At 39.0% G+C, this 107,752-nt stretch overlaps 2 protein-coding genes and 3 non-coding genes across 7 annotated transcripts; 3 read left to right on the top strand and 2 right to left on the bottom strand.

Moving 5' to 3' along the window:
- Positions 1–13,297: 13,297 nt before the first annotated feature.
- On the bottom strand, positions 13,298–28,507 carry LOC149085761 (noggin-like). Its single transcript, XM_089232167.1, has 3 exons — positions 28,432–28,507; positions 20,252–20,985; positions 13,298–13,385 (listed from the first exon to the last, which is right to left on the bottom strand). Exon 2 carries the CDS (start codon positions 20,972–20,974, stop codon positions 20,285–20,287), a length of 690 nt encoding a protein of 229 aa, XP_089088293.1. The 5' UTR covers positions 20,975–20,985; positions 28,432–28,507; the 3' UTR covers positions 13,298–13,385; positions 20,252–20,284.
- On the top strand, positions 14,717–93,684 carry LOC149085762 (U3 small nucleolar RNA-associated protein 6 homolog). 3 transcript variants are annotated; one of them, XM_089232166.1, is made up of 22 exons: positions 14,717–14,896; positions 42,521–42,624; positions 45,046–45,130; positions 47,290–47,331; positions 47,482–47,553; positions 49,055–49,123; positions 52,524–52,587; positions 55,012–55,130; positions 58,362–58,394; positions 61,039–61,080; positions 61,190–61,274; positions 64,563–64,644; positions 66,163–66,275; positions 68,032–68,103; positions 72,218–72,294; positions 81,024–81,101; positions 82,591–82,776; positions 83,814–83,891; positions 85,053–85,159; positions 88,658–88,724; positions 91,763–91,835; positions 93,387–93,684. In XM_089232166.1, the coding sequence occupies exons 2-22, from the start codon at positions 42,533–42,535 to the stop codon at positions 93,563–93,565; spliced, it is 1,815 nt and encodes a 604-aa protein (XP_089088292.1). In that variant the 5' UTR covers positions 14,717–14,896; positions 42,521–42,532; the 3' UTR covers positions 93,566–93,684. The 3 variants fall into 3 exon arrangements, with proteins under 3 accessions (XP_089088292.1, XP_089088291.1, XP_089088290.1); XM_089232165.1 differs by lacking the exon at positions 14,717–14,896 and adding an exon at positions 34,351–34,431; XM_089232164.1 differs by lacking the exon at positions 14,717–14,896 and adding an exon at positions 42,267–42,406.
- Positions 46,668–46,739, bottom strand: TRNAA-GGC (transfer RNA alanine (anticodon GGC)). Its single transcript has one exon. It is a non-coding gene; the product is annotated as a tRNA-Ala (tRNA).
- Positions 46,879–46,950, top strand: TRNAA-GGC (transfer RNA alanine (anticodon GGC)). The gene has a single exon. It is a non-coding gene; the product is annotated as a tRNA-Ala (tRNA).
- Positions 65,050–65,121, top strand: TRNAS-GGA (transfer RNA serine (anticodon GGA)). Its single transcript has one exon. It is a non-coding gene; the product is annotated as a tRNA-Ser (tRNA).
- Positions 93,685–107,752: the final 14,068 nt, after the last annotated feature.

Raw genomic sequence — 107,752 nt, forward strand, 5'->3', positions numbered from 1 at the left:
AGAAATGCACTGGAAGCATATTTCTAGAAATGCATTGAAAGCATATTTCTAGAAAGGCATTGGAAGTACATTTCGAGGAAGGCGTTGAAAGCTTCCCTATTTCTAGATACGCATTGGAAGCATATTTCTAGAAAGGCGTTAGAAGCATATTTCGAGGAAGGCGGTTGAAAGCATGCCTATTTCTAGAAAGGCGGTTGAAAGCATGCCTATTTCTAGAAAGGCGTTAGAAGCATATTTCGAGGAAGGCGGTTGAAAGCATGATTATTTCTAGAAATGTGTCGGAAGGCTGCCTATTTCTAAAAACGCGTCGGAAGCTTGTCTATTTCTTGAAAAGCATTCAAGGCATATTTCTAGAAAGACGTTGAAAGCATATTTCGAGGAAGAATATTTCGTTGAAAAATTGCCTATTTCTAGAAATGCATTGAAAGCTTGCCTATTTCTAGAAATGCATTGAAAGCTTGCCTATTTCTAGAAATGCATTGAAAGCTTGCCTATTTCTAGAAATGCATTGAAAGCTTGCCTATTTCTAGAAATGCATTGAAAGCTTGCCTATTTCTAGAAATGCATTGAAAGCTTGCCTATTTCTAGAAATGCATTGAAAGCTTGCCTATTTCTAGAAATGCATTGAAAGCTTGCCTATTTCTAGAAATGCATTGAAAGCTTGCCTATTTCTAGAAATGCATTGAAAGCTTGCCTATTTCTAGAAATGCATTGAAAGCTTGCCTATTTCTAGAAATGCATTGAAAGCTTGCCTATTTCTAGAAATGCATTGAAAGCTTGCCTATTTCTAGAAATGCATTGAAAGCTTGCCTATTTCTAGAAATGCATTGAAAGCTTGCCTATTTCTTGAAAGGTATTGAAAGCTTGCCTATTTCTTGAAAGGTATTGAAAGCTTGCCTATTTCTTGAAAGGTATTGAAAGCTTGCCTATTTCTTGAAAGGTATTGAAAGCTTGCCTATTTCTTGAAAGGTATTGAAAGCATATTTTGAGAACTCATTGAAAGCATATGTTGAGAACTCATTGAAAGCATATGTTGAGAACTCATTGAAAGCATATTTTGAGAACTCATTGAAAGCATATTTTGAGAACTCATTGAAAGCATATTTTGAGAACTCATTGAAAGCATATTTTGAGAACTCATTGAAAGCATATTTTGAGAACTCATTGAAAGCATATTTTGAGAACTCATTGAAAGCATATTTTGAGAACTCATTGAAAGCATATTTTGAGAACTCATTGAAAGCATATTTTGAGAACTCATTGAAAGCATATTTTGAGAACTCATTGAAAGCATATTTTGAGAACTCATTGAAAGCATATTTTGAGAACTCATTGAAAGCATATTTTGAGAACTCATTGAAAGCATATTTCAAGAAAGTCATTGAAAGCATATTTCAAGAAAGTCATTGAAAGCATATTTCAAGAAAGTCATTGAAAGCATATTTCAAGAAAGTCATTGAAAGCATATTTCAAGAAAGTCATTGAAAGCATATTTCAAGAAAGTCATTGAAAGCATATTTCAAGAAAGTCATTGAAAGCATATTTCAAGAAAGTCATTGAAAGCATATTTCAAGAAAGTCATTGAAAGCATATTTCAAGAAAGTCATTGAAAGCATATTTCAAGAAAGTCATTGAAAGCATATTTCAAGAAAGTCATTGAAAGCATATTTCAAGAAAGTCATTGAAAGCATATTTCAAGAAAGTCATTGAAAGCATATTTCAAGAAAGTCATTGAAAGCATATTTCAAGAAAGTCATTGAAAGCATATTTCAAGAAAGTCATTGAAAGCATATTTCAAGAAAGTCATTGAAAGCATATTTCAAGAAAGTCATTGAAAGCATATTTCAAGAAAGTCATTGAAAGCATATTTCAAGAAAGTCATTGAAAGCATATTTCAAGAAAGTCATTGAAAGCATATTTCGAAAAAGTTATTGAAAGCATATTATGAGAAAAGGTTGAAAGCTTGCCAATTTTTAGAAATGCGTTGGAAGCTTGGCTATTTCTAGAGATGTGTTGGATGCATATTTCCAGAAATGCGTCTAAATGTGCCTATGTCTAAAAATTCATGAATGTTTTCGCACCCAATTAAAATACGTAGGATATTTGAAATGCGCAGAATGTAATCGTAAACACCTAAAATGTGAAGAATGTGTACCCACTTAAGGGGATTGGTGCAAGTAAATTTTTCAAAGAACATATTTTCGATTTTTAAAATTTTCAAAGACTATGAAATTTTCCGCGTCAAATTATGTTCAAGTTTTTGTTCTACCCCCTTCCCCTGTGCTAGAAATACTTTTAAAATATTTTAATATAAACTGCTGGCAGGCATTATATATGCTAATGTTTTCCACTAAAGTGCTCTTTTCTCAAAACCAAGTTTTTGTTAGATAAGGAACATTTTTTTTCGAACACCACTCAAATGTCTTGAAACTTTGTGTATCTCTCAGTACTATAGCGTTACATACTTTAGCACGAGGATTTTTCATTAAAATTATTTTAAAAATTTTAAGAAAATTTTTTGAAAAAGTTGCAAGTTGAAGAGTTAAAATTCGCGAAAAAAAAATAAACAATGAAAATATACCAAATGTTCGTGTTAAATTGTATAAAAATATCCATAGTAATTGAGAAAAAAAATTGAGTGCCTAAAGGCAGGGCCGGAACTAGAAAGGGGGGGGGGTCGGGGGTGGCAACTGCCCCTGGTGGCAATTTTAGGTGGGAACAAAAAACACCGTTATAAAATTATCGAATTTTAAAGTCGTAGGGGAGACAAAATAATTTTTGCCCTGGGTGGCAAAAATCCTAGTTACGGCCCTGCCTAAAATGAATAGAAAATGTTAAATGTCCCTTAAAGGAAGGAGATTTTTCCCACAGGAAAACATGGAAAGCCGAGATAGTGCAGCAACTCCCCTTAAAATGCGTGATGTCAATGCGTAAGAATTATGCGTATTTTTAAAAATACGAGAGGTGTGTGTACACTTCTAGGGAAAAGCGTCGGGCATTCACATACACCTTTTATTATGGAAGAAGCTTGGGTATACCCCTGGCAACGTGTGGTAAATGTGCATACTCCTAGCTTGCGTACTCACTTGGAATACGTAGGATGATTGCTTGCCTTCTAGAACTGCGTGCTCCTCTAGCTTTGCGGGCTTTCAGAAATGCGTAGAAAGAACGTGTGTGTCCCCACCATAGACATAGAATAGTATTGCATTTACATAGTAGACACTCTTATTCTTACTCTACGGTTCCCCTCCTTGGGGATTCGTAGTCCCACGGCTAATATTTCGCAATTGCTTTTTTTTTTTTAATTAAAACGAACAAACAGCAAATTACAATACACAAATATATAATACAATATACAAATACAAACATATGTTGCACGACACAAAACACACACACATATAATACATACACTATGTAGCCCCAAGGGACTATGAAGTGCTTCCAGCAGGCCTGGATTTTATTAGTTTTATTACTTTACTCATTTCTAGCCGCCGCCGCTGGTTATTTTTCGCATACTAAATGACCCGACCTAAAACATACAACCTGAGTACGCAAACAACAGATTGGAAACCATTGTTTCATGTAATAAGTTGATTTAAATGTAAAATAAATAAACACAAGTGTTGACAGGGCATGAATTCCACTCGAGGGAACCCCCGGGAAAGTTAATTAAGGACCACCGTCAACGATGTTTAATTAGTTTGAAACTGTGTTGTTTGAATTCGGGGCCCACAGAGAAAAAAGACACTGGGCAGATACATCATTTGCCCATTCTTAGAAATTATCATTAAATTAATTCAATTAAAATATATTGAAAATATAATATGTTATAAAAATTACTATCAGAGACACCACTGATCACTGCGACTAACTTGATAAAAATGTACACAGTGAAGCAAAAAGAGAATAAGCCTATAAAACATAAAGAAATAGCCAAGCTTCAAACGCATTGCTAGAAACACACACACAAGTAAGTTTTCAACGCATTAGAAACAGATAAGCTTCAAACGTACTGCTGGAAACAGATAAGGGGTCATTAAAGTATTACGTCAGCATCGCGGGGGGTTTCCTGATTTGCTGATTTTGGATGATAAGGAGGGGGGGGGGTTGAAGATTGCTTACATCATCAACAACCTTTTTTGACGATATGAAATATTCTAAGCTGCTGACGAAATTTTGCGGATAAGGGGAGGGAGGGGATCAGTGTTTTGCTGACTTTGGGGAGAGGGGGGGGGGGTCAAAAAAGGCTAAACATTTGCTGACGTAATATTTGAATGGCCCTTAAGCTTGCAATGAATTTCTAGGACTAGACAAGCTTGCAACACATTTTAAAAAAATCTGCAAGCTTCCAAAACATTTCTAAAAGCAGATAAGTTTTCAACGCATTTCTAAAAATGTGCTTTTTTAACGCATTTCTAAAAATGTGCTTTTTTTAACGCATTTCTAAAAATGTGCTTTTTTAACGTATTGCTAGGAATATACAGACTTCCAAAGAATTTCTAGTAATAGACAAGCGTCCAAAGCATTTCTAAAAATAGGCAAGCTTCCAACGCATCGCTAGAAATAGGTAAGTTTCCAATGCATTTTTACACATCTTCCAACCATTTCTAGAAAAAGGCAAGCTCTAAACGCATGTCTTAAGTGGGTAGGCGTACTTGAAGCATTAAAAGTTGTGCTTCTTCATTTGTCTTTGCTAAGAAATTATCATCAAAATAATTTAATAAAAAAAAAGTTTTGAAATATATAATTTTTTTTAAATAAAAATCATCATCATCAGAGACGCCACTGATTGCAGCAACTAACATAAAAAAAAAAAGGTACACTGCGAAGCAAAAACGAAAATAAGGCGGCACACCTGCCCAGAAAGGAATGGATCCTTTAACATCGGCGCCTAACCCCCGCGGAGCTCGACACTGTACTTATTCAAAACGCGACATTCTCAGGTAACTTTAAAGTGAGGGAGTGGGGAGTCCGTCCCCCCAGCGCGTTTATACAAAAAATTCCCATTATGGGTTCCGGCCCAGACGGTCTGGCGCCCAGCATGGGGTGGTCTTCCGTTTGCAATACGGTACCTTTGGGACTCAATATTCAATAATCCCCAATGTCCTTTTCTTTGCCTCCTCCCCAGTACTTAATACTGCTGCGACAAAAAAAAAAAAAGTGAGAGTAGTACCAAAGGTATGGTACGTACCTGTAGTGGTTGCCATCAGATAACGGTACATTCGAGAAGTCAGGACATGTTTGTTCTTGAAGAGTATCCATTCGTCTTTTTTTGTGTGCATAGTTAAAGGTATTTGTCATTGATGACTTCTCATTCCTTGTGGCTCATTGTATCCGATGGGTATAAATTACCGGCTATTCTTAGAGGATATAAGGGCTGGAAAAAAAGGGGGTATAACAGAATAGTAAATTTCCGGGTTGTTACTGAACTGTTTAAACTGAAAAAAATATTTAGGGGTAGGCAAAATTGTTTTTAGAAGAGATTCCCATGTATGTAGGGTTCATGTAACAGCATGTTTATGTTGCGGTAAATGCGATAAATCGATTATTGTGCATACTTACCAATGGTCTTGGTAGGTTTGATAAATTTAGCACTTTTACCAGGGAATTTGCGTAGCAACCAAATGTAGCTGGTAACCTTAATAAATACTTTGCATTTTTTTCGCCTATTATCCGTGGTTATGCCTAGTGCAGGGTTCCTTGGGGTTAGTTCGCGGAGGCCTTGGGACTCCTTGTGTGCACTTCCCAGAGGCTCAACGGCCGCTCGAGGAGAATAAAATAAATCAGTGAATTTGATAAATACGGTCAAAATCGATTATAACGACGTCGAAGATTTAGCAAAATTTTGTCTTTATAACCAAGGTCGACGGTTTCGAGACCTTGTAAGTATGAGAAATATAATCAGATGCAATCAAGTATGTAGTATGTGTGTATGAGATTTTTCTATTTTATTCAGGGTGAGACCATATTTGATCAGGAAAGGGGTCATTCAAGTATTACGTCAGCATCGAGGGTGGGGAGGGGGTTTCGGATTTGCTGACTTTAGATGACAAGGGGGAGAGGGGTTTGAAGGTTGCTTACGTCATCAACCACCCCTTTTTGAAGATATGAAATATTCTAAGCTGCTGACGAAATTTTGCTGACGGGGGGGGGGGATCAGTGTTTTGCTGACTTTTGCTGACAAGGGGGTCGAAAATGGCTGAAAATCTGTTTACGTGATACTTGAATGGAACCTTTTTAATAAGAAAAAAATATTAAAAAGGGCCAAATTAGGAAATTTTCCGCATACGTGTCATGTTATCACCCTAATTATAATAAAACGGATTGACGACAAAAAATGCGTCGTTGTACCCAAGGTCGTTGCCTTTCACTTGAAGCTATAAGCGAGGTCCATTAAAACAGTATTTTAATGGACATGTAAATTAGTCAGTACCGCCAATTAATGACCGAGTTGTCGTTACAACCGAAGTCGTTATAATCGAGTTCAACTATATATAAAAAAGGAGCCTGTGGGGTCCTCCATACAAATTATGCGCTAAAAAGAGCTCCGTGAATAAAAAAAATTTAGAACCGCTGCTTTAGAGTGTATTATTAGTGAATTTGATAAATATTAAAAAATTCCAAACGAGTCTAGTGTATGTGCGATGAATATAGTCGGACCCCGATACAACGATAAAATATTTTACGATCGTACCTCGATATAATGATACAATATACGTATAAATTATCATGTACAGCATATCATACAGTACGATTTATTATGTTTACCAACGACAAGACACTTGGGTGCTATGCGTAATCGCCGGTAAAAGTGATAAATTTAGGGAAATTTATCAAACTTGCCACAATGCTCGGCGATTATGCATAATTAACCAGTTATTATGTACAATAACGGTTATATATTCTAATAACTACATTATACATTATAATAATTTGGTTATTATGTATAATAACCGGAGTTATCCCATTTACCGTAACATTCACATTAGGTTCTGAACCTTTTGCCCCCCCCCTCCCCCTCTAATGCAGTCAAACTCGATTATAACGGTGTCGGAGATTCCAAGAAATGTTTTCGTTATAACCAGAGTATCGTTGCGACCATGGTTGACGTTTTCAAGAAATTCCAAGCATGAAAAATGTGGTCGGTCCCGCGATACAACATTTACGCACCAACATTACGCTTACAACATTTTTCAAAAAATAGTCTTAAAAAACGTTGTTAGTGGGAAAACGCTTTTAACGGGAAATCATAATGAGCATTAGTAATAGTTGGGATCCCTAAAATCAGTCGTATCAAGTGGGAAAACGTAATAAGTGGGATCCATTGCCTAATCAGAAGCAATCAAATAGTGTGCATGAAGTTACTATTGTTTCCTTGCAATGGGCAGAGCTGCCTTTACCAAACGAGGGGCCCAGTGCGAAAATAATAAAGGCAGGGGGAAGGCAGGTGCATCTCGACAATTTCTAGGCACCAAAAATGTTTAGGGCCCATTTTCTCCGATTTCATATATTTTGTCGGGTGGAGGGGAATCTGCATCCATTACTTCAGAATATACAGGAATGCTGAGAAATATCCATATACAAAAATTTTAAACACACAATTAAATGTAAATCAACGCAAAAAATTGATTAAAATTTGGCACTGGGGGTGATTTCTAACTAAGGAGGGAAGCAATCCCGAAGTGCCCCTTTCCCCTATTCAATGCTTATCCGCGAGCTCCGTCAGCTCCCTAGAGCTGAGCGTGTAAATTTATTTCACTAGAAATAAATATACATATACTATGCACAATGCCTTTTTAAGTGTTTCAACTTCGCGCAGAGAGAGAGAGAGAGAGAGAGAGAGAGAGAGAACTCCCCTTTAAATAGTATCTCCAAAGGAAGCCGGTAGATAATAGAACATAAAAAATATTTCAATCGATTCACACACCTGCCATTTTCACTTCGATTCAGAAGATGAGCAGTGGCATTACACGCACGCCTCAGAGATACTTAAATAGATTACGGACACATGAGACAATTTCTGGCACACACTAATTCGTTTGAAGCAGTGGTTCCTAAACCTTTTTGGATTCAGGCCACCCTCCGTTTGTGCGCCTGCAATCTAGTAGTATGTGATAACCACTGCGATCGTGTGGGCATCATGATGGATTCATCCCGGTTTGAACCCCACTAGTGGCACAGTCGCGGTTGACTGAAGCGAGTCTTTTCTTTTCTTTTCAATTTCTACGTATAAATGCTAACCTATCTTTCGTTTGCAAAGCCTTCCAAACAAAATAAATTTGATTTTTTTTTGTAAATTGGGAAATTTAAAGTTCTAACCACTAATGCATAATTTTAAGTTTGCGCCTTTCCCAATTTCGCTCCCCCATGGACCAAAACCTGGCTACGCCACTGATGAGGTCCTTACTGAGGCCTCCTGGACGTCTCCGGGTCGGCCCATGCTTTAGACGGCTCTGTAAACGACAATATGTGAGATAAGTATTGATATATAGTCATAATTACCATAATATAATCTATAAGATACGCAAAATATCTCTATCCCTGATTTTGATAAGGGTTATGAATACGCATCGTTGAAAAGAATGGGTCCTTTTAAAATAAAAAAAAAGTCAATAGACAAATTACTCATGTTCATTCATATTATGACCCTAATTATGATAAATGATACGGAAGGATGACAAAATATGTGTCGTTGTATCCGAGGTCGTTGCGTTTTCATTAAAGTTATAAGCAAGGTTCTTTAAAATTTTTCTCAATGGAAAATAATCACAACCGCTAGTAATTGACGACCGAGGTTTCGTTCCAACCGAAGTCGTTGTAACCGAGTTCGACTGTATTATTATAACATGATTTTTTCTAGTTGTCCCAATTTTTCCGCCCAACATTTTAGAAGTCCATGTGCATATATGGATTGGTGGATATCCCTCGATTTAACAAATAAAAACGTCGTCCTACTGTATTTATGTCCTCAAAAAAATTATCTCGTGATATACAATACACAGTAAATGTCCTGTAATGCTGCAATCTTCAGCATTCACTGCAATCTTCAGCATTCACTGCAATCTTCAGCATTCACTGCACCACGTACAGAGCATAGGCGGATTAAGCACCCGTCCCTCCGCGTATAGTGAAAAAATGTAATTGGCATGGGTAGAGCGGAGGTGAACATTCACCCCACCATTGGTTCGCTATGCACACTGTCGTTGATTCTGGCCCAATGAAGAAATAATAATAGAGAGAGCCCCCCCCCCCACAAATACTTTATAATGCTCACCAATTTCTCATAGTATTGTCAAGGATTCTTAACAATATAAGAAATTGGTGAACATTATATTGCCAGGGATTCTTGACCAGCGATCCACAGATGCCTTGGGGTTTTTTAGGAAGATTTCAGCAGGTCCGTGGGCTTGGGTGAGAAAACAATCACCGTGTTTTCCCGAAAATAAGCCCAATGCATTTTTCGAAGCAAAAATTAATGTAAGACCGGGTCATATTTTCGGGGAACACGGTAGCCCATTATTTTTACATTGCTATTTACTAATATCACATTGTAAGGGATTCGTGGCTTCATTGGCACAGGAGGGTTCCTAGACTCATCTTATACCCATGCCCATACGTTGGTGGAGCACGAAAGGTTAAAAAAATACCCTGGTTGAAATTGTCATGAACGTCTCCATGACCATAATGCAGTCGTTTTTGCAATGGCAAATAAAAATTGTACTGCATCTTGTTTTCCATTCCAGCGAACTATTCCCCTCTTCCCGAGCGTGGTGTCCGGGTCGCCTTTGTAGTAACGTATCATACGCGCGTGGGCAAAGATATGCTCTGAGGCCTCGGGAAGGTAAGCCTCTTAATTTAGCACTAACAAGCCCGAATATTTTTGTAAAGTCGATTTCGCAATGAAACATTTCTCCCTATACCCCTTAGTGCGCAGCTGCTGAAAATCAGAGGAAAGCCTACTTAATTAAAAACGATAATATATAACGATAATCAGGGGTTTGGTTCAGTGATTTCTGCTGTGCCACTTAAAAGGGTTAATAACTTCGGGCCACTGTTTGATCCTGTGAGCCCCGTTGACTTATTCGTTAAAACGCCAGTGAGGTCGCACGATCTACGATTCTATTTTTGGGGCATGGCCTCCAGCAAGGACCTTTGGTGAGCCTCACGCCAGAATTTTCATGCCCCCCCCCCCTATAATGGATTTATAGTCTGAAAAACAAAAAAACTATACTACAATAGAACCTATCGATAACGGACACTCATGGGACCAAAAATTTCGTCCACCAACGGGGAGTGTCCTTTAATGAGAAGGTACGATATACAACGGAACCTCGTTTATACGGCTTTCATATTTATACGACGTTTGGCTCTGGTCGCAATTGGTTCCTATACATGTTAATATGTTACTGGAAAAGAGTGTTATACCTAATAAACAATAGTCTCTATAAAGAAAGATTGATTATTTTTCACTACATTTATCGCTTTTACCGGCGATTATGAATAATTCTCAAATAAAGTTTGAAAGTCTGATAAATATGGGACAAAATTATAACCTTTCTTCTTCTTCTCTTCATTAAACCAATTAATTATTTTTATCCGTACATTATACGTGCACTAGACATATTTTGCAATAAAAATTAAATGTAATTAAAATACAAATATACAAATACAAAGCAAAATACCCAATGAGGTGGCTGAGAAAAAGATGCCCATAATAAATATGGATGTCATACATTTCTAAAATACAGCAACCCAATTAAAAATGCAATTACAAGCAATCTATATACATGATGAAATATTATACAATGCCCATAAGAATATTTATGATAGTCTTATTCTAAGTATGGATAGCTTCTCGATTCACCCCAACATGGACATGTGTAACAAATAAATGTGAAGAAGATGAAAACATTCACACAGCAAACATTTATGAGTCTTGTAATGTTGGCTTTCTTCACATGCCAAGAAACAAAACCAACACATAACCATTCGAATTCACCATCCTGGATCATAGTTATGTTTAGTTAATTAATCAATCCATGATTTATGATATTTATCGATAAGAACTTGGTATGAAACATAATCTTTGTTGCATGTGATAAATTCTCGGTTTATGACAAAAAAATAATAATTGATAAATTCCATTTTAGGAAAAAATCTGGTTTGCCTGATTTTACTGTCCGCTATCGAGAGTGTCCGTAAAGGGGAGTGAAATTTGCATTAAAGCCCTATTCAACGAGATACGGAATCAGAAAAGTGTCCGTTAGAGGAGGTTCTACTGTAATCATCTCAGGACCCCCAAACATTACCTCCTAAAGATATATGTATCTAGGAGGTAATGGGCTGAAGCACTGACAGCCCCACTCTTGTAGGGGGAGCGGCCATGAGACACACTGGTTGATTGGACACGGGGAAACCTCTCAAACAGAATCTGACTTTTTAACCTTGAAAAAGTAAAATTATAAATGGAAAGAAAATTGTTAAAATGTGTTTTTAGTTTTCCAAAATATTTTTTAAACTTTTGATCACAGGACCCCCGTGTAAAAGCTTGTGTAAAACACAACTGTTCGTGAGAGGCTTACGATAATGGTATAGACAGACTAAAACTGCTTACGTTCTTTTTGTTTTGCACGAAATTTCGAAGAAAACTCTTTGCTGTCGGAAGCGAATCGAGCGAAAAAATGTATTATTTTTTTTTTATGTATGGAATGCATTTGCATGTATTTCACAGACAAAGCCCATTTCGGCGCCATTTCAATCTTCTCTTTCTTCTATTTTTTTTTCTCCCACCTATCAATTTAAATTTTTTGCATTTTCACCCGACTTGGCAGCATGTTTTGGATCTTTTCCCCCCTTCCTTTTTTTATATTCCGAGAAGAATAATTTGCATAGGAGCGAGTGAGAAATGGGAATTTAAGTCAGAGTGATCTCGAATGATATAGAGGTGTTTCAAAATTACCTATACGTTAATCTGAAAGTTTTTCAAGGCGCATAAACCAGTTAATGGTGAATTTTTTTTTTAGTTTCATCGTCATCTTCTAGAGCAGTGGTTCCCAACCTGTGGTGAGCGCATACAATGGGCTGTTCGGGGGTGATCGAAAAATGGTCACGGGGTGGGGGAATGAGTAGTTTTTCAAAAAAAAATGGTGAAAATTTAACAAATTTCCTACGCTCTGAGAACCTTCCAGGAAATTCGAATTTGGAATTTTTTTGGAAAAAAAAAAACTATCACTTCTAGTAATACGGAGGAACCCAATGCATTTCTACGGATACGTAAGGTTCATACGCATAATCAAGTGCGCATTCACAATTTCTACGCATTCTCCCCTTATAAGCATGTCCAAGGGTGAACAAACATCCTACGTATTTTGAGAGGTACAAATACAAATACAACGCCACAAACTGCCCAAACTGCCAGACAAAATGCCCAACGAGGTGGCTGATAAAAAGATGCCCATAAAAATATGGATGTCATATAATGTACGCACGCCTTCAGCACATTTTTAAAGGCACGCGATACTTACAAGGTGACGTACGTGAGAACTATGCATTTCAAGGAATACGCGCACCTTCTGCCTATTTCTAGGGATAGACAATCCTCCCAGGCATTTTAAGGGTTAGGCACAGAAGGCATGCGTAAACCTTGAAATGCGTAGAAGGCATGCGTTGCTTACTCTTCATCAAATGCGTAGCACAGAAGATGGCATCTGTGAAGGGTACGCAGCGCATTTAAGGGTTACGCATGCCGTCTACTGCTTTTTAAGAGTGGAGGGGACTATGGTGCTCTTAAGACGGTCCTGATTTCAGTTTTTGTCCAGTTTTGGATATTTCATTAAAAAATATTTTTAAAAATTTCCACATTATCGCAAAGCAGTTTTATTCAGTTCTACTTGGTAATGATGATACAGAAGACAATTATGCCAAGATAACCTTCCTAACAAAGAATAGTGACACTATATATTACAAATTCCTGATCTAATAAATGCACACCACAGATGACGATAGATTGTGCAAGCAGCACAACTTTTATGAAAATACACACTTCTGCAATGATGTTATGACAATTATGCACTAAAAATATATAGATACCTAAAAATACATTCAACATCAATACTATATTCTACAACATTCAAAACACCATTTCGCTAAGCTATAACAACACAATTGAACAAAATGGGAAAAGCAATTGATGAAATAATTTTGATCATTTTTTTGATTGCGTCAGGGCATGTTCAATGCGCTCGACATGGATTGACTTTACTTTCAGAGCATGCGCATAATCACGTTCAGCCTTGTTTTTGTTTTCTCAAGCCTGCTTTTGGTTTATTACCTGGCGCCGACCGCAGCCAAATCCGAGGAAAGTAACAATATGCTTGATGCTGTCTCTGTAAAAAAAAAAAGCATGAAGAGAGAGAAAAATATAAACTTGTTTATATTAATGTATGGTTTATAAAACTTGAGTAAGACGCGTTGTACAATTTGTTTCTTGTATTTTTAATAAATCACGTGTAAGGGTACGAACGTAGTGCACGCTGGTTTCTGATTCCGCAAGTCTGTGCTGTTACGGATTGGTTAAAAAACCTGAAATTCAAGTTTTGAAACCAATCTGTATCGGCGCGGATTTGCAGAATCAGAAACTATGTTCGTATCCTACGACGCGTCAGATGCGTTGCATGACTCGTTTAAATATGCTTATTGTGCTGTGTAAGTCGTTTACTTAGTATACAGTCGCTTTCGTGGCCCGGGGTATTTGGTGGGTGGGAGACACACACTCATACTTCCGGCACAACTCAATCGGTAGTAAATTGCCTATGGCGATAGACCGGAGTTGTGCTCGGTTTGAATGAATGTGTAAGCCGTTTAAAGATGCGACCTGAAAACTGGGACCTGATCTCATTATCATGAGGTCCCTTCTATACTTAAGGTCTCCTGGCTATGCCCGGGTGGGCCAATGCGCTAAGCTAAGACGGCACTGGTCACGACACAAATGTGATTTCCTAGGTGTTTTTCGAGAAGGGTCGTACAAATCTACCTACAGCTATGGACTCTTAAGCCATGGGTCAACTATCTAAACTTGATTTGCGCGGACGTCTGAGATGGGTCGTACAAGAACAATTACAGCTAGGGATTCTGAGCTATGGTCATGATTCAAACTTGATTCACAAGAGCTTCTTAGATGAGTCTTGCAAACCCACTTAGTCTTTTTATAAATGCACTTATTTCGTCAATGGTTTCACTAATTTCGAAAAGCAAACAGTCCCATGGGCTTACTTCTTGTTGAGTTTGGGTCGCGGCTGAAAAAGGTTAAGAACCCTTAGAGTATAGGGGAAAGTGTTCCATTGAGAAATCAATTTTAAAAAGTATCTGAGTTTGTCAACGCTAAAATACGAGTCCTTTTGGGAGGCGCGATATCTCGTCAATACCGTTTGAAGGGTTAAGAACTTGAAAGAATTTATACAGAATTTCGTAGAAGATTTATTTCCCTGAGGCATTTCCATCGTTATTTCTAGCTGGTGGATTGCAAAAGCATTTGTACGTGAAGATGGTATTGGTCAGTAAGACAGAGTTCTCCATTTTTCGGCCCAGCGCACCTCGTCACCCCCAATGCGCAATTTCTTATTGTCTTCTTCTCTATTTCTTGGATGGCGATGCTTTTCTTTGTGCGTGGGTGTCGACACACATAACTTAAGAGATTCCTCTCTCTCTCTTCGAAGCCATAATAGTTCCGGATGTCATCCTGTCAAGACCTATCTGCATCTCTCTCTCAATGGATCCCAAATCGCTTTAGGAGTGAGCTTCTCGGTCAACGTCACTATTAAATTTTCACGGGCTTATGATTCTAAGATTATTCTTACTGATAAGCAAGAGGATAATTCCTTTGAAGAAAAAGAAACAGGTACGATATTTTGTAATCGTAGCTTACAATAGTTATTGTTTTTCGTAGTAAATTACTTTCCATCTCAGTATAGTGGTAAATCTTGTGTCACTATCGTAAATTATTATGTTATGTCTTGGGTAATTGTTGGTTATTTTCTTTCAAAATACCAGGGTGTTTATGAATATCGACATTATTTTAAGGAAACTTAAAAATTCAGTATACGGAGCGAAATTGAATCTATAATAGCTCATTTCATTCTGTATGATCTGCACGTTCTGCCAAGGCTCTTTTTTTTTTCAATGACGGTAATCTTCACCATACTGCTTTTGAATTTATAATTTGTTATGGTTGCAAAAAAAAAAAAACGTTACAAACGCAACACTATGTTGTTCATCAGGTGACTATATGATCTGTATTTTACACTGTACATTGTCCCAGCACAGTATAGTTTCACTTACTTCTAGATTAAAATGTATCGTTTTTCCCGTTCTGAGAGAGAGAGAGAAGCTTATCCTATTATTTTTCTTTACTGAAATCAAGGTTGCGTTATTTTCATACGATGGTGGGAAAGAAGTTTAAGGACAACCGAAAAATCGCCATCTCTCGATAACTTGTGGACATGAATATATGAAAATGTTAGAGCGATAATAACAAGTGGAACAGGGGCTGCTTAAGCGAAGGTGCAAGTAGTGCGTTGCACCCGGGTGGCAGGTTGGAAGGGGCAACAGCCTCGGCTTTTGTTTAGACACTTGAATTCATAAAATTTTGAAACACATAAAAATTTACGTGATGCAACGTGCTCTCACTCTTTTGAGATATGCTTTGACAATGAAGACGAAGAGAAAAGTTGGGAAATAGACAGGGTCTGGAGCCGTAGTTACGGAAACAAGAATGGACTCTATTCCACACGACAAGTGTGCAGGTTTTGATGACCCCAACCAGTAATTTTTCTGGAGCTGCCAAAGAATTCGGGATCTCACTCACAGCGGGCCCCTGCACTCCCGTAGTTTCTGCTTTGGGAACTTTACAGTAGATGTTTTGGCGTTAAGGATCAACTCTATGTTTCAGATGAATTTATAAAACTCTAGCCCAAAAAGAAAAGGAAATATGATGATCATCAAGAATAGCTGCTGTAATGTGGAAAAAGTTATCTGGTATAATCACAGAGTAATAATACTATATCTTAAGTCTATGGGTATAATTGAGACAGCTCTTGACCACTAAAGCAGGACAGTTTCTTTGAAAGCGGCGCGTAGGGTCCAAAACATTTTGTTGGGCAAAAAATGATGTACGGCTTTGGACGGATAAAAAATCCGGTTAATCCCAAAGCCCCAAGGCTAAAACCCTTTCAGCCTTGCACAGGGTCATCTTTAGGGGTACCACATGATGATTTGCACCAGGGTGAGGTCGATCCGCCCCTGGGTGGAACTAAACATGTTTCCAGTGCAAATAACTTTGATGAGTTCTGCATTGCTCCAGAAAAAAATTGTTTAAAGTAAAGGTGAAAACCTGGAGAAAAAAATATATAACGACTCACACACACGCGTGTTCTTTCTGACTTCGGGGAGAGAAATTTGAATTTTTCTCATGTTGGCGTAACAGCCGAGAATGATATGAATCTTAGAAACACAGCGAGCGCATGATCGATCATGCGCTGTGAAATCAAAAAATTTTTTTTTCTGATCGTGTGAAGATACCAAAGACAACATATTTATTGGATAAATTGAACGAGCGAAAAGTTTGTGTCAAAGAAAACGTGATGTCTGTGTGTGGTCATGAAATGGTGAGAAGAATGAAAAGATTGAAGACTTAGGTACCTCTCATAACTTTTAGACTATTTATGTTCCAATAGGACAATGTTCCTGCATATGTTTGAAAATCTAAAAAGTGTTGGTTCGAAACCAATTAAGGTGGAACCTCTCGAAGGGTCATTGAGAAGTCCTTTCCTTAATTCTGCGAAGCACTTGCGTTGCATTTTGACTCATGAACAGTGTCGTCTTAACGCATGGGCCTCAAGGGAAGAGAGGCCTCAGAAAAACGAGAAATAGTTGAATTTTTCGAGAATTTTCCGTGTAGGACCTCAGAAAAATCTCTTGACCCGGGAATAAATGATACTTTTAAGACGGCCGTGCCCATGAAGGGTATAAAAATGGTACCCAGTACGAAAACAAACACGATGTTATTGCAGTCATTAAACAAGCTTGAAGTACCAAAGTATGTTATTGACGGTTATACACAATTAGTTATTTATACCTTATCTCTATCAATGACATCCCGAATCATAAAGAAAAAAGGTGTTTTCATTTTCTTGATTGCAACAAAATTTTTGAAAATAATTCTCAATTGAAAAAACCCTCTACTATAATTTAAACGTTTCTTTTTTCCTGGAGCAGTTCCTGGAAAATGTTTGGTTCCACTTGTGATTATGGCTCTAAAATTTTTATATACAGGGTGGGCAAAAAGTAGAAACTTTAAAAATTCATAAAAACCGGAAAAATAACCGAAATAAAAAACGGTTTGCAGGGTTAGCATCGCTAGGTCACGGGAATTTTTTTTAAGACAGGTGGTGCTGGTGCGAGCGACTTCGGTGGAAATATGCAAATAAGACGGTTATAACATCTTGCGCTCCTAATCCACCAGCTCACCATTGTAAATCGTGTATGTGGACCTGCTGCATTCTGTTGTTGCTGGATTTGTGACTCGCCTGCAATGTGTGAGTGATGTTCATGTGGAACACGTACTGCTGTAATAAACGATTTGGCGGCATTCTGTTCGTTATTTGCGTATCTTTTCTTTGACTTGTGTACGTCAGTGACACCTATCGGCTGTTTTTGAGGGGTTTCTTTTCCTGTCTTAAAAGAATTTCCGTGACCTACCGATGCTAACCCTGCAAACCGTTTTTTATTTCGGTTATTTTTCCGGTTTTTATGAATTTTTAAAAGTTTCTACGGATTTTTTTCGCCCACCCTGTATGTACATCCACTGGTTTTTGAGATATGACGATTTTTCGGCATAATTTAAATTTAACATTCTGAAATTTTTTATTCTCATTACAGTAATTCTAAAAAAAAATTCGTCCATAAATTCTGAAGGGTTTTTTTTCATTAAATCTAGAAAATTTCCTTTACTCATTACAAAATTGTTTTCTTTAATTTTTTTCTCTCATTTATTCCAGAATATTTTTCTTTAATTTATTGTAAAAAATTTTCCTTAATTCATAATAAAATTTTCCCTGATTTATATATTCTAATTTATTTTTCCTCTAATTTGTTCTAAAGCGTTTGTTTTAATTAATTTTAAAAAATTTTCTTTTAATTTATTCCAAGGTTTTTTTTTTCCTTTCATTTGTTCGATAATTTTTCCTTTTATTAAATCAAAAAAAATTATTTTCATTAATTCGGAATTTTTTTTCTCATTTAATTCATTCTGAAATTTTCTCTTTTTCTAGAAAACTTTCCTTTTATTGCTTTTAATTTTTTTTTTGTTTTCATTTATTTCTTTTTCCTTTCATTTTTATTCTGATTTTTTTTTTCGCTCATTAATTACTAAATTTTTTCTCTCATTAGTTCTGATTCTTCCTTTCATCAACCACGAATGTACACTGATCTTAAAATCATTTCTTTCATTAAATCCAGAATTCTCAGTACATTTTGCAGGGCCGTAACTAGGGTTTTTGCAGCCGGGGCAAACATGATTCAGCCGCCCCCACAACTTTAAAATTCGATAATTTTGTAAAGGTGCTTTTTGTTCCCACTAAAACTGCCCCCTCTAGTTACGGCCCTACTTTTTGTCTTATCATATTTTTTGCGGGGTGGGGGTATTTTGATCATTTTAATGGCATTGTGTGTGGGTATTTTAGGCGTCTTATAGCAACTATACGCAACACGACTAAGCATCACACAGAAGCTGTACACAGGACCACAACTAGATGCTTTGTGCGCTGGGACAAGTACGTATATTGACACCCCCTTGAAACGTTGAAGGAGAGGTTAAAGGGTGAAATTTGCACCCCCTCTGGTCCGGCGTCCGGGGCACCAGACTCGCCTGTTCCTCCACCCCTAGTTGTGGACCTGGCCGTACAACGTAACTCACAGCTTTAATGGCTTTACACAGCACAATCACCATCTCATAGCAGATATACAAGACAACTCAGCATTTTATAGCAACTAAATACAACACAGCTATACAAGCATTTACACAGCACAATAAGCATTATCCAGAAACACGTCATCCCCCCCCCCCACTCCCTGTTAATACAACAGATACGGAAAACTGGCTCAATGAAGAGATATCGGTGTTACGGGAAGGAAAATTCATCTCTGCCCTCACCAACTAAGCTATGAAATATACCCCTCCCCCGGAACGTTTCTATATGCTGAATGGATCCGTACAATGGATGGATGCAGAATTCTGCTAATAGCTCGCAAATGAGATCAGAGCCACCAGATGACGACGTATATGTGTGCCGAGAGACGTCACTCTCCCCTGTTAATATGAGACCCCGGAAAAAGGTGGACTGGGGTTCGAGTCCCCATGAGTGCTCCATGAGGGCAGAGTTGAATTTTCCTTTCCTGCAACACCGATATCGCTTCATTGAGCCAGTTTTCCTTATCTGTGGTACAATAAGCACTCTTAACGGTTTACACAGCACAATAAGCATCTTAGAAGCTATACAGTGCAGCTAAATATTTTATAGCAGCTACACAACACAACTAAACATCTTTCACAGCTGTGTTATACAGCACAGTAAGCATTTTATAGCAATCACAACGTATTTTTATCATTTGATCATTTTTTTGTCGCACCGCGGTCATTTTCTGCACACGAAGACTAATTAGACCGGGACCTACAATTTATTGCCGATTCCGAACGGCAGGCTTACTTTTATACTCACCGAGAGGTTGGTGCGCTAACCCCTCGATTTGGGACTCAATGCGGTAGCAATATTTTCTGTGGTCATGTCAGTTTTCTGACAAGGACGAACCGGTTATCGAACTTGTGACACCTCTAAACAGCCTTTGGTACTTTAGGCGAGTATCTTATCGACCTGGGCTACCGCGCCCCATGTATTTTTATACTTTCTGTGGTTATGTATGCCCTCTTGGTTGCTATAATGCATGTACACAAAATAGGGGTTTAAGAGGCCCAAATAATTTTTGAGCACTAGGGCCTTGAACACGTTAAGACGGTCCTATTAAAGTTGCCCGGATGTCAAATTTCTTGTGATCCAAGTTCTCCCCTCACCAAGTGGCCTTGGGGGTTTTAATGAACTCAATTGAGTAGAAATCAAAATTTCCTATATAAAACTCAAAATACGAGCATTCCACAGGTTTGAAACGCCACTGTTTGTATGTAAGTACGAGTGGAACTCACCATGTGTGTTTACACGATCCACTTTGAAATTGTTCAGCAACTGCATCGGCACTCGGTGACTTGAGGATACTGTACCTTCAGCCACTGGCACTGAGAGTGAGCCTCCCAGTTCTGGCAGTGCCAGCGCAGCAGAACTTTATTCGTGGATTTCTTAGGCCTGCAAGACATACCCTTAGGGATGGAGCAGCTCGCTTTCTGGATGCACGTGTTTTTCAAAAACCATCTCGGCCAGAACCTAGGCCCGAGGTCCGTCCACTTCTGCAGCAGCGGGCAGTAGGTCTGAAGCCATAGGAGATCCCGGAATCTTCTCTTGAGCTTGTTGCCCAGGGTCAGGCGGACTTTGCGACCGTCGGAGATCCTTATATTCTGCAGATCGATCCTCTGGAGATATTTTGGCAAAGGACCTACCGGGACTATTAGTCCGGCCTTCGACTGGCGGAGCTTCAATAGGATGGTGCCGTTCGGGTGTTTGGTAGCGGATTGGGGCCGGTTCTCGCTCATCACTCTCGTGTCGTAATATTGGCCGAGTTGCTCGCGGAGGACAGCTGGCCTGATGTTTTTATCACCGGGATCATACTGGATACCGGCGGGCTCGATTAACTCTATAACTGGAAGATTATGAGAGGGATGAGGCCTGGCTGGTGCTGGTTTCGTTCGGACGGCCGAAATCAGGGCCAACATGCTGAAGATGAATATCGGAAGGATGAATCCCTTTTCGTACATTCTCTTTCTGACTGTGGGAAAAATACATAGAAAGATAATCAATTCTGTATAATAGAGGCAAAATAAAAAGATTGAACGCTGATTCATTTTTTTTTTCAAGTCATGAGCACCATCATTGACTTACACAGTAGAATAGCATTATGATATATACCCAAATGAAAAACTGCAAGACACACACGCTAATTCTCAAATGAAACCTAAATATGTATGTTTGATTCGATATTCGATTCGTACCACGAGAGTACAAAATCGGAAATAGTTATTGAGCACTTTCCGGTGCATGGGGTCATTCAAGTATTACGTGAGCATCGATGGGGGGGGGGTTTCCGATTTGCTGACTTCTGATGACAAGGGGGGGGGGGTTGGATGATGCTTACGTCATAAACCACCCTTCATGGAGATATGAAATATTCTTAATGGCATCTTATTCGGTGTGCCAAAAACGGAAAAAAACCTTTCGATAGTTATTGGGCACGTGAAACAACATTCTCCCTATTGATAAGTCCAGAGCCACTTTAGTGATCTCTAAATGTTTCACGGATCCTTCAAGGGCTCAGGAAATGTGTCCCGGCTGCTTAAGAGCTTTGGAACTGTGCAACGCATCACTGAAGTTATCCGTAATTATGCCACGGATCACTTAAGTAATTTGGGAATGTTCCGCGGGTAACTTCAGTGATGTAGAACCGCACTGAGAGCCGCTTAAGTGCTCTAAAACTGTGCCAACCGTCACTCAAGAGATTTCGAAATGTGCCACGGATCGCTCAAGTGTTATGGAACTGTGTCGCGGGTTACTTAAATAATCTTTGAACGTGAAGGGGATCTTTGAGAGATGGTAGAGATCTACTTCAGTGATCTGAAAATGTGCCACGGGCCACTTAAATGCTCTGGAATTGTGCCACGGAATCATTTAAGCGATTTGTAAATGTGCTGCTTAGTTCATTTCTGCACAATAAGGTTTGAGGGGACAAGCCACATCAGATAACCTTAAGGGCCTTATTTGGTCTGCGGGTTAAGGGTTTACCATGTATGGCTTAAAGGGTGGGTCCCCCTGCCCCCATCTCTCCCGCGTACGTTTCTGATCCCACCAATATGCGTTAGGAGGTGCTGACGAAATTTTGCTTACAAGGGAGGAGTAGGTCAGAGTTTTGCTGACTTTTTCTGTCAAGGGAGGGAAGGGGGTCAAAAATGGCTAAAAATTTGCTGACATAATACTTGAACGCCCCCCCCCCCCCCATCAGTAAGAAGCACGGTGCTCCTGAGCAACAGTTTGAAAGCGAATGATACAACGAATGGTCCATTTGAAGGGCTTGGACAGCCGCTTCCGTTCGGGTTTGCGCAATCGTTCTGGCATGGAGGGCTTGGAAAGCCGCTTATGTGCGGGTTTGCACAGCAACTTACGTTCGTGGGCGTGCCTGGGCAGCAACTAGTTCGGTTCTTGTTTGCAGGGCAGGAGTGCCACTTTCGTTCTGGTTTGCAGAGGTGGCAGACGCTGTTCGACCCTTAGAAATGATAGGATTGGGATCCTACGAAGGTTTCCTACAAAGGGATGTAAGTCTACGAATAGATTTTGGAACATTTTACAGTCATTGAGTACTTTTCAGAAGAAAATTTTATCACGGAGCACTAATTTCGACAACACTTATACGTTGGTGCCGTGTATATTTTACGGTAAATGTGATGAATCTGGTTATTATGCATAATCACCTACCGTTTTGGTCAGTGAATATGCATAACCACTGATATGAATTTGGCGATTATGCATTATCACCGATTTAATACATTTACCGTAACATATGCAAGATAAGATGTTCCTCGAAAAGCATCGGAAAGGAAAAAATTCTGTGACTTGTATAAGAGCTGAAGTTCCGTATGGAAAATAATCTACTTGAATTCAATTGTGATATTGTTCTTTAAATCGTGATTGGGGGAAATGAAAAAATAAAAGTTTTAACGTGGTTCCCAATCAAAAAATGCAAAACAGTTAAATTTGCAGCATTGAGAAAGAAATTTATAACGAAAAATTTGAAGAAAATTCTATTCAGAAATCGTGATTGAAATTTTCGATTTCCAGCACTTTTCGCGAGCTAAAATGACCAGTTATGTAAAAACCTCAAGACTTACCACTCAATAATTGCCATTATTTTCAAATCAAAAGCAACAAAAAAAACGAAAGTTCTAACTGCTGAGATTGCGACATAATTTTCGGTCGAAAGAAAGAGCAAATTTTAACTAATTTATATTGAAATGTACAAGTGTAAAAATTATTTAATTTTCTTATTTCTCTCAAATATTTTTAAGGATGAAAGTATTACAATTGAATTTTAGCTGGCGATTTGCTATATTTAACTTCGACTATCAAATGGGCCTGAAAGTAAATCACCTCGTACATGTGTGAGGGCAACTCTGGAAGGTTTTAGCTGTCAGTTAGAGACAACTTACGTTCTTGTTTGCACTTTCGTTCTGGTTCGAAGGGCTTGGACAGTCGCTTTCGTTCTTGTTTGCACTGTTGTTCTGCTTGGAAGGGCTTGGACAGCCGCTCCTGTTCGGGTTTACAATTCCGTTTTGGTTTGAAAGGATCGGACAGCCGCTTTCGTTCTGGTTTGTAGGGCTTAGACAGCAGCTTTCGTTCCTGTTTGGACTTTCGTTCTGGTTTTTAGGGCTTTGACAACAGCTTTCGTTCTGGTTTTTAGGGCTTGGACAACAGCTTTCGTTCTTGTTTGCACTTTTGTTCTGCTTGGAAGGGCTTGGACAGCCGTTTTCGTTCTGGTTTTTAGGGCTTGGACAGCCGTTTTCTTCTGGTTTGTAGGGCTTAGACAGTAGCTTTCGTTCTTGTTTGGACTTTCGTTCTAGTTTTTAGGACTTGGAGAGCCGTTTTCGTTCTGGTTTTTAGGGCTTGGACAGCCGCGTTCGTTCGGGTTTGCCCAATCGTTCTGGCATGGGGGGCTTGGACAGCCGCTTATGCGCGGGTTTGCACAGTAACTTACGTTCGTGGTCTGACAACAACTTCGCGAGTCGTTTAGCCCTATTTCATGCACTCTCTTACAGTCCTCTTACACTCCTCTATTGACACTCCACCCCATAAATGTTTTCGAAGTTCGGAATCTCTGTCGAGAAGCACTTCGGCACTTCATTTTGATACAGGTAGAAATTTTGATCCCATGTGCCGTTTTTTGTGTTATGGATATCGTTCGCTTTACGCGATCTCACTTTACGAGGTTTTTCACGACGCGATCATTTTGCATACCAATTAATCGCGTAAAAATCTCGCGATAGAGTATGGTTCCTATGGTCTTTCTGATATGTACATCTCGTGATAGATAGAGTGTGGTTCTTGTGGTCATTCTGCTACATATATTTCGTGATAGTGATAGATTGGGCATGGTTCACGTGTTCCTTCTGCTATGTGCATCTCGTGATCCCTTTGCTATGTACGTCTCGTCATATATATAGAGTATGGTTCCTGTGGTCCTTCTGCTATGTGTACATCTCGTGATAGATTACTTCTGCCCCTTCTGCTATGTGTACATCTCGTGATAGATTACTGTCTTCATACCCCTTCTGCTATGTGTACATCTCGCGATAGATTACTGTCTTCATGCCCCTTCTTCTATACATCTCGCGATAGATAAAGTATGGTTCCCGTGGTCCTATCCGTGTTTCGTGTTCGCCTTGTGCTCCATTCAATATGGAGGTTTTTTAAAAAAAATATTCTTGGATTTAATCACCGATCTCTTTGTGAAGCACCAAAAAATCCTTGACGGAGCATATTTTGGTATTCCCGGGATTAGATCTTCTTAGATCTTAGAAATTATGAAATATTTTCAGTGCTAAAGTGTAACCCTTCGACGACAAAGTATTAATAAGGATCAACAGCACTTCATAAGATCTCATCCAACAGGGTGGAGCAATGGTCTCTATTTCGGAGAAACTGTCTTTTTACAAGAATTTGAGCTTGAAAAGTTTGCCCTCAAACTTTGGAACTTTCAACGCGTTCCACAACAGGTTGATTACCCTCAGAATAAATGAAGGGTTCATTGTAATTCTTTGGGGTGTGGGCAAACGGCCTGTTTTTCTTAAAAGCGTGAGAGCAATCGATTTACATCCATTTTCGTCACATTCTATGAGACATTTTCATTGGTGACCAGAGCAAAGCCTCTTTGATGTTTTTGACTGCCCTCAGATCAGAGGTTTTCAACATTTTAGTTCGCGTGGAACCATTGATAATTGTGAGACTATTCCATAGGAACCCAAACAAACACAAATGCACCCAGTGGCCAAAAAATCAGGAACACCACTAATATCGTGTGAGACCTCCTCTGGCTTTGATAACAGCAGATATTTTCCTAGGCATGGACTCTACAAGTTGCTGAAACCGTTGAGGAGGAATATTAGCCCGTGCTAACGAAATTGCAGCTCTTAATTCCCTAAGATTAGAAGGTGATGTTTCGGAGCTTTTAACAGACCTTTCAACATCGTCCCCCAATTTGAGTTGAGATAGGGTGATTGAGGAATTGGGTGACTTGAAGCAATTAAAACTCTGAATTATGTTCCTGAAACCAATCTGAGATAATTTCAGCCCCGTGGGAGGGTGCATTGTCCTGCTGGAAATAGCTATCATCATCAAGAAATATTATGGCTATAAATGGTTACACGTGGTTGGCAACAATGCGGAGGTTTGAAACATCCGCACTGGCATTAGCGGATGTTTCCAATAGAAATAAGAGACCAAGAGGATATACCAAGAAAACGCACCCCAGACCGTGATTCCGCCGACATCCACTTGAACAGTTGTCATGTGGCATGCCGGATCCATGACTTCGTGCTTCTTGCGTCACACACGAATCCTGGCATCAACTTCATGGGGAAGAAATCTTGACTCGTCAGACCAGAAATCTTGACGTCAGGCAACCTTCTTCCCTTCTTCAAGTGTCCAATTTCGGCCTTCTCTAGCCCACAAAAGCAGCTTTCTTCAGTTTTGCAGCGAAATCATAGAGGCTGTTGTTGGTCACTGGCTGTTAAAACCAATTCGCTTTAAGATCCATCTTGTAGAGCGTACGGATATGCTTTGCAATGATCCTAAGTTGCATTGCACTGCAATTTGTTGCGTTGTAGCTGTTCTGTTGCTGCACACAATGTGTGTCAGTCGCCTGGCACCTCTTTCTCTCACAAGTGATTTCCGTCTACTATTCCGATTTCCACTCGAAGTTTTTTGGCTTAGCTGCCATTCTTTGAAGACTGCAGATACCGTTGTACGAGAAAAGCGAAGAAGGTTAGCGGCTTCGAAGATACTAGAACCGCCCTTTCTGGCGCCCACAACCATGCCGCTTTCAAAGTCACTGAAATCTCTTGTTTTTCTCATAAACAGAGATATTGCAAAGTTAACTGGACCAGGAGAAAGCTTTTTATCAGTAAACGCGGTTTATTACGTCAGCGTATGTGCTGCACGGAAGAGTCGAAGTTTAAGTGAGGGATGTTTCTAATTTTTTGTACACTGGGTATTTCTCCAATATAGCTACCCAGATTACAACACCAATGAAAATTTTTACAGCTTTTCATATCGTGAAACTCTTAAAAGCTCTTGTGGGACTCAAACACTAGTTGGAAATCTATGCCATAGAAAACTGGGATACCATTAAGATAACTCTGAGTGACCAAGGAGATGATAACACCTTTTTTTTTAGTATAGCAGTATTGGTAGTATTTTTCACCTCTAAAACAAGAGTTATCTTCAACAAGGCTTAAAAAATGAATATAATACATATAATATTAATTTCTGAATGCTTAATGTGATTACAAAAAATAATTAAATTAATTAGAAAAATTTACATTGTGCATCGATAACAATGCATCGTTACAATAAAAAGTGTAAAATAAAATAAAATAACAGAGCAAAAAAAAAATCTTCCTTGTGGTACCCCTTAAAACAAATAGGTCCTGGAACGAAATCAAAACTAATGAATAAAGTTAGTACATTTTCAAAAGCAGCGTCTTTTCCGCTACTTTTTCCGAAGGTGTTAACGTCACCGTTAATGGATATTAACTGTTGCAGCAACAGTAAAAAAAAAAGTGAAATCCAAAGAGACAAGATTTACGACCCGCCTCTCTTTCTCCAAACAATATTTCCCGTTCCCACTGTTGCTAGACAATATCCAATGTTAGAACTTGTATCTCAACCAATCTTTATCAAATTTTACACGTAGCGTAATAACTCACTTATATTCAGTACATTTCCAACAATGGTTTCAGACATTGATATTGACTCTCGGATTGGTTACATTCGTAACATCGTGGTTATCAATTATTGCATTTTGTAAATGATGCGTAAATATTACTTCGTATATATATTCTTGTTCATTTACTATATTCTAATTTTTCGGAGATCAACGATTAATAATATGTAATTGTGATTGTCATTTGCAAAATTTCTATTCATAGTAGTATTTATCATCCCTAACAAGAGTTAGCTTCAACAATGCTTAAAAATGCATATAATATTAATTTTTAAATGCCTAATATTCATGCAAAAGTTAATTTAGCCGATTGATTAGGAAATGTACTTCTAAAACTACCCATTGCGCATCGATAACAATGTATCGTTACAATAAAAAGTAGAAAATATGAAAGTTTTCAAAAACACTTCCCACTAAAACAAATCGGCCCTATAACGAAATCAAAACTAATGAATAAAGTTATTACATTTTTAAAAGCACCACCTTTTCCACAAGAGGGTGTTAGCGTCGCCGTTAATGGATATCGACTGTTGCAAGAACAATAAAAAATAATGTATTGTTGGGAGAGTAATTTCATTCGTAAGAGATAAGTTTTTGCGACTCGGCTCTATGGCTCCAAACAACGGCAAAACAAAATTTCTATTCTCACTGTTGCTGGACAATGCCCATTGTTTGAGCTTGCATGTCACCCAGTCCTTATCAAATTTTGCATGTAAAAGAATATTATAAAATACACTGTGTGTCATAACACATCACTGTTCGGAATATGTCTAACAATGGTTTTTAGACGTTGATATTAACTTTCGAATTTCTATCTCGTACTCATAGTTACCAATCAATACATTGTTTAAATGATACATAAATACTATTTCACATATACTGCTTTCTAATTTTCCGGAAATTAACAATTAATATTTTTATTGTCATTGTTACTTGCAAAACTTTTACCACTAACATGGACATCTTAATAATGCAATGACGAAATTAATGCTTAAAAAAATATGCATGTAATAATAATTTTTAAATGCTTAATAATCGTGCAAAAGTTCATTTAACCGATTAATTAGAACATTTAATTCTGAAACTATTCGTTATGCATCTATAACAATGCATTGTTACGGTGAAACGTAGAAAATTAAATAAAAGGGCAAAAAACACTTCCCTGTGGTACCCCCTAAAACAAATGGGTCCTGGAACGAAATCAAAACTAATGATTACAGTTATTACCTTTTCAAATGCAGCGCCTTTTCCACAAGAGGGTGTTAGCGTCGCCGGTTAATGGATATCAACTGTTGCAATAAAAAATAATGAATTGTTAAAAGAGTAATTTCTTCCCAAAGAGATAAGTTTTGCGGCGAGGCTCTGTTGCTCCAAACAACGGCAAAAGTTTCAGATCAAAAGATGGTTTCGCGCTCAACTTCTAACTGCTTTATACGTTTTAATATTCAAAAAAGAAAAGAAACAACAACAACAACAAGAACGACTCTTTTTCTCCGGGACCCCGAGTGCGGCGGGAAAAACAGGAGGAAAAAGGAAACGGTGGGGTCCCAAAGCCGACATGTCGTCTAGACTCCAGGCCAGTCCGGAACCACGACGCCTAATACCAAGTCTCCAATTTCCCACCGCCACCGACAACACACACGTTTATACCTCGGACTATTAGAGCTCTGGAGGTGACATCCTAGATTTTTCCCGGACCCCTCTACCTCCCCTTTTGTGATCCTTTTTGCTCGCTCCGGAGGATACATTTTTCCCGTTTTATCCCAGCCGACATCTCCGGTTTCTCACGCTCCTCCTCCACCTCTCCCCGGGGTATATTATGCATGTCCCCTTTTTTCCCCCCTCTTGGCCAGGTCCCCGGGAATGTCGCTGATCCTTCAGATTTATATGCCCTGGGTCCTGGGACATGTTTACTGTCGTATTTGTTATGGTCCCGGAGAAAGAGAGAGATATATGAGTTCCCGGGTTTTTGGCCCGGGAAAAACGAGGAGCTTATATACAAGGAGAAAAGATACCTCTCGCGGCAAAAACGTCGAGAAATCAATATTCTACGAGAAATTGCCCTTAATAATTATTATTATTAATGCTACAATCAATTTATTATGGATTTTATGGAACTTCCAAATAACGATAAAATTCGAAATTTCAATTTTTTTCTTTGCATTATCTACACATACGTGTAATTTTTAGCAATTATTTCGAAAATTAATAGCAGGTATCATCGATATAGTAATTGAGTATTTCATGATTGCTTAAAAGCTTAAAACTGAACGATTTTCGTGATCAAGTGATTCAAAGTGTTTAACGTGGCGTGTGACTGTCCTGTGAAGTTTTTAATGAATCACATAACTTGTGTGCAATGTCTGAAGAACTGCATGACTAGAGTAGTGCGAGAAACATGTATAGCGTTGCATGCGTAGACTAGAGTGAAGTGCATACACTTCACTGTGCATGACTTGACTTGACTTGCGTGAAGTGTCTCTACAAGAGCGTACCGTTACGTGACTAAATTAACGTGAAGTGTCCATACCAGGAATCTTTAATCCGTTTCTCGCGAGCACTGCGGTGCTCCCTGAAGCACTTAGAATGCTCGATGCTCGTGAGCACTTGATCAACGTCTCAATTAATCACTTTGCACAAATTTCGTTGAAAGATTAAAATCATATTGATTTCAGGCGTACGTTTGTCTGACTTGCCGTAAGGGGGGGTGCTCTTCTTTTGATGATGGATACTGGCAATGCTCGCGACTTTCTTTCTTTCTTCAAAACCGAGCACAACTCAGGTCTATCGCTACATAGTGAGTTGTGCCGGAAGTGTAAATGTGTGTACGTAACGCTCTGAGCGCGTATCTAATGTTGTGTCGGATTTTCCAGTGCCGCCACCTATATTTCAGTACCGAAGTGTATTCATTGAATATTTGTACCGTTTGCAGGCCTGTTGCTATCTGTGGAGAGAATTTTTTAACGGGGATATCGGCTCACATTTGCATCTCGAAGTTGGGAACCACAGAAAACCAACTTCAGCTGATCACCACTGCGGCGAACTGAAACTATTGCTGTCACCTATGAAATCAAATTAAAAAAAATTTCGCTTAGAAAAAGGTTGAAGACCTCTAGTCTGTACTGTTGCATGACTGACCTAGTGAGATATATCTACGATTATGGCATTGCCTGGACTAGCGTGAATTCTATACGGTTGCACGACCAGAGACTAGCGTGAAGTGTGTACAATTGTGGCATGCGCCCAGACTAGTGTTAATTGTCTTTTCTGTTATGCTGTTGCATGACCTCACTAGTATGAAGTGTCTATAGCATTTTTTACCAACGTGGGCAATAACGACCCCCTAGGGGCGAGGGAATGGTCCGGGGGGGGGGCGTTAGAAGCTACGGATATAACATAGGATCCTATAGGTTAGCTTGCGTTGAAGGGCGATGGAGGAAAAATTTCTGAAGAAGGGAGTGATGGAAGAAAAAGGTTGGGTACTCTGGAAGTAATACATGCTCAATCCATGGCCCGCGGGCCAATTGAGGTCCTCGAATCCATCTCTAATGTGGTCCGCAATCTCAAACCTAATTTTGTAACAATTAACTAATCGGCACATTTCCAAATCACTTAAATTACCCGCGGTGAATTTCCACTACACTTGAGTGATGTAAAATTGCGAATCGCAACGAATTTTCAATATCTATGAATTTACCATGACTGAAAATAAAGAGTAATGAAAATTTAAAAAAATTTGAATTATCGTATCGGATAAAGTGAATCCTCGGATATTGCGAACGGAATTTTTAATGCCTTGAAATTTATTATAACTGACAATGAAGAGCTGAGTAATAAAACACTTATAATTGGATATGCGAATGAAATTTCCAGCATCTGAGAATTCGTTATACTGGAAAGTAAAGAGCTTTACAGAATTTAGTGAAACCTCGCTACAACGATACTTGGTATAACGATAATCCCTCTACATTAACATTTTTTTCTTAATGCCCTAGAGCAGTGGTGCGCAAACTTTTTGAAGCGTGACTCCCCCCCCCCCCTTCTGACCGAAAAAATACATATATTTCGACGACCCCTACATAGGCTGACCATATGTCCCGCAACCCCCGACATAGACTGCCCCGGGATATCCTAATTTTTTGCCAGTAAACATGCTGTCCCGAAAGCCCGTTTTGGAACGCTTGTTTCGATTTTGATAAGGCGATATTAACTTTAGGAGATTAGGTGATTTTTGACTAGTTACTCTATGGAAAATAACTTCCATAGAGTAACCATTCACAAACGTCATTTCCCACATTCTTTTTTTTGCAAGGGCATTCCACATTCACGATTCTGGCATGACGGAGCCGATAATATTGATTTTTCACAAGTAGAATTTGACAAAATTGCATTGCATGATGCGTGACAATTAGCTCAGCTGAATAAAGGCATTCTTTAGTTTCGACATATTTTAAAATAAAAATGAATTTCTTATTTGGAAGTTTTAATTTTGGAAACCCCATGTGGGGTCGTGACCCCCATGTGGGGTTTGCGCACCACTGCCCTAGAGCAGCTTTTCTCAACCTTTTCTGACTCGCAGATCCCTTTTCAGTAAAAAATTCCACGGCGGAGCTCCGTAGGCCTATTTCTTAATTATTCATCAAAGTTAATGATTTATTTTTATTGTTTATAAATATGTATAATTATTTTTTCAAAATTTAGTGGGTTTTTTTTTTCCTTCGAGCGGTCGTGGAGCCCCTGGAGAGTGCACGCGGAGCCCCAATGGCTCCGCGGAGTTCCGGTTGAGAACCACTGCCCTGGAGCATATTTATATCAAGGTTTCACTATAATGAAAATATTCACAAAAAAATCACGGTTATCGTATCGAATAGAGCGAACCCTTGAATATTCGAATGAAATTTCCAGCATCTTGGAATTCGATAGGTAATAAAATATAAAAAAACATATACAGTCCAATCCCGTTTTAACGAACACTTTTTTTCATCCCCCAGATAAGTTTACATAGGAACAATGCAAAAGTCCTGGAATTCCTTTATAACGAAATTTCATTATATCGAAGTGATTTCTCTGGTCTCTTGCAGTTCGTAATAACGGGATCCGACTGTAATTACCGTTTATCTGATAGAGTGAATCCTCGGATATCTCGAACAGAAATATTAAAGAGAGAAAGAGAGATAGAGGAGAATGTGTTTTCTCAGCCCAAGAAATTAAGAAAACAGATATTTTTTAGGATATTATGCTGAGGTGAACTCTGAAAGAAAAGGCATTTGTTCTCCTCCGGGACTCGAACCCAGGCCCTGAAGTTCAGAGGGGTTCCCAATGCCTCTACTTCAGCGCCTCATGTCACAGTGCGTTGGATGAGGAAGACAGGATCATGTCTCCAGTGGTTTAGACGGTAGCACGCCCGCCTGCCCGGTATGAAAGAGGGCCTGGGTTCGAGGCCCGGCGGAAACTAATTGATTTTTCTTTCAGAGTCCAAAAAGTATGTTACCAGAATTTTAAATATTTTCAAATTTACACACACACACACACAACACACACAATAACTGATGTGAGTGAATCCCAGGAAATTTCGAACCAAAATTCTCTTCTCTTGAAATTTACTACAACGGATAAGTTATCGTAATATCCGAGTATTCGATATATTCGATACGATAGTACCGATTTTCAATTTTTTTAGCTATTTGCATTCAATTATAACAATTTCAAAGGTACAGAAAATTGAGTTTGCAATATCTGGGCATTACCTCTATCCGATATGATACTCCTGATTTTCTTTTTATAATATAGCTCTTTATTTTCCACTATAGCGAATTCCAAGATGGATGGAAATTTCCTTCTGCTTTTAGAAGGTTTTGCTGTATCTGATGTGCTAAACACTTTTTTTTTAATTTTTTGAAAAAAATTTCTGTTGCTGAATGCTAACGATAATTCTCTCGAATGCTAAATTCTATTGCTAAATGCTAAATTCTATTGCTGAATGAAATGCTAAATTCTATTGCTGAATGAAATGCTAAATTCTATTGCTGAATGAAATGCTAAATTCTATTGCTGAATGAAATGCTAAATTCTATTGCTGAATGAAATGCTAAATTCTATTGCTGAATGAAATGCTAAATTCTATTGCTGAATGAAATGCTAAATTCTATTGCTGAATGAAATGCTAAATTCTATTGCTGAATGAAATGCTAAATTCTATTGCTGAATGAAATGCTAAATTCTATTGCTGAATGAAATGCTAAATTCTATTGCTGAATGAAATGCTAAATTCTATTGCTGAATGAAATGCTAAATTCTATTGCTGAATGAAATGCTAAATTCTATTGCTGAATGAAATGCTAAATTCTATTGCTGAATGAAATGCTAAATTCTATTGCTGAATGAAATGCTAAATTCTATTGCTGAATGAAATGCTAAATTCTATTGCTGAATGCTAAATTCTATTGCTAAATGCTAAATTCTATTGCTAAATGCTAAATTCTATTGCTAAATGATAAATTCTATTGCTGAATGTTAAATTCTATTGCTGAATAAAGTGCTAAATGCTAAATTCTATTGCTGAATGCTAAATTCTATTGCTGAATAAAATGCTAAATGCTAAATTCTATTGCTAAATGCTATTTTTTAAATTTCTCTAATTCCCGAAAACTTCGAGTAAAAGGGAAAATTTCAACACTAAAATAGAAAATGTTCTTTGGCCGAGTGAAAACTTCGACTCAAACAGATATTCGAGTTATCGCGAATTGAGACTGTACCTGGGTTTGATTAGATCACAAAAACATTTCCTAAATTTATTTTCTCCAAACTCATGTAAATACATAAACATCGCGAATGAACCCTGAAATAAATAAGGTAGGTAATGAATAAATTAATAGGTCAGTCATTTTTCAAAGGTCAAGGACTCGTTGTTTGCATCCAGAATAATCACGTCATAACCTCATTTAATGACATCCATTCGTCACGTTGCTATAAAAAGGAATCATGATAAAATTATATATTTTTTTTAACATTAAATATATCGACGATCTATAATAGTTCGATAACCTTAACGCACTAGTTATTACATTGGAAATTTTTCTTTTTTACTGAAAAGCTCCCTATTTTAGTTGTAAGAAAAGGAAAAACACGTTTTTCTTTCCCAGTTTCATCGATACTTTCAATGTATCGCATTTGCATCCAATGAGTTTGTTTCGGAATCTCAACAATTGTTGTGTTTCTAACCTGAAGGTGAGTTTTCGTATATTTTTATGTAAAATTTTATGATATTTTATTAATGTGCGGTGAAAATAAGAGGCCCGGATTCAAACAGGGAAATCACCAAACTATTGAAGATTTTAATATAGTATAACCCCTTTTAACGAACAAAACCCCCCTCTTTTACGGCCAAATAATAATTTCCCCTTGTATAATGAAAGTATGCATTTCAAACCCTCTGATAAACGGTCACTCCCTCTTTTACGGACGAATTTTTTGTCCCAATGGTGTCTGCAAAAGAGAGGTTTTACTGTATTAGTTTATTAATTTTACTAATTCGCGATTAAAGGGTCTTAAGCCTTGCAATGTTTGAGCCCCCGGGCCGTTAAACTCATCAACACAGCGTTGATTGAGCATGTTGATGCCGTGTTGTTTTTGAGCAATGCTGTGGAGGTGTTAGGGGGTAGAACCTAGTGCAACATAGGATCCTATGGATTGGCTGGATTTTGGGGGTGGCGATGAGAAGAGAAAACTCTGAAGAAGGGGGCGATGAAACAAAATGTTTGGAGAACTTTTTGTTTCATCGCCTAGACCAAGGGTTTCGAACCTAAAGTTTCTCGCAGAACTGTTGATAGTTCTAAGGCTGTTTCGCGAAACCCTTGATAATGATGAGGCTCTTCTGCGTAACTCAAACAAACATTTGAATATTTAACAAAAAACAACATGTCCATATTGTCATCTCAAAATCATCATAGCCCCAGGGCAAAATGAAAGAGGGCCTAGGCAGCACCTTTAATTAAACATATTTATTGTCATAAATCATTGTGCCGGATCTTATCGTGGAAGCCCCTATGCAATGAGGCCTCGCATGGCTCTCACAAACGGCTTGTGAGAGCTTCAGCCCGGAGGCCCGATATGATTTTCTCTCTCTCTCAACATTTTCTCTATTACCCTCAAGGGTATGCTTGGCAGGGCTCTAGTACGAGGACCTGTGATAAATCTTATTCTCGTTCTTTGTTTTTAGTTCATTATAGAGGAGGCCCACCAAATAACTCTCAGTCCAGGCAGCCTGGTTCTACGTTGTGGGGCATGTGTGGGTGAGCACCAAATAATCTTTCTCTGCTCAGAAAAAAAGTCTGTGTACAGGGAAGCATTCACAGTCACTTTCTGACTCTAAACGTCCATACGCTTTGCAAACCTAATTCAACGTCAAAAAATGGTGCCTTTCTTTGTTACGTTGTTTTTGTTCATAAGGGGCCGTTCAAGTATTACGTCATCATCGATGGAGGGGGGGGGGGTTCCCGATTTGCTGACTTTTGATGAGAAGGGGGGGAGGGGGGTTTGGATGCTGCTTACCTCATCAACCACCCTTTATGAAAATATGAAATATTCTTAATGGCATCTTACTTGGTGAGTCAAAAACGAAAAAAACCTTTCGATAGTTTGTGGGCACTTGAAGTAACATTCCCCCGTTGATAAATGCCCTACAGAGACACTTTAGTTATCTTTAAATGTTTCACGGGTCCTTCAAGTGCTCTGGAAATGTGCCGCTCATCACTCAAGTGATCTGCAATTATAGGCCGCAGATCACTTAAATAATCTGAGAATATGCCGCGGTAATTTGAGTGATGTAGAATTGCACTGGGGGCCACTTAAGTGCTCTAAAACTACGTCGCATGTCACTCAAGGGATCTCTAAATGTGTCACGGATCGCTTAAGTGTTCTGGAATTGTACCACGGGACACTTAAGAGATCTGTAAATGTGCCGTTTAGTTCATTTTTACAAAATTAGGTATGAGAAGGGCAGGCCGCATCGGATAACCCCCAGGGCCATATTTGGTCCTAGCACCAAGGGCCTTTATGCGAGTCAAAAATTAAGGGGGTCAAAAATGGCTAAAACTTTGCCTACGTAATACTTGAACGGGTCCCTAACCAATAAACGCGCAAAAATAAAATTGTATCAGTAAAAATGTACTTTTTCTAGAAAATATTGAAAATAAGTGCAGAATACAGTATATATATACGGTAGCATAGGAAAAGGGTGCATAGCAAACAGGGCGTATGGCATTTTACTAGTGAACCGTTGATCCTAGAGGCATACTTCCAATTAGATAGCTTCCAAATAACGTGTAGCACTTAGATATGTCATTCATGTTGCAAGGGCTGCATGATTAGAAAGTTGTCTCCCTGTCTCTCCTGATGCCAACTAGAAAAATTCCATGCTTCCAAGTGCAATATTCACTGAGACATTCAAGTTCTAAAAACGGAGAAAATTTTTGGGAAAAACAGCGTTAAATGCGGATAAAACGGTTTACACGTATTGAAAACTCTCTTATCTCTCCCCCCCCCCCCACACACACACACTCCAACATTTTTTAAATTCGAATATTTCATTGAACATTGCACTTGGGAACGTGGATTTTTTTTGAGTTGGCATCGGGAGAGACAGGGCAACAGCTTTCTAATTGGGTTTCGGCCCACGCGATGACTGTATAAAAAGTTAATTTTTATATTTTAATAACTATGCAGCCCCCGCAACATGAATGACATATCTGAGTACCATAGGCGGAGATATACTTGGAAGTCTGGGGGCACGATGATGATGATGTCAATTCATATATGCATATGTACATTAGATCAGTAGACTCCACCTTAGACGCTGGGGAGGATACGCTCCCCCCCCCCGTATTTCCGCCCATGCTGAGTACTACACGTTATTTGGAAACTTCTTCTAATTGGAAGTATATCTCTAAGATAAACGGTTCAGTAAAATGCCCTTTCCAACCCCACTGTTTGCTATGCACCATATATATTATATTACATGTAAAACGTCATTGGACTACTGCTGCCACCTATCAAGTAAAGAATATAACTGTAATGCTTCTCCGATTGAAACTGATGACTGGTTTTTGATTGGTGTGCCGCATTGAAAAAACACAATAGAGTACGATACTGACAAATATTTCTTGAGCAATAATAATAGTTGAATTGTCAAGTTTGCTTCGAAATTTTAACAGTTGTTTTTTTATGTGTGGTAAACTAACATTAGTAAGATGTGCAGAACATTGTCCTTGGCTTTTCGAAATTATAATCACGAAGAATATTGACCACTCAGCTCGATTCTGGTTTATACCTTTCTCGGTTGCAATTGCAAAAAAATCTTGCGCATCTTACTAATGTTAGTTTACCGCACACAAACAACAACTGTTAAAATTTTTAAGCAAACTCAACAATTCAACTGATATTATTGCTCAAAAAATATTTGTCAATATCATACTATATTGACTTTCTCTATCTGCGCATTAATCAAAAACCGGTCATCCATTTCAATCGAAGAGGCACAATAGTTGTATTTTTTATCTGATAGGTGACAGCAGTAGTTCCAGTTCAACGATGTTTCTTACATACATACAGGGTGATTACTTTATTACCCTTGCCGCATTTTACTGAAGAACCATTGATCCTAGAGTTACCAAAATAAAATAAAAAAATTTATACGGGCACCCTGTCCTCAAAAACCTTAATAGAAAGTTGTTGCCCTGTCTCTCCTGACACCAAAAAAAAAAAAATTCCCCTTTTTTAAGTGCAATATATATTCGCAGTGATATTTGAATACGAAAATTGGAGGAAAGTTGGAGGAAAAACCGCATAAACTAACGGACAACGCTTCTTTCCTTATTTTGTGCTGTTCCTTCAATCTGCTGATTTTTATAAAAGGCACTATCTCGTTAAAATTCAAAATAAAGAATATTTTCGCGAGTATTAGTAACAAGTAAGTTTTCTTCTTTGAAAGATCCGGGTTCCGGGATTTTTAAGGGCTCCATAGCGTTTGATCATGTAAAACCCCGGTTCCGTGGAACACCAGTTGGAAACCCATGCTGTAGGTCACTCTTTTTCGCCGCTCGCTGACCTAGTCCCTCGCTCTCTATTTTAATACACTGCTGGCCACCCAAATTGCAACACCAAGAAAGACAAGAGATATCACAACAATATTTATTTTGTAGATAACATGTTGACCAAGCATCAAATGATTAAATTTATAGACTTCTGTGAAGTGTGGTTCCTGCCAAAATCAGTAGCCAGAGTAGCCGCCATTGTTGGAGATCACCGCTGCCACACGCCTCGGCATTGATTCAAAGAGACTTTGGATGTGTTCTTGGGGTACAGCAGACCAAGCAGCTTCCACGCGTTGCCAAAGTTGATCTGGTGTGGCAGCTGGGGATGCAATCTGGGTCAATCGTTGAGCAACCATGGACCACATGTTTTCTATCGGCGAAAGATCCGGAGAGCGAGCTGGCCAGGGAAGCAATTCAATCTGGCGATTGACGAAGAACCTTTGGACAATGCGTGTCACGTGTGGTCGCGCATTATCCTGTTGAAATATGGCTGTGGGCAAGTCCTGAAGGTAAGGAAGGACAACTGGCTCCAACACCTCGGAGATGTAGCGCTGGCTTTTTAAAGTACCGGAAATGCATACTAGAGGAGTGCGAGAGTGATATCCAATACAGCCCCATACCATAATACCCGGTGCAGGACCAGTGTGGCGGTGCATAACGCAGCTGTTCAGCATCCTCTCTCCACGGTGTCTCCAGACTCGAATCTGACCATCGTGGTGTTGCAGACAGAAGCGTGACTCGTCAGTAAAGACAATTTCATTCCATTGTGCCGTCCACGTCCTTCTTTCATCGCACCATTGGCGGCGGAGACGTCTGTGGTTCTGCGTCAAGGGTAGACGAAGCAATGGACGTCTTGCGGACAGACCACTCTGCTGTAAACGGCGTCGAATGGTACGCGCAGACACTGGATGATGCGGTACAGACTGAATGTGCTGTGCTATGGTTCGTGATGTGGCTGAGCGATCCGTCACTGCCATACGCACAATACGCCTGTCATCACGTGAAGTGGTGCACTGAGGTGGATGCGATCGAACACGTCGGTCCGTCGTACCCTCCTGCATCCAACGATCACATATCCGCATTACAGTTGTTTGGTTTCGTCCAACACGACTACCGATTTCCCTGAAAGATAATCCGCAATCTCGGTAGGCTACTATCCTTCCTCTGTCGAACTCGGTTACTTGATCAAAAGATGATCGCTGTTTTCTACGAGGCATAATTGATCGTTTTTTTGAAAAAACCACAAGAAAAACACAATTGTCGTACTTCAAATCATCGAAATCTCCAAGCCTTAAATAGCGCTTCGAAGTGGCGCCACAGGCGCGCGTGATGTGCGTCTGCGCTGAAATTCTAATCATTTGCATATCTCACCACCGCTAATGCATGTTGTAAATTTCATATTATTTGCATGCTTCCTTCAGGGTGTTGCATTTACGGTGGCCAGCAGTGTATTTTGGTCATTCGCTCACCTGGCCTCTTGCTCTCTGGGTCACTCCCATCCTCACACACTATCTTGGTCATTCTATTGGTCACTAACTGATCTAGTCCCTCGCTCTCTAGGTCACTTTTTTGGTCACTCACTGACCGTTCGAAGCGTTTTCACGTTCTTACACGCTGTTTCATTCTCTTTCACGCTTACAAACTCTCTAGGACATCTGTTTGCTAATTGACTGGCCTAGTCAGGGCCATCTTAAGAGCATCGTGGGGCCCCCGGGCCAAGTGATTTTTTTGAGGTAGCAAATTCTCGAAAATTTCAACCATTTCTCATTTTTGTGAGGCCCCCCGGGTGGGCCCATGCGTTAAGACAGCCTGGACAGCATCCGTCGTTGCCCAGGGAGAGGTGGATTTATTGTTTTAGCTTCTTTGGGATATACAATGTCACAGAATTTATGACACATCAATTGAGTTTAGTCAATACTAAATTCATAAAAATTTTATAAATAAGGTTGATCACAGGACCTCTGGGCCAGGCGAGGGTCCAGAAGGTGGCGGGTAATAACCCCCCGTAAACCATTAAAAAAATGGGCCATCCCATAAAATACGGAACGATCCAATGACACAATCAATTGCCCCTCTTGACATCGCGTGAATCCATGCCTGCCATGGGCTCAGAGAACTCTAGCTCTTGGTTTCAAAAGTGTCTCGGGCCACTTAAGTGATCTGTAAATGTTCCGCGGGTTACTTAAGTGCTTTGGAATTGTGCCGCGGGCCACTTTACTGATCTGGACCTGTGCCACTGGCTACTTAAGTGATCTCTGTAAACGTCCCACAGGTCACTTAAATGTTCTGCAATTGTGCCGCTGGTCACTCAAGCGATTTATAAATATGCCACGGATCACTTTATTGATCTGGTAATCTGGAACTATACCGCGGGTAACCAAAGTGATGTGGAACTCCATTGCGAGCCGCTTAAGTAATCTGGAAATGTGCCGTGGTTAACTTGAGTGATCATTATTGTATATACCGCGGGCCTCTAAAGTGATGTGGAACTTCACAGATTCCCACTGATTAACTCCGCTTTTACGAACGAATTTTGTTGTCCAGCCGGTGTCCGCAGAAGAGAGGTTTTACTATATATCCATATTCGTAGGGAATAAATTCCCTAGGTCGAACGAATAAAGTCACGTGATCGCTAGCATTGTTGACCGTGGCTGTTTATTGAAATTCACCTCCAAGAAGAATTCATCGATCGAAAATTCACTAACTAACAATTCACCGACAACATATCGACACGAGTGACAGAGTGAGTGACCTAATCAATGAGTAAGCAAATAACTGAGTGAGCAACTTAGTTAGTGAGTGAGAGAGTGACAGAGTGACCAACCAGGGTTTGAGTGTATAACAGAGTAATCAACCTAGTGATTTGATGATAGAAGGAGTGACCTAGTGAGCGAATGACGAAGTGAGCAACCAAGAGATCAAGTGAGTGACCGGCCTACAAAGAAGGAGTGATCGAGTAACTAAGTCAGTGGCAATGTGAGTGAGTGACCTAAGGGAGTGAGTGATATAATGAGAAACAAGGGATACAACTAGGGGGGGGCAGGCGGACCTGGTGCTCCGGGCGCTGGACTAGAGGGGGCGCCGAATTCACCCTTCATTTGATTTTCTACATTACACAGAGGCACCAAAATGCGTGTTTTCCCCGGGAGCATACTTGTGAGTGAGACAGAGGGAGCGACCCAGTGAGTGATAGAATGAGCTATATCTAGTGATTGACTGAGTGACCTCGTGAGTGAGCAAGCGAGAGCAAGATAGCTCTAGTGACGAGCAGGGCAGTCTTAAGAACATCACGGGCCTCCGGGGCAAGTGATTTTTCTGATTCCCTACCTGGCAAATTCTGGAAAAATTCAACTACTTCTCATTTTTCCGAGGCCCCCGGGCAGTGCCATCTTAACGCATGAGTCCACCCGAGCATGGCCTGGGGGCCTCAAGAGAAGAGGGGGCCCCTTACACAAATGAAATTCGGTTGAAATTTTTTAGAATTCACCAAGTAGGGCCTCAGAAAAACCACTTGGCCTGGAGGCCCAGATGCTCTTAAGACGGCCCTGGGTCGGTCCTCGGAAAAATCAATTGAATTGGCCCAGGGGCCCATGAAGCTCTTAAGACGACCTCGCCCCCCTGGCCGTGCCCGGGTGGGCCTATATGCGTTAGGACGGCACCGGTGACAGGTCAGTTTCGCTCATTCATTCAATCACTCGTTCAATTGTTCACGCGATCGCTCATTCACTCATGTCGGACTGATGTCGGTGAATTTTCCCAGCTGCGAATTTCCCATTCGGTGTATTTTCCTGGCTGCGAATTTTCCTAGCGGTAAATTGCATTCTGGTGAATTTTCCGGACACGGGGCGTGGCTAACGATGACGTCAAAATACGGGAATGTCGTCAGTGTGAGTACGAGTCATATGGTCAAATAATCTTTCTGGTATTCATTTTATGATGTGGTAAAAAGACCATGAAATACACTACTGCCGTAAAAAAAGCGCAATGTTTATGTTTGAAAAGAAAAACGTGGTGTAATTTTTGTGAATTTTCACTTATTATTACTGACTGATAATTAATAAATTTCCCGTGATTATAAGCGAAGGCATTATTCTAATTGAATATTATATCAAGTGAGATCAATGAAATTTCTATTTAACATATTTTTATACTTCAAGCATTTCTTTTCAATTAGCATGTGGATTGTTTTCACCATGAGGATGATGATTATGTTTGTTTCCTTGCAGCTTTAGACAACCATGGCCGAATTGGTGCAGCTGCATATTGAAAATAGTATCCCAGAGTTAGAGCAAATGGAGAGGATAGGACTCTTCACCAGGCAAGAGATCAAGTATGTTGTTATCTTTAATAGAATTGAACTGTTCACAATGTACATTCAAGAATAGACATGTATAGAAACATGCCACGAAAGCTTTAAATCGGGCATCTTCAACCCGTTACTCGCGAGCACCACGGTGCTCTCTGCTTGCGTCCGATTTCTTGCTCGTGAGCACTTGATCAACGTTTCGATTGAACACCTTGTACGAATTACATTCAAGGACAGAATCATTGTGATTTCCAGCATTCGCATGTCAAACTTACAATAAGGGTGCTCTTCTCTTGATGATTGGTACAGGTAGTGCTAGCGACTAGACGAAAAAGGTTGAAGACCTCTGCTTTAAATGTACACACGCTCAAGCGATAGCCCACGTAGTCATCTGATATGGCCTGCGACCTCAAACCTAATGTTGTGCAAATTAAATAAGTGCCACGTTTCTAGATCACTTAAGTGGCCTGGGGCATATTTGCAGATCACTTGAAAGACACATGTATTCCACAGCTCTAGAAGATCACTTAAATAACATCAGATTACTTGAGTGACACGTAGCATTGCGATAAATTCCCAATATATGGTATACTGTAATTTGGCTACTTTTTTCTTATTGCTAAACCTGCTTTAGCACTAGGGTTACCCAAAAGCAATTGAAAGCATGTGGAAATAAAAAAAAAACCATTAAATATATTAATAACAATTGTTATTTAATCAATAATAATCAATAAACGCCTGCAGGCCGTACTTTGCACAAGCTTGCCAAGCAAATGGCCACCAAGTTCACGCTTGTCATGCCAATAAGGGGGGCCCAGCCCCGAAAATATTGACTTCGGCCCACCAGAAAGACTATATCAAGGCACTATGCACTAGGGTTACTGCCGGAACATCCAAAAACGATTGAAAAGGCCCATTGACGCAAGCCCATCTTCATACAGAAGTCTATAACGCTTCTTGGACCTTCAAATTGTAGCCGGTGCAGATACATTAAATCTACACGATCAGCCGTAATGCGGGGGAAAAGACAAAAACAGGAAATAGCATGAAAAAATGGCACGGAACCAGCAAAATGAAATGGCCACAATAAGCTGAAAAAGAAAATCCGGAGCAGTGACACCATGTACGATTTAGGACCTGGAAGAATTATGTTGGTGACATATTGCTGTTTGGTGCATACGAAAATTACTTAAACAACCAGCAATGCATTTACAGATCACTTAAGTGACTTGTGACACATTTCCAGATCACCTGAGCAGCCAATGCAAGATGTCTGGCTCAATCAAGTGTCCCGCTGCACATTTTCAGACCTCTTGAGTCACTCGCTGCGAAGTTCCTAATCACTCAAGTGGCCCGCACATGTTTACAGATTACTTGAGCACCTGACACAACTTCAGAACGCTTAAATGGTTTGCAACAAGTTGCTTAAATAAATTATCAGATTGCTTTGCGAGAGTGCTGTAGTGGGCTTTCAGAGTGCTGTAGTGGTGGGTTGGTAAGATACGGTGTTAGAGATGAGAAGAGTTCAGGTTACATGGGTTCAAACCCACCCACCTCCAAATAATTACTCTTTTTAGCCGCTGTGGCGGTCGAGTGGTTATAGTGACGGACTCATGATGCGAGGATCCGGGTTCGAACCCCACAGTGGTGGTCAGCTGAAGTTGGTTTTCTGTGGTTCCCAACTTCAAGGCGCAAATGCAAGCCGATCTCCCCGTTAAAACGTCTCGCCACGGAGAGCAACAGTCCTACAACGATAAATCATTCAATCATAACACTTCACTCATAGTTAGAAAAACTGGTGGCAGATGGCAGCACTACACATAACAAGCATTGCAGAGAGACAAAATACTTCGTCAGGTTTCACTACACATACACGCACATTCCCACATGTACCGATTCGTTGGGGGTTCCGCGGGGGAGGGGTGTGGGCGGGGTGCATGTGTGGTGTAGCAGTAGTAGGTAGGGCCTCCAAAAAATGGCTCGGGGATCCATGATGTTCTTAAGTCAGCCACCTCGTTGGGCAGTTTGCCTGTTGTGGCGTTGTATTTGTATTTGTATTAAATAACCCACGGCATATTAACAAATCACTTGAGTGACCTGTGTCACAGTTCCAGATCACTACATCAGTAAAGACAATGGGTCGTGGAAAACAGTGGTGGGTCCAAGTAATCTAATATGCATTGTATATTGGAGCTTCAGGTTGTTCTTGAATATCGGGTGGTTGAAATATCAGTTTTGGTACTATATCTGGCTGCTAAATGACTAGTCTTACACGATGTTAGCACCAGAGGTATATTATCACTGGGTTTGCGAATATCAAATGTTCTAGAACAATTGTTGTCGAGAATGGTATAAATTGTTCTGTGCTATTCTCTGATCAGATTGAAATACATTTTGTGCTGCCATTACAAATTTTATTTCAACATGTTTGAATTTATTCGTAAGGAAAATTGTGAAAAAAAGACGAGCTTGTGAGTATACGCTTCGAAGACAGAAGAAATGCAAAGAAGATTATTTGAAATATATACAGGTATGGTACGCATATTGTAAACTCTAATTATTTTATTCTTAAATACAATCAAACTCATAATGACATCAAGGATTCCGTAAAATTTTGTGGTTATAAACAAAGTGGCATTACAACTGAGATTATTAAGCCCTTTTTATGGTGAAAAATAAAAGCAGATGCAGTCAGATACTGCGCATGAAGCTTTTGTTTGTTATACTGTAGAAAAACAATACTCACAAAATGCAAGCATTTGTCACCTTCACCACTGGTTAAGAAGATAGATGGCAGCACTTTGAATGCACACCTAAGACAATATAAACAGGTTAGATCCATGCTTATACTCATTTCATTAGAAATTTGCTAGTGGAATGTTAACAAGGTCTACAGTTTAATAGTTGTAGGCAATGGTAGCCGATGTGGTGGTCGAGTGGGCATAATGATGGACTCCAGGACCATCACATGGTCCTGGATTCAAATCCTACTTGCGCCTCAGTGGTGGTCAGCTGAAGGTGATTTTCCATGGTTCCCAAAACTTCGAGGCACAAATGCGAGCTGATCTCCCGTTAAAAAGTAGGGCCTATCACCACAGAGAGCAACAGGTCTATATAATGGTACAAATATTCAATTATTACACTTTACTCATAGATAGCAGCACTGAAAATTCAAAAACACATCTCTAGATACCCATTCAGACTGTTAGATACCCACACACACACACTTCTGGCGCAACCCGATTGATAGTGAATTGCCTATAGAGATAACCGAAGTTGTGCTCGGTTTGAACGAATGAATCAATCAATATCCATTGATTCATTCATTCAAACATTCAATTCATTAATTTGGATGTAGGCAATGGTAAAAAAAAATTGTATAGTCCGTCCACTTAAATGAATATCGTAATAGTTCCAGTATATAATTTTCCATTAAGAGTGGCACACTTTATTTGCCAAGTTAAATGGGTAATATAATTACTACATTTCTTATCTTATCCGCCAGAATGGTTTAATTGCATCTCTGTATCTCCAGGGTGAAATTTAACTTCCACCTAATCTTTTTTTTGTGATTTTCAAAGCATTGTTGATCTCTGCATAGCTTTTAGTGCAGAATCACTGTTTTCATAAACGGGTTTCTCCAGCAAAGCATGTTAACGTAGACTCAACAAGATACTTGTGGCAATGTCGTCATCATGGAACTGCAACTGTGAATGCATGCCATCAATCATCAATGCATCAATCTCATCAGGGAAAAAACTTTACATCACCAGTGTCCATCGGCATGCGCAAACTTCTGGGAATGGCAAACTACTCACCTACTCAAACTGCTACAAGAGGAAATTTGTGTGTACAAATGGCTGCTGTAGTTCAGCAGAAATTCTATTTGCTGTACATAAAACCATTTCTTCTTCTCAAGACCTCCTTCTTGTGGATTTTTATGCATCTTAAGTTCTCTGCAAAGAAGTATGAGAGATCCGTGATGGAACAATAGTTAACTAATACAAGATTCATCGAAAGACTGGTTATTTGTGGAGATGAAGATTACAAGGAAGAAAATTCATCACTGCCCCCACGGGGACTCGAACCCCGGTCTCTCGCTTGCCGGACAAGTGCTCTACCAACTAAGCTATGGAAGCAGATAGAATATTTCAACCTTGGAGCGTATATATATATATGTCGAAAGGCACCGTACATGGACAGCGTCAACAATCAACTAATAGCTTGTGAATGACAAAGGCCAACCAGATGGCCATATGCATATAGAATATTCTATCTGCTTCCATAGCTTAGTTGGTAGAGCACTCGTCCGGCAAGCGAGAGACCGGGGTTCGAGTCCCCGTGGGGGCAGTGATGAATTTTCTTCCTTGTAATCTTCATCTCCACAAATAGCCAGTCTTTCGATGAATCTTGTATTGACAAGTGGAGAGGACGTTTCTATATGCAATAGTTAACTGTAACTGATAATCTTGTCTGTGATAATAAATATGTCTTTGTGGGAAACTGTTTTATTGTTATCCATGCACATTTCTTGTCTATATGATTTTTAAGTGTTACGAATATGTTGACACAATGATCCTTGTTGTGAACTCTGTCAGTGAATATGGCCGTAATTTAATTTCCATGATTTGAAAAATTTTGTGTTGCCAATTATGAATTTTAACAGTGATTTATATTTATATATTGCAGTATGAACTGAATCTTCTCTCTTTGGTTGGAAAAAGACGACAGGTAATGATAATTTAGTAATTATAATTATCATCATTTGATGAGAAAAAATATGTTTTGACTATTTTTTGATCATGCTAAAAATAATTTAATTTTTTTTGTCAATTATAACTGCTGTTGTAAAACTTAATTGCTATTTATTTTTACAAACAGAGGCTGCAGTGTGATCTAAAAAGGAAAGAAATCGATTTCGCTATTGCAACGAGGATCAACAAACTTTTCAAGGTAAGCTCTTTTCAAATCCTCTGTGGTTTTGATTGTCATGTGCATTATGTATAAATATTATAGCATAAGTGGATACACAGGCTCTTTAAACTGGGAGGGGGGTGTGTATAATTAACGGGAGAATTTTCCATCGCTACTGCCCTCCTGTTTATGCTTATACAAATTCTTTGGGGAATGGGGGTGTGGTCACACACCCCCCTCTCTCTGTATCCGCCTATCGATTATATGGTAAAAATTTTTGATGCAGATTGAGATTTAAGAGGAAGGATTCTTTAGCATTGTAACTAACACATTAAATGCCTGTTATAATGAGAGCTTCTTTTTTCAGGGAAAACTGTTTTTATATCTTAGTGTTTTGATGGCCTGCATTCAGCTGTTTAGCGATAAGCCTATTTGTGGCCATGCTCAATTTCTGGCTTGATGGGCAAACCATTGCAACTGTCTGTAGTTTAGCGACACGTAACCTGCTTGCTATAGTCTTCATCATGCTTGCCTTGCTTCTTTTTACTTTATTTGCTAGTTCCCAGACATTAGATTATTTGACATGAATGTCGCTCTCCACTTGTTAATACAAGATATACAGAAGACTAGATGTTGTGAAGATATTTATTATTTGAGATGTTAATTTTTTAAGGAAGGAAAAAACTCATCTCTGCCTCTACCGGGAACTTCCTTAAAAAATTAACATCTCAAATAATAAATATCTTCACAAGATCCAGTCTTCTGTATATCTTGTATTAACAAGTGGAGAGCGACATTCATGTCATATATATAGCCATCTGGTGGCTCGTCGTCCATGAGCTATTAGCTGATCGGTTTCACCGTCCATTGCACGGTTCCGTTCGGCATATATACGCTCTAGCGAAGGAAAATCTCTATCTCCTCTGTAGCTTAGTGGTCAGAGCACTCGTCCGGCAATCGAGGGTTCGTCTCCCGGTAGAGGCAGAGATGAGTTTTTTCCTTCCTTAAAAAAAAAAAAAAAAAAAATTAACATCTCAAATAATAAATATCATCACAACATCCAGTCTTCTGTATATCTTGTATTAGATTATTTGTCCTCTGTCTTCTTCAATTGAAAGAAGCCCATGCTTAAACTGTTTTGAATCTGCTTTCAAGTGTCTTACACATGGTTTTTCTCTTTGTGATGTTCATTTCTATCATTTCAAATGATAGGTTTAACTTCAACCAGTCTAAAAACTAGTTATTTGGCATGAATGGGTTAAATCTGTTCCATGACCTATCATCCCTTGTTTTGTGAGCTATTAGCCGCAGCTTAGCAGACTTCTTGTTTTGAGCAAATTTAAATTTTTTGCTCTGTCAGGTGTGGAACATTTTGGTTTAGTCTGTGATATATTGTCTAAATGTCTGAATCTTTTAATCTTTTCATGTCTAATTCTAATGTTGTTTGTGTGAAAGAAATTTCACTATGATGATAACATGCGAATTCTAAATCAAACCAATGATTCGCTAACAAAGAAACTGTAATTTGATTTTTTTTCAGACGGTTGTCCTCAAGTACCAAAGCGATGTTTCCTTGTGGCTTTCCCAGATTGACTTTTGCAAAAGAATGGTAAATTGGTGATGCATATATATATGTATAATTTGAATACCCTCAATCTTCACTTTAAGCTAGTGAAAGTCGTAGATGTTTGCTCTTGATAAAATTTGAAATGAACAGCGGTATGGTGATATCTATGTTAAGGTTGGAAGGTATTGTTTTTTGGTAGCTTCTCGGCAGGAGTTAATAATTCAAAACGGTCCATCAGAACAGTTTCTGTTTTGCGTCATACATATTCTTTAACATACATGGCACATTCCAATTTTTAGGAGTTCCTGAGAGGAATATTTACAAATTGCATGGGTGTGGTTAAGTAGTAATACAGGGGTGCAAGAGCTGCGCCAATTGCGCCAAACTGCGCCGAAACGGTTCTCTTGCTACATGGTGCGCCAAGGCGCCGAATCCCTGCGCATTTGCGCCAATTCTTGTTTGTGGTTCGCGGAGGTACCGCTAATGCACTGTAGTACGTCAAATACCCTTAATTAAGCAAAAATTCGCATGAAAATGTTGTTCACGGGACGCGTTCTTTCCGAGACACGGAAAAAGATACGGGGGGGGGGGGAATTTTCACTTCCCACCATCTACCACAATCGCGTTATCTCGTGACCTTGGAAAGTAGTTATACTACCTTGAAGTATAAAGTCCTGTACTGTTATTGGTATAACTGGCGAGCTATCAAAGTCCCTGAATAAATATGCCGAATTTTCCGATTTCGGAGACCGTTTTTTCTCCTGCTGGTTATAGGTTATATACTGAAAATAACGGTAATTTCGCGGCTGCCAACCTGCGTTCTAAGACGGCATGCATCGAAAAGAGGATTGGTTTACTCGTTTAAATTACCGAAATTTTTCGGAGATCGTTGGGAAAAAATAGAATCTGTAAAAACTCCATCTAAAATATTCATAGTTTTGTCATCTAGCCACTATGCGGTCATGTGGTTATCGTCGGCGGTTGCCGATCGTAACAATTTCACATCGCGAAAATCCGGATTTGGCGAACGGGGCCGGCTCGAGGGAAAAAAATCTCTACCCATGCAGAACCTTTTTTTTGGCGCTACTGACCACGTTTTTTTTGGTCGACAAACCTTTTTCACCCTTTCAACTCCATTTGGCACCCCTCCTTGAGCGGCGCCCAATATGGCCGCACCGTCCGCCACTGCATTGGTGGGGGAGGGGCATGCTCTTAACAATAGTCAGAGGAAGGAGTTTGTATTAGGAGCATGCTCATTTTACATAACTTCTGTGAGATACCTAATATATATTAATGTCCTACTTTTCCAAAACATGTTGGAGAGAATGAAATATTTGCCCCCTTTCTTGTTTTTCGCACTCCCTCTCGTGCATTGCTGGGATGGTACATTACTCCCTCACGTATTGCTGGGATGTTGTTTAACATTGTATCACCAACAGAAGTATTGATTATGTGTGATGAATGGGTTGCACTACAATCCAAACAATTACAAGAAGTGAAATCAGTTCAGAGAATAGATAGATATTGGGCAGACATATTCAAACTTTGTAACTTTGAAAGCTGCCCAAAGTTCAAAATTTTGCCAGTTTTGGTGAAGACTTTATCTTCAGCACATGGTAACACAGACAGTGAAAGAGAGTTCATTGTTAACAAATAAATAAAAGTCTGTTCGGACATTGAAAAATCTGTCCATGCAATGCTTTAATGTTTAATGGAATAAGACATACAAAATCTTATGTTCAAGGGCATAAAAAAATTGGAAAAAAATATTCATTGAGATGCTGTACTTCTGAAAGCGAATCGTGATTTGTAATCTATTAACATGTTATTAGGTTGAGAAATTCTTTAAGTAAATAAGGTATTTATATTTTTCTCATTTTTTGCATTTTGCTTTTAAATTTAATAATTCCTTTAAATTCTGTGAGAAGCCAATTTTTTTTTTTTCACGGAAACTCTTATTATATTCTGCACGCACTTTTTTTGCTATATCAGGAGGAATAAGATTTTGGTGTTCAAGCAGCAGAAATTCTTGCTGCCTAGGTTTTCAGTATGCATGTTGAAAAGAGTAATAATTTGTATTCGTCATTTCAGTAATACACGTTTTATTAATGACAGATAAGATAATTCAGAAAAAATTTAAATGGCTTTTAATTTGTGAATGGAATTTATTTAGAATTATTTGTTTCAACCATTTGTGGCAAAACTTTTCACATTTCACAGAAAAATTACTCCTTATATTGCAGATATAGTTCGTGTTTAGTTCTGCTCCATTTTCAAAATTTCTGCTCCAAAAATGAAATTTGCTGCTCCGAAATGGATGAGGGGCACTTGCACCCCTGAGTAATAGCAATCTGCACTTCTCAAACACTAAAACATGCATAACACTGATATCATAAAAAAATTAGGCTACACATACACAATACTTTCTGCCATGCAACCAATTAGTTAGAAATTTTCAGATGATATTTTTATATGAGGTGCATGTATACAGTTAAGTAGCACTATTAACTCTACACACAATGATGGTTAAACTGATGCTGGCTGTTTGGCATATTTTTGTCTCTTTCTCATCAACATACATTTCTTGGCAATTTGATGTGATGGTAACAATCTATGTTTATCATATCATTTTTGGGGTTTAGTTGCGGACAGGGAGCTTGCCACTCTGAAACCAAAATGATTTTGGCTTTAAACAATTCTTTTGTTTACCTTGAGGTGCGGATGAAAACGTTATCCTACTGAGTATTATCAGCCACCTTTAATTTTATTAAATAATCAATTGCATGTTTAAACTATTGTATGCCAGTTTAAATCAGCCTGATTTGAATTTCGGCTTGAAATATATGCAGAACCTGCACCATATGTGAATTGCCACCAGGGATTTACTTAAAAGGAGGGGGGCCTTATAAATATAATCACTCTACAAGAAAAATCCATGAAGTTAATTCAGGCTCAACAACCTTTCATGTTGCATAAACACGATATGGTTTTGTACATTAGGTTATATTGAGATTTTTGGTGTTCACATTTCTTGCTTGTAGCTTATTTCTTATTGTTTGTTTGTTAGCTTATTCATTAATGCTGAATTAAATTTGAGAAATTAGGTGAAATATGAATTTTTTAATGACTAACAAGATTTTTTCAATTAATAAGCAGTCATTTTGTTTAAATTAAAAAAAAGTCTGATTTTAATAAATTTAAAAAATTCTCATTTTTTTAATGTTTTTTAAAAGTAAATCATGATTTTTCATACCCTGTGTGCTGTATATCACACAACGTCCTGCTGTGCTGGAACCCAGTAGTGAAAAACAAAGTATTTTTTTTTTAATTTGTGAACCAAATGTTGTCCTAGTTTCATTTAATTTTTGTCACAATTTTATCAAATTGAAAGTTTGTTTCAGTCTCTAACACCTTACATGTTTTCCCCTCTCCCGTTTTTCAGAACTGGAATGACTCCATCAGTGGACTTTTCAATCGCATGTTACAAGTCCATAGCACAAACTCAGGTGATGATAATATTGATATATTATGATTTTGTTAGATCGCATGCTGAACTGGACGCAAACCACGTGAAAAACTGAAAATGATCATGTTGGATTTTTTTTTATGAACCTAAAATAGGAAGTTATTTCAAATTTCACCCATTGTGACTGGTTCAAATTTAGTTGATTATTTTTCAATATACAGTAAAACCTGTCTTCAATGGAATCGCAAGGGACCAAGATTTTTTTCCGTTGAACACAGGTTTCCGCTTAATAAAGATTCGATTGACATTTTGTGTAAAATTATGTAACTATCTCATGTGTGATGGAAATAAAATAAAAATAAATTAATTCAAGTTAAAGTAAATATAATATTTAAAAATATATATAATAAATTAATGAATAATTAATCTATAATTACTAAATACAGTAGAACTTTGGTCAACAAGCTTAATTCATTCTGCCAGTGTGCTTGTTATCCGAATAGCTCATTATGCGAATCAAAATTCCCCATCGGAAATAATAGAAACTGTGATAATTCGTTCCACAATTAGTCATTCACATAAAAATGACCAACAAAAATGACATTCAATCAACAATTAAACGCATTATAATAATTATACATAATGCAATAAAATGTATGTAATATATAAACAACACCATACACATAAACATGCAATATGATAATGTTTACAAATTAACTTACTCTAAACGACAAGAGAGAGGAGGACTATCGTTTAGGACAATTTACAGACTCCTTGTTTGCAACTTATTCATTTTGCATGACTTTCAAAAAGAACCTTATCCAATGACACTTGCTTTTGCCTCCTTTTTAGGATTTCTGGAAAATGATAAATTGCAGTGTTCATTGGAGAGATTGCACATTACTACAGCTCTATTTGGGTGGTTCTTTTCTACACAGTTTTGCACAGATTCCTACATTCTACACATCTCTCTAATCTCATTTTATGTGAGAAACTTCTCCCTACTTCTCTCTTCCTCAGACGACATACCGTCCATAAACTCTTTCTGGTGCGTACAAAAGAGATCCATAACTTCATCTACCGCCAACTTCTAGACGTTTTCACGAATAGTACTTGAATGTCATCCTCATGCACCTGTAGTCCATTCTAGTCCATGGTCTTCCCCAAGCACAAAATCTCTTCCACAAGTAGTGGCTCTTGTTCATGAGCTAGCCCCCTTAAAATCACATTCGATAATACAATCAACCTACAATTTTTTTTCCAAGCAGAATTTTAAAAAACAACAACTTCAGGTGCACATACACATCACTGCTATGTTACATCTAATTTCATATTGTAAATATTCACACCACACGTGTTAATTTTCCAACTGAGGCATGCTTACCGGAGACCGTAGGGGAGAATATTACTCTAAATTCCATAACACACGTGTGTGGGCAAAAGCAAAAAACTATCAGCTCCGTTGTGATAATGTGAAAATAAATAAAAAAATGCAAAATTTTTCCTCGTAATACAAACAATTGCTTGTTAACCGAATCAAAATTTTGGCTCATTATGCGAATTGCTCATTAACCGAAGTTCCACTGTACTATATTTAGGTTTTGACAGCATCCATATAAAATTCTGATCTACACTGCTCTTCTAAAATAGTGAAATTTGTTCTTTTTAACTTCCTCAAAAATTTTCAATTGGTGTCAATATCTGTCGTGCCCACTTCAGTTTGTACATTATCGTCCATGTTTATGTAATCCTCAGCATTGTGGTCATAACTAAGAATTTTGTGAGGGAAAGAAAGAGAGAGCGAAACATGATGTTGCTGCCCCTATCACTTTAAAATTTGATGATTATAACAGTGTTTTTGTTTTCACCTAAAATTTGCCACCTTATAAATTTTGCCACAAGCCAGTTGCCCTTTGCCTCTCTCTAATTGATTCTGGCTCTGCTCAACCTTGCGATCACGGAATGTACACAGCTTGCATACTATTTTGTAAGCCTTGCATATCATTTGGAAATTCAATCCTTACACTGATTTCTCCTGTAGAAAAGCCTGCTTTTCCAAAAGATTTTGTTACAATTTCAGAAATCAACTGCTTTACTTCATATGGCTTATCAAAACCACAACATCAAGTACAGAAACGGTTTTTGCTAATCTAAGGGTGGATGATGTAGAATTTGCAAAGCATAGATTGCGTGAAAAATTTCAGCGGAGGACTGTGACATTTTGTATGATCTTTTAGTCTATTGGTCACCAAATGCTCACTGTTTTTATGTAAAATTTTCCATTAAAGGGTACAGTTTTCCTTTCCGTTTCTGCGTCAGACAGGTTCTGTTTAATTCAGGTTTGTTCAGGTGTATTTTGGCCCAAGATTTTATTCCATTGAAGACAGGTTTCCTGTTAATACAGGTTCCATTACAGACAGGTTTTACTGTATTTAAATGTTTTTATTATTCTTAAATATTTCAGCTCTGTGGGCCAGGGCAGCAAAATGGGAAATAGAAGAAAACAATGCCCCAGAAAATGCACGGCAATTGCTTCAAAGAGGTCTTCGGCATCATCCAAGATCACAACATCTATGGCTGGAGGTAATTGCATTTGCTGCCTCAAATTCTTAGAACAGCTATAATACTTCAAAATGCTTGGTTTTGACTTTTTTTTTTGTTCAGCTTTTAGCAGTTCTACTAAATACATATATTTGTAATTATGTTTACAATTGTGGAAAAGCATGGTAGCACATTTTCTAATGGTGTAATTATCACTGTTGTTAGATACCTGTAGTTTGGTAGTACCGATATGATGATGATGATGATGACTGCAAAAAACAGTCACTGTTTGACCTTAGGAATAAACAGGTTCTGTTGAAAGGATATCAAGACACTAGGACCATCTGTTAAAGATTTTGGCGATGGTTTACGGTTAACGATCTGTTAAAGATTTTTATTTATATTGTAAACACAAATACAGGAAATCTGAATTGGTGTTATTTTAAGCAGGGTGCACACTGGGTCGATTCCATATGTGTGATTATTACCGACCAACACCATTAGTGATGTGTAACAAAATTGACACAGATTGAACAAAAACATGAACCCGGTTTCAATTTCTTGTCATTTCATTCCAGTGGGCACCCAGCCATAGTCCAGAACCAAACTCAAGAACAAAACTGTCACCTATTTTGTGTTGAATGCCACCAGCTCAGGACATCAAAACTCATGCTTCTCTGCAGGGGTCTGTCCAGCATTTTTTGTGGGGTCCTGTTTCTGTGAAGACAGTCTTTAGTTTTGTAAAAAGAGGGATTTTGTGGAAATTGCAACAATTTGGTTAATTTTGTATAAAAGAAATGTAATGCTATATTTATGGTTTTGTTACTTTGTATTTTTCAAAGCGCCTGTTTTGCAGATCTTAAATTTTCTGAAGGGTGTGAAAAATTACCTAAATTTTGACTAGATAGACCCCTGCTCTGGTTCTAAAAAAATTGTTGATGCTGGGAAACCAAAGGGAAAACCCTCTTTGTTAGCCAAAAACAGTTTAAGCCATGGTATTAATATTCAAAAGATGACCATAAAAGTCTGACTTGTTTCACCCTAAGTTATTAGTTTAAAATTAATTCCTATGTGTACATTCAGGGTTCCCACTTGTCCTACTTTCCCTACTCTTTGGTAAAATGTGCTACTTTTGTCTTTTCCTACTTTTTTTAATCAAATTGTATCAACAAAATTCATGTAATTTCCTTGTAATTGAGGAGGGAGTCATTGATATATTGCCCAATATTACAAATGTTGTAGATTGCAATTATGATTCAAAGCAGAAATTGTATCATTTTTAATGTTATTTGGGGGTTGTATGTGGACCATTTGGTTTATTAATTTTTCATTTTCTTAGTTTAAGGGTTCAACAAGTAGAGCAGTCATTAAAAACTTCTGTCTTTAGGGAAAAAATATAATTTTGTATTTACTTTTCATGGTTTCCAAATGATGACTAGCAGTCATTATTCAAAATTATGGTGCACATTTTGTGTATAGGTGAAACAACAGTTTGCATAACAAAGCAGTTGGATACATAGGCTTATTCTAGGTTTGTAGCATTCAGTTGTCTTCGTTATTTTCAGGGCATGCAGGGGCATAATCAATATTTACAGAGCTCAGCAAAGACCTGGAAATGAAAATGCTTCATTTGTCAAAAGTAAGGCATTGAACAGTAAAATGTAAACAAATCCCGTTAAAATAGGATGGACAGCACAGCAAAACCATCTGGTTCACCATTGGACCTTGTAATTTACAAAATTTTGCCCCATGCTTTTGGAAGAAATCTCGAGGGAGTGACATTCTTAAAAAACTTACATGTCTTCATAATTTGCTGTGTGTCTAGGAAAAGAGTTGACAGATTCTCTCTGGACTTTGGAGGACTCCTCGAAAAAAATAATGTAATATATAGTGAGGAGCAACAAAAAAGAATTGTCTGTGGTTGCTAGTTCGCTGTTTTGGCCAAAAATTGTTTTTGTAAGCAAGTCACTTCTGACATTTTGCTTTGGCTCAAGTCAATCTTACAGGGTATTGAAATAATGCAATGAATTTTTTTTTATTATGATTCTGTTGTGAACTGGGGGGACCCCATCCTACTTTTTTAGTCCTACTCTCAATTTTTTGAGTGGGAGCCCTGTGTTTTTCATATACAGTGAAACCTTGACACCCCAAGGGGGAATCCAAAATGTTTTTACTTAAGCAGATGTCAAGTTAGCGAGATTTATTTCATTTCACCTTCAACAAATTTTAAAAATCATTTAGTTATATATATGTGCCTGTATGTTGTTGAACAATTCTATACTCCATCATCTACAAATTCGTAAAAGGTTTTTATCCGCAATTTTCTATGAAAAGTTTTCGTATTGAGAATAATCCTGAATCAGGTGGGGAAAAGGCATATTTTGATTTTGGGAAGTTCTGTTATTTGTGAATGAGCAGCACCCAATTGTCTGAAATATATTTGCTCCTCTCACTTAACATATTTTGATCTAGCTTTCTCGTCCATCTCTTGCTGAAAAATTTCACAAAACTTTCACATATATAGGTCCACAGGCTGGCTTTCAGGTTCTGTAATGAAATAATGGGAAGTAACCCTATACCAAGAAATCTTTGACACATATCAATCAACACACAAATGGCAGAAACGATGAGTAAACACACAAGAGTAGTAATTTCATAAAATTTTTTGAACTAATCAACACATGGGTGATTTCTGAAAATAAGAATGTGATAATATAAACTATGGTTGCCTAAGCTGGATTTTGTTATCATGTGTCGAGTTAGAGAGGTTTTTATCCCCATAGAATTTAGTATTGTGCCAACCATTAGTATAATAAATGCAGAGTTATCCGTATATTGAGGTATCACGGTTGCTCTGTATAATAAGTATTTTGCTGCAAACATTCGTCAATGAATAGGTAAACAGGAATTTTGCTGGAAGTTCACTCCTATTTGAAATGCCATTTACTGAGATTAAATCGAATGTAAATTTTTTTTTTCTTTTAATATGTCAAATCATTATCTATATTGTTTTTTAGATAAGATTCTGGACCAAATAGTTGTGGCCCATCAGAAATAGCAATTGTGTTAGATAACCACAAACTAAGATCTACATTGCATTATCATATTTTTAACTAAAAATTGAATTGATCATAATCCATGATATCGAACAATCTGACCATGGATAATGATTAAAAGATGAAGAAATGATAAATATAGTAAGGAAGCATTTAGATTCCAATTCCCCACTTTAAGGATATACTGATGTGTCTCAATTTTTATTTCTCTTTTCAGTACTTCCGAATGGAATTGATGTATACCGATATTGTGAGTTGACTTTTTTAAAATTTCTTTGCCATGTGGCATCAGAGGGAGGGGAGACTCAAATTGTTATTCAAGAAAATGTTTTAAATTTATTCTGTTCCACCTCAAAGACTTGATTGATTTTAATGTTGATGTACTCAAACTGTGTTATCCTGCAGATCAGTGCCATCTTAACACATGGGCCTACCTGAACACCTTGCCCAAATGAGATGTTTTTGTTTTTTTTTCAAATTTTCAAGAATTTGCCTCATAGGGCCTCAGAAAAATCACTTGGCCTCAGGGCCGGTCCTAGAAATTTTGGCCACCTGAAGCAAATAATTTTTTGCAGCACCTTGGATACAACTATCTGAAAATACAGTAAAACCTCGTTAAGTCGTCATCCTAATAAGTCGTCATTTTTCTTCAGGCCTTTCCACCTCTCATAGACAACAATGTTATTAAACCCTTGTTTACTCATCGCTAATTTCAGTTAACTCATCACTATGAAAAAATTTGAGAAAGTGGAACAGACTATTTATATGGCTCCCATTAAAAAAAAGAGCTTGTTAACATTGCATATGCTATATATTGTCGCATTGCCATATGCTTAAAAGTCACCATAAAATTTTATAAGCCCAAACGGAACAGTTTAAGTAACGAAAATTACGCTGGGGAAGTTCATTTGCAGACTAAGGTTTTTGGTACGTTGGGGACTGTTCAAGCTAGATCTCATTTCTGCCTGGACAAACCGCGAGACACCCAAGCTCTGTCGCAAGAAGCAACGTAAGCACTTCGCCCACGGGCATCTCCGGCACAATCAAAATTTATTGATATGTCAAAGGTTACACATAGTGCAAGAAAATAAAAAATTGTGTAAATCGAAGAATCAAATTAATCAAGTCAAAGTGCAACGCACGGGCACGGACAATAAATAATCGTAGAAAGCATGGGCTCTACTAATTTAGGGCTTGAAATTTATACAAAATATCTTTGTTGAAAAAAATTAGACATTCTTTCCCAAGTTGAGGTCTTCTGTTTACTTTTTCCCTGCCCAGGGCCCCACCAAGTCAAAAGTGTTCAAGATTACTTTGTAGTTGTATCATGAACTACATTTTCTTAAATTTGATGTCTATGTAAAATTAATGTGCAATAGAGAGTTCCATTATGCAGGGAAAAGCTACTTATAGCTTTAGACTAACAGTTGCTCTGTTAGTCTAAATTAAAAATTACTAGTATAAATCAAATATAGTACATTTCAACACAATAATTCAAGTAATAAAAGATAAGTAGGTAAAAAATTGCTATTATTTTTTCTTTCGCGATCTATAAATTTTATTTATATTGTTATTTCGATTCATACTTTAATAAATTTCATATTACTTTAAATTTATAAGATTTTCACAACATTGCACATTGAAACTGACGGCACTCCGCTTAAACCGTCATAATTTTTCGATAACTTGGGGTGACGACTTATCGAGGTTTTACTGTAGTTTTCTTTTGTCATGTCTATTACCTTAATACAGTGGTTTTCAAAGTGTGAGCCGTGACCTCCTAAGGAGGGACAGATCACACTGAGGATTTAGAGCAGTGGTTCTTAAATTTTTGCCACCCATGGCTCAATTGCCATGACAACGTTTATTGGCAGCTCCCCAGAATAGTCTAAAAAACACTTCAAGGCTCTAGGCAATCATAAATGTCAACAGCTGACAATGATGTCCTTGACAGAGGTTTGCTACACCCCTACGAGCCGTGGCGCACACTTAGAAACACTGGTCTAATCCCGTAGAAAATACACAGGCAATAACCAAAAAGTTTAAGATGTTCTTTGTGGGAGACAAACTTGGCAATAATATAGTGTAGACATTTCCGGTAGTATTTTGGGCTGTCAAATTACAATATGGCAATAAGTTGAATTAAAACAAGCAAAATATAATTTTTTTTAAGCATTGTGAAAACCACTGCATAAAAATGGTGAAAGGCTAGATTTATTTATAGCACTTTGTTTGCAGGAAGAGGAGTTCATCAGACGATTCCAATAATAGACTGGAGAACAGATATAGGTATACAGGTAGCTCTCAAACTTTCTTCACCAGCAGCTTCTTTGCTTTAACGTTCGTTCACGGCTCCCCAGAGCAGCCTAAGAAGCTAAGAACCATTTCGAAGCTCACTGTGACACCTCTAAGGTTGGCGATGCTCCTAGGAGCCGTGATCTGCAGTTTGAGAACTACTTCCCTTCACTTATGTAATTTCAAACCGTCCCGAAGAATGGATGGATGCAACTAGAGAAGTCTGGCTATGTCCATTCTATCTGGAGAGACTGACACCACTTTTTTTGGAAGTGCGGGAAAGGAGGTGTATTGAAATGAATTGGGCATTGAATAGCAAAGAGTTGAATACCATTTCAAAAGTATTGTATTTGCTTGCGCTTTTTTATTTACCCACTTGTGCTTTCCCGGGAAAATGATCCCTGCATTGTCAACAAATGTGTCCTAAAAAGTGCCGCCCCCCTAATCATGCTGCCTCGTCGCCAGCCCTGCTTGGCCTGGGGGGCCCATGGTGTGCTCTTAAGATGACCCTGCTGCAGATACCAACCAAGGAGGGCAAGGTAACCCAATATTATGTTGTGTCTAACTTAGGACTTACACTTTACATTTATTTCTTTCAGGTATTGAAAAGGAGAGAAGTGCTTGGAATACAAGGTGTCAAAGTGAGTTCGTTAAAAAAACTACATGCTTTTTATTTAATTTATGAATTGTCGTAGATATAAATGTTGATTCAGAATGCATTATTCAAGTTTTTATTTTTTCTTCTTCAAGGAGAATTGCCTTGAAGAACCTGATGCAGTATTAGATGGTAGCATTGCTATGGTTGTCTACAAGAATGCCATCTCTGTTATATCAGGTGCTCTGACCTCTCATTTTAATTCAGAATAAAAATTATAAATTGTAAATTTTCACCCATGGTATGTACAAAAATAGAATACTCATGCAGTAAAAATCCTGCCTCTTTGGTCCTGATGCACTTTTCATAATATTAATATATTCCATAACGATAACTTCTTTATAACCAGGGTTTGCACTGCCGAACATTTGGCAAATAAATAAAAGATGACATTCAGCAAATCGAGAATGTCCATTTAGCCTCTTGATAGTAGAACCAGCAAAATCTCTTGGCAAATTCTTGAGAATTAAAATATTTTTTGTACTGTAAAATTTACAATTTTCATTTATGTATGATTTGCATTTGGATTTATTTTTCCCTTGAATTTGATATAAGTTGTTTTGAAATTTGCATTCTATGACACGTTAATTTGGCTAAGGTTCTCTTTCATTTGGCTACAACTTTTTTCATCTGATTATCCAATTTGATAAAAAGTCATTGCGGGGGGGGGGGGGGGCTCTATTTATAACGATATGTTCCTCCAGTTCCTTGAGTACCATTATACAGTATAGGCATTTTCACTGTATCAATGATTCTGGAATTCCAAATACAGTAAAACCTTGGTTATCCTAAATAAATTGAAATAATTGATTGACAGTTAATCATGGCATTGATAATTGATTTGTAAATTGAAGTTTCTGGATAATCTCAAATGTGCATCAATTTAATTCTCTGCTACAACCTATACTAATTATCAATGTACGTTATAACAGACATGTAAACAATTTTGTCATTCTTTGTTTTGAAGCTATATTGCTACAGTGGTGGTCGGTTGTGGTTGGTTTTGTGTAGTTCCCGACTTCGAGGTGTGAATCTGGGCCGATCTTCCCCATTAAAAAGTCTTGCCACAGACAGCAACAGACCTACAACTACACAATTACTCAATCATTGTACTTCACTCATAATTAGAAAAATTTATAGCAGCATTGCAATAACAAAATGCAAATACAGTTCACAACACATACATGTATATTCCAACATGTACCAATTTGTTAGTTCTTTAGAGGAATATAGACGAGTTGCATGTTGTGGTTTAGTATAGTATTATAGTAGCTTTTTTGTTAAGTTTTCTAGTAGCTGAATTTCTGGTAAGTTGTGATGTTCTTGCCATTCCAACCAAAAAATTATGTAAAAAAACATTTTTAATTTTTGTGTCCCATACAGACCTTTTTCAAGAAAAATTCTGTGCACAGTCGAGCCTCATTTAGATAATTAGATAAACATGCTTAATACAAATTGAATATTTGTCCCATCACATAACGTAGAACGTTTATCGAAAGAGTTTTAACATTTTTGTATTTCAGTTGCAAAAATTGTTTCAATGCATGGATAGTATTGCAAATACAGTACTAACACTGCAGGTAGTTTTTTACATCTGCCAATCAAACAACTTCTGCTCAGTTGACCAATCCTGATAAATTGATGCAAGTCAAGCAGTAGAAATTTTGTATAAGTGCACAATTTGCCCCTGCTCTGCCTGTAGTACAATATCTGAGTTTGATATATGATACTTGTTGTGTTACTGTCTCAGATAGGCAGAGTCAAGATCAAGGGGGTATGCACTGTATCTGATTATAGTTGGAACCCCACAACCACCACTCATGGTTCACGGTTCACAGTTGCCTCTGCCAGACATCAAACAAGATTTGTTTCTTGCGAGCAGGGTTGGCAGGTTTTTGACACTGTCACGTCAAAAACCCTCCATCAAAAACCTTTGTCAAAAACTATCAAAAACCTCAAATATTGCTTTTCGATATAAAAATTCCCATTGAAAATGCACACGTTAATTGCATATAATGTTTAAAGTGACTATGTTATACAAAGAATAAATATTTAATAAGATTCTAAAATAACTTTCTACTCCCGACAGAATTATTTTGGACAATATATGTTTTTTTTTCTTATAAAATTTGAATAAAGCATAACATGAACATTGAAGGGAAAACTGGAACGATTTGACATTCTTTGATTCAAGATGATTCTTGACCTTCCAAAATTTCAACTGCTTATATATATGCATTGATATAAACTATCTGCTGTACTCTTTTTACAACAGATAAGTGTTTAAAAAAGTTTATTACATCGTATATGTAATGTTGATTTCTGTTATTATTAAATTATCTAGATAACCACTGATACTTAAAACAATACTCTTATTGCACATAACATTGAAATATATCTAGCGATCAAAATACTAAATTGTAGGACTAAAATCTCATTTAATTTGGCAATGCTAGCTTGTATATGTCAAACTTGGTTTATTCTTACTTTTGCACTATGATATGGTACATTTACTAGTATTTATAATGCAATGGTTTTCCAATTGAAGCTGTATTCAAACATGCAAAACAAATGCTTTGGGTATCAAGTCTTGTCAGCTCTGCTTTGGTTGAAAATACTCTTTAAAGCTGTGTGAATTTATACACCCTGATCTAAGAAATTTTTAGGAGAAAATAAATGAGTTTAATTAGTGCATTAACAGATGCTGCGTTAGAAATTTTATATGGAATAAAATTTTGGGCAGATCAGAAAATTTAAAATATCAAAATATATATTTTTCCTCAGTAATTATAATTCTGAATATAAAACCCTTTAATCTAAATAAAAGTAAGTATTTTGTTATTTAACATATCTATCAAGTTAACAAAAACTATTTGACATCATTGACAGTAAGATTTTGATAGTTTTAATACCGAGTTAGTTTCTGGGGTCAAAAACCTAACCCTGATGCCCTATCATACATATTTTGAATAAGCAGCTCTAATCCACTTAACAAATTGAACACAGGTAATGAGTAGCTTAGATAAATAAACCATAAAATTATATTTTATATGTTGTAGACTCTTATGTTGAAGAATTCAAAATTGCAAATTATAATTAATATTTTATTTTAATTATTGTAATAAATTAATGTTTAAAAATAAAACATTGTAATATGCCAAAATGTAAGTTTTTCATCATGTTGTATACCTATTATGTTCAAAACATTATCAAAAGGCATTCATTTAGGTTTTTGACGGTTTTCGACAGTTTTTGACGGTTTAAACCAGTTTTTGACAGTTTAAACCAGTTTTTGACGCTTGTCATGTCAAAAACCCAACCCTGCTTGCGAGCAAAACTTCAAATAACTTTATACCACATTTGCCTAATATTCTGAAAGTGAAGGATTCTCTGTTGAATGATAGCCATGAAGAGCCTTGATGGGGTTTTTTTTTTTTTAAAGTAAATGTGACTTTTTTTTTTTTTCAGATGTTGTGTTTGCACTTTCATTCATTCCAATATGTCAGCAATTTGAATTCACAGAGAAGCATATTGAAAAGATATTCGAAGAGTGAGTTTTGTTTTTGTTCTGTTTTTTCTCTTTCAAAGCTGACAGTTGAAATTATACTTCGGCTCATTTGTAAATGCAATAGTGCTTTTTTTTTTTGTTAAATACTGTGTGTACTCAAAAATCTAACATGAATTTTATATATGACATGAATGTCGCTCTCCACTTGTTAATACAAGATATACAGAAGACTGGATGTTGTGAAGATATTTATTATTTGAGATGTTAATTTTTTAAGGAAGGAAAAAAAAAAAACTCATCTCTGCCTCTACCGGGAGTCGAACCCGGGTCCCTCGATTGCCGGACGAGTGCTCTGACCACTAAGCTACAGAGGACATAGAGATTTTCCTTCGCATATATACGCTTCCGTTCGGCATATATACGCTCTAGCGAAGGAAAATCTCTATCTCCTCTGTAGCTTAGTGGTCAGAGCACTCGTCCGGAAATCGAGGGACCCGGGTTCGACTCCCGGTAGAGGCAGAGATGAGTTTTTTTTTTTCTTCCTTAAAAAATTAACATCTCAAATAATAAATATCTTCACAACATCCAGTCTTCTGTATATCTTGTATGAATTTTATAAATAGGGTCTATCTCTGGAACCCTAAGCCAGGCAGATATTCAGAGGGGGGAATGATTGTCATACCCAAGAACCGTTTTATATGGGAAAAATAAGTCTGTGTGAAATACAGGACGATCCGAAGAACCAACACAATAAATCATCGAGGAAACAGTTATTTTCCGGATATTATGCTGAGGTGAGCTCGGAAAGAAAAGTCATCACGTCTCCGCCGGGACTCGAACCCAGGCCCTCTTGCATACCGGGCAAGCATGCTACCATCTACACCACTGGAGACACATGAATCTGCCTTCCTAATTTCACGCACTGTGTCGTGAGGCGCTGAAGTAGAGGCATTAGTAGCCTCTCTTAACTTCAGGAAATGGCCCCCGGGTGGGACGGTTTAGAGAGATTTAGATGGCTTTTTTCCTCAGCCAGAGATATCAAGGAAACAGTTATTTTCCGGATATTATGCTGAGGTGAGCTCGGAAAGAAAAGTCATCACGTCTCCGCCGGGACTCGAACCCAGGCCCTCTTGCATACCGAGCAAGCATGGGGCCTGGGTTCGAGTCCCGGCGGAGACGTGATGACTTTTCTTTCCGAGCTCACCTCAGCATAATATCCGGAAAATAACTGTTTCCTCGATATCTCTGGCTGAGAAAAAAGCCATCTAAATCTCTCACAATAAATCATATCTACTAATACGTCACCTGAGCATACTTGCACTTTTTGTTGATTGAATTCATCAAAACTTTCAATCATGGCCGTTGTTTGTTTTTTTTTTTTTTTAGATTGTTTCTGTGCAAATCATAATAAATATGATTGTGTTTTCAGTGTAAAATTTTCTTATTTGGCTTCATATGTTTGTGGCTGATTGTTGTTGCCAACGTATTCTTGTTGTGGCTTCTTTGCACAAAAGTATGCTATTTTTTATGTTTATGAATATATTAAAATTATACTTTCAGTATTGTCAGTAAGTATCCAGATAAAGAAGAAACCTTAGATGCTACTGCAAGACAGCCATTCATGCGACTCCAAGAAGTGATTCGATATGCAGAGCAGAGGGGAGAGAAAAAAAGTTTGTTGTTGCCAGTTACACTTTTTATTTTTTATTCACTTACATGAATATACTTTTATGAGTTTGGATATTTGCAGAATGTAAACTGACGCAAGTGGAAATCGGGAGTAACACATGATTTTTAAAATTCAATTAACTTCTGGGGGGAATGCTCTCTTGCCGAATTTTTCTTTCATACTTACTATATTTTTTAGTAAAAATATTATTGGTCCAATAGCTGCTCATGCAAGGTTACATTGAACAATGAAGGACCAGACACAGCCCGTTTTCCATCTCAGAGAGATATCGAAGTGTTCCCAGAGGATGGGAGATTTCATTGACTTCTCCAACGTAGCTGCTAGGTTGAACTTGAACTAATGAAAAAAAAGCGGTTCTACACTTACCTCAGTTCATCTTACACTGGTTTCAATTCATAAATGGGTTTTGAAAGTCCTGATTTCAGAGTTTGTATTCTGTACGTGCAGCAACTAAAGGAGGTCAGCTGTATCTGGTGATCAGTGAACAAAGTAACAGGCCATACTAAATTAAAAAGTAAATGAAAATATTCGGAATTTTGATCAAAAATGCATTTCGGAAGTCCAAATTTCAGAGTTTTTTTACTGAATCTATTTTACAACTGAAGGAGGGCAAGTGGGTCTAGTGCTCTGGACTCCACACCCAGAATGAGCAAGGGTGGAATCAAAGTAGTTGCTTCTCTTTTGGGGACATAATATATAGGGGATGATCCTATTTCACTCTCAGAAAAATACACACAGTCAACATTTTGTTGACTGTGTGTATTTTTCTGAGAGTGAAATAGGATCATCCTCTCCATTATATAGTAACCTCTTGTTGTAGTGCATGCTTGCTCAACCCATGGCCTGTAGGCAAAATGTGCAGAATCATCTAATGAGTTTTGCAATAAATAACCAAACCACTCAAGTGGCCCGTGAACGATATCAAATCCCTTGAGTGACCTGTGGCACATTTCCAGATTACTTCAGTGGCTAGAGGCACATTTCCACATTACTTCTGTGGCTTGAGGCACGTTTCCAGATCATTTAAGCTGCTGATGCCACATATCCAGATTACTAAAATGATTTCAAGCTCATTTCCAAATCACTCTAGCGACTAGTGGCACACCTTCAGTTCGCTTAAGTGGCAAGTTGTATATTACTTAGGTTGCTGGTGACACATTTCCAAATTGCTTGAGTGGTCTGTGGCATGCTTCAAGATCACTTAAGTGGCTCTCTGTATTTTTATAGGTCACTTAAGTGGCTCTTGGCACTGCTCATTTCCAAATCACTTAAATTGCCTGTGACTCACTTCTAGATCAGTCAAGCAGCCACAGCACATTTTCAGATCATCCAAGGGACTTGTGACACACCCAGGTGACTCAAGTGGCTATGACTTGCTCTGAAATTACCTGAGTAGCTTGAGGTTCATTTCTGGAAGACTTAAGTGGCCTGCAACATGTTTCTAAACCGATGAAGTGGCTCACACTCCCCAAAAGGTTGTGCACCCTTGTTGTAGTGGGTATGTCAGGTGACAAAGGAAATAAAAATGATATATTGCAAGTACTATATATTATAACTAATGACTATATAGGTTAGTTAAGAACTACAGTTGGTTAAATATTTAACATTGGGTTTAATAAAAGGCCCAAAATATAAAATGCCAGAAGGGCTACTGCATTTGTTTCTCAAATCTCTATTTCTGCAGATTATTTGTTAGGCCTTCATTGATCACTTTGAATTTGTTTTTTCTTCCTTTATAGAGCACGTCATACGGAATGTTAGTGAGGAAGTATGTAAAGCTTATGAAGAAGCAATTGTAAAGCTTCCTACAAGTAAGTATATTTATTTGAGACAGGAGGGGGAAAAAAGAAATGTTTACTATTCCATTTGGCAAGATTTCATTTACTTAGTATTGTGATTATCTGCTCAATAACTTGCATGATATACCATAGCTTCCAAGTCTCTCGGATTTCTAAGAGGCTGCCAAATTTCTACTCCATCTTCTGGACTCCTTAAAAATTCTTATGTCTCCAGAATTTCGACTCTGATTGTAAAAAATCCATACTTTTAGAGGGAAAAATTATTCCCAAAGAATTTACTTGTTTTTGTTTCCAATCCTCTCCCTGAAATGACATCACAAGCATAATGTGAATTGTTGCCATTGTGCCAAATCACAAAAAAAAATTCATTTTGAAAGGGGTGGGGAGAAGACAAAATTTTTTTACCAAACAGCTAGCATCAATTCTGTGCTCAGATGGCAAAATGTTGTAAGTCACTTTTTAAAAACTTCACAATGGAAAATTTGCAAACTATATTTTGCCAAAATGTGTGTGATACTGTGACTTTTTGACATATTACAATTTGCCTCGTTGTTTCCTCATAAACAAAAAAAAAAGAACAAATTTTTCCACCTTCGAAAACTTTGACGAAGGAAACTCTGCAATGCAAACTCTATTTTTTGGGAAAAGTGATATTTTGCCATCTGAGCATAGAATTTAGTCTTTTACTATTTGTAATTGGAGAGATGATTTATGTCTACTTTTACCATAATGTCCCATTGACTCTGTTCTATTTTTGGTTCAATGATGATTTCTTTGTTAGTTAGATTTGAGAGTAGTAATGATAGGTAATTTAACCTACTAGTTGGCTATGATTAGAGCCAAGAAATTCAGGCACTAAAAATGGTCAAAATAGGCACTAAAAAAAAAAAAGGTGTTTATAATTTATGGAACGAAGGAAATATAACTAAAAACTAAGATATTAAGGGACCAAACAATAGCCAAAAATTTTGTTGCACTTCATCCGTCTACTGTTTTAATTATTGTTTATAATAACTACGTTTTTGTCCACGTTAAATCAATCGCAAATCCAAAATAAGATGTTAGTGTACCCTCAGGATTGTATCAATTCCTTTCAGGGCCACCATTAGTAGACATGGAGCCCGTAGAGAAAATGATCTGTGGGCTCCAGCAAGTTACGAATTATCCTAGCTTATTTGTTGTAATATTTGGAATAATCATTATTTCTATAGTTGAAACATATATAGATTTCTTTCTTTCAAACTGAGCACAACTCAGGTCTATTGCCATCCATTGACAATTTAGTACCTGAAACATATAGCTACTTTGTTCTTTTGTTGTAAAAAAAATTAGTTTTTTTTTCATATTACTACATATGCAGGCTCCTTCAAGCACGGGGTCTTGTGTAGCTGCATCTGTCTCACACCTCTGAGCGTGACTCTGGTCAATTTAATGAAATACTGAATATGTATGTAAAATAAATGGAGCCATGATTGTTTACAGTGCGTTTATGGTGTAAATAAAATAAAATTATAACAACATGGGGACCCAGAGCCCTGTCTGCTGCTACCCCACTTTGAGTGAGCCATGACGTCAACTGATGACCTCTTGAGACAGTCATCAGCCAGCTATAAATATACAATGCAGTTTAATGCCGGAGTGAGACGTTATGTGAAGCATGTGGAGAAGCAAATTTCTCATTTTTCTGTCTTTTTTTTTTTTTTTTCATAGTTTGACCAAATTGGTCCTTGCACCAATAAATCCAAAATCCAATCTAATTTTTCTCTGCTTTTATATGGGCTGCATTCATCTGAAACAAAATCATTCATGTCTAACACCATCCGGTCAAAACAAAGTTGGCAAAACCAAGTTACCTATTTCTCAGATCACTTATTTGCGTTTAAATGGGGGATGGAATGGAAGGGGGAAGGACTTTCTGAGGATAATCAATACTGAGAGTTGAGAAATTTTAAAAAAGCTTTGTTTTAAAAATTCAAATTTTTTTTTAATTCTTTTGTTTTCAATGCTCGAAATATCCACGTTTTGCATATTCTATATATTCAAAACTATGTATGCTTATAACCTCTGAAATTCACTAACAAACTTAAATTGCTAAAATTGGCATTTACAGCAGGAAAATTTCAAAAAAAGCATTTCACATAAAAAGTTTGAAAATAGGCAAAAAGAGGCATTTAAGGCATTTTGCCTGAACTTCCGCCCATAAATGCATTTTATGATGGTACTAACAACGCCAATTCAAAAAAAGATGCCAACAACAACATAAATTTGGCGGCGCCCGATGATAATGCTACTGCTCGATATAACGATAATCCCTCTAAAACTATATTTTTTCTTGGTCCACAGAGTATTGTTGTATCAAGGTTTCACTGTAATATAAGCCATAAAAAATGCTTAGGCTCTAAAGTTGTTAAAATTGCCTGGCCTGTCAGTATTGTCAAGATCATGTGATGCTTGACAGGCAACGTGAATGCACAAAGCATCTTGTATAATAGACTGGACTTCATCTAGGAGGGTTTGATTATCCAAGGATGATGTCACTCTTCGCTATTCATACAAATTTCAGCTGGCTGATGTGCAAAGATGAATTCAGGAAAGAAAGAAAAAAATTCAACTACCCCTGTGGGAAATGGAATGTGAATTCATATTCACATCAGTCCGCTCAAATTCATAGGGATAGCAGAGAGTGACATAATCCTTGAATAAGTCATCATTTGCTGGCAATGGCAGCAGTTGTGAGCTTTGGTCTGACCATCTATGTACGGTCCCGTTCAGTGCACAAGAGCTCTAAGGAAAGATTGAGGTTCATTGCCCTTGTAGAGTAGTGATCTAGCACTAATCCATTTAGTGAGAGGGTGCTGGTTTGATCCCTGCAAGGGTAGTTGAATTTTCTTTCTCTCCTGAATTCATCTTCGTATCAGCCAGCTGAAATATTGTATGGCTTTGGTTATATGTACTACTTGTATTTGGTATAGGTAATACTTTTATATTGCAAAAACATCTTTTGTTTATCCAATCAAAATCAGTTGAAATTGTTAAAATTTTTGCTTGCATTGTGAAATATCACTCATTTATGAAGTCAAAATTTTATTAAAATTTTTTTCTCATCTTGCTAAACACTCGTGAACCAAGTTATTTCTAACATATACAGAAAAACTGGCTAATATTATGTAGAGATACTTATTTTTGGAAAAAAATTATCTCTGCCACTATACCGGGACTCAAACCTGGGTAATTACTTATTAGAGCACTTGAACAGTAATCGAGGGACCTGTGTTCCAGTCCCAGTATGGCAGAGATGAAATTTTTCCAAAAATCAGTATCTTTTTATAATTAGGATGACGTCACTCTCCGCTACCATATGAAGGTTCTTAACAATTGGCTGTTGTGAAGATGAATTTTTGGAAAGAGAAAAAATTCAACTGCCTTTGCGGGGGATTGAACCCATGGCCTTTCACTTTCCGGGTGAATGCCCTAGACTACAAAGACAACAAATTTCTCAATCTTTCCTTGGAACTCGTGTACACTGAAAGGGATCATACATGGATGGCCGGACCTGACTCAGACCAAGCTCACAACAGCTGACACTGCCATCAGATGGTGACTTATGTAACGATGACGTCACTCTCCGCTACCATACGAAGGTTCTCAACAACTGGCATAGCAGAGAGTGATGTCATCCTTGCATAAGTCGCCATCTGGTGGCAGCATCAGCAGTTGTGAACTTGGCCTGAACCATATATGGTCTCTTTCAGTGTACACAAGCTCTAAGGAAAGATTGAGAGCTTCGTTGCCTTTGTAGTCTAGTGGTCTAAAGCGTTATCCCAGAAAGTGAAAGGACGTGGGTTCGATTCCCCCCAAAGGCAGTTGAATTTTCTCTCTTTCCAAAAATTAATCTTCGCAACAGCCAGTTGTTAAGATGAATTTTCTTTTTGTCTTTGTCTACATAATTAGCCAGTTTTTCTGTACATCTTGTATTAACGAGTGAAGAGCACATCTTTCTCGAAATACAAGTTATTTCTAATCCAAAGTTTTATTGATTATTTTATAAACATAAATATGAACTTAGCTGGCTGTCCCTATGAAAACTGATGCATATAGAGTTGAATTAATTTATTCTTTCTTTCAGCCAAGATGTGGAGATTTTATATCGAATTTCTCATGCAGCAGCTGAAAATGACAAAGAAAGAAAAACGTAAACATAAGGTATGTTTTATTAAATTCTTTTTTACATATTTCAATAGATAACTGTCATCTTAACATGTTTCAAAATATGAAATTTCAGGTGAACACCATCTATGAGTCTATAAGGTTCTTTCTTTTCTTTTAAACTAAGCACAACTTAGGTCTGTTGCCATTGACAATTTACTACCTAGTGAGTTGTGCCGGAAGTGTGTGTACCTAACAGTCTGAGTGCATGTGTTTGATTTTTCAGTGCTACCATCTATATTTCAGAAGTAAAGTGAGTGAAGATTGACTGAAGATGATTGACTATTTCTGCCATTTTTAAGCCTGTTCTCTGATGCTAGACTTTTTCACAAAGAGATTGGCTCGCATTTGTGCCTCGAAGTTGAAAACAATTTCAGCTGACCACCACTGTTGTGGCACCAGTGGGTTTCATACCCGGGGCCTCGCGATGTGAGTCCGTCACTATGGCCACTTGACCACCACATTAACTCTAATAATACTGATCAGTATTATCAGAGTTGCCTGAATGACTGTCTTATTTATTTCATTGTTGGTCACATAATCCGATAAATAATTTAAGCCTTCCAATTTTTTAGCCTTATCAAAATCTTCTAGTTCAAAACTAGATTCTTCTGATTTTTTGTATCTTCATCAATCAAAAAATCTTCAAAAATCATCCCATAGTCCCTGCAATCTCAAAGTGACCATATTTTCTTGATAAGAATACAGGAAATTGCCAAATATGATGCGTAAACCAAGCAAATTTCCTAATTAATATTAAAATTGCTTTAAAAAATTTAAATGGTTAAAAATGGAGTGCTGCTGCAAATCACAGTGGATTAAAATGAATTCCATGGGGGAAAAAACATTCAACATGACAAATATGTGAAATGAATATTCATAGTCGAAATAATCAGCTTGATTTTAGTAAAGAGTAAAAATTCAAGTAGACTTCATTGAAAATACTTGAAGAAATAGGGCAATTTATATTTAAAAAAATATTGAGTGGGCTAAAATTATAGGAAAATATGGGAATGTCCCAGTAAAACAAGTCATATCCTCGTCCCAAAAAATCCTTAATTTTCCTTTTTATTTATATGACATGGTTTCCTTGATAAGAAAATGTTTCATCATCATTGACAAATCACAAATTTTTCAAGTCTGGGAATTGGCACCTATGCATAATGAAGAAGGTCTCCAGAGCAGTAAAGCCACATCTTATAAACTCTCCTGTTCAGTAGTGCAACTTAAAACTCTATTTTCCCAACTCGATGCCAATCACTACCATTGGGAAAATGTTGAGAAAAAAATGCATTCGCACTGAAAGTGGCACTATGCTCAGAGAGACCTCCTTCATATGAGAGCCATTGCGAAAATTGTATCAGTTAGTGATTTGATGTTGAGTAACGAGCTTTCTATACACACTTCTAGTATGATTGAGACAATTTTTTTCTACATTGTGAAACTATCAGTAATTAAGTTTGCTGCTATGCAGTCGTTGTATTGTGATAGACTCATATTGATAGCCGTGGCTTTGATCCTCACAGTGATTCTTGGCTGAAGTTTGGTTTTCTCATTCCGAGGTACGATTGTGAGCCGATTTCCCACTCAAAAAAGTTTTGCCACAAAGAGCAACAAACTCAACAAAGAGCAACAAACTTTTCAACATTACAAATATGCAGTTATTACAGTTTTGAAAAATTAGTGGCGGCACCAACTTCACACAGCACAAGATGCATGCAGGCAGACTGTTAGGTAAACACACATACTCTTCCAGCACAACAAACTTCCCTCTTGCAAGGGAGTAAAAAAGACAATAAAATCGCCCAATGGTGATAGACAAAAATTGTGCTCCATTAATAACAGAGTTTCTCTTAACCCTTTATGTTCCCCCGGACTCTTTCATGCTGTGTTTGATGGAGGTCATGGACCCCTGTATAGAATAATATTCTATAAAGGGGCCCATTTCAAGGATAGAAAACAATGTATGAACAATAAGCCAACTGATATACAGTGCTGAGAAACTGCCATCTATCTGTATCCTCTCACCTGTTTTCCATTTGCTAAAGTTAAGAGAGGATACTATTGCCTCTACTTCAGTGCCACACGCCACAGTGTGTGAAATAAGGAAGCTAGGATCATGTCTTCAGTGGTGTAGATGGGAGCATGCTTGTGCTCGGAATGCAACATGGCCTGGCTTCAAGTCCCGGTGATGACCTGATGACTTTTCTTTCTGAAAATATATAAAAGCCAGAAAATATCTGCTTCCTTAATAAGCTAATTGTTTTTTCATCCAAGTTCTCAACCTCCCTTGAGGCCCCTCCTAGGGCTCCCAGTTTGAAAGAAGTAGTAATTGAGTTTCTCAAATCAACTACCTGGAGGATGTGGAATCATTGAAAGAATACAAAAAATTGAGATGATCCACAAGTCAATTAAGTGTTTGGCCCATATAAGCATACTTCAACTTTTGGAATTATCTGTCAGGGTTGAAAGGCTCAAATTACATTAGGCAAGTTTACTAGCTACTCGCTGCTACTAAAGTCACTCTGTGTAATAACGTTATCAAGTAAACTTGCCACTTTCTCTGCTAGTGCGAGAAAAGTTGAAGGGTAGGGATATGGGTGTGGTTACTATTTTTCTCTTTCGCTCACAACAAAAGAGGAAGACAACAATACACAAAAAGGAAGGGAAAGAAAAGGAGTTGCTTGCGCATCTAGTAAGCAGGGCTCGGCACGGGTCACTTTTTTCACTAAAAGTCACTTTTTTAGAAACTGGTCACTTTTATTACTTATTTTCAGGCCCAGGTCACTTTTTCCACTTTTTTAGCAAAAAAAACCTCGGTCTCGCGCGCTTTTCTGCTGTCAGTGTTTTTCTTTTCTTCAAGGAGGAACTTTACCTGTTCAATATCGCTAATTTTCTCCCTCCCTTCATTGAACTACGATCGAAGGCATCTTATCTTCCCGGGAGCATACCGTGTGACGTCAGCATAACTTGATTTCAAGGCGCTTGGAAAAAGTAAGCTCCTTGGTTAAAGAATCGTCATTTTATGGAAAAGCCTGTCGGAAAAAAAACTAGCATAAAAGGCGTACTTACAACAAAGAATTTTTCCCCCCTATACTACCATTCTTTCTTATTTCCCCACGTGCTCACTCGTTCTTTCATTTTCATCTTATTTTAAAATTGATCCTTTATTTTATTTGTTTTGAAAAGTTTTAGTCCTAAGGGCCAAATTCCTTTCTCTGAGCATCGAGCAAGTTACATTTGTTGTTTGTTCTATCGTTACTTTTGTTAATTTTTTTAAATGTTATTTGAAATGACGATTAGAGAGCCCGTGCAGAAACTAACTTACGCGCAGCGGGAGAATACCAAAGCGCGTATTAAAGACGCGTATTATTAATACGCTTTGGAGAATACTCTTGTAGCTGGCCAAGGTTAAAGAAGCTCGCATGTATTTTGAATTTACTTACAATAAAAAAAAAATCATCCGATTGAAAATCGCGATCTATCGACAAATAAAATTCGTACTATTTTTCTAACTGGATTTAAATCTCAGCACGAAACCGTACCCCCAAATTTGATCGAAAGGAGAACTATTTATGAAAAGATCACAGAATCCTGCAATTCAACATTTAGTTTAACACAAGGGTTTCCAAATCAGATGAAAATTTTTCATCAGGCTGATAAAAACTCAGTTAATGTGCATGCGAGCCGTAACTGAAGGCGGATTTAACGATGGGCACACCGAGCGCGCCTTTGGCCCCTACTTCACATTTTTTTCCTAATTTAAAGGGCCTAATATTAATTTTTTTATGCCCGGGCCGTAACTTAATTTAGAGCATCTTCACGATACTGATTGTTGACTTAATATTGTTGGATTGTTTTCCTTTTTTTTTCTCTCCATGCACGTGCGGGAACCGGTTGTTCCGACGCTGTATGCAAATCGGCGGCGACGTACCCTCACGGGAGCACTGATATATAGACTGGTTTTTTCTCTATAGGTGAGATATCTGTTTTTTCCGCATGGATGTATGTCGCGATTCGATTTGTTTATCTCTTTTGATTGCCGGCCGTATTTTTGATGAACGAAAATGATCTTGTTTTTTGTTTTTGCAACTTTTATGGAAAAAGAGTTCAAAATGAACTTCTGATCATTGGTTTTCTTCAGCTCAGTCGGTATGCTCTGCCCCCCCCCCCCCAAGAAATATCGACATCTTGCGCGCCATTCTTGATGTGTAAAAAAATCTTATTTTTAGACCTCGGAAGTTATTAAAACTTGTCATATTAAAACTTTTGTCTCGAGTCTGTTATGACCGCAATAGGACAGGGTGGGGGTCTGGTTCCACGGGTGTTGAACGAGGAAAGGTGCCGAGTTTACTCATTTTCTGTTAAAAAGAGTGGATACCGGCCCCGAGCGATAGTAAATTTTCGTTCGTACTTGCGACCCGGATTGCTACATACCGTGATCAGATCCAAAAGCAGGGGGGGGGGGGTGGGCAATGCCTTGGACGGCGTTTTTGATGGAATGGTATATTTAAGAAAAGGCAATAAAAATTCCTTTGCAAAATTATCGAATTTCACAGTCAAGGGGCAGTAAAATTACGTTTCCCCTCCAGAAAAAACAATTGTATTACGGCCATGGTAAATCGGGTGTCCCGGATGGGGACGAATTCACTATTTTTGTTCGTTGAAAGTTATGGGAGGAGTCAGCGCTAACGTGGCGACTTGTTTTCGCGCTAAAATAGGTAGCCCTGACAGCAGCATCCATAAACTCAACCGCATTTATAAACCCCGTATGTTGTTGATTCGATTTTTCTGTTCATTTCATCCTAATTTTCCGTATTTCCCGATATATTTCTATCGATTTTCGCATATTGCCGCATATTAGGTTAATTCATATTATAAATTATATATTTTTTTGTAATTTTTTGTGTGCCCTTTGTCAGCCATCTTGAATTGACTACCGCAAAACGGCGATTCCTTGGCGCGAAAAAAAGTCGCCACTTTGGTGCTTACAAGGTTCATGGGAAATTTACCGGGGGAAGGCCGCTGAGTCTCTTTTTCTGTTAAAAATTACGGGGGGAGGCCAAAATTATACTGTTTCCAGGGGTAGGAACACTGCGCCAAAATTAACATCTTGCGCCATCCTGCTCCAATAGTGTTTTCGTATTTTTCTGCGCCAAATAGCTAATTTTGCTTCGTATGTCCAGAAAAGTATGTCCTTAAAGGACGCCAAAAATTTTTTGCTCCTGCTTACCGTGAAACGATTCTTTCTGAAAGCGTGTTTTATATATATATTTCACTGTACGCCTTATTTAAACTGTCGGCCTTTCCATCGTGAAACCCCGATTGTGCAACTGAAGATAGTTTGCAATGGTCTTTCAGCTTTAAAGTGCAAATGCGAGTCAGCTGCCGTTTAAAAAAAGTCGCCACTGGAAGCAGCAGAAATTACTGTAGTCGATCGTCATTGCGTCAAATCCAGATGTTTCGTGAAAAAAATTTCCATTCCGGAAGTAAAAAGTGTTTTCGCCGAATTACGAATGTTAATTTAGAAACTTTGCCGAATAACGAGTGTCAGATCGCTAATCTCGCCAAATAATGCGTACTTAATCGCCAAACGTCGTGTTGATTCTTCCGAAATTCTCCCCCATTTTGCAACAATTTCTTTCCGAGTATAAAAAACTTATAGAAAGTTTTTTGCTCATTTGAAGTGCTGCTATTCAAGACAGCAAATAGTGCCCTCAGTAAACAAAAATCATCTTAAATAGACTGGTGTGAAAAATTTTATGACAGCCTCTCTTTCAAACAAGGTGTCAAAAGCCTGATACACCAAAAACAAAAAACAAGCTGATGAAAAGATTTTTGATAACAAAAGACAGTGCAGTTTTATTTTGAAAAGGGATGAGGGTTAACGAAAATATTCTTGTTAATTTCCCTGCTCCAAATCCTGTATTTTGCTGCTCCAAAACTGATCCGAATCCTATATTTTGCTGTTCCAAATCCTGAATTTGCTGCTCCGAATCCTGAATTTTGCTGCTTCAAAGCTGCTCCGAAATGGACTTTGTCACTTCCCACCCCTGTGTTTCTGGGTAAAGGAGTAAATGTGTTTTTTTTTCGCACGGGTGTATGTTGTGTGTAAAAAAAGGGAAAATATATATTTTTAAAAATTTTTCTCTCGAAAAGCAAACAATTTCAAAACTGGTTTATTTTCTCCCTCACCCAAGGACAGTATTATTTTGGTGCCCCGCCTGTAAAATAGTACTCGCCCACTTTTCTCAGTCCCGCCATAGGTGGAGATACTTTAAGGTCTTAGGGGTGTGGCACGATGACAATTGATATACATCATATATATCTTTGACGTATCAATAAATATTGGTTTTGCCGGAGATGCCCTGGACCTCCCCCTTTCAGGGGGGGGGGGACCCGAAGATCTTACGTTGCTTCTATGTATACATCAGTAGGCTCTGCCATTGACGCTGGGGGGAGGGTGGATTGCCCCTCCCTCAACATATAATAATTAAAATAATTTAGTTAATTTAATAATTTGAATACTTTATTCAATTTAATAATTTAAATATTTTATTCAATTTAATAATTTAAATAATTTATAATTCAGTAATTTAAGTAATTTTTTAATTTAATAATTTAAAATGTTAAAAATTTAATTTTATGGTTTTTAATCATTAAGTAAATTTCTTAAAATTTGTTGGAACATATTATACAAACCTAGGTATGTAAATCAAATTTGTACTAGTTAAAAAACGTTTGAGTACATTTTGTATACTGTCATTCATAGCATAATATGAATGAAAAATCCACTGGAATGTAGATGGGACAAATTCTCTCATCAAATTTTGTGTTATTTCATTTTTTTCCCTTCTTTGAAAGGGAAAAATTTTTCCCGCTTTGAAGTTTTTCCTGCTTAAATTGATTTTAAGGTGGGTTGTGGAAAGCAACAGGGGGAAGACATTGCTGCTGTTACTTAAAAAGGATGTAATGTAGTTATTCTCTCACACATAGTTGTTGATAAATTTGATAAGTTATTCAAAACTTTTCTGGTTAGCAGAATGCGTTTGAGTTTGATTTAATTATTTCACGTTATTATGTAAAAAAAGCAATTTCAATGAGTTCTATTGAAATGCAAAGTTAAAACTAAATTCAATTTCAATTCATTCAATTTGGTAATAAAAATTCATTGTCCATTTGGTCTCTCTCTCTAAAAATATTTTGGTCACTATTTGGTCACTTTTAAACATTTCGGTCACTATTTGGTCACTTTTTCAAACATTTTGGTCACTATTTTCACTAATTTTGAGGCCATGATCCGTGCTGACCCCTGAGTAAGCAATTTTACTAGTTCTGTGTAATTGAAATTTTCTGCGCTAGTTGAAACTGGTTTGCTTGCCAGCTACTTGACTCGCCAGAAAATATCTAGTAAACTCATCATGTAACTTAGCCTTAACACAAGAATGATGGGTGCTGTTGTTTTGACTGCAAAGCTGCTGTGACATGTGATTAAAAAACTTGCAAAAAATAAGTTGAATAGATACTGTTGTGAGAAGTTTTATTAAAAAATAATTTGTGTTAAATTTTTCCTATCGCGGGGTCAAAGATGACTGGTTTCCATCATTCTAAGTCAGTCATCATCAACTCATTGCTCGCAAGAACCAAGAGTGCTCAATGCTCATGTTCATTTCATATTCGCAAGTACTTGAACAATACTCCAATTAAATACCCTGTAAAAATTTCATTCAAGGATTACAATGTTATGTTTAATACATTGTATATGTTACTGCCAAAGCCAGAAATCAGTCAGTCTGCAAATGCGCCAATTTGTTTTTTAAATTGACTCAGCTGATGTCAGAATTTCCTGCTTTGGCCAGCCAGTTCACAAAGGGGCTGGAGATCCCTGGCCAAAGTCTGGACAGAAAAGGCATGATTTATGGGGAGGGGCATCACCATTTAGCATATTTTTTCAAAATAATTATGTCTGCATTAGCTATGGCAACCTTTCATATCATAGTCACAATGTGGTAATTTTTTTCAAAATGTGACAGAAAAACTATACGTAAATAGTTGATAAGGTTTTCGCGGCCATCATTTGATAAAAATTGTTTTTTCGGGTTCGAAGACCATCGTCCGTTTGAGTTGGTTCTCAATGTTTCCCCAACACTAGTGGTTGGCATCATCAGGAGAAATGATAAACTGGATCAAAATCCTGAGACTCCGGAAAACTTGACTTTGATCCAGTTTATCATTTCTCCTGATGATGCCAACCACTAGTGTTGGGGAAACGTTGAGAACCAACTCAAACGGACGACGGTCTTCGAACCCGAAAAAACAATTTTTATCAAACTATACGTATATATTATTATTCAAAAAGTTTTTCTCTTGAATTTCTTTTTTTACCTCGTCCCAGGGAGCTAATTCAATACAGCCATGTATTGAATTAGCTCCCATCAGCTTCCATCAGCAATGGAAAAAAAAAAGATTTGGGGCCTGTTGGACCGTTTTAAATCAGCACGTTAAACATTGGCCAGGGATCTCCAGTCATTTCCTGAACTGGCCGGCCTTAAAAGTTCAAATCATTTCTGTAAATCAACCTTTTGCCAAAACTCTCTGCCAATTCACACTTCAAGCTTTGGCAGTAGCATATATACTTCTTTGGTTATTGGGCTTTATAATTATGTCCTTCTTTGTGTATACTATAAATGTGTATATATAGAATCAAATTATTTTATACTTTGCAGTTTCGATTGGAACTAGTGAACCTTATGCACAGGGCTGCTTCCACAGATTGTCTGGAATATGATTATTACATGGAATGGGTGAGTATACAGTTTTGATTGAAACAAAAATTGCCATTAAAACTTTCTGATAGTTTTTCTATTCAAATTTCTCTCCTTACTATATTTATATTCAATGATAATGATAATTTATTGCTCATTTTGAGTACAAAGTCAATGTCGAAATTTGCAAAATCGTCTCAATCTCGAATGTAACACTGCTGCTGCTCGCATTGCTTTTATCCTGGAATATATGTATTGCCAAAGCAAATGTGACTACTGAAACAGATGGCATTCTTTACAAATAACTTAACACCAAAGACTAAAACTTCAGCATAGCGAAAGCATGTAGTAGTTCAGGTTGGATAGATATTTGCTTAATGTACCAAAATATTTTTTGTTGTTAAAGAAAAAACCACTCAGTCCTTTCTAGGTTATTTTGATTTTGAGACTATTAGTAGTTCTTCCACTTGAGGAAAAAAGATGTTCGCACAAAATAAAAGCTGTAACAAAAATTGTCCTACTTGGACTCCTAATTGGTCTCAGTATTGGTTTTCAACCAGGAGGCCTGATATAGCCTCCTTGAAGTACTGGAATATCCGGGGGAAGCAGATGAAAATCTGGTGAAAGGCAAACCATCGCAGGTGAATAAGGAGGTGGGACCACAGAGAACTGTGAAAAACAACATAGATGTGAAGCATTAAAATGAAATATGGTGAGGAAAAGGTTTGATAGCTTATAGACTCCAGAACTACCCATCCCATGAGAGGGAGGCTGATGGGTATCTAGCCCAGAGATGAGGGGTATCCATAGGATATGAGGGTAAAGAAGAAAAATGGTAAACTAGATGTGGCAAATCCTGCCAATATAGAATGGTAGGATGAGATGGACAGAGCACTGAATCCAGTAAAAGCGTTTAACGATTCAAAAAAAGTGTGCCACTCCTTTAATTTACTCCAGTCTGTCTTTTTGTATAACACAGATTATAGACAGTCAGGAGACCCCCAGGGGTAGGGAGGAGGTTATGGGGACTTATATGTCTTATTTATAAAGATACTGTGGGCTATAAATTTATCGGAAACAAATCTTATATGTACAGCGAATCTTGCTCTTGGGGGTGGGGAGGGGGTTGCTGGTCAAAACAAAGAGGGGGGCCCACAAGAAAAAATAGATACTTTACTAGAAATTACAGTGTACTCTGTGGCCGCATAGTTTGCAGGAATCAAGATCCGGCCCTGATGATATTGCTAATTTTCTGCTGGAACACTTTTCTCTGGCTGGACTGAACACTTTGGCAGGTCACATTTGGTCTGCAGACTGGAGGTTATGCACCCCTACTCTATAATGATATCACCTATGTAGCGATAATACTCTCTGGTCTTGGCACACTTTTCATAATGTTACTACATTCCATCTATAATTGTAACTCTTTTATAACATGTTTTTCTGATGTTTCCTTAAGTATTATTATATATTCGTTTCAACTGTATATGTAATGACTGGTAGTTTTTTGTTGAATTTCAACTTTCAGATTAAGTTGCTTGTGTTGTGCAACGAAGATGAGAAAGCCTTGGATGTCTCCCTGACAGCCACAAGGAAATGGCCGAGGAAAGTCTCGTTATGGCTTGCATGCATATCTCTCCATATAGAGAACAAGAAAGACAGTCAAGAGATATCTTCCCTGTTCAATGAAGCATTGGCTGCCATCAACGAGAAAGTGAGTCAAATTTGTGTTTACATTAACCGTTTATTTAATATAAGGGTAATTCAAAATTTCTATGAAAGGGTAGCATGATCACTTTCTGATCATTACAGCTTGATGCACATATGCACATATGCTACTACTACAAGTAAATCACACATGCACTTTGTAAACATTCCTCTAAAGAACTTCTGAACGAATTGGTACATGTCAAAATCTGCATGTATGTTTTCTGTACCTAACATGAAGTTTGTTTCTGAGGAACATCTGCTATGTGTGTTTGAGAAATGTCAGAATTCAGAAATAAGATACTCAACAGGTTATTTTGCATATTATATTATGCATGAAATGTTTTAAATGTTAACTGTGTGTGTGGATTTATCACATTCACCTGAGTATATTACAGTAAATGTGACAAATCAGTAACTGTGCATAACTGCCAAACATCTTGGAAAGTTTGATAAATTTATCACTTTTACTAGCAATTATGCGTAATTCTCAAGTGTCATTGGTGAATTCAATAAATTCTTCAAAAAATATCACTTTTACCAGTGGATACGCATGATACCTCAGTGCAGGGGGTTCTCAAACTTTTTCCACCAGCAGTGCTACTTATCCTAATCAACGCATATCCGCAGCTCTCCTGGGTAGTTTAACTAAGAATATCTTCTCAAAAAAACCTTTGTCAGGTCGTTGTTCTGTGGTGGCGCTGATGAAGGTTGGCAGTGCACACAGTTTGAGAAACCATGCCCAAGCTTAATTCTGTAAATTTGATAAATGTGAAAAAAAAATCCAAACTGACTCTAAAAGCTTATTAAATATAGCTGCACTCCATTGTAACAAACTCAGAATATATACATATGATCATACTGCGGTAAAATGTAAAAATATAATTTAAAAATTTTCCAATTTTTAATCGGAATCTTCCCCCTTTATGTGAAAATTTGAATTTGTAACTGTCAAGTTATATCCTTACTTTGTAGATCGATGAGGCTTACTTCTTTCATGGTGAATTGGATATTGACTTTTTTTCTCATAAAATTTTCTTTTAGGAATCATACCCTTTATGGCAGCTCGGCGTTCAATGGGTATCTTTATGCAAACCTGGAAAGCTCTTAGAATTCTTGGAGGTATGATTTTCTTTCAAATTTTGATGTAAGCAATAAACTTGAATCTATATAATCACAATCACTGAGAAATTGTATGTTGTCCGCAGACTTAAGTTTAAGAACACTTGGAAAATTCTTAGCACCAACACAATTTTTTTTTAGTTTACCTGGCCTGGCATCTGTCAAACCCTGGTGGTTATTGCTGCATGAGAAATGGCCAGAGGGGTATTTACGGGGAGAGGGTGGGTTGAGCTGGCTATAGCCCAGGGAGGGTAACTTGGCGGGTGGGGGGGGGAGGCAGCAAATGTAAGGAATGACTGGTCAAGAAAATTAGAGTAGAATGGGAGAAGGGCAGCAATATTTGTATAGCTCACAAGTGGCAAAACCTGCTAGCATAATTTTTTCCAACCACCTTGTTGGGCAAGTTGCCTGTTGAGGCTACCGATTGTGTATTTGTATTTTGTGAGTGACCAAAAAATCCTCTAGAGCAGTGAGCAACCAAAAAAATGACTGAGGGTGTGCAAGCATGTGAGCAGCCAGAAAAATTATCTAAAAGGTGTGAAAACATGTAAGACCATGTCAGTGGACAACCAAAAGAGTGACATAGAAAGTTTGAAACAATTTGCATGACCAAAAGATTGGCTTAGAAAAAGAGACCAGTTCTCTCAGTGATGACAAAAATAGTGTGCAAGCTTGTGAGTGACCTAGAAAGCATGCAAGCATGTCAGTGAACAACATAGTAGGGAAGCATACAAGTGACAAAAAAAAAAAGAGACCAGATCAGTGAGCAATGGGAAGAATGACCTAGAAGAGTATGTAACTATTTTCACGACCAAAAACTTGATCAAGAGAGAGAGAGAGAGAGAGGTAGAAAGACTAGTTCAGTAAGTGACCAAGAGAGTGAAAGCATGTGAGTGAACAAAAGAGTGTGCAAGCATGTGCACATCCAAAAAAGAATGATTTAGAGACAAAGTCTTATATACAGGGTGGAGGACTATAGCTCCGAGGGGCCACAGGTGGCAAAACCATAAACGTTCCTCTGGGAATAGCATCAGTTTTTGGTTGGATTGATAGAAAGTGAAAATGAATACTTGTACAAACTCAGTGTATATAAGCTTGGTTGTTTTTTTTTTAAATTTTCGTGATGTATTCAAACTAAAAAGTTTTTTTTTGAAACATTAGAGAGGCATCCGAGGCTGTAAAGAAGTGAGTCTACCTCTGAAGGAACTGTATCTTGAGGCATGTGCTCTTCAAGGAGATATTGAAACTGTCAGGAATCTGTATAAAAGGTTATTTAAGCTTTATTTGTCACCTGTGTAGCATGTTTTTAAGATTAGTTATAGGAGTTATTTTAATTTATGGAAAATCTGTTTCAAAGCTTATGCATCTTCTATCATAAGATTTTTGAAACACTTCAACTATGTCTTTAAGCCCTGGGCTCAGATAAAAATAGGTACTTATGTCTAGACCAGGTGCACACAACATTTTTAGTCCACAGGCCAGATATACAGCATTTATGATGCATCACAGGCCAAAAATTGGGATACAAAGGGAAAAATATGACCCATACTTTATGAAACATTCCCAAATTTTGACTAACCTGACTTTTTTTCATAAAACTTCATGTTTATTCCCATATTTTTGGGGAAGCTCACTTGAATTTTTATGCTTTTTATGGGGATGAAGTTCGTAAAGGAAATTCACATTCCTCTGTTAGGAATCGAACCACCTACCTCTTACTGTCCAGGTGAGTGCTCTACCATTAAGCTATAGAAAACTGATATTTTCTTTTCTTAGAGCATATGTATGAACGCTGAATGGGACTGCACATTGACAGCCTCCTGGTTCAGCTAATACCTCTTACGACATTAGCCCCCTGATAGCTACATATAGAGATAAATTATATCACTCTCCACTGTTCATATGAAGTACGAAAGCCTGGATAACTAAGCAGAGATGAAGTTTAGAAATAAAATTCACATTCCTCTGGGAGAAATTGAACCATCAACCTTTCATGTCTTCCTATACAACCTCTAAGGAAAGAAAATATCTGTCCTCTGTATCTTAATTGTAAACCTATTAAGCTACAGAGCCCAGGCAGTGAGAGGTTGATGGTTCAATTTCCCTCAGAGAGGAATGTGAATTTTATTTCCGAACTTCATCTTCATCTCCGCTTGTTTAATCAGGCAACAACAGAGAGTGACAGAGTTTCTCTCTATATGTCGCTATCTGGAGACTAACATCGTAAGAGAACTAATAGCTGAACTCTCTAAGAGGCTGTCTATGTGCAGCCCTATTCAGCATTCATATGCTCTAAGGAAATATCTGTCCTCTGTAACTCAATGTTAGAGCACTCACCCAGACAGTGAGAAGTTGGTTTGATTCCCCACAGAAAAATGCCGATTTTCTCTCCAAACTTCTTCATCTCCGCTTGGTTATCCAGGCTTTCGTATTTTGTATGAAAAGTTGAGAATGGCATCGCATTTCTCTCTAAATCATACTTAACATGCTTCAATCTCATGCACAACTTGTTTTAAAAAATAAGAGTGATGCACCTCAAACACATTCTTTAGGAAGACAGTGATACTATATGACAATATTTATACACTAGTAGCTGATACCCGACGACGTTGCCCGCCCTGTAAAATATTTATATATGTATAGCTTATTAATTATTTCTTAATCAAAAAAATTCTGCATAAAGTAAGAAAAAATTACTTTTATTTTTAAATATTTTAATTAAAAACTTCAGGCAATCGCTTGTGGATACACAATATTTTTTGTTTTTCCATCTGGTGTGTAGATGTAAACATTTTTGGGATTAACAGACGACGTAAAGCTGTCCATGTGAAAAACAGGGCTCAAGTAGGTTGATACCTGCCACTGCAAATGACTGGTCTTGTGCTTTGTTGATTGTCATGGCAAAAGCTAAATGAATCGGGAACTGCAATCGCTTGAAAGTGAATGGCATTTCTTCAGTGATAACTGGGATACATCGAATGAAGACTGGGAGGATTGGAAAAGTGACAAACCATTATAAAAGAATAAACTGTTATAATGGCAGCATTAAAGACGTGACAAACATTGTAAAGGCATATACACGTTTGAAACGCATTGTTTGGAACCACTGTAATCAAAGTAAACGTTCCGAAAATGATTGTTGAGACCCTAAAACCCATTGTTGCCCAACAGTTTTTCGCCCATTTCAGGCATTTACCCAGCTCTGACAAACTTTTAAAGTAGCCTACGATTCAATCCCGGTTCTGTTTGGTATATATGGGGGGGGGGGGGGAGAGGAAAGGAAGAGCCCCCCCCCCCCTTATAATCTCCCCAAAATTTTGCTTTTGGTGAAAATCCGTGTTTGGAACTTGCGATTGTGCAATCAATGGTAATTGGTTAAAAATGTGATTTTCTAAAAGATTCCAAATTTTGAGTTGACTATTAATTTGAAAAAAACTTCTGGTTGCCACAGTGATCACATAGACCTACAACACAAATATGCGTACATTGAACTTCAACACGCATTACCAGTTTGGAGAATAGATGCAGGACCGCAACCGGGAGGGGCAGGTGGACCTAGTGTCCTGGACTCTGGACTGGGAGGGGGGGCACCAGATTTCCCCCCCCCCCCTTCATAACTGCTTCTTCTACGTTACATGGGTGTGCCAAAATGTGTACTTGCCCCGTTTGAGAAAGTATTTAGTGGTGGCGCTAGATAGATGGCACCACCTACTGAACACAAAACACACCAAATGCTGGGGGCACACACATAAGCACACTTAAGTTTCTCCAACACAAATCTGACATAGTCCCGTATTCAGGTGTTAAAATATTTGGCAGTTAAATGGCCACAGATCAGAATGGTGGACCATCAGGGAAGGAAAATAAAATCATTTTACCAGGATAACCAAAGTATAAATAGGGAATGAGAGGATAAATGTCTGAGAGAGAGGAGGGAGAGAATCTGATTTGCTTTAAATTTGATCAGAAGATATTGAAAATGCTAAGATATTTTTAACAAAATGTAAAACCAATCAGAAGGGAATTTATACATTGATTAATAGTAAATATATAAATGTGTGCCTTCAACTGTTAATTAAAGTGGATCCTGCTTATAAAGTTTTTCAAAAACCATCATAAAAAATGTTGCAAATAGGAAAACACTTTAAACAGGAAATCACAATGAGAATTACTTATTGTTAGGACCATGAAAATAAGTTGTACTAAGTGGAAAATGGAAAAACATTCTAAATGGGAGAAACATTATAAGAGTGGGATCAGCTGTATATTTGTTTTAGATTTATTACATGTGCGGAATTCCATACATAAAATTCTCAATTGTAATGAGCTTCTTTGCAAGTTATGAAACAAGCTACTAGTAGACAATGAAAGTAAATGAACCTTTTTGGATAGAACATGATTTTAGAAATGAATTACTTAATTCACAGATACCTCCTTCTCTTACGCAGAACATGACCCACCGCTCAGTCTCTACCAAGAAATATATAAGCAGGTGATCAAAGACCTGGAGCATACTGGAAGAAAATTCATAGAGATATCAGTGAATTATGGGGGAGGGGGGCATAATTTTTTTCAAGATAAATTTTTTTTGAGAGGGACCTACTTTCACTCATAAAGGACCCAGATTTTTCAAATAACCTGGGTCCCGGGACCCAGGTAAATTAGAGGAGCATTTATTCAAAATATGGTTTTTTTTTGTCATGTTTTTCTGATTTCATATGATCAAATAGATTTAAACTAACTTGTTTCAATAAATTATTTCTCAGACTTGCCCATGTGCCACCTCTATCTGTTGGGTTGTATAAGAAAATGATTCAGATTGAGAAAGCTCAGGTATGTGTGTGTTTTGGTATGTCATGATAATTATTTGTTTTTTCATGTATTACATCCAGATCTCAACTTCTTTACCAACCAAATATTACAGAACATCAGATACAGTAAAAGTCTGTTAACCGCTGAATGAATGAATGCCAGGATCTCTGCCACCGGACTTATCCTGTTGCAGAGATCTCTTCCAGCCCAGCTTCGTGGCAGAGTCTGGAACAAAGTGAGTGCACCTAACAGTCTGAGCATGTAGCTAGTGTTGTGTATGATATTTCAGTGCTGCCATCTATACTTCAAATTGTGAGGAAAGTGTAATGATTGAATGTTTGTTATGTTGTAGGCCTGTTGCTCTCTGTGGCGAGACTTTTTAACGGGGAGATCGGCTCGCATTCGCGCCTTGAAGTTGGGAACCACAGAAAACCAACTTCAGCCGACCACCACTGTGGGGCAGGTGGGGTTCGAACCCGGATCCCCGCGATGCGAGTCCGTCACTATGACCACTCGACCACCACAGTGGCTCTGTTAACTGCTGTGGTGGTTGAATGGTCATAGTGACAGACTCACATCTCAAGGTCCTGGGCTCGAACCCCACCTTTGCCACAGTGGTGGTCAGCTGAAGTTGGTTTTCGGTCGTTCTCTACCAACTTCGAGGCATGAATGTGTTAAAAAGTCTCGCCACAGAGAGCAACAGGCTTGCAAATGGTATAAATATTCAATCATTACACTTCACTCACTTCACTTCTGAAATATAGTTTGCAGCGCTGAAAAATCAGGCACAACATTAGGTACGCACTCACTGTTAGGTACACACACTTACGCTTTCGACACAATTCACTAGGCAGTAAATTGCCCATGGCGATAGACCTGAGTTGTGTTCGGCGTGAAAGAAAGTAAAAGTCTGTTATAACGAAGGATTTTCAAGTGATCGTGAAAGAGCTAATGTTAAAGATACAAAAAATATTCAGTTGTCATGACTTGAAAGTTGGAAAGCATTTGCTATAAGGTAAAAAAATTCTTGATAATGCGTTTTTACATTTTTTTCCTAAAATTAAACAAAGAATGGCACTTATCATCACACATGCTCTTCATAAACATTACTCTGAGGTACCGCAATCACTACCCTGCCAGGGCTTATTTGACTGGAACTTATAGTTTAATCCCTTAAGTGCTGATGAAATCTTACACAGTTTGCTCCCCAGTGCCATCATTTTTTGCTCATGGGCATACTGACACTGTGCATTTTAGAGAAAAGTAGTGGCATAGTTTGAAATTTTTAAAAAATGTTTAATACTGCACTAAGGAAAAATCACAAAATAAAAAACTTGAACTGCAGGAACATAATAAGAAATGAAAAAAAAAATAGTAATTAGCAATTGTGTAGTAGATTTTAAAATAAGGTTTTACTTGTAAAACCAACATCACACTTAGCACATTGATACAGAGATAATAGTTATCTGACTCTCTCTCTCTCTCTCTGACATATTGTCAATCAACTGCTTCAACAAGGGGGGCACCAGTATCGATTGGTAAGGGGCAATTCTAGGTTGTGGTGTCGCAAGGAATTTTTCTCTAATAGGGTTGTTAATAAATGGAATAGCTTACCTCCGGAGGTAGTAAATTCTAACACAATTGACCCGTACAAAAACAAATACGATAAATATATTGGGATAAATTGAGAAGCTGTCCATACTATGGTTGAGACAACCATAATTTTTTTACAGGCAGTATATTTATATTTTAACAATTATTGGTTTTTATTGCTCCTATTGGGTTGTTGTATTTTTGATATAGTATATCCGACATCCATATTTTTATGGGTATCTTTTTTCAGCCACCTCAGTGAGCATTTTGTCTGTTATAACCTTGGTATTTGTATATTTGTTTTGGAAAAAAAAATTGGAAAACATATTCATACACACAAGGCAACATGAAAATGCAGCAGAGGAATAACAAAATAAACAAAAAACAGGACATACTGAAACACACTCTAAGGGAGGTATTCACCGACATGGTTAAAACTATAGTCACGTTTTTTTGATAGGAGATCGACACAGATTAGTTAAAACCTGCTTTTAACCAATCTGTGTCAATCTCCCATCCAAAATATGTGATTATAGTTTGAACCATGCCTTTGAATACCATCGTAAGTGGCAATTACAGATATGTACTGCCACCCTCCCAGTAAGATCTTGCTCCCCTATTCTAAGACATGGGCATGTGTCTCTAGGACCTTAAATATGATTTTTGCCCCCCCCCCCCACAACTTTAAAATTTTAAAATTCTATAAAATTTTATAACTGTGGTCTTTGATCAAACCCAAAACTCTCACCCATGGCAATTCCCTCTCCACCCCCTCTCTAGTTCCAGCCTTGTGTCTCTTAAGCAATCCCCTGTTTGAGTTCAATTTATTGTATTCCAAAGTAGTGGGCGTAGTTATACTGCTAGCAACAAATTACATATAAATATGCCTAGGGCAGTTAACTCATAGACTCTGCAAGGTGTATATGTACACTTGAGGCAGTTAAGGGATTAAATTTGTTCCCAACCAGCTGAACAAATGTTACGGAAAAAACTTTCCGATCAGTAGAAAAATTTTAATGAGTTCATACGGCCATAACATTGAGCAATGATATAATAGTTGAGAATTTTAATTGTTCAGTCACTCCACCAGATTAGGGGTGGCTAACTTCGCACTATTCATGGGCCAACATAATGGTCAGCTGCAGCGTCGCGGGCTGTGGCAGTAAAATTACCCAGAAAACTCACAGATTTGCATCCGCCATAAGTAACATGATAAGTTTGGTAACATGGTAATATATAACTTTTTGATACACATTTTCAGAAGTCTAAATATTTTGATGAGGAGAATGGCATTAATGTATGACTTCGTTCTATCCTTTGACCATATTTTTGATATTAATTTTTGATCATCGAATACTTTGTTTCAGCCTAATGCTTATTATGACCTTTATTTTTGTGTTTATTGAAAGTGTAATTTCTCAGTAATAAAAATTCGTTCAAAAGGGTAATTTGATTGTCATCCTCAGCTCAAACAGAATATTGAGTGTCTACGAAAGTGTTATGAGGAAGCAATTCGAGATTATGGAGCTAGCGATGTTGGTATGTTCTTTTCAAAAATATTTTTGAAATGTTTATGCATGATTCAATCGCACTTATACATATATGCACTTCCTTGAGGGACTCCACTTGTGAGTGAAGTCCCTCAAGGGAAGTGTATGTATTCATCAAGCCAATAGGGATAGTTGAGAATCTGAGCAATGAAGCTAATGAATGGTGCATGACTAAGTGTTTATACATGCATGGTAATTTATTTTGGTTTTGAACAACCTGTGCTGCATTTACAAGTTGAATGGTATATGATTCCTGATGCAACTACAATCATCGATTTGGGAATTCTCATTGATGAACGGCTCAGGTTTCCTGGACAATGTTTGGCTGTGGTAAAAAAAGCAAATAGAACGCTTGGTTTCATTCTTAAAAAGGCCTCATTTTCCTGCTTTTTCTGGGCTTGGTTTCTCCTAGACTGGAGTATGCCATAAGGTTTTGGAAGCCATACAAACAGCGGGAAATAGACTTGGTTGGGGGGGGGGGTGGTGCAGAGAAAATCTGCACACGCTCTTGTTGGTACACTGGGCTTGAGCTGTGAAGAGAGATTTGATTTTCTTAAATATGTATAAATAGAAACAGCACAGGTGGCGGGAAGGATATTATTGAAGGGAGGATATAATCGATCGAAATGTTTAACATTTTCAACAGGATGGGTAGAATGGACTATGAGGTATTTATACATCATCAATCGACACTGCTCTTCGACAAGGGGACACCATTATCTCATTTGGTAAGGAACAATTCTGGGTTGCAGTGTCGCAGGGAGTTTTTCTCTAATGCGGTTGTTAATAAATGGAATAGCTTACATCCGGGGGGTTGTGAATTCTAACGCAATTGATATGTTTAAAAAGAAGTACAATAGACATAGTGGAATAAATCAAGAAACTATCCATGCTCAGATAAGACAACAATAATTTCTTTTTCGGCAGTTTACTATATTTAATCATTTATTTTTTTGTGATGCTTACTATTATTTTGGGTTTATTGCATTTCAGGTATACAGTAAAACCCCTCTTAATGGTCAACCCTCAGTATGCCCTTCCCCCCACAAGGGTGGGGCTGACAGGGTCCAGGACAATTGCTATCTTTTTTTCATGCTATAAATTCACTATAGAAGGTCCTGTGAAAATCTGGTTTTGGGAGCCCGGCTAAAGATTTAGGCCTAGGGGGCCCTGCTGTAGGATGTGGGACGCCATCTCCCTCAGATGCAGTCACCCTTCATTTACAGCAATAATTTCCCTGTATATAATAAAAGTATGGATTTTTAACCTTGGATTAATGGTCACCCTCCCCTTTTTTTGCAGACAAATTTTTTGTCTGCCGGTGTCCACAAAAGTGAGGTTTACTGTATTTGGCATTCATATTTTCTTTGAGAATTTTGCCTGTTATGGCCCTTGTATTTATGCTCGATTATTATTAGTTAGTTTTTTTTTCTTTGGTTGAAGGCAAAGGCAATAATGGTTGCAATTAAAGTAATACATGAACATGACCAATAATACTGCACATTAACACACACTAAATTTTTTCCATAATTTTTAATAGATCTGTGGTGTGATTTCATAAAATTGGAAATGGAGCATCCTGACGGCAATCCTCAGTTATATAACATGTTATACTGGCGGGCAATCAAATGCTTGGATTCTAAGTATACAGATGAGTTTGTAACTCGATCTACATTGTATTCCACTGGTAAAGGACTGACGAGCAAGGACCTGGAATGATCCCTATTCATCACACCATCTTTTAAAAATGTGACCTCTTTTCATTATTATTATTATCTGCTGTTGTTGTTTAGATGTTAATGTTTTATGGTTCAATAAATGTAATTTTTTCATTACAATTTGTTACTTCTGACCGCTGTTTTGTTTTGTTTCCTTCCCTTTCAAATACAGGCAGATTCTTTTGATAGCCCCCCTCCCGAATTATGGTTGTACAGATATAATGACTTGAAAGTTTTTAATATGCTTATCTTAAAAAAATTTCCAAAATGGGACCTTTCTTTCTTTCAAACCGAGCACAACTCAGGTCTATCACCTATCTATGGGCGATTTACTACCTACTGAGTTGTGCCAGAGGTGTAACTGTGTGTGTACCTAACAGTCTGAGTGCATATGTAGTGTTGTGTTTGAATTTTCAGTGCTGCCTCCAAAATGGGACCTTTTTTTTTCTTTTTTTCTCAAACTGAGCACAACTCAGGTCTATCACCATAGGCAATTTACTACCCAGTGAGTTGTGCCGGAAATGTAAGTGTGTGTACCTAACAGTCTGAGTGCGTATCTAGTGTTGTGTATGATTTTTCAGTGCTGCCATCTATATCTCAGAAGTGAAGTGAGTGATGTGTAGTGACTGAATATTCGTACTGTTTGTAGGGCTTGCTCTCTGTGGCGAGACTTTTTAACGGGGAGATCGGCTCGCATTTGCGCCTCGAAGTTGGGAACCACAGAAAACCAACTTCAACCGACCACCACAGCGGCCCAAAATGGGACCAAATGGGACTTTTCTCAAAATGAAACTGATGGCCTTTGAAAACCAAACCCAACCTCAACATACTGTACAGTTGAGTTCCTTCAAAGTTTGAGTTTCCGGATAATCCGAGAATACAATTTTTGAATTTCCTTCTTGAGACCCTCTTTCTCAATATTTGCTCCCCGTCCCCCTATGAACTAGGTAGTACATACGTATTGTACAGTAATTTTCAGTTTGAAAGGGACTACACAGCCCCCAGCTCTGCAATGGGCAACTAGTATAATAAAATATTAGACTCCCTTGAATGGACTTACACCATTTTAACTTTCGTGGGGTTGCTGAGGAAGAGGGGCAAATTTGGTCGTTTCCTTCGTAGTGGTTGGCAATGGTATTGTCCCCCAATTGCTTACATAAAATTATTGGAAAAGCAGTTGGAAGTTCTCAATCTCAGCCTCGTTCCCCATCAATCCATCCCCGAACTCCTCAATCATCTTCGCACCTTCTTTTTTAATTCATTTTTTTGAAACACATCGTATGCAGGGATGGGAACTCTGAGCCGCACTGCGCCAAAATTAACATCTTGCGCCATCCTGCTCCAATAGTGTATTTTCGTATTTTTCTGCGCTAAATAGCCAATTTTGCTTCAGCATGCCCGGAATTTCGGAAGGACGCCAAAAATTTTTTGTTCCTGCTTGCCGCGAAACTATTCTTTCCGAGAAGAGCGTGTATTCCTCTGTACTTAAACTATCGGCCCCTCATCGAGCTTTCCATCGCGAAATCCCGATAATATTCGTGAAACAGAAGATGGTTTGCAGTGGTCTTTCAGCTTTAACGCGCAAATGCGAGTCGGTTTCCGTTTTCAAAAAAAAGAAGAAAAAAGTAAATAAAAATAATATTTTTATTTATTATTCTGAAGATATTTAATAAAATTTCCAGACACACCCATCCTCCAGGAACGCTTCGATATCTCAATGAGATGGGAAGCGGGGTGTGTTTGGTTGTCAAAGTCTTTCGAGATTCAGCCTGTGCATATTTCAGTGGAGAAATTGCCTGGCGCAAAATTAAATGCGCTGCGGGTCACTTAAGTCACGTTGAAATGTGCCGTGGACCTCTTGAGTGATGTAGAACTTCACAGCGAGCAGATTAATTTGTATGGAGCTGTGCCACACGTCACTTGAGTGATTTGTAAGTAATGTCACAGGCCACTTGAGTGGTGTGGTACTGCACCACGGGTCGCTCAAATGCTGTGGAACTGTATTGCGGGTCACTTAAATGATCTGTAAATGTTTGAGGTGGCAGGCCACCTCAAGCTTACTTCGAGGGCCGCATCTGGCCCGTGGGGTATGGGTTGAGCATATATCATCTACATTAACAAGGGAGATGTCGTTCGGTGTCAGATTTAAATATCCAATTAGTCCGTCTTCCTCACTTCTTAATTTGAATTCCAGTCACAATCGACAGGGTGGGGGGTTTGAATGAATTGCCGCATCCAAGCCCACCTCTCGTCTAGATTCGCTCATGCATATCGGATTTACTCCTCAAATTTCAAGTAAGAATTGTGCGCTGTGACGTGCGGTATTTACAGGGTGGCTTAGCGGGCTATAGCAACACCAGCTATAGAGATATATATAGAATAGAATAGGCTATGGAAGGTGTTGACTACTACTAAACCAGCCAGCGGAGATACGGGGGAGGGGGGGGGGACAAGGTGGAGTCTACTGATCTAATGTATATATGAATTGACATCATCGTGCTCCCCGCCCTATACTTCCAAGTCAATCTCCGCCTATGCAGCCATTCACCTCGTTCATATTCCTCTGCGGAACTTCTAACGAACTGGTACGTGTTAGAATGTATGTATAGTGAACCTTCCGTGAAGTTTGTTTCTGTGTAATGCTGCCATCTGCAATAAATTTTTTAAACTATAAGTTTTTCCCCTCCTCAACTCATAGCGAGTGAAGTGCAATGAATGAATAATTGTAACGTTGTAGGCCTGTTGCTCTCTGCGGCGAGACTTTTTAACGGGAAGTTCGGCTCACATTCGCACCTCGAAGTTGAACGAATGAGCAAAAGACTGACCAGCCTATGCAAGCATACGAATGGCGAAAAGGGTGACCTCGAGAAAGAAAAAGCCTGCTTTGGAAACACGATAAATAGCTTTCATATAAAAAAAAAAAATTGATAATTTCTTCCAAAATGGTGTTTTCAATGTAATCGGATACCTTAATCGCAATGGTATTTGAAGGCTAAGAACTCAAAATCTCTCTTTAAGAAATTCATTGCGACCTACCCTTCAAGTCATTGAGCCTTCAACCCATGGTCCGCATGCCGAATGTGGTCCAAAGGGTTATCTGATGTGGTCCGGCACCTCAAACTTAATTTCGTGAAAATAAACTAAGTGGTACATTTACAGATGTCTCTTAAGTGACCTTTATGTTTATCTAAAACCGACTATAGCTCAGGCCTACCACAATGAAGTGATTTTCTGCCTTTTACCCAGTTGGGTGAGCCTCTTAAGTGACCAGTGGCGCAATTGCAGAGCAATTAAGCTACCCGAGGCTCATTTTCCAGATCACTCAAGTAGGCTCGCGGCACAGCCGCTGTGGTGGTGGTCGAGTGGTCATAGTGACGGATTCGCATCGCAAAGGCCCGGGTTTGAACCCCACTGGTGCCATAGTGGTAGTCGACTGACCATAGTAGTAGTCGGTTGGTTAAATAGGCTGAAACCCTGTCGGCCAGCCGCCCTCTCTCCCTCCCAGGTCTTGTTTAAGGACGGCACATGAGGCTTTGCAACCCAGGCGGCGGGTATGCTTGAGCCGCCCCTGGTGATTAGCCTGATGGAAATAAACGAACCTCCCTAAAATCACCATCGTCAAAATATACTTAACAACAGCTTTAATTCCTCGATTTTCTCGTCAAAATTTCAACAACTGCGAATACAATCTGAACAAAAATCATCACAAGCAAAATCAACAATTCTGAACAAAAAAGAACAATCCTGGTCTTATCTTCCAAAAATGTCGGGGATGTCGTCGTCGTCTCTGATCACTCACTCACTACTCATCTTCCGACATCGAGGAATCCCGCACCCGTTCGACCATCGTCCTGACGCGCTTCTTCTTCTTATTCCTGACCCGCCCGAACAGCGTCATTGTCGTGTCGTCACCACCAGATGACTTCTTTGTCTTCTTGGGTGTGATCGGTCGGTACATCGTCGTCACGAAACCCGGCGACGACGGCGGCGATGCGTCGACGATACCACCACCCCGGCGAACACTGCTGTAGAGCTGAGTATCGACGAGATAGCTGTTCGATTTCGGTGGTTCGTCGCCGGATCCAGCTCGGGTGATCGGCGATGGTCGAATCGGTCTCTTGTCATCCTTGGGTCGGGACGATCTCTTCTTCTTCGTCGTCTTACTATCACTACTCCGTTTCTTGGCGGCATCACCTAGAGATTTCTTTCGTGGCTTCGGTGACGGTGGTGGTGGGGCCACCTTCTTCGGTGCCGCAGACTTCGCTGAGGCCAGAGATTTCGACGCCGCGGGTGATTTGGGAGCTGTTCTACTCGACGGGACGATGGCTTTGGGTGTCGCGTTCGCGCGGACTTTCTTGGGGTTCCCTGGAGGCACCGATCTCTTACCGGTGGCGCTCTTTTTAGGCTTCGTGGCGGCTTGGTTGTTACGACTTTTGGCGTCCGGTTTGGATGCAGCGGCTGTGGCACCAGCACCGAATGGCAACGCCTCTTTCTTCGGTAGGACCGGCTGCTTGTTGGCGGCCACCGCAGTGACCTCTCTGGAAGCGTTCGACAACTGAGCCATGTATTCGTCACCAGGGAAATGTCTCAGCGGAACGGGCAACGAAAAGGATGCCATCTCGACCGTCGAAGATCCCGCGTCCTCGTCGTCGTCGTTGTTGTTGTCGATGCCGCTCGTGTTGCCCTCCGCGATGCTCTGGCTCTTCCTGAGCCTCCTCAGTAGTTGGGCCCCCGACGAGCTCTTGTAGACGGTCTGGGTGGAGTGCTTGACCTTGACGTTCGGCGGGTAGAGGGGCCTCGAGTACCAGTTCGTCGACGGCAGGCCTTCCTTGTCATCTGGCATCAATGTGGCGTCCTGGAAAGAGAGGAATGGGAGGTGAGCTCAAAGAATACAAGATATGAATAGCTCAGCATGAACTACTCCGTGTTAATTAATGTCTAGGAGCCACTGAAGATTGAGGTATTCTGGATATTTGTCCTTGGTAGGGGGATGCCATACTCCGTTGTTGGCTCCGGAGGGGTGTGGCTACAGAATATAAAATATGAACACCTCTACATGAACTACCCTCCGAGTTGTTGTCCAGAAGCTACCTAACATTGAGGTATTTTGCCTAATGTGTGTGTGCCACGGGGGTACCCTTTGGCCGAGGAGCGAGGTTGAAGAATATTTCGATCATAAAGATATGAATATTATAGGAGGATTTCATCTCGAAGACGGTCAAGAGACCATGCTACGATCAGGAAAGTTCGATTAGAGGAGTCGTCCGATACTTACGATGGTGAGGTCCGTCACGCTGGTGTAAGGTTCCCCACAGGAGATCAGCCTGTCGATCACGGAAGCGATGGCGAGTAATTTCTCCTTCGCCAGGGTCCTCAAGAAGAACAGGAACTCGACGATGGAAAGGGTCCTTCTCTTCCTGCTGAAAAAATATCGAATGTCAGCCGTGTGGTCGAATATGACACAATAGGCCAAGGGTTCTTAACCCCTTTTTTTTCCGGCCGCGGCCAGAGACAAGATCAGCTTCGCGACCCATGGTGATTGTTTTACGAATTCAGTGAAACCAGTAAAGAAATAACTGCATTTGTAAAAGGATTGTAAGTATAGGACTCACTGCGAGGCCGGGACCCACAGCTCAAAACATGGCCCCCACAAGGGGTGGGCTGACAAGGCTCCAGCCCTGGGCCCCGGAGCGATTTTCACCATTTTGTTTTTTCACGCTGTAAATTCATCATAAAGGGGGCCCGTGAAAGTCTGGTCGGGGGCCCGCATAAGATCCTGGCCTGGAGGCCCTGCACCAGGATGTGGGGGCCATGGCTCAAGAGACCCCTGGCTGCTTCATACGACCCATACCTGAAGCGCCTGCGAATCAAGTTTGAGCAGTGAATAATAGCTCAAGAGCCTTTGGCTGTAAGTGGATTTGTACGATCCATCTCGGAAGCCCCGTGAGTCAAGTCTCGGTCATGACCCATAACTCAAGAATCTTTGGCTTTAAGTGGACTTTACGATCCATCTAGAAAGCCCATGCTAGTCAAGTTTGGGTCGTAACCCATAGGTCAAATGCGCCTGGCTGTAAATACATGTGTACGTTTCATCTCGGAAGCCCCTATGATAGGGCCGTAACTAAGCTAGGCCGCGAGTCAGATGGGAGCCCCATACATTTGGTTTGTCCAATAAAAGCCTTTCAACAGGAACCCCAAGGAAAAGCCTGCTTGCACGCCATGCCCCTGCTCTGCGAATTCAGTCTGGGTCGGGACTCATAGCCCCTGGCTGGTTAGTGGTTTTGAACGACTTATCTTGTAAGCCCCTACTACCAGTGAAACCAGTGAAGAAATAACTGCATTTATAAAAGGATTGTAAACATACGACTCGCTGCGAGGCCGGGACCCTCGGCTCAAGAGACCCCTGGCTGCTTCCAAAGTTTTCGTCGCGACCCATAGGTTAAGAACCCCTGCGCTAGAGACAATCCTAGGAGATTTCAATGTCAAAATTCATAATGACGAACCGGACACTTACTAGACCGTGTGGATGAAAAAGATCTCGACGTCGTTGACGGTCACCCTGCGGTCGTTGATGACCTCGGCCTGTTTGAGCCATTTTATGGTGTTGGTCATCGATATGTTCTTGCCCGTGTTCCTCCTGTCGCCGAACTTGGCGAAGAGCCTGAACTGGTTGCGGAATTGCGCTGCCTTGGACTTGTCACCTTCTTCGGGTTCTAGGAGCTTCTTCTTCCTCCGCTTCCTCTTTATTTTTTTCATTGGCATCTTGGCGATGTTTGTCTTCTTTGGCTTGGTCTTTCCGGACGAAGACGACGGCCCCATCGCCGCCTTCTTCGGCTTCTTCTTTTTCGATGCGTCGACACCACCGATAGCCAATCTGGTAGCTTTGTGACTTGGCACAGGCGGTTTCCTCGCGCGGACTTGGCGAGGGACTGGATTGGTTTTGGGAACAGGAATCACTGCTTTGCTCTTTATGGTCTTGTTGGTGGCGGCGACGGTTTTCGTCGGTGGTGGGGGCCGTCGTACCGTTCCTGGAAAAGAAATAAAAGTCGATCAACGTTGAAAATAAGTTGATATTCGAACTCATGTTTGATAACAAGGAACCTGATATTCACACGGACAAAGTGAGATATTTTCCCGGCCCCCTCCCATAATTTTGCAGCCTTTCCTTCCCCCACTGTTCGTATAGACCACGGGTGCACCTCCACCGTTAAGACTCAACAAAACTGAGAACACGGTGCAAACCATTTGGCGAAAAAATTTGATTGACCATCTACCCGCCAAAGGATTCTCCTCCGTATCTCATGGTTTTTTTCCCAACGTACCTATCTCTATCAGTTCATGCTTATTTATAACTATAAGGCCAGGGCTCGTGCCCCGGGTGCAAAACCTGAGGGGGAACGCGAATTTTATTCTGGAACCAGGCCCGTCATTTAGGGGGAACAGACCCCCCCCCCGGCTTTTGAAAATACACTAAAAATGTATATATACATACATTGAGTATTTGTGCTTTGCCCCCCCCCCCCCCCCGGAAAAAGTTGAAATGACGGCCCTGTGTCTGAAACCTCTCCTTCAACATTACAAAGGGGCGTCAAAATGCGAGCTTGCCCCGGGTGACCAAGTATCTAGTTGCGGCCCTGGGTCAATATCTCCTGAAGAAGTCAAAAGAAGCATTATTTTGGAGCTTTTTCTTCAGGTAAAAAATTTTTTTAGCGCCTACAAAATTGTTCTGGCGCCTAGATTTTTTCTTTTTTGAGAATTGTCCAGCCCTGATGTATACAGTAGAACGGTTTACTATATTTACCAACAAGTCTTGGGTACTATGTATAATCGCCGGTAAAAGTGATTCATTTAGGGGGAATATATCAAACTTACCAAAACACTTGGCGAGATTGTGTATAATCACCGGATTTATCACATTTACCGTAACAGATATATATCTAGATTCGAACCTTTGTCTTCCGTGGGTTTCTTCGACTTGGTCTTGCCCTTGGATTTCTTGTCCTTCGTGTTGTACCGATCAGTGAATACGACGTCTCCGACCTTGTTGGCGACGGCTCTACCGGAAACTTTCTTCTTGGCGGCAGCGCTTTCGGAGCTCTTTTTGACGCCACTGCTGCTGCTGCGGCGTCTTCCTCCAGAATCCTTGCGTCCCGGGGAATCCAAACCAACCCTGCTCTTCCTCGGCGTTGGCGATTTATCCTCGGATTTCTTTTTCGGACTCTTTTTCGGTCCCTTGGTGACGATCTTGTCGTCTCGGCGATCTTCTCTTCCGGTCGTGGTACGGTGGGTTTCCGTCGACGGTTGGTGACGCCTTCCGATTTTGAAACACGGTTCGTTGTCGAACACGACGTCCGTATACCCCGAGTCACCGACGGCCAAAGAATCGGAAGGACTCCCCGTTAAGTCGCGGCGTCCCGTGTAAGAGGTTTGTAGCTGGAAAGGGGCGATGGGTTTTAAAGGTCCGCCGTCGTCGTCGTCGTTCCGTTTGCATGTCGGCGATGGGAATCGGGTACCGTCTCCGGGTAGGTCCATTCTCCCTGACGCGGCGACGACGACGACGTGTTGCCCGATCATCTGAGAATCCGACTTCAACGACCCGAGTATTAGTTCGTTTCCGACCATGTCGCCGGCGATTTCGAGCGCGTGGTGGCTTCCGGGTCGTCCCTTTGTTACGATGATGGACGTGTCGTTGTCTAAGAGACTCCAGTCGGGGACCTCGGGTGTCATTATCATCAGTGGAAGAGTCTGCTGCAGCTGCTCATGCTGGGGGTCAGCGGACTCCATCGAAGGCATCGGTGACGTCTCCACCCAGTTCAAGACCGCCATATTCTCCGCATCATACCGTGGTTCATACGGAACATCCTCCTGCGTCGGAGCACCGACACCTTCACCGACTTCCATCACAACGACAATGTCCTTGGCTGTCGGAGCACTGAAATGTTCCGTCTCGTTGCTCGATCTCGTCGGAGTCCTGACCGGTAGCCCGATCGCAACCGCTGGACCTGTTTGACCCCTATCGCCGGATCGTTTCTTGGCCGTAGATGGCGATTTCTTTTTAGTATTGCTCGCTAATGGAGACTTCACCCTAGGACTGGACCACAGGGGTGCGTCGTCTTCATGGGTATCCGGTCCCACTGCTCCACTGTCCTTTTCAGTGGGACATGCATCAGGACACATGTCGACCGATGGCCTGATCGTCACCGCTGAACCTGTCCGACCCGTATCTCCAGATCGTTTCTTCGCCGTAGATGACGACTTCTTCGTGGTGCCCGCTAACGGAGACTCCACCCTGGGACTAGACCACAGAGGTGCGTCGTCCTCACGGATATTCGATCCCACTGCTCCACTGTCCTTCTTGGCGGTGGCACCCGTGGCAACACTCGGCGCAGCCTCGGGGGACGAGTCGAACCCCAGGGCTCGGTATTTCTCAGGGATTTTATTGAACCATTTGTCATTGATCCATTGGTTCAGGTTCTCCAAAGCCAACTCGTCTTCGGATCGGGCCGGTGGATCCTCTCGATTCGGGCCGCGTTCGGCCTTGCTCTTCTTAGCCGGGCTCCGAACTTTACTGGTGGTGTTGCCTCGTTTGGGCTTCTCGAGCTTCCGTTTTGGACCACTGGATTTCTTCGGCTGGGACTTCCCGGTGGGCTTAGCCAGGGATGACAGTTCCCACTGGTTAGCTGCCGTGAGACTCTTGCTCAGGTGTCTAGCTATCTCCATGGATTTACCGACGATGACCAACGGATTCTGGCCATCGCCCTTGCTAGCTGAAGTCGAACTGAGACGTTTGGACGTCGGCTGCCCCACGACAACCACTGCGCCCTTCTTTCCGGATGGCGATGTCTTTCCGACTCGGTTCCGGTCGTTACGTGCCGGGATGTCGATCGTTATGGTGTTCTTCTTCAGGGCAGCACCGAGTATCTTCCTGCCGGAGTTGTCGTTTCCGACAACCCTGAGAGAACGGTGGTCGTCATGCTGTTCGTCGTCTTCATCGCTGGATCCGAAGTCCTTAATGAGAGGATGTCCTAAAAGGCTGGACCCACCTCGATGAGGCGACGAGTGTCTGTCAGGCGATGGCGATGGCCTCGTCATCTCGTTCTTCTCCTGCCATCTCTTCCGTATCTCATCAAGGGCACTGGTGCCCCCGTAGACGGTTTTGAGGATGGATTTCCTGCTTGGCAGTGCACTGCTGTACATGTTGTGTCCCTTCAATAGTGGCAAATATACGTCGGTGACGAGCGGAGCACCTCCGACCTGTATCGAAGACGCGCAAAGAGATCAATCGCGTCGATTGTGGAATTCCGAAAACATTGGCATCATGGATAAGAGACGTCTTTGCAATGGCTCGTCCGTCCTAATGAGATGATCCATAGTTTGGCGCATTTTTTTTCTTCTCGACTTTACGGCTAAGTTTCTTTCTGCAACGGAAGCTCAAGACCAGTGGCATATTTACATTGGGGTGAGGGAATTGGTAGCCCCAGGGTGGTAAGTTCAGAGGGGCGGAAAATTTTAGGAATGAGTGGCCAAGAAAATTAGTGCATAATGATAGAAAGGAAGCAAAAGTTTACAACCACGAATTCGCCTCTGCCCAGAGAGCGAAAGATTAGGTCAGTGGCAGTAAGTGACATGGAAGGTTTGCAAGCACGTGAGTAAACAAAAGAGTCTGCAAGCACATGAATGAGCAAAAGAGTCTGCAAGCACGTGAATGAGCAAAAGAGTGACATGCAGCGTGTTAAAGAAAAAGAATGGCCGAAACAGTGTGCAAGCATGGTGTCACTAAAACAGCGTGTAGAAATGTGGGTGACCAAAACAGTGTGCTACAAGTGGATGGCCAAAAGAGTGATCTATAGAGTGAGTGTGTGAGCATAGGAGTGACCTTGAGAGTGTGTGAGCATGGGAGTGACCAAAACAGTGTGCAAGCATGGGAGTGACCAAAACAGTGTGCAAGCATGTGAGTGACCAAAAGAGTGACCTTGAGAGTGAGTGTGCAAGCATGGGAGTGACCAAAAGAGTGACCTTGAGAGTGAGTGTGTGCGCATGGGAGTGACCGAAACAGTATGCATGCATGCATGTGAGTGACCGAAAGAAGGACTGAGAGACATGGGCATATTCACAGGCTAAGCGGGTTATAGCACACGGCGGCGAATTCGAGGAATGAGTAGTTAGGAAAATGAAATTAGAAGAGCGAAAAATTCGGGTAGCCCGCAGGCAGAAAAAACCATAAATACGATTCTGCTCAAGAGTGTATCTATTACATCAGATGTAGTTGATACGATCTTAACCTATGGGTTGCGACTCAAACCTGGGTCGCCGGGGGCATCTGAGATGGGTCTTACGAATCCATTTAGCCACTGACTCAAACTATCCGACACGACCAAAATTTTATTCACTGGGCTGAACCGCAGATGGGTCGTTCATTAACAGCCGTGTGGGGGGGGGGGGGGGGCATTGTGAGATTTCTTTCTTTCAAACCGAGTACAACTCCGGTCTATCACCCATGGGTAATTTTTTACCGAGTGAGTTGTGCCGTAAGTGTGAGTGTGCGTACATAACAATCTAAATGCATATTGTTCACAATGTTATGCCTGATTTTTAATTGGTGTCATCTGTAGTGAATGTAATGATTGAAAATTTGCACCGTAGGCCTGTTGCTCTCTGTACGAAGACTTTTAAACGGTGACATTGGCTCTAATTCGCTCCTCGAATGGCTCTTGAGTTATGAGTCCTATCACAGATATCAGTTGGTTCAGCTGTTCTCCCATTTCCTTCATGTCCATTCTTCTCGTTTTCATGCAAGTCTTGAATTATCCCACTTCTGACACCAAATTGTTCCGGATAATTTTCCACAAGACTTCGAGATTGCAAAACAAGAAGCGATTCGACGGACAAACACAGATTGTATTTACAGAACAGCAATGCACACATATTTACAACATAATCAGAGAGCTAACAACTTTCTCGCAAAGTTAAATCACAACTGACTTTTCATCGAGTCTCTCCTCTTGTGATCGCTTCACTATTTATAGCTCTGGTCAAAACTTCAAGAAAAATAATATTCCACAAATTTCTATTTCATAGTACCAGATTCGTGGCGCCACTGTCTGGAGGGGTGGATCCCTCTGGAATGTTCTCGGCCAACCCTCCGCCAATCGCATGTCTTTGCGCTAAACTGAAACCGGTATCAACTGCTGTTGCCAACTGATTCCGATATTTTTGAGAGTCATCGAACAAATCGCGCCATCTATTATTTATAGATCGTAACAAGTTGGGATGTGGGGAGCAGCTTTAAAAAATGTTGGTATAGGGGTTCCTAAGAATAACCAAGTGACTCTTTGAGTCTAGGTCACTCCCATGTCATCACCCGCACTCTAGGTCACACTTTTAGTCATTCACGTATTTGCATACTGTTTTCATCCCACAGATGCTAGCACACGCTTCAACTCATTCTTCTGGTCACTGACGGACCAAAGTGGCCCTTAACACACGAGTGGTCCCTCTTTTCATCACTCAAATGCTTGCACACGCTCTAGGTCACTCTCCTGCTCACGTGCTCTCTAGGTCACTCTTTTAGCCATTCACATACTTCCACACTGTTTTGGTCACTCTTTTAGTCATTCGAATACTTGTGTAATGTTATGCAGCCACTCACATGCAAAGCTGCATTAAGAGTATTTCTATCTTTTAACCGGCTTTGCTCACATGCTTGCACACTCTCTAGGTCAGTGGCTCTCAACCTTTCGAAACCCACGCGGCCCGATTCAATTTATTTTTCTAAGTGGAGGGCCCGGTCAAACACACGACTAACTGAAAATTAATGGGAGGAAAAAGAACACGACCAATCACTCGAGGCCCGGTATGAATGATGTCAGGGTCCGGTACCTGACCCGGCGGTTGAGAAACACTGCTTTAGATCACTCCCATGCTCATACACTCTCTAGGTCACTCATTTAATCATTCACATACTTACACACTGTTTTGTTCACTCACATACTAGCTAGCACACACTATAGGTCACTCATCTGGTCACTGACTGACATGGTCCTTCACACATCAGGTACCCTGTTGTGGTACCGATGCAAGTCATCCAGATTCGAAAACTGAGAAAGGAGGATGCCTGCGCGCTCTACCTTAGTGACGTCACGTATCTCAATTTCCACAATAGATGGCTCTACTCTTCCGACCAATAAAACACTGGCCATAACAAGGGTGACCATACGTCCCGTATTTGTATTTCCCGGGACAGTCCCGGTATTTTCTGTTTTTTTGGCTGTCCCGATTTTTCGGCAAAAGTGTCCCGGTTTTCCCGTAATTTGCACGAAGCCTACTTGAATTTTTATTCTTTCTTGAAGTCAAAGATTGAAATTATTTTTCAACTTATAAATTACATTATGATAATCACAACTATAAATGAGGATATAAATCTCCCACTTTTGTCTTAGTGAACGTTTTTTTTTCCGTGGAATTCATTTTCATCCACTGCAATTAGCAGTAATGCTGCATTTACCGCCATTGTGATTTTTCCGTTATTTCAACAATATTTGGCGACTTTGTTCGGTTTTGGCATCATTTTTGGCGATAATCGGCGATGTCCCGTATTTGAAATCCCAACTTCCCGTATTTCTCTCGAGGAAATACGGTCACCCTAGCGACAACAATAATTTTTCTCAACTCTAAAACAGAACTGCTAAAAGAAAGCAGGAACAGAAAAAATTCTGGCAATTTCGACGGCTATTGGTGAATGCGTGTGGGGGGAACACAAAAACACTCATCAATAGGCTGACCATATTTCCTCGAGAGAAATACGGGACATCGGGATTCCAAATACGTTAAAATACGGGACATCACCAATTATCACCAAAAACGATGCCAAAACCAAACGAAGTTGCCAAATATTGTTGAAATTACGGAAAAATCACAATGGCGGGAAATGATGCATTACTGCAAATTGCAGTGAATTAAAATGTATTCCACGAAAAAAAAAACGTTTACCAAAGCAAATGTGGGAGATTAATATCCCATATACAGTTGTAACTATCATAAAATAATTTATGAGTTGAAAAATAATCTCAATCTTCGACTTCAATAAAGAATAAAAATTCAAGTAGGTGTCGTGTGAAATACGGGAAAAACCGGGACACTTTTGCCAAAAAGTCGGGACGGCCAAAAAAAGAGAAAATAACGGGACTGT

This window comes from Pholcus phalangioides, unplaced genomic scaffold (assembly GCF_987345545.1).
Source record: "Pholcus phalangioides strain wild (caught in Gottingen) unplaced genomic scaffold, Ppha-v1.0 ptg000005l_1, whole genome shotgun sequence".
Classification (NCBI taxonomy): domain Eukaryota; kingdom Metazoa; phylum Arthropoda; class Arachnida; order Araneae; family Pholcidae; genus Pholcus; species Pholcus phalangioides.

What these genes read in the sequence shown, in the direction of transcription:
- LOC149085762 (XM_089232166.1), top strand. Translation starts at nt 42,533, where the DNA reads ATGGCCGAATTGGTGCAGCTGCATATTGAAAATAGTATCCCAGAGTTA. An exon ending in ATTATTTGAAATATATACAG is followed by an intron (nt 45,131 to 47,289) that starts GTATGGTACGCA and finishes TATATATTGCAG; the next exon opens with TATGAACTGAATCTTCTCTC. An exon ending in AGTCCATAGCACAAACTCAG is followed by an intron (nt 52,588 to 55,011) that starts GTGATGATAATA and finishes TAAATATTTCAG; the next exon opens with CTCTGTGGGCCAGGGCAGCA.
- LOC149085761 (XM_089232167.1), bottom strand. Translation starts at nt 20,974, where the DNA reads ATGTACGAAAAGGGATTCATCCTTCCGATATTCATCTTCAGCATGTTG.